This window comes from Toxotes jaculatrix, chromosome 6 (genome assembly GCF_017976425.1).
Source record: "Toxotes jaculatrix isolate fToxJac2 chromosome 6, fToxJac2.pri, whole genome shotgun sequence".
In the NCBI taxonomy this organism is placed as follows: Eukaryota; Metazoa; Chordata; class Actinopteri; family Toxotidae; genus Toxotes; species Toxotes jaculatrix.
Window position 1 is genome coordinate 18,560,031 of NC_054399.1, and position 144,179 is coordinate 18,704,209.

General features: G+C 37.2%; 3 protein-coding genes across 14 annotated transcripts; 1 reads left to right on the forward strand and 2 right to left on the reverse strand.

Annotated features, from left to right (window-relative positions):
* Window positions 1-41,375: 41,375 nt before the first annotated feature.
* Window positions 41,376-50,900, reverse strand: atg4c (autophagy related 4C, cysteine peptidase). Of its 3 annotated transcripts, XM_041041020.1 has the most exons (11): window positions 50,714-50,899; window positions 50,493-50,613; window positions 49,830-49,913; window positions 49,225-49,455; window positions 47,133-47,472; window positions 46,130-46,200; window positions 45,019-45,221; window positions 44,696-44,774; window positions 43,842-43,918; window positions 43,242-43,361; window positions 41,376-42,785 (listed from the first exon to the last, which is right to left on the reverse strand). In XM_041041020.1, exons 1-11 carry the CDS (start codon window positions 50,804-50,806, stop codon window positions 42,618-42,620), a joined length of 1,587 nt encoding a protein of 528 aa, XP_040896954.1. In that variant the 5' UTR covers window positions 50,807-50,899; the 3' UTR covers window positions 41,376-42,617. The 3 variants fall into 3 exon arrangements, with proteins under 3 accessions (XP_040896954.1, XP_040896955.1, XP_040896956.1); XM_041041021.1 differs by lacking the exon at window positions 49,830-49,913; XM_041041022.1 differs by lacking the exons at window positions 41,376-42,785; window positions 43,242-43,361 and adding an exon at window positions 43,658-43,697 and having other exon boundaries at window positions 50,714-50,900.
* Window positions 50,901-52,175: 1,275 nt separating this feature from the next.
* dock7 (dedicator of cytokinesis 7) lies at window positions 52,176-97,973 on the forward strand. 10 transcript variants are annotated; one of them, XM_041039592.1, is made up of 51 exons: window positions 52,176-52,287; window positions 55,689-55,788; window positions 57,047-57,222; window positions 58,069-58,137; window positions 58,275-58,404; window positions 58,505-58,717; window positions 58,889-58,974; window positions 59,075-59,141; window positions 59,625-59,774; window positions 60,163-60,243; window positions 60,415-60,577; window positions 61,101-61,243; window positions 61,403-61,496; window positions 61,696-61,858; window positions 71,356-71,473; window positions 71,767-71,837; window positions 73,111-73,249; window positions 73,571-73,672; window positions 73,814-73,900; window positions 74,710-74,941; window positions 75,624-75,788; window positions 76,003-76,023; window positions 76,423-76,592; window positions 79,472-79,561; window positions 80,933-81,028; window positions 81,148-81,288; window positions 81,622-81,735; window positions 81,907-82,074; window positions 82,286-82,425; window positions 82,852-83,021; window positions 83,652-83,830; window positions 83,957-84,139; window positions 84,854-84,989; window positions 85,279-85,375; window positions 85,931-85,948; window positions 86,998-87,094; window positions 87,219-87,353; window positions 87,463-87,615; window positions 88,144-88,302; window positions 88,524-88,624; window positions 88,755-88,947; window positions 89,083-89,226; window positions 89,559-89,690; window positions 90,803-90,817; window positions 93,553-93,678; window positions 93,973-94,062; window positions 94,166-94,402; window positions 94,579-94,722; window positions 94,881-94,987; window positions 95,285-95,452; window positions 96,048-97,973. In XM_041039592.1, the coding sequence occupies exons 1-51, from the start codon at window positions 52,250-52,252 to the stop codon at window positions 96,088-96,090; spliced, it is 6,354 nt and encodes a 2,117-aa protein (XP_040895526.1). In that variant the 5' UTR covers window positions 52,176-52,249; the 3' UTR covers window positions 96,091-97,973. The 10 variants fall into 10 exon arrangements, with proteins under 10 accessions (XP_040895526.1, XP_040895527.1, XP_040895529.1 ...); XM_041039593.1 differs by lacking the exon at window positions 90,803-90,817 and having other exon boundaries at window positions 52,183-52,287; window positions 93,544-93,678; XM_041039595.1 differs by lacking the exon at window positions 85,931-85,948 and having other exon boundaries at window positions 52,183-52,287.
* angptl3 (angiopoietin-like 3) lies at window positions 62,696-67,409 on the reverse strand. Its single transcript, XM_041039604.1, has 7 exons — window positions 66,764-67,409; window positions 66,141-66,251; window positions 65,863-65,974; window positions 65,638-65,751; window positions 65,231-65,326; window positions 64,134-64,406; window positions 62,696-63,954 (listed from the first exon to the last, which is right to left on the reverse strand). Exons 1-7 carry the CDS (start codon window positions 67,298-67,300, stop codon window positions 63,770-63,772), a joined length of 1,428 nt encoding a protein of 475 aa, XP_040895538.1. The 5' UTR covers window positions 67,301-67,409; the 3' UTR covers window positions 62,696-63,769.
* Window positions 97,974-144,179: the final 46,206 nt, after the last annotated feature.

Below are 144,179 nucleotides of genomic sequence, written 5' to 3' on the forward strand. Positions count from 1 at the left end.
TTCACAAATTCTGAACTCAGAAATTAACCATCCTTAGTAATGTACTCTACCACCGCTGGCCCATTTTCAAACTAGTGAATACAATTCAAAACCTGTCTAAAGATACAAAAATGCCTATAGGTTTACATTTTTTTTGGATGTACAAGGTGTTTATTCCTGCCCTTGCATCTCTCTAGCTCCCTCTACTGTTCCACCCTACCTACCCTATAGGTGTTCAATGTGTCACTGAGAACATTAACCCGCAGACAAAAAAGAAAATAGCCTGTAATGGCCCTAATGAAGTGTGACAAGAGCACAGAGCCTACCCTGCTGACACACAGGGCCCCCAAAATTGGATTAGTGATTAACCATGTTGTCCCGCATTGAGTCAAATCGCTGTGGCGACACAAAAGTGCTCGGAGCCTAGTCTGCTGGCCTGCCCTGCTGGGAGAGGGAGAGGGGGGCCCCAGGAAGGGAGGGGGGGATGAAAGGAGAGAGGAGGCAGAGAAAGAGAGTGAGATAGAGACTGAGAAACTCTGAGGGATATAGGGGAAAGGACTGAACGACAGAAGGGTGAGCAGCAAGGTGAGGGGGGGGGGGGGGGGTCCCCGGGGCTCATTGCAGTACCGTGTCTGGAGGCCCCACTGTGCAGTGAAATGAGAAAGGCTCCGTGCACCTGAGCAAGCCCAGGAGGGGCCTGAGGCGGTGGGAGAGCCTGAGCAGGATCCTCCCCTCCCTGGTCCCCTCCTCCATCCTCCTCCAAGCCGCTCCTGACATATATCTTGCCGTGAGACAAGAGCGCCAGTGCAAATCAAACCCACCACCTATAAATTACCTCTTTCATTCTCCCTTTAGTTCTCTCTCTCCATCTCTCCACCCCCATCTGCCTGCCCCCCAATCCTCCTTTTTGCCTGTTACCCCTGCATCTCCCTCCCTCCTTTCCTCCCTGCCCAACTCTTCTCAAGATGCGGCTTCCCATTGCAATATAAACTTGGCTGTCAGTGGGGCAGTTGCGATGTGGCAAACTTGCCATTGTAACGGACAGCTTGACAAATGCAGAGGGGTGGCAGAGCGTTGTGGTCCACATACTATACCTCCTCCCTGCCACCCTCAGTGCACTGAGGAGAGGAGAGCAGGTGATGGAAGGAGAGGAAAAGGAAAGGAGGAATGAGAGGAGAGGAGGTAGAGGGAATGGGGGGGGGGTTGCAGAGATAGAGAGAGTGACTTTCAGAGGGATAATGAGCCTTTGAACGATGGCTGAAATGTTGCCGTCAACCTGCCCTTCTGCTGCTGGGTAATTAGGTAATCAGTAAAGGCCTAATTATGGGATCAAGGTGCAGGGAAACAATTAGCAGAAAGTATTGCCACATAAAACGGAAATTTACGTTCTGCCAAAGCATGTTTAATTCCTGGATGTGTGTGTGAGTCGTCCTTCCTAAATAACCACATAAAAAGGACATTTCCCTTGCCTCCTACCTGCCAAGTGAAAAGGTTAATTTTAATGACCCAGTCGACATTTGTGAATAAATATGGCGATTCTGTGGGTATATGATCAAATTGAATTTTGAAAATAATTGAGGAATTTTCCATTCTTCCATTTAAATGCATACAATTATTGTGCTAAATATCTTTGAAAGTCTTTTTGTGTATGTGCGCATGTGTGCAGCACAATCGTGGGTTTGTACTGTGCAAATAGATGTATTGCTAAGTAGCCTCATTGGTTTGGTAAGTGATTGCAATTAAATTGTGTTGCAGGGCCCCCCTCTGACACAGCAGCCCTGTGTGTGCTAGAATTTGGTTAAAGGATGGAGTCTTTGCAAAGACAGGAGGCAGAGAGAGAGAAAATGTGGAAAAAAATGGATCACTCAATGCACTCAACAATGCACTGGCAGCCCATACAAACATAAAAAGGGAGAGGAAGAAAGAGAGAGCGCAAGAGAGAAAATTGAGCTTAACAGCCTGATTCTTAACTATTATTTATCCATTATGGGGGGAATGGAGCCGGAGCGCCGTGCGGGAGAGGATTAGAGAAGATTTGTGGGCTTTACAAGGCCCTGTCCTCCCATCCGCATCGCTCCAGCTCCCAGGGGCTCCGCAGCCAGCGCCGGCTCAGCTTGTCTGATCATTTATCCATAATTAGAAAATTAATATTTTAGATGGCGCTATGATGAACCCATTATGGTGATGGGCCCCGATATCAATTATAACTTCAATTTCAATTTCACTTACAGCCACGGCAGCAAAATGGCTCCGGGTGGTGGAGTCGAGTGATGGGCTCGGTGCCACGGAGCATGACGAATACAGATCACTGCACATTAGGATGAGCAATTATTTGAACATGTATAAAAACTATTTACAAGCAATGTAATTGACCAGGGTCAGGGGGAGATGCAGGAAAATGGACAGGTTGACAAATTTTTGTTCCTACCAAAAGAAAAAAAGGATTTATTAATTTCTTTGAGGCTGTAATTGAATTTTTGAGAGGGGTTTCTTGTTAAGTCTCTCCTGTGGTCCAGGGCTCATCTCCCACTATGACCTTACATACATCTAATGCCAAAGACTGTCTGCCACCCCCATCTACACACACATATATATACACGCACACATAGCCTTCATGTGGGGGTGGGGGGAGCCGAAACGCCAAAAAGAGAAAAAAAAGAAAGAAAAGGGTGCAAGGTGAAAGGCAATTGTTGTACAGAGAGGAGGAAGGGAAAAGAGAATAGAAGAGAAAGATATGTAATCTTCCATGCTGTCTTAAATATAATGTGAATCCACAGTCCTGCTAAAGTGAAAGTGCTGTAGCTGACACTTATACTTCTAAATGGAAAATTAATATAACCTAAATCTGAATTTCACAAGTGAATAAATAATAAGGATAGAATACATGTCTCATGTTTTTTTGTGCACAAAATGCAGTGACAGATGAAAAGACAAATGAGATACCAGCACATTTAATATTTGCATTGTATTAACAATCTTATTAGTAAACATAGTATTGATTATTTCTGATTAGCTATTTCTTTGAATAACACAATTTCATTTTTTATGAATTTATTGATTTTCGTGTCAACAGTTCTATTTTTCACTTCGTAGTTATCCTATATGCTATATTATCACACCTATAATTTATAGTTTTCACTTACATTTTATGTGTAGAAGTATTTGTGTGTTTTTTGTGTGGGTTTTTTTTTTTGCCAGTCAGAGCTCCTTCTAATGTTACAGCGTAAAGCGAGATTATAATCCATCATTCAGCCCCATCCGACCATAGCAGAGAGGGGATATTACTATCTCACCACTGCTCCAACAAGGTTAGATGAATCCCTGTAACAGCCCTAATCATACACACACTTTATCACTGAGGCTAAACCACTGCACGTTAATTATGTAGACATCACTCAAAATACACTGCTACACTGGGCTCTGCGCCACGGAGAGCTCATTTGTCAGCTGTGTGTGTCTCTGGCACAGAAAACAAAAGGTCAACCAGGTGGACGTGATTTCAGATAGCCTGCTTGGTCCCTTAGTGGTCCTTTTAGGCAATTTGTTTTGTCTCCTGCCTCTGAAGAAAACACTGTTTTACATAGGCAACAGACTCATGGGCATTTTGGCAGTATTCACTTCCTCCCAACTTTCTTATTTTATAATAATTTTATTTTCATATTTTTTTACATTAAACATACATAAAAAATCATGTTGTATGTTGTATGTAATATGTTGTATGTACATACAACATACATAAAAATCTTCCTCCTCTTCTGACAACAGCATTGTTTATATATATTCCTTCAAATTGTCCCCTACTTAGCACTTACACCATTAAGTTCAAAATATGTTTGTGAGAAGTACCTTTTAACTGGTTTTCTTTATTCTAAGGGAAGCCAAAGTTTCTCCATAAAAAATGTACACATAAATTTTTCATTTTATTTGTTTATTTCACACAAGGCCCATAGAGAAGCAAAGGGCAACCAACTGTAACTACTTATCCAACCAACATATATATATATAGAGAGAGGAATCATATTATTTCCATGTCCTGCCTTTAGGTCCCGACCCACACGTTGAACCCCCCCCCCCCTCCTCTGCCCCATAGGCTTGGCCCATGTATGCCTGCTCGAAGCCTTGTTTTCCTCATGTCAGTTTAATTGTTCACTGTCAGGGGCAGAGCAGCGGATAACAAGCTTAGCAAATGATGTCTGCTGTTGCTACACATTGATTAATATTTTACATGTTATTATCCTCTGTCCATTACCACAGCAAATTAAACTATAAATCACCCCCTCTGCTGGTGTCACCGGATCATAAATTGTCTCTCCCCGAGCCGCGTGCTGTGCCGTGCCATGCCGTGCAAGGTCTTCTCTATGGTGAGACAACAAAGTGGGGAAAGTGCCTGTGTTCTTTAGCCTGAGTTATGGACTAGTCACGGTCACCATATACATCAGAGCCATGAAAAATGAGGAGTTTGTTCTGCTATAAAACAAAAAGAAAAGCAAGCACCCTAGTGTTAAAAGTTTATACCTGTAAGAATTGTAAGTAGTTACATTAAAGTAGGAAACATGCATAGATGGAGGTCTAATGATTATTTTATCTTTTATATATTGCTCAACATATTCTAAACTCAAACTAGTATCGGTTTGTGTTTCATATCCGTTTTTGAAATAAACAAATTAAACGAATTGAGTATTCATAATTTAATGCAGTAATTTGAATGCCAATGCATACAAAAATGTACAGTAAAATATTATTCAAATTTATTCCCAATATGTTACATCTTTATTTGCATTGGTTTGTAGTACCAGTCTGCTAAAGCCGCTACAGATAAACACCATTTTGCTTCAGACCGAGGTGATGCTGCTGGTGTTAAATGGAAATTCAGATGGAGCTGTAGATAAATATTTTTTCCCTGACTGTTTAGACCCATTTTTCCCTGGATATCATCTAAGATATCAGATGACCTTTCCCTGCCTTGTCATTTTTTTTCTCATTTTCCCCACGTCGGTGGGAGAGATGCAAAGGTGCTTTACCAGCAGCCAGAAATCAATTTATACAGTCCCGCATTGCATGTAGGGAGAGATGGGACAGAGCGGGCCTGATATAATGACACGGCCAATTGCATTGTGTTGGGCTGCGGGGGTCAAGTGGGGTCTGAGTGTGCCACGGATGCAGGCTTTGTTCGTACGAGGGGCATTAGGCAGGAATTACACAGCGGGGTCAAATGACCCACACCCGAGGAGGGAGCCAGCACCTTGGGCCCCCCAGCCCCCTCATCATCAGACTGGGGAGATGAGAGTGACACGGGATGACACTCCAGGAGGAGGGGGGTGGAGAAACACTCCCACTAAACACTTCACCTACTGATAGGTGCCGTTGACCCTTCCTAAATCTCATCATCGTCGTCCCAACGCAGGGGGAGATGGCGTGGGATTTTCTCTGACATCCCCTTCTATACCTATTTTACACCTTCCCATCCGGACTCCCAGCTGCCCTCTTGGTCTCTCTTTTACAGGCTCACTCATTTGTATACAGACGCATACACCTTGATTTATTTATCTATCTGTCTGGCGGATGTAGCGGATGTTCCCTGCTGAAGATGGCAATACTCACAGACTGATCCCCTCTAAGCCTGCTTAGCATCTCCCAGCAGATACAGTCCCTCTGCGTCTTTCAATGATTTATCAATTTACAGTGTTTGTTAAGATAGCTTCCCGTGGTGTCCCAGTGGCTCAACGGGTGTAGATGCAGCACATGTTCCTCACGTGTTTCATATTTTGTCAAAAACAACTGTAATGTCATACATGTATTATTAAAATAACATGATGGTTCACCTTTCAAAAATACAGTGCCCTGTAGCGCGACTTACAGTGAAGGCTGGGAATGTGAGAGTTGCCAGAGGGCCCTGACCCTACGACAGTCCAATGGAGTGCATAGATCTGGGGTTAAGTCATCTGACCTGGCTCACTGGTCAGTCGCCCGCTTTTCCCCATAATTACTGCTCAGACAACCCAACTTTTTCCCTTTCCTCCTCTTAAATCAACACCAATCCATCCCTCAGGCCCAGTATAACCTTTCTGCCACCAGGCAGAATGTATGTATCTGTATGTATTGTCCCTCCAGAGTCCATCTGTCAGATTCACTTTGAGTTATAAAACACACTTGTTTGGTTTTGTTGGGATGTTTTTAAACAAATTGATCTCTAAACTCTTAAAAACATTTATATTGCCATCACAATAACAGCTATTTTATGTTTTAAACATCAAATACTCAGTGAACAAACAGGAAGTATGAGAAAGGGAGTCAAATCTTAGCTTTAGATACAATGAACCTGTTCAAACAGGACAGCACAGCCAGCTGTCAGCATTGACCTTATGCATTCAAGCCAGAGCAATCCAAATCAAACAGCTTGTTCTCTCCCCGTGGTTTATTCCGACATCAGGCTTGCATATGTAAGTACTGCAGTCCGCCTGGTCTAATGTGCAGTAAGTAACCCGAGAGGAGACTGAGGAAAACAAAAACCAAATCAAAACAAGAGTGTGCGGCATAAGGGAAAGAGATAAATATGAACAAAGAGAAAACAAGTAAAGGAGAGAGAGAGAGAGCAGAATGACTCCTGTCAGCCGAGGCCCACCACAGTGAAACACTAACTGTAGCGACAGGCTGATGAGTCAGTGTCTGTTTAAATGGCAGCTTGTCAGGCCTCCAGCTCTGAGGTGGGCTGCCGACCTGTCAGGGCCCTCGCCACATTAACCAGCTGACCCTATCATCCTTAACATTGCTCCGCCACCGAGCTGCCTGTCACTAACTCTGCCATTTGGCTTTCCAGAGATCTGCCAGAGAGGGCAGGCACAGCCACCTCTTAGTGTTGTTTATTGATTTCTGACCCGCCGCTTAATAGTTTTCCCAGTCCCCCTGAATGGCTTTTGTAAGCAATAGGGTTTGTACATCTCGCAGATCAATACCTTTTATATTTACAATAAAATTGAAACGGCTTCTTGGTGGGGCTCGCAGCACCTCGGCATTTGTCATCCTTCTGCAAGGGAAAACTATGTCATTATCTGAATTAAAACATTTATTTCTGATTAAGAGAGTGTCCTATCTCATTAATTTTCCCCTTTCCAATACGAGGGGAATGGAATCCTATTGATTTTTGTACTTTTTACACGTCTCCACTACTGGGAAGATAATTGAGAAGTTAGCCAGAATAAATGAAGTTTCTAGTCTTGCAGGGCAGCCAATACCTTGGAAATGTGAGGTGTTTTTGTGGGAGCAGGCCTTTAATTTTGTGCCAGCAGAAGACAGGGGGACTGAACAAATTGGATTAAGGCCGGGGATTGGGGGGTCTGAGGAGGGGGTGGGTGGGTGGCTTGAGGTGTACCAACACTGTGTGTGTGTATGTGTGGAGGGGTAAACTCTGTATTTTAGCAATAATAAATCTGCCCCCCCCTCCTCCAATTTTTAGACCACGAAGACTCCATGGGAAGCGCAAATTAAAGCATCTTAAAGCCAATAATGATAAGTTGCCTCCTCCCCCAGCTTATTGTTGAGGAAGAATTGAAAGACAGTAATCAATGTTTGAACTAGACCTTTTAACACAGCGGGCTCATTGATTAAGCATTATCAAATGAATGATACTGAATTAAGTTGTGGCTGTTTTTTTGTTAAATGCAGCAGGAAACCTTGTAGTGAGATAATTTTTCAATTTTGTAAACATAAAGTTGTTGTTTTCCCATTTTGCAAACCATTTACTATATTGATAATAATAAATAAATGAATCAACTAATTAATTATTTAGTCGTTGGTAAATTAAGTGCTCAGCCTAACTGAAATGGTGATAATAATAATGACCTGGGAAACTAAATATTTATAAAAGGATAATAAAAGAAAATGCAAACTTGCATATAAAAAAAATATTATGAATACATTTTCAAACTGAGGGACTCAGTTTTCTGGCAGGTTTGGATGTCCTTATGTGTTAGTTTTGCTTCTGTTTACAATCTCATTTTTCTATTTTCCTCCCTGTGACAAAGAGAAAGAGAAAAGTCACAGAGCTGAAATGTGGTTAAATGTTGTCCGCTCGCCGTGGCATGGCCAGTGTGCAGATTTTGAGAAGGCAGGGCCGTGTGGTCAGCTCCAGTTTGCACAAACCCAGCGCGGCTGATATGGGGGTCATGAGAGGGGTGACTGAACACAGCAATTGGACCTCACAAACACTGAAAGAGGCCAGCGCCGGCCTACCTCTGATGCTGCCCGATCTTGCTTCGGGGACTGAGAGAAAATGTTGTCGGACTCGGAGAGGGCATCGTCCATCATGGCCCCAGTCTGCCTGTCAGCTGGCTGATTGTGGGAGAAAAGAGAGAGTGAAAAGAGAGAGAAGAAAAAAAGAGAGAGAAAGAAGCCCAGGAGGTGTCCACCAGGAAGGCAATTGTAAGAGAAACAGGAGGAGAGAAAGAAACAAGGAAAGAGAAAAAGAGGAAGACAAGGAGAGTATAGCCTCTGCGTCCGTCCACTGACTCTCTGCCTGGCTTTTGGCCACAGGGCCCCTGAACAGATGCACTCCTCTACTCCATCCGTCCATTCCTCAGCCATACCTCTCCACTCCCTCTTCCCATCAAGAACCCATCCCTCTTTCTCCTCTATCACTACATCACCCCCATCCTTTGGCCCTCCGAAGCCTGATCTCTCTCTCTCCATCCAATGATCCCTCCGTCCTTCCATCCCTCCTTCATGGACAGCTGAATGTGAGGCTGATAGGCCGTGGAGTGAGTGGGGCAGCTGCCAGCGCCCTACAGCAGAACCATCTCTGACAGGCCACTAATTCAACTGACAGAAGAGAAACCTCAACCAAACACTCAGATTATAGGCCCAAAGAGGGGAAGAAAAGTTTAGAAAATGGGAAAATTAGCTAAGGGAGATGGAGGTGATGGGTTAAGGTCTGGGGAAAAATATCCTCTAGCTTTGAAGGGAGAATAAGAAAGACGTGAAGATCCAAGGAGGGAGTTGTTAATGAGAGACTGAAAAAGAAAGGCAGGAGCAGACATGCAGAATGAAATATTTTGTATTTTGAAAATCTGCTGTTACTCGTTCTGAGTTTAGATGTTAAGAATAAACAAAATGACAGGAACAACTTAAAATTAAATTAAATCCAAAATCCAATTAAATGTGATTCAAGAACAGCTTCAAACATAACCAGGTAGGCTTTTTATAGCTAATCTTCCAAAACCAGAACTTTATGAGTAAACAACTTAGTCTACAGAGTCTTGAAATGCATGTAACATGTGAAACATTGTTCAAGGGACGCTGAAATAATAATAATAAAAAAAAGAGACACAAATACAATATACCCCTTCTGCAATAGGCCAGGCATTAAAAACCACCTCACCACCTCTTTCCATTTGTTTATCTGTATAAACGTACTCATGGCCAGCCAGGAGCAGTGTTCAATGAACAGCTTAATTTGTGGATGCATTTCTATGCCTAGAGTAATCTAAGGAGGGATGCAGAAAGGTTGGGCACATTCATCACAAACACAAGCTTAACATAAGTGAAAAATTACAGGATTCCCAATGACCTTCCAACCAATCAGGCCTGGTAATTACACTCATTCATTACGAAGGAAGGGAGAGATGGAAGAATACAGAGATGACCCTTCAGGACAACAAAAATGTTTATAGATGGGAACAAAGAGGAAAATGCTAATGGGTTAGCTATCTGGCTGGATGGCCCTGAGACAATGCAGAATAATAATTTCCATCATGAGCCAACTAAAACCTCTGCAGAATTTTACAGAGAATTTCTCTTCCTATTTCAGCAATGCATGTCAGCCATTTTTACTGTAGGACAGGGGAATGTTATCATACACCAAATGTTTTATATACCACGTTACTATTATAGTTTTTCTCAGTGCTACGTAGAAATATAATATTACGAACCGTTCTTCACCTTTATCAAAGCTTTATTCCAACTCAGACCACACAGATGCCACTGAAGCTTGTACTTGTTTCACATTTTGTTGGACATAAATGATAAGATTCTCTCAGCTTTTGGATATGCTCCTTCATTCACAAATTACCTGAAATTCTTTAAGCTTTTGCTCATTGTGTACTTTTTTTCAGCTGTAATAACAGCATTTAAGCACATCTGGAAACACAGTTCAACATAAATATTTTAATAGATTTTAGCTTTTATGTACTGAGCAACTTTGCAACTGCTGAGGTCCTGCAGCAGAATCCACCCAGTTACCTGAACATTTTCATTTTTCATTTACTTTCTCAAAAGAAATCAACTGAAAGCTTTTAATCCACTTATGTTTCAGGTGTTTCTGTTTAGGACAATTATATAACTACCCATCTTGTACATAGAGAATTACTGCATTGCTATTCTAATCATGCAAATGTTTTAATAACATACTGATATCCAATAATATAGACACTAGTATGAAAAGTAGTCTGTAACTATATGTCAATGAATTAATAAGGATGGCATTAATAAATTGTAACAATATAGGGAGTCCATGTTGGTCTGATGGACAATAAAGATGATGTCAGGTTTAATGTTAGGACTGAGGTTAGGTTTGGTATAAGTCCTGCAGCAAAGGCAAAGTCACACTTCTTCTCTTTCCTACCTGATAGACAGCTGAGTGTCAGCACTTGACTGTGTATATAAAGTATAATGTGATTGTGCAATAATTACATTTGATGTGCTGCTTGCTTTATTGGGTTGTGATTATATGTCATTTCCAGTGCCTCGTCTCGCACATAATTTTGTGTAAACTATATTTATATCGAACCCTCAATTATTTTTTCCTAGCTAATGGCTAAAGCGCTCGAGGCACACGTATTTCCCATGAACTAACACCACAGAGATTCTTCGCTGACTTTAAATCGAATCACTATCACGCATAAATAGCACAATGCTCTGGCACTGAACTTTTCGATTCATTCCATTTCCCAGACGATGGTATGTGACTGCTTTTCTCTGATTATGCAGATGATATTACTTTTTTTTTCTTTGTCGATATGTGTTTAGATGTCATTTGCAGTGGATGATGTTCTCATTGCTCAGTTTACCGCGCCTGTAATAAGATCACCTGTGGTATGAATACATTTTCCCACTCTGCTCGTGTATTTGGATTTGTAGGGTAAATGAGTTTCTCTCAGCCTCGGAGAGAGTGAGAGAGACAGAAAGAGAGAGAACACATCAAGCACGTTCTTAGATTCACTTTAGAGCTTGACACCTTGGCGGTCGGTCAGTAAATGGCTTTTCTACAGGAGGAGGAGGGATAGGGTTTTGTGTGTGCGTGCTTGCATCAACATCTGTGGATATCTCTGTGTGTCTATGTGCAGCTGCAGTACAGTACATGTGTTTTCTCATGTTTGCGTGTGTCTTTTGTAAGTGTTTTTGCATCAGTGTGTGTGCATGCGTGCGTGTGTGTGGAGCAGAGAGGCCAAATTTTACAGCCACATCTACATCCATTCACCCTCTTTGTATTCCAGTCTGTTACCCAGGCTCAGGCCTCAGCTGTCATTATTCCCTGTCCATCCACAGAGAAGTTATAGTTGGCAAAAAACCCATCAGGTGGGCAGGACAACGGATAATTGAGGTGATGATCGGAGCTGTTCAAAGACAATTGATAGTGATGGAGACAGGGGGAGTGGGGAGCTCAGCCCGCTGACCGAGCTCTCCGGGGGCTCGGGGAGCACCAGATCAGAATGTGGAATAACACATAACATAGACAGTACTACTCTTGAAATCCAATCCACTTTTATTTTTATTTTTTTTACTGAAAATTAATCAAAAATATTCTGCTTTCAACCATATAAAATGATATTTTGTGCTTTATTCAAAAAAAGTTATAGGGTTTTTTCTTTGACAACAGCAGTGCAATATGTACTAGCCCTGAGACCACCTCAAGCTTTATTAATAGCCCAAATCCCGTTCGCCAACCCAGCCTCAATCACACAGCAACATATTGAACTAGCAGAGAAAGCCATGACCTGAACATCATATTTCCACCAGCTCCAATCCAAGTGACAAGTTGCCAAACTTCAAAATCCCCCAGAAAACCCAGTTAAGGCAAAGCAAGTTGTAAAGGCGTTTTTCATAAGCCGAGGGACAAGGGGGAACAAATGGAGGTTATTACTTTCCTCCATTCCAAATAGCCCCCTACTGTCTGGCTGAAATAGGCCTGGAAAAAAAAATGTCTTTATATCTCACATCCATACCTGACATCATACCTCTGGATTTTTCTATTACCCACTGGCAACTTTTTTTCCTTCTTTTTCCTAATTTTTCTTCACCCACACGCAAATGTTATCACCTACATGTCATCAATTGTGTACATATAAAATCAGCCCATAATGTTAACACGTCAGCTGATTGAGTACTTTCAGGAATATGTATCTTCAAAGTCCTTGGATGTCTTTGCTGGAAACTTTGGATTCTGCCAGCAAACCCATCCGTCGTGTTTCTGAAGCGAGTGGGTTTTTACCTGACTTGCATGCAGGTGTCATGTTTCTAGGAATCAATGGGTGGTTTGAATCCAAGTGCGCAATATCAATAACTCCATCACACAAATAGTGACACCCCCATGCACAAAAAAAGTCATAGACACACACATAATCACACACACAGCACTCTTATGTTACACAGGCACCGTATCAATAACTCTCTCATTCGTACAATGACGCACACACGCTGTCACACACACGGTGTCACATAGAGACACTGTATCGATAACTCAATATTTTAGGTGTCAGTCTTGTGTGGTGTGCCATGCCCTCTGAGTGGCGGGGGGTTGGGGGGGCAAGTTGGCAGCTGAGGACAGGGAGGGACACTTCCTGACAAGGCCGTCACACCTTTCAATACCTCCACTCCGCCTCTCATTAGCTTGTACGTGTGTGTGTGTGTGTGTGTGTGTGTGTGTGTGTGTGTGTGTGTGTGTGTGTGTGTGTGTGTGTGTGTGTGTGTGTGTGTGTGTGTGTGTGTGAACTCCTGGCTTGAGCTGGCACCGTCAGCAACTATCACTCACACCCCCCTCCACCTATTTTCTGTCTCAGACACACATACACACACCTTGTCTTCTCAACACTCTGCAGACTTCAAGTTAAAGCTAGCTTATCTGGGAGGGCGACCCGCTCTAACTCCCCTTTGTGACTCCCCCTACCTCCCTCCCCACAGCGCCATCCTCCACCAGCTCTTGAGTATTGACCCAAGCTGTCACCCTGACCGGCACCCTTGACCCCCCTCGGCGGCAGGGGATCCATGGCGGGGCCGAAGGTTCAAATGATTTTCCTCTACCTCTTGCTGTCCTGTTTTCCCAGTGAGCTGATTGCTAATGACAACATTAGAAAAGGGTGTAATGGAGATTCCACAAACAATTTGCCCCTTGGATTTGCAAACCTAAATATCTGCAGAAGTTACAAAAGGGTGATGGATGATCTGTTTGTGTTTGCACATGCTGTAAAGTTAAAGCAGGCCTTTGGCTTGGAGCAGTTTGTTCATAAAATATAGTGAATGATTGAAATAGTAATGCAGTGACGGTGCATTCTTGTTCATTAGTAATAAAAAATTGTGCAGAGGGGGTGTCCTGGTGGCACAGAGGTTTGAAGAGTCTAGGAAGAGATTTACTGTACGATGTACTTCATCCCTCATCTCTTTCATTTTATCACTCTACTGTCCGTTATCTAAATTAAACCTGACCCAAAAGAACTTAAAAAAAAGCCATGTGCGCAGATGTCAAGCTGCTGTAACAAGAAACTGTAGCACTGAGAGGGTAAAAAAATATATTCAAAGCCAGAAAATTTGTTTTGAAACTTCATTTTAACCAAAGGAACATGCAGAGGCTTAAACAACAGCCTGTCTGATGATAATAAAACAGTCCCTGCAGTCTTTCATCTTGCACTTGGAGGATTAATGCTAATGTAAGTTTTTCTCACAGCGCAACCGATAACATCCTGCCAAATATCTAAGGATCTCCAGAGCAGCCCTGATACTCCTCCATTACGGACCTGATAATACCTGCCTGAGATATATGTATTTATGTGGCAGGAAATAACATCAGAGTGAATTGCCATAACAACTTTATAAATCAGGCAGGCACAGGGATGGCAGGTACAGGAGGGAGCGAGAGGGAGAGAGGCAGTGCCAAGGTGGCGTTAATGCTGATGAGAGGTATCTGAGATGGCATCCATCACCTCTCTACAGTCATACATTGTCAAGAAAAAGGGTTAAACCCCTGTTTCCCATATTTTTTGCCCCTCCCCCCAGTGAATACCACCTTTGTTGAACCTACTGGTCCTGCAGGTCGTCTTGCTCCCCCATCCACACAGAAAAACTGGGCAGATCTCCTCATTAATCAAAAGTTACAAACAGACTTTGCCTCGTCATAACTCTTGCAATGGGCTTTTCCGTTGATTGATTCCTATACACACATACTGCCTGATTACCATAATGTGTTCTTGTGGCAAAAATTCTGGCGGCAGGGGCAAGTGGGGGTGGTGGTGTTGGTAAGGGGTTTAGGGGGGTGGATGGGGGGGGTGCTGTTTCGAAGCGAGCTGGAAGTAAATAACAAATGGCCCAGACCCCACCTCATCCGGAGTGATTTCAATCCAATGTTCCATCATAGCTAGTGGAGAGAGGCGAGTGTTTGGGGTTTGGGCTATCAATTACAGATATGTGTTGGCAGGCAGACACTATCATTTCGCTGATTGTCACCAGTCCACCGCAGTGACATCAGGAAGTGATTCATCAGTCTATTTCCTGTGACACCCGGAGAAAGATGACATGCTAGGGCCTGTGAAATTATGAGGGATCCTGAAAGAGGGGCTCTTTAACATGCTTGGGGGGCAAACACATTCTAATGCAGACATTTAACCTCTCTCCACCAGCGATTGCTCTTGACTGACTCGGACCATTCATTCATTTCAGCCAGAGAGTCTGGCTGTTGATTAAACTATCCGCACTATTTGTTCAGGAACACGTCAAAAAATGTACAATCGAGTGAATCTGTGGCACTGGAAACTTGCTTTTTGCGAGTGACTTCAAACAAAATGTCAGGAATCAAAACAATGTTTCCAATTAAAGGGAACGAAAAGAGAGATGTCACATAATAAAAACATGATTTATTATTTTCACAATGACAGACAGTATAAGATTATAGAATTACACTGGGAAAGTGCTGTGTAACTCAAATTATAGAGGACACATGGGGGATTTTCCACCTGATTCTTCAAACTTTTAAGATTTTTTATATCATTATTATTTCTATTATTATTTTTAAAAAGTAAATATATATCTGTGTCAATTCACATTATGTAAATCATGCAACTAAAAAGAGAACAATACAAGAGGGAAAACACTGTAGGGATATCATCAGAGGAATATCAGTGAACCTTTATATCCAATAATTAAATAAAATAATAATCAAATAAAAATATCATCACTCCTGTGGTAGACATGACAGTGTTCTGACTGGTGGCCAAACACTGCACAGATACAAGGGAAACAAAGGTAAATGTCCTGTGCTGCGTCTCTCTCTCACAGGTCATCTTTCCTCAGAGATTCATACCAAGCTGGCAGTAAGCACAGATGATACCAGCAGGCCAAACTTTATTCCTCCCCGTTACAATTGCGTCTGTGAAGAGTGACTCTATCAATCTGCTGGCGGTTGGGAAGATTGCCTAATCCGGTAGCCAAGGGACTCTTATCATCAGTCTGCCTCTCCATTGTAGGTGTGTATGTGTATGTGTGTGTGAGAGACCAGCCAGAGCCTCATTGGTGGGAAATGTATGTACTGCTCCTCTGCTTAACATTATCACCCTCATTTGTAAACACAGTCATCCATCAGGCGCCGGCCCCCCACTTATCCAAACAGATGAAGAAGGTGTATGTTCTTATAATTTGCTCTCATCTCAGAGAGAGACGGAATAATAATAATCTCTCCCTGATGTACAGTTGCCCCCTCCTCCTACTCCAGCTCTTTTTTTCTTCCACTTTCATTCTCTGCTCTTTCTCACTTGTGGATAGTGTATTAATGAAGCGGCCTAATTTGACACCCCACCGCAAAGTAATGGATTAGAACACCACACTGCCATCCGTCTGCCAGCCACAAACAAAGCATGCAGTATAAATATTGTAATTCATACCTGTGATAAGAATCATGGGGCCATCTCTTGCCTGTGTGATAATAATCTTAACCTCTTAAATCCTTGTCTGTATATCAGGGGTGTATTTGAAAACATGCTTGTGCTGCAAATAATTTCTGTAAGAGGATAAACCTCCACCATTTATGTAAAACTGTGCACTTATTTTATACTATTCCCATGTTATGTTTTTGTGAGGCTTTTAATGAATATATACACAGAACACAGCATTATTTTTGGTAAATTTATAATTTGCCTAGCATTCTACTACCTTCATTATTTTGACATCATGATTATAAAGTTGTGAAGAGGAAAGACCCGCTGTTCTGAAAGTGCTTTACTCTGTTCTGTATTCCCATTTCAAATTTTCCTTTAAACAATATCCTCAGTAAGAGCGTTTCCATCTACCTATTTTCTTGTGCACTTTCAAACTGTCCATGAAAGATGGGAGTGGAAACACCAGAGATTTAGAAAAGACTGAAATATCACAAAAGTTTATACAGTTGTCTGATGTGGAAAAGTTGATATGTTGATCAAAATAAAATGCAACTTTTGGCAAAGAAAACAGACTTTGCAGCAAATAAAATCGTGATGTACACAAAGCATGAGGCGTATTTGTCAAATAATACAGATGAAACTTCAGATAAGTGTGGACTAATAAGGCATGAATCAAACATGAATGCCATATTTCTACCATGTTTTCAACATAGTTTCACATGCTCTTACAATTATGTCATCTCGTCATGCCCTCTTCCTCAGCACCAGTTTAATGACACCTGACTGGAAAAAATAGCACCGCCAGCTGTTCATCTTGATGACCTCTCCTAATATTCACATAGTGGATGGAAATCTGCATTAATTTACATTTTCTTTTGTTTTGTTTTGGAAATTTGGGTGGAAACTGTTCCTTAGCATAGAAACCTCAACTCTCATCACTGTAATGTTGTTAAATGTGCGCAAAATAGAGTTTTTGGGTCAGAGATTGGATGTTTTTTGTGTTGTTGTTCATCACACTGATGACTCAACCAGGAGAGTTTCATGTATATCTAAGCCATGGAGGTGCTCCAACTGTCAGTCACATAACATTGACTTTTACTTCTTGAACCAAGGGTGCCCAAAATAACTCCTCCCACTTCGCAACTCTATCCTCACAATGATCATCACCTCCTCCCTTGCCACTTTCATTGCAACCACACCTCATCATTCTCTTCCTTTTGCTCTTTTTTTGATCATCATCATCATCATCATCATCATCATGTTCATCATCATCTTCCAGCCTTTCTGTGCAGTAGCAGGTGTCTTGACTCAAACAACTCTTCTTCATAAGCCGCTCAGACTGTCAGCACTTTAGTCACGCTCTTGCAAGGAGCTTTAGTCCTCTCTTCTGATAAGACTTGGACCATTGTGCTCGCAGCTTTGTCTATTGCCAAACATGGTTGACACGCTGAGATAGTCATCTGTAACAACTTTATGAATGGACATATGACATGTGGCAAGCTGCAAGGGAAAAGATCAGCGAGGCAGTTATGAGAGGAGATGTTGTTGCCATCTGTTCAGGTTTCCACAAACCAAAGACCCACTGCAGAGATTTAGGCTCCTGTATCGTTACGGAAAATATTTCTGAATGTGTAGCTGTTCCAGTTTATTTTATGTTGAAGAAACATGAAATGATCAAATACTGCTCTATTTCTTACAAGAGTTTGATTATTTAAAACCCTGATTATATATTCCATATCTCACAATGTAGCTTCTCTCATCAGAAAATGAATTACTGTTTATTACATTTGTTCAACTGAGTTCTTCATTAAATTTGTTGAAATAGTTTTCTAATGTTATGCACTGTAGCCACAAAATCGACATATCCCCCCTCAACAGCGTTATGGTAGACTATTGTATTCAGGCGTGGACCTCTTGTATAAGCGCTCTTAGAAAGACGGCCTCTCCCAACTGATGCTTTCTGAATAGCAAACATCCCAGTGCCTCCATTTGCAATGTAGATGTGCGTGTGTGTTCTCGCTCTCTATTGAATTGTTTTCTTAATCGTTTCCTTTGTGCCAAGAAGTAAAGAAAACAGATTGTGTCTGAAGAGCATTGGAAGTGCCAATGACCCCTGGTCACGACAGCCACATTAGGACTGCCAGGACAGCAGATAAAGAGCCAGACAGGTCAACTGCTCTGTCCTGCCATGATTGCTAGCACCAACATTTTCTTAAAGGGAGACAAATTTGGATTTCTGCTTAGCCTCTTGCATTTTAAATAATATTAAATTTTAGAAAGAATTTACTATTTTTGCAATCAAGCTGCATTTGAATTACTTTTAACTCTATTAGTACAAAGGCCTTAATAAGTCTTCTCTTAAGTCATACTTCACTCTCTAATGGTTTTATTGAGTATCTCATCCTGTAAACATGAAATATTATTGAAACAGGAGCCAATATTTAACTCAATGCTTTTCTCATCGCAGAAAAAAGTCAGATTCTCAACTTATAAATGTGCCCAGCACTGCAGCAATGATCAAAAGGCTAAAACACTGTATGATTAGAAAGAAACCTAATTGCCTTTCAAACCTCTGTGGCATGTTCTATTTATTAATCTGAAAGTGGTCCCAAATCTTGTGGATAATGAAAATCTCTTTTATAAATATGTATGCAGTGAAGTCACAACATAATAGGGGTCTGGTGAAAAACAGGAGGCAGCAAGGCGGCTGAAGGATGAGGCGCAGGCCCTGCAGAAAAGAATGTTCCCCTAGCAGAAATTGGTTTAATTAATAGGACATTTTACATAATGATTACAGTGTAATTGCACCGACTAGCAGAGTGTCATTAAATATATCCTTGCTCCTTTACAACACCCTCCAGCTAAAAATAATGAGTTACATTGGAAATCACTATGCAACAGGTTCATAAATAACATTTAAGCCCATACAAGGCAAGTACTTATAAATAATAAATATTTGCCTTTTGTAATTGAAGAAAAAAATGACTGCCTCTTTTTTTCCACCACTACACGCTGATCTGTCCTGTTGTAGTCGTGGAAAGGAGATTTTTCCCATTTTTTTCCCCTCTTGTAAGTGCTGAATAATTTATTTGCCGGCTAATAGTCAACACTGTCAACACCCGGTGGTTAAAATATACCTGTGTCCAGATAAATGCAGCAGCAGGCTACAAAGCGATTATTCCCTGCTTCCAGATATTTTGTTGGATGCAGTCCCTGTATACACTGCAGTAAATCACCAACTTCCAATTACCGTCCCCCATAAAACAAGGCCCGTATTCAAATCAGGCTGCAAAAGACAGAGACAGAGACAGGGACAACTGAACCCATGCCTGGGGGTGCTTACTGAATGTGTGTGTGTGTGTGTGTGTGTGTGTGTGTGTGTGTGTGTGTGTGTGTGTGTGTGTGTGTGTGTGTGTGTGTGTGTGTGTGTGTGTGTGTGTGTGTGTGTGTGTGTGTGTGTGGAGGGGGCGTGGGGAGGAATTTGTTCCTTCGTATAATGCTTATTCCATTTTACTGCAAAGTGGCACTGTTCCACTATCCCTGCAATAGCGCTTTCATGCTGGCTGAGTTTTCATTGGCTTAAAAAGTTGGCTACTGAAATATTTTCATTAGTCTTTCTTCAACAGAAAAGAGAAGTTTCTCTTGAATATCATCCAAAACAAGATGAAAGAGTTAGATATGCCATGATCAAGTGCCATGATTGCAGAATTACCAAAGCGGTGGTAATTGTTCTCAGGGGATTGTTGTGCTGTAAGTGGATCTATCAATCATTTTTATGCTTTGGAGCTTGGAGGCGGATATTGGAGGCCTTGCTTAAGTCCTTGCTGCTGTTGGAGGATTATCTTTCATCTTCAAAAAGTCAACCTTTCAGGAATTAGGAAAAATGAAAAATTGCTTCAAAATATTTTTGAAATTGCAGTTATGTTTATAACAGTTTGAGTGACAAAAGTACCAAATTTTGAAACTTGATGAAGAAACAGTATTTTGAAGATTTTTAGTATTCAGACAGCACCACACTAGTTTACTATTATTATTACACCGGAGCTCACAGACATTGACGGGATTTCTGGTCAAATCTCTGCATCAGTGGAACGTTAGGATTAGTGATGTGGTTCCAGTTTGTTGTCTCTCTCAGTTTTAGTGTGAGTGCATATGTGTATTCATCAAGGTGTAGTCACAAAAATCTTCACAGTGTCACATAAGAGGCATTCTCAGCCAGATTAACCATTTATTTTAGGGATGGGTTCATTGTTTTGTTTTAGGGTTGGGGCAAATTGAGATTATGTGGTTAAAGGTACAGTAGGGGAAGGTCGAGGATCCTTTACTCACATAACAAATTTTCACATAACAAATCACAAATTTCACTATTTTTACATCCTGCTGTGTAGTTTAATCACATGCAAAACATGCTGCTACACATACTTATCCTTATTTTTCCAGTCCTTTCTTTTTTCTCTTTTTTTGGAAATGACTGGATAGTTTCACTTTCTCAGGACTCAGGTCTAAATTAATATAAAAGGGAAAAAGACTGGCTGAACTGGTCACAAACTTTCATCTACACCAGTGCAACATTTTATTTAGGTCTATCATATGTTCTGTAACATAATAAAATCATAAATCTGCTTTAAAAAATTCATTTGTAAATAGCCATTATGTTGTGAGACAAATGTAAAAACTTTAAAATTATGTTCTGAATTATAGCGGAGCATAAGATGGAAATACTCAAGTACATTACATACATGTACAGTACTAGTACAGTACCTGAGTAAACATACTTTACAGCGGTTACAGTAGTAACTTTACAGCACTGACATTAAGCCTTCTGGTCTAAGTCCTCACAAGTATAGTAGTGCAACATTGCGTCAATATATGTGTGTAAAATCCATGTTGCTGTCTTTCATACACCTCCCTCCTTCAATGACCTCCTTCATGTTCTCTCATCACCCATCCCTTTGCTCGTTTTGGATTCTCTCTTCCACATCCTGCTATCCTTTCTGTCCCCATTGAACTAGCACAGAGAGTCTGATAAATGTCTGCCGAGGTATCATCATCACACATGCAGATTCCCCTCGAACACGACTCACTTTTGATCAGCTCCCCTGTACGACGGTGGATAAAAAACATTCAGGATGCTCTCCTCACTGCTCGCCTTTCTGCCTCTTGAGTGTATTAAATGCCGCGTTTCCACTCACACACACACCCACAAGCACCCGTCTCCCCTTCATACCCATATTCCAGCAGCAGACACCATCAATGGATTGCATTTATGCAGAATGCATCAATAACCGGAAAAACTAAGAGGCCTTGTCAGGGACGGGGAGTTGTCACAGGCGCGGGCAAACGATTCTACGCGGTGCTCATCTGAGCTGCAATCAGCCCATAATCTGAGTATACATCAGGCCTCTGTGACATGGAAATTTCCTGCTCCTCCGCTCTCATTTTCAGAGGCAGTAATCACAGGGAGAGGCGCTCAACCTCACCGAAATGTATAAATAATTTTCATTCAAACATATTAACAGTCAAAATACCAGAATCCATCATGGCGGTGCGGGGAGCTTCTTAAGAAACAATCAGGGCCTCTGCATGTGTTCTTTGTCTTTGGCAGCTGAGAGACAGGGCGCAGATTACTTGTGCGAGCCCTGTTTTGCATAATGGCCTACCCCCTTGGTGCTTTTAAACTTTCCTGCCGATCCATTACGTTTACCAAGCCCAGTTCCCTGCCTGTCTTTAATATCATGCTTCCTTGGGAAGAAGATCTGGACGAGGGTTTAAAGACCTTTTTATTAAGGCAGGCATGTGGGCCTCCATCCATCTTACCCAACTGGCAGACACGTTTATGTTCCATGGACGGGTTACGTACCGCCATCTTAAAGAGAGAAAACTTGCCCTTTTTACCTCATTGGGAAAAAAGGGAACTTTGGAGACGCGTTGTGTGGTTTTCAAGGTTGCCAGGCCAGAAATGCCCTGAGCAGCAGTGGACTAGAATATGTCTCAAAATGTTTGTTGTTCACCATGAAGCCATGTCAGATAATTATTATTATTAAGAAATTCAGATGAAAGACAAATGTGGACCTGGATAGAGACCTCTTGTGCCACCACAGATAGTGTCATATGTTCGACACATTTATGAATGAAGATGTAAAATAGCATAAACCAAGCATAACACCATCTCATTAAGGCACAGCAAAATATCCCTTTTTTCATGCCAGAGGAGAAAGAGGATGTTAGCACTATTCACAGGAGGTGAAAATTAAGGCAGTTTGAGCCTGGAAGCCATCCGAGCTTGACAGGACATGGGCTGCAGTTTTATGTCACGTCGTTTATCTGCAGTTTATATTTTCTATGACCGCATTGTCTCTTTCAAGAACCTTTGGAAAATACACAGGCTGTAAAAACAGCCACCTTTTGTCTGCGGTGTACCTCACAAATGCTAATGTTTTTGTAACAGTTGCAGCCTCTTAATGATCCACAAACACTTTTGGCAGGATATTTCTTTCTAATATCGGTTTAAATACCTTTTCCTGAGCAGCAGCTGTGGGGTCAGTGAAGGTGGAAACCTTAGGAAAAATAGGAGAGTAATGAAACATTCTGAAAACGGTGTAAAGCTAGTGAGGGATGCCCTCATCGTCGACGATAAAGCACACTGAGGCAAGGCAAACACCCATGGATCACAACCCTTTTCATTACAACAGTAAGAGGATCCATACTTTCCATTTCTCACCATCAGCTTTAAACGTTAAAACCAAAACTTTGATGTAAAGTTCCATAATAAAAAGAATAATAATGGCTCTGTGTGTGCTTACTGATTAATGGGTTGGATCCTAGCTGTGTGCAGACAGAGAGGAGAATGTATTCCCAAAATTCTTTGCTTGCCAGAATTAAACTAGAATTAACTACATGTGATATAAATTGTGTGAAACTGGTATTTTAAATCAAAAGATATGGTGCCTTCACCCTGGTCTCTAACAGATCACCCCAAAAAATGAAAAGCATCAGCATAGCGTCTTCTTTTAAACAATGCAACTCACTCTTGGCTTTGTTATTTCCTTTATTCGGCTTTTTACATAACTGTTGAAATCAAAATCTCTGGGCAAAAACTTAAATGCATCACCATAGCAACAAATACAACACAGGCAACATACTCCAGCTAAAACAATGAGCAGGAATGTTTAGAACTGACTTGAATTACCAAAAGTAGTCACCAAAAGTACATTTCAAGTTCAAGTGCCTTCTACACATGATACTAGGAACTCTTTAAACCACCTCATTTTAATTTAGCTCTGTTTTGCCAAAACACTTAGTGCGTATATTTTAATAGTGAGAAGAGTTGTTTTTTTACCCAAACTTTTAGCTCTTAGCCAATAAGCTATTTAGAAAAAGAGATGCACCATGAATCCATGTGGACATGGTGGCCATGTTTATTAAATTGCAAATCAACTTGGCAAATTGAAAAATTCTTTTTCTTGTCATTTCTATTTTTTGCTCCTCTCTCCCCCTCTTCTCCTCTTTCTCCCCTCTCTCTGGCCCCCTCTGGACTATAAGGGCAACAAGGAATTATAGCTCAGTGAAGTGCTGTGGCAAAGCCCCAGAGATTCATAGACAGTTTCAATGATAAAGTCCAGTCCAGGAGAATTGCTACTAGTGCAATAACAGCGAGAGAGGGTCACAATAAAGTTTAGTTTAATGACAAGAACAAATAACTTTAACATTTGGCTGGGGCACTGAACCCCTTCCCGGGGATCGCATCTGATATATCAGCAGGCAACTGGCCGTGACTGCTGGGCGATTGTGCTCGCCACTCTGGCACTAGTGATGCATGCGGGGTCTTGTGGCAGGTGTCCATTTTATAGAGTTATTCACTTGGAAATGCTGGACACTAGCTGAGGCTCAGGATGGGGTGGAGAGGCCTGGCTAGATTATTGTTACTGCACAGCTGACATCTCCCAGGCTCTTCTCTGTACTGCTATCTGGCCCTGGGACTCTACCTAACTGTTAGTCTCTGAATAGCTAGCAGCCAGTGCCTGAGGTGATATCAATGCTGCTGCTGCTGCAGTTCTTGGACAGAGTCCTGCGGACAGGGCCTCTTAGCCACTAATCGTCACACAAATGACACAGAGCAGAAGAGGAATTATAGGTGACCAGCTGTTGGTCAGTTTATGCTTTTGTGTGTGCCCACACTACTACAGCCAGCCACAATCAGAATTATGCATTTTATGTTTCATATAAAATAGGGCTTCAACTGATGATTTTTGTTATTGATTGATATGGTGATCATTTTCTCAGATAATCTTTTGTTCTAAAACAATGTTAGGAAATAGTAAAAGGTTGCCTGTTACTACTGTTTTTTTGTTTGTTTTTTTAGAGGAGCTATTCCCAAAATAATTAATCAATTTTATGACCACTGACTAATCAATCACTCAACTAAGCTAATAATAAAGCTGACCTGTGTTAGCAGTAGCCATTTTCTGTCCCAACTGTCAGCAGAAAGTGCAAGAGATGAAGACAAAGAAACTCAGCTGCTAGATGCTTGAAAAGTTTGTCGTCCAAGCCGTTCTGTCTTACATCAACATGTTAACAACCATGACCCTGCACAGTGCATTGCTGAGAAAAACCTATGGCTCTTAACAATATTCAATTTGCAGCCACAGCACCCTGTGGCAGGCTACTTAGTCCCAGTGAGTGATGAGCACTGATGGCCCTGAGGTGTCGCTGATGGCTGCGTGGGTCTGCTGGGCAGCTGCTGGTCTGTGGCTGGATCAGGGGGTTCAGGCTGGCAGCCATATTGTCAAAACCAGCAGGACAGGAGGCCAAGGAGAGGTGGATAATGGAAGATAGATGCTGGGCATGGGGTCATTTTCTCACACCCTATGAAATCTGCATAGTTACTGAATCACGTTCAATTAATCTGATTTGAAATATAAAGTTTTGGACTATTTAAACTGCAAAAGGAGCGTTTCTTAAAGCAACCCTCTTACCTGAACTCATCCCAATTCTAAGCGCTCAGCCATCCCAGACATCTTACTGTTGGTTATTTGTTGCCACATTTCTAGTTTACACGGCCTGAAAAGACCCATTCAGGACAGCTATTGTTGAATGCAGGCCTCATATGCAGATCCATTTGAGGGGCCATTATCCAGAAAGAATGTGGGAGACAAAGTGAAGACAGGCTAGTGACAAATGATCGACCTGATAATGGGCTGTAAGACACACTTACCATGCTAACAACACGGCGCACAGAACGGACGCACCCCCTGTCGAAAACAAACAATGTGCTTCCAATCTATCATCGTTGATCCATGTCATCATTACCCCTTGATGGCCACGCGGACATCAACATGACAATGCAACATGCAGGGGCCACATTAGTACGATAGATTATTATCATAGAGAATGTGGCACAAATCTCTTATGGAGCATTATGGCCGGTGCGGAGAGTAACAAACAAACAGATTTATGTCGTGTTCTCTCTTAGGAGGCAACTTGGCTGAGCAGTGTGTGTGTGCATGTGTGAGCGTATTTGTATGTGTGTTGGAAAGCTTTTCAGGTGAAATGTTGTGCTAATTCTGTACAGGTTGGGCTAATGTCGAGCCCCGGGGTCCTGTTCTGTTGGCAAGCTGATTGGTGATTAGAGATATAATTAAGAGCAGCTTTGACACAGACACTGTCCTCCACCTCCACAAGCTCCTTTGTCACCCCCCCCCGACCCCCATACACACACACACTGACTGCCATAACCACCTAACCCGCAACGCCCCCCAGGCCACTTCCCATCACTGTTTATGGTGCTCCCTCCATTATCCGACAACAAAAGGAGTCCTCAACACACAAAAGCCCAGCCAGCTGTGTGGCTGGCATGGCAGGGAATACACAGCCCCTCTCCAGTGACAATAAAAAGAAACTTGAGTTTAAACAAAAAAAGTTACACCATATTTGCTCAGACTAACTATGATGAAAGGCAATGAAGACAAGGGCTCCTCATGTAGGTATCAATATAAATATTACTGGAAGGTCAATTAATATGTAAATTAACTCCTCCATTTAATTAGCTATTTAACTATTTTCCAAGGCATGGACATATTAAATCATGCTTAAAGACCCCTCTAACTAGCCTCCTGACAATAGTGCCAGGGAGCCGTGGGCTCATAAACTACCGGCTTGACCTATAAAGAGCCCCGAGTCTGCTAATTCCATCTCAGCCTAATTTTATGACTTGCATAAAATAACCATAGTGCAGCTTTGTAGTTGTAAAGAGGATATGGGTAATAAAATGGAGCCGGGGAAAGCATCAGAAATCTCCTCTTCACTAGTGTCCTCATTTATTATTCTATTATTCTTTGCAGGGTACCGGGCTCATGTGAAAGACAAATGACCTTATTATATTAAATAATTTGTGAGGATATTAACCGTTAATCACACATAAACAGCATTTAAAAGGTATTGATTTTCCAGCACTCTCAACAGCTTGTTAAATTTATGTCCAATAACATGATAATAGATAATCAGGTGAATGATACTCATTTGTAGGGGACAAAGGAAAGGTAATGGGCATCACTGACCTGGACTCCACCATATCTCTCTATGCCACACTTTCATGACCTTCTAACAGGTATTTGACCTTGAACACTTCACAGCATAGGTCTACAGTGACTGACAGAGACATGTCACATACTTTGTCCAGCCAGGGACCTTTATTTCTGGTCATAGCTTGTGCTTTTTAACAAGGGCTACTACAAAACTACCTTAACTTGCCAAACATTTAGGGAGAGAACTGTGAAAACATCCTTTATTCTGTGTAAGACTGATATTATTGCAACGCCATACTGAAAAATTTGGACTGACTACAGTGACTACAGAAGCAGTTTTTTTTTAATTTGACTGAAATTAGTTACATCAATTAATCGATTATTCAGTTGACAGAAAATTAATCAGCAACTACTTTGATAAGTGATTAATCATTGAATAATTTTTCCAGCTTTACTAATGTGAGGATTTGCTGCTTTCCTCTGTTTTAAATGATAGCAAACTGAATATCTTTGGGTTTTGGACTGAACATTGAACAAATATCAGAATTTGTATAAATCAAACAATCAATTATTCAAAAAATAACCAGCAGATTACCTGGTGAATAAGAAAGCTGTTGCAACCTTACATTAGTTATAATTGTGTATTGTAATACTGACCTAATGGCAGCCCACTCTAATAAAATGTTTACATTTTAATTGATTTCACTGACTGATTTGAGCAGCATGCAGGGACAGGAAAACTGGTCAACAGAGGAGGATATGACACAGGCTGAGTCGAGGCAGAGCTTTACAAATACTGTGTAACATGTCTTAGCCTGCTGAGCCATGATGATGACCCATATGCTGTAGCTCTATCAGAGCCAACAAACTTTGGGTGAAAAGTTGATAACCCATTTTTTGTTTCAGAAACAGACTAACACTTCATCAGGGGCATCACTTTTTGTTTGGCACAGTTGACAGCTGTATTCTGATCTCCATGATTACTTTTTGATGCAGCTTTCCCCCTCCTCATTGTGTATGTGTGTGCATCTAAGTGAGAGAGAAATGGGGAGTGTGTGTGTGATTTCTGTGTGTCTCCTGACCGCCTGCAGATACCATTTAGGTTTGAAAAGTCCTCCAAGTTGCTGTTGGGGAAGCTGACTTGCCACAATAATAAATTTGAAGCAGGTAGCAGAGAATAGCGAGTGGCATGCAAATCTGTCTTGGTGTCCCTCTGGGGCTCCGATGCTCACTGCGGGAGAAAATGAAGCCATGCTGCTCCAAACACTGTCTCTCTTTCTCTCCTGGGCCTAAAGTTAATTTCAGTGGAGAGAGCCAAATAGGGTGTCGACTGGTCTCTTTTCTCCAGCCATGTAGACACACTGGGGCTTGTTCTAGAGATGGATATGTGAGAGGATAGACTCACACTACCTACCTGACACTGGCCCTCTTGATTCATTATGACAGGCCAATCTTTTATTAGCCTGGGCTTCGTATTCAAACCCTATCAAGAAAAAAAGTGAAGAAGCTGAATTTTCTCTGGATGAATACAGCAGATTTATTATGCAGCGCCTCCTTCCCGACCCCCCCATGCAGAGGCAGGTAATTATTAGCCTCATGTTTTTGACAGATCTGGTTAGCAGGCTGTTATTTGATATCCATGTTAACTGAGGCACTGAGATTGACAGATGTAACCACACGCGACCATACTGCTTTGCAAACGGTTATTTTAAAAGAGATATACTCTGCAGGACCTTTTTAGGTATACTCTCTTCCTCCTGACTGAAAGGATGGGATCAAAAACATCCCGTTTTACTATTACCAGCAGATTTCAGAACAGTAAATGAATACAAGGGTGGACGGTAGAGTAATTCAATTACTGTGTGGCAGTGCAGGCCCAGTTTTATAGCCTGCTCTCTGCTCCGCGAGCACATCCACAGCTAAATGAACATGACAGGCAATGGTCATCTCCCCCTGTTGTTATAAGATAGCTGTTAGGCTGCCTCAGTAATGATATGAACCAGGCCCTGGGTTCCCAGTGTATTTATGAGGCATAAAACAATATTTTAATTTGCTCAAAGGATTTAATTTTTTTATAATGTATGAGCACATATCACCTCATGAAAACTCTGGCACCAATATTGGCAGTTTCATTATACTCAAGATTGCTTGACACCTCTTAAAATGTGGAACTATAGTCCAAAATAATCTTTTTCCCCACAAGACCAGGTTTTACTCCATCATGCCACATATATTTTAATACAGCTGCAGCTGCAGAGATTAGTTGATAAATTGATTAGAAAGACAATTAATCAACTAATCATTTAACTATCATCTGTCATTTAACATTTAACAATTTATTGCTTTTTTGTCTTGTGTGACTGTAACGTAAATATCTTTGGGTTTTATGCTATTGGTTGGAGAAACAATTTTCAAGATGTCACCTTGGGCTTTAGACATTTTATAGATCAGACAATAAATCTGTTAAATAAGTAGCACATTAATTGATAATGAAAATAGATGGTAACATTAATGAACATTAGTCACAGCCTTAGTAATAAAATATAACAAAGTTCTAATTTTTGTTACATCTGTGTAAGTATTGCTGTTTACGTAGAGCTGGTGTCACATTTCTCTTGTTCTTTGTTGTTTATTGTTGTCTTTTGCTGCTTGATATTATCGCATAACTGTTGTTGTATGTTACTCAACAGGAGGCTATAAAACATAATTTTCCAAACTGATTGTTTAACATAAATAAATAATTTGCTACTATTATACCATAATGTATCACTGTTAATGCACCAAGGAACAGTTGTGTCTTTTTTTTCCGGAATTTCCTGACTGGCCCGTTCAATGGCTGGAGGCTGTCTAGTCACTTCAAACTAAATAAGAATTTCTTAGTCAAATATGTCCATCCACAGAAGCCAGCCCTGTCTGTGATAAACTCACAAAGAATCTGTGAATCAGCTTTGAATCCCATCCCAGTCTTTCAAAAGCAATGCTTCTGTAAAATAGGTTTAGCGTCTGTGTGACAGGGAGCTGGCTAGCCAGAGAATCTGCACTTGTAGTGCAGCTGATTCTGAGGCTCGACTGCGATGGCGTTGGGATGGATGTTCTCTGGTGTTGGGCAAGAGGGGTAAACTGTATTGATCCTGATCTAGTCTCATTTTTGTAAGCAGACGGCATTTCACGCTGTGTTTGGGTACCTTTTTGATGGCCCCTGACAGCCTCTGCTGAATGCTGTCGGAGAGTATTTGACAGGCTGGACAAGGGGGGGGTGGGGGTTTGAGACTGGGAGGAGGATGAGGGTATCTGTACAGCTCAGTGCTGGCTGGTGACAATCGCCTCAGCCTTGGAATCAATTCCCTCTGTTTACAGACCATTTCACAGCCCTTTACCTGTAACATCACTTGTGTCAGTCCCATTAAAACCCCCAGACATATAATGGTTGAATTAGCATAATGGCTAAAGCAAGGCCCTGGACTGTGAACACATAGCAAATGTCAACATGTTCTCTTCACTAAGCCAATTAGAGGCCATTAACAGGCCTGCTTGGCTGCAAACATCATCAAAGTTAAAGACAATTCCAAATGGGATCCCTCCAACCCCCTTTTTCACTGTTGTAATAGATGGGCCATAGAAACTGAAATGTTAGTAAACAGTTGGCGAGCTTAGACTTCTGCTGGTTCATCTTCAGTCCACCAGTGTGTTCAGCATCAAAGGTAGATTGCTGAGGCTGTATTCAGTCCATGTACCTGAGTCTATGTTCTTCTGTTGTCCTTTGGTGGTGGTTCTCAACATCCAGCTCACAACTACTTGTGATCCCACCCCGGTGATGAGTGGAAAACTTATATATAATATTTATTCATGAATTTAAATTCGTTCATTCAATTTACTGACAATAAAGTCAAAACATCTCTCCTAAGATTATATATTGAATTATATTTTTGCCTGTTAAAAATCCTAATGTGCAGTGTGGTAAAGACAAAAAGGTAGGCAGGCATTTGCAGATCATTGATTCCAACATGTGCTTAGCATGGTTGGCAAAATTTAATGAGTTCAAATGCATATTTAGTGGTTGGCCTATTAACTTTTTTTTTTTTTTTTTCAATTAACTGGTTCAAACGATTTCCTTGATTGCACAGAGTCTTTAGACAGCTGGTAATCCTGCATATGCTTGCAAATTAGTAATGAGATAGTGAAGGCTTTTTTAAGATAAACACTAGATCATTTATTTAAATAATATTCATCCAATTAAACACCTCCCAAAATAATGCAGATAAATGCAGTTACCTAAAAACAAACTACGAAATTTGATTGATACACCGACTGAAATTAACTGGTTTACAGCTGCACAACACATAACAGAGATTTACACAGAAGTTTTAACAGTGTGCTTATACTTTCATTGTGCCTTGAGCATGTAGCCTGTGTTGGTTGTGTAAAAACTGAAAGACAATTGTGCAAGTGTTAAGTAAAGGCCTTGAAAGTATTGTCTCAAAACTGCAGAGGCAAGCAAGGCCAAGAGACAACTATTCAGGACCACAGATCATCCTGTATGGCCTTCAACAGTTACGGTAGCTGTGTGCTGACCAGATTAAAGTAAAGTTCTCCAGTTTATGAAAAGCTCGCTAGATGTCAGCAGACAATGTGAGTTTGTCAACATTATATTAAATGGCTGTTCAAGATCTCACTGTGGCTCACTTGGTTATTTAATGTGCTTGACATGTAGTTACATTGTGAGTCATAGGTGTGTGTTGATCATATGGTAGAGTGTCCTCTGTATCTTGCATAGTATATCTTATAGTACCACATTCTATTAATAAAGTGGAAATATTATACATACTGGACATTTAATCTATTTTATTGACATTCTCCTGATATTGAGTTAGAGCCTATTTTTTGTAATTATTGCAGTATATCATGTTACTGTCTGGAAATCTAGGCTTTATCAAAAGCATTTTGTTTGTGTGCAGCTGCAGGAGTTTGTCAGTCTCTGTAAATGCAATTTTTCTTTGTTAAGCTCTTGTTTCAAGTCTCACTACCACAGATAAAACAACTTCAGACTATTAAAATGAAGAAATGATATAATCAATAAACAGACTTGGGTCTGGAGAAGGTAACAAGCAAAATGACGATGGATGAAACAAAAGCATGTCTCTACTTGTCTTCTACCAGTAGCTTCAGTCTCTGCAGAGAACGTTGAAAGAGCAGATTTCTGGGGGTGTTACTTTTATGGTAAGGAATTCATCCTTACTGATAGTTCTGTTCAGTTCAGCGTGTTTATGGTAAATAACTGCTTTGGATTTGATTGAATAGACTGAAGGAAATATTGGACCAATATTGTTGCCAAGCATTAGACTGCTGTATGACAAAGAAAATAGATTAGAACTTATGGTTCACTGTGTATACGTTCTCTAAGTACTCATTTTATAGCCTTTGGAACCACATGTGCATAGTTTAGAATTAGTATGAACAAGAAGAGTAAGCATACAGAATTACAGTTTTTCAAATTAAATAAAAATAAAATATTGGGGCATTAAATCCATAGGAGGGAATCCATTATTTTTACTTTAAATATTTATTTTGTCCTGGTGTAATCTCATTATTGTTCCCAAGTTTCTAACTTTGGCTCTCTGTAACTACTTTATAGTACTATTTGTTAATTTTATACATAAGTAATTTAGAAGCCTCTCTTAAATATCTATGGTATTATAACCCATAATTATTTGATAAGTCCCTCGGAATTACCACATACAGTAATTACACTGTAATTAGCAGAGTGTAAAACATTTTCATACTCTGTACTTATGGTGTACTTTGATATAGTTATGAGACAGCCATAATACAGCCATAACCCTGTATCTGCTAAAAATTTGTAATTAAATTTGTAACAAGTTTATTTGCTTTAAACTCTTTTCATCAACATTATCCCTAAAAAATTTCAGGAGGAGAAGGCTTTGTTCCCAGAAACATGAATACTCCTGTTATCATTCCCAAAGAAAATTCCCTTTTACTTGAAAACTACATTACATTGACTATGTTTATACATTCTCTCGGTGCTGAAATTGTATAAATAGAGACTGTCCTTACTAAGAGATTTTCCCTTAACCTTCCCTGTGTTGGCTCATAACAAATTGGCCACTGCCTGGCGGGAAAGTCACCAACAGGCCTCACCTCACATCTGCATCAGGATGCAGTCCACTGTCTCCTGCCCCACTCGGCTCAGTTCAGCTCTGTGGCCGGCCTGCGATGATAAGTCACCCAGCCAGCCAGTATTGATTGGGGGTCCTCGAGGCTTATACAAAGGCAAGGAGGGAGGTGACTGATTGTGTTTTACAGAGAACATTATCACTCCACTCGACGCAGGAGGGCCGACAGAATTTCCTCGCCCAAGAAATGGAGACGACCACCCAGGCTGGGAGTATATGACTTGACTCACTGAAGCGCTAAGTCCAATTTGAAAGCCAAATTGTGAGGCTTAGAACAAAGGGGAAAAAAGAGAAATGGTTACAGTTTGTCTGGTGATTTTTCTCCCTTTAGCGTTGACCAGTCCATATAATACTACCCTTTCTATTTGCTGCATTTTCTATAAATTCATAAAAGCACTGAAACAAATTGCCTTCTTCTGTACGTGCTCTGCATGTTCACACTTTATAGCCCACACAGAGGGAAACTCTGTCACCATAACATCAGGTTTTGTCTCATTTTTCCATCTCGTATTTGATTCTTTTATTGCATCAAGTGGATATTGTAGGATTCTGTAGCTCTGGGTGACTTTGTCAAAGGTAGGCTGCAGAGAGCAAGGTGGTGCCATGCAATTTAACAGTCAATGGATGAATCTACAGTATTCCTTATTGGAATTTAAATAACTTCTTATCTTAGCCAATTTTTTATAAAGAGGATTTATGCCAGAGCACAGGCCTTGGCATGGTTTTTATCCATTCTGCTTGCAGATTAAACGTGGATCAGGGTGAGCTGCTCCCACTGAATACTATAATCCACAAAAGAAGATGATCACGACTGATAAAAAACTGCTTCAAGATGATGGTGCTTTGAGTTTCATCCCTTCTCTTCAGCTTTTTACCTCTTTAACTCTCTGTCTCTCCTCTCCTTCTATCTTCCTTGATCGGTTTCTGCCTAAATAAAGCTTGCATTCTCCCCAAGTAATCAGGCAAGAGCATCAGGATCTAATAGACTCACACGAGCTCCCTTATCAGCCAGGTGCAATCTGAGGCTGCTACCGCTTAACAAGGAATTAAACATTTTTCCATGCTGCTGCCAGCACTTTAATTGATTGATGCTAAAAGTTTGGAAAATAAAAGCCTGGTGCGTCAAGTGCTGCGCTGCTTTCCAGGCCCTGCTGGACCTCACAGAGAGAGAAACCCTGGATTAGAAGTGGCAGCTCGCATTTTCAGCATCAGCCAGTCCTGTCATCTCTGCCCAGCTAGGATGTGTGTAGGTGTATGTGTGAGTGTATGTGTGTGTGTGTGTGGCATGTGTGTCTGCCACTTCACATGGAGAGCAGTGGCTGAAAGACACATGTACTCGAAATAAGGGAATCAATAGAACACTTAATGAACAATTAGGAGAACAGCTGTAGGCCTGTCAGACACCCATCTGTACACAGATCTGCTCTGAGAGAGGGAGAGGGAGAGTGAGGCTCTGAGGCTATCGCTTCAGGACATGTGCAACCCCCCCTGTAGCCTATCTACATCCATTTACACCGTACTCCCTCCCTGTGCTCCAAGCTGTGAGAGCCAGGCCCAATTTAGCCAAGCAGACCTCCATCTCCTTCTATCCCTCACCTCACATTAGCAAGAGAACCTGCTAAAGATATGGAAATGGCACAGGACATCCTTCAGGCTTGTGTCAGGGGAGGGGGGATCGATAAATTTGACAATCCATGGCATTTAATTAAAATGGCTGCCGGAAGCTAGGCAGTTTGTTTTTCTGTGTGGGATCCAGCTCGGCGTTTATTGCTCAAATGAATACATAAGTGTATTCATAAGCACCCTGTACATTAAATCCACCTCACTCTTTGAGATGGGCTGGGGAGGCCTTTCAACTTTCACCGCTGAGCGAGCACCCGGACAGATGAAATTAATATCTCCACCTCTCCCCCCAGTGACTTTTAACGTATTCTTGATGCATAAAGAGATATCCTCCTCAACGAGGGCACTGACAAATGAACGTCAACCACAGCCAGCTCTCCTGATTTGCCTGTCTGTGACAGTGGTGACCTTATGCGCCAGTCAGGACGAAAAATAGTCAACAGTAAACGTACACTGACAGAGGTGTTGGATAGATAGGTTCAGCCTTCGTCTGGGCGTCTGACGTTTTTACGTGTAGATCAGCAGCCTATGACTGACAGCTATTATGGTTAACTAAGCACAGGGTTCTGAGAACAGTATCAGAGGATAGGCAAAGTCTGATAATTGACCTTGTACAGCCTTTCCGTCGTTCTTTATTAAAACTTCATTTAAAGAAGAACAACCCCGGGTGGCTGCTGCTGAAGACTCTTTATCTCTCGTTCCCTCCGCAGCCATAATGGATTACATAGGAATCCATTATGCATTCCACACAAGAAAAAAGTAGGGACCAAGACCTGCTTAAAAATATATTTTTAGTACTGAAAATTAATGTGTTCACAGAAGCCACTGAATCATTTTAAATGTTCTTTTTTAGTATATTAGGTATATGTGTTGAAAAGACCTATATTTCAATGAGGCCGTAGGCCCAGCAGTACGAGAGTAATGGGTATGCTAATTTATTCATGATTTTAGCTGTGTCGTTATCTGTGTTTTTTTCTTGTGGTTGTTATTGTATTGTTTAATAGTGTGTACTATGTGCTTTGAAATCTATATTGTTGTGGAACACCTTTTTCATACACTTCTGTCTCTTACTTAGTTAAATAGGGAGAAATAATCTGCTTACATGCTCCTTTAACTACTGATACTTTTACACAGTTGTCAGTCTATACACACACCTACTTTGAGGTCCACTGCAGCAACCATCACCTGAAGACTATATTTAGGTCAAGATCTTTATAGGTTGTGCCACATGGGCTGCAGTTCATAGACCTGGTACCAGCTTGTACCTGCTGAACCAGTCCAATGTATCTGCAGTCCACTGTGTGAACTTAAAGGACTTTTATGGAAATAAGCTACTACACTGTCTGACTGTAAAGTTATGGCTGGTGACGATGCCATTTCAGCATTTATCATAACCAGCAATTTCCGAAAAATGTCTAAAAAACTTTATTTTACCATGAAATTGCAGAACAAGCGCTGGTGTAACATCATTAGTGGCTTGATTACAGTTACTGTAGCTGTTCCAGTTCCTGGGCCTTGCTATCATGCATGCTAGCTATAGCTGTCATGGTTTACTAATACACTTAAATGAAACAGAGCTATGATCAGCGTTATTAGCTCCACCTGTGCTTTTCTTGCTATGAGAAAAGTCAAAATGTCTGCTGTGAAAAAGTTCTTTTATGGGGTTTTCAGTTTAAGTATCTCAACTACAAAATGGCTTGGTGAAATTCATTCATGCACATTTGTGAAAGACGTTGATGGTATGCACAGCTTATTTCATACTGTAGTTTCTGACTCCCTGGTTCTCTCCACTCCTTCTATCGTCAGCACTGTCGTTTATGTTTAATGTTTTACAATTGTCCATTGGTGCAAATTTGTGTGTGAAAGTTCACATACAAGTTAATAAATGCAAAATTGCATGGCAAATTTAGTTTGCAAGCATGCAGATGCACTGTTTGCAGCAGTTCTATTTAAATGAATTGATTTCTCTGATTTTCTTCTCTCTGTTAATATCTGTGTGACAGGGTCCTTACAGTATTGTGGGATTCATCGATAGCTAAGCTAATTTACAAAGTGTATACAAAGCCCTCCACTCCTGCTTCCTATGTGCACCTTTATAGTATCAACTCTCAACATGTAAAAACTTAGCTGTGGCATGTCCCCATACTGACATTTCTGCCTCATTCTCTTTGTCTCTCTCTCTTACTCATACACCCTCTCTCAGATGCACACTCAGCAGAGTGCAGCTTTAATATTTGCCTTGGACAATGGTCCACTCATTGTCCACTCAAGAGTTTCAAAATACAGAATGATTATCAGGTGTATAATTTTTTACAATTCTAATTTCTGGGGTATTAAAAGGTTAGATTGCACCATTAGGTTGACTGTGAGCACAGGTGCTGATTAAGTTGATTCACTGAGGCAATTACAGCCAGATCCCCTTTAATTACTGTGGGTTTTATTGCAACTGCGTGATAATGGTGCACAGGGCCTGCAGGAGTTTTAGATGGAGATGAGATTGCAAAGTATCACACACAGACACAAATCTGCAGGATAAAGGAGATCTTTCACAGACACGCTCACACACACACACACACAAACACACTGAGACACACACACACTGAAATATGCACACAAAGAATAAGAATAGAGAAAAGAGAAAAAAGCTAAAAAAGAAAAAAAACTGTCACTTTTTCTCTCGATTTATCTCTCTCTGTCACACACACTCATTCACAATCACACACATACACACTCAGCATCATTAAGCAGAGGTGTTGGGGAATACTAACTTGACAAAACTTACAGGCCACAACATGGCAGAGACTGATCGTTACAATCCAAAAATCAGGTAAAGCTGAGACTGGTGCAGTTTGTGTGTGGTGGATGATATACACTCCTGAATTCATAGCATGTCCTGCCACACACATTTACACACACAGACAGGCTGACACCCTCCTAACCTCCACCTCCCATTCACACATACACACAACACATTTGCCACCCTGTTCAACACAGGCATGCAATAAGAAACAAGTCGACAGCTACACAGCAGGCAATATCCCCTGCCTTCAACCTCGGTGCCTGTTTCGGATGCATCTGGTTAGTAAAAGCTGACAGAGGGCCGGCCATGCCTCAGAGGACAGCAGAATGAGGAATTTCGGCGTTCCTCCACATCACCCCTGAGATGCAGGAAACACACAGAGGAGTGCCCCCTCCCCCCAACACACACACACACAAACAAACACAACCCATGATGTGCTCCTAAGATCCCCTGTCACCAGGAATGGAAATCGAAAGCAGCACACACATCCTTTATCTAAATGTTAACTCCAGTGCCCTTCTTGTTGTCACAGCCAGGCGAGGTTAGCCAACATTAGGTGAGGAGCTTTGCTTTGGGCCTCTGCCATGGTACACGCCTCTCAGTGGGAAGAGAGAAAGAGTATGAGGCAAACCGCATCAGAATAGGTACTTATTGTCTTTTATTGTTTTGTTACATTGTGAAAGAAAGATCAAGCAAGGAAGGATCTTCCACAGAAGTCAGGTTCCATTGAAATGTTTTGGTTTATGAATATTTGATTTTGATGCAAACAGTGATGCACAAACTTTTACTGACAGACGCAGCTTCAACGACTTGTTTTCACAGACTGAAACATTCCATGTCATTAAAATCCAAAATAAGCGATGTTAGTTTAAAACCCCAATTAGGTTGGCATTATTAAAAATATTGCAAAACAACAAAGCAATATGACCATCTTACATTTAATATGAATCATGAAATTAGTAAATATTTTTTTCCAGCCCTGAGGATCACAAGATCATACACTTCTTGCTGTCATAGTTATTTGGGGCATAACATTAGGCCATAATTTGTCAGTTCTTGTGCACTGGTGATTCCTCAAACATCAACAGCATTTTAATGAAGGCAGTTTTCATAATGACAAAAAATATCTGGGGAGAAAAATGTTAAAGAATCTTTGACCTAGTATGCGCTGTAGGTCATGTTCACCCTTAAAGCTCCTGTCCTGTGTGGTGCTGATTAATCACAGCATCATGACATCTGTCTGGCTTCAGCCCAGAAGAGATGTGCGAGGCATGCAATGCCTCAGCACTTCTCCAGGAGCTCCTGTGAGGGGGTAGAAGGAGATGGGTGGAGACAAGTGGACAGTTGCGTGGACAGACTTGAGACTCTGAATGCAGTCTGATGCAGCGCAGGCGCTATTTACGCTCCAACGGCTGCGGGATCCAGGAGCCGGATATATTTAGCTGCCTAGAGATATCACGCTGAGATGAGATTTCAAAGTGAAGTACCTGTTTGAAGATGCATGGCATTCCACAAGGGTGGGCAAGGGCTACTGGGTATAAATCTAGCACCCCTGCACCTGGTGTGAAGACAGGGAGGGAGTGTGACACCTAAGATTTAGAATGACTTACACACAAGCCGTACATGTGTAAACTACACACTCAGCCATATAAATTTACACACTTATACTTATGAATGGAGAAGATCAGACACATCATTTTAGCTGTTTAAGATCCACATGGCTTCAAGCACACATTTACACTCACACACAAATACACACACGCACAAACTGTTCATATTGCATTTTCCCTCGTGTCTTTTCCTTTTTGTTAAATCTAATTCCCTTGGATGTTCTCACTGTCATCCATCATGGTCTGATATTGGCTGGAGGAGATCCCGAGAACCACGGGGTGAGAGGGAATAGAAACGACACTTTGTGGTGTATCAAAGTCATCTTCTTCAGCACAGCTAAATGACACAAATTTGATAATATTGTCATGGAGAAGAGGATTGCTTTATATGTTGACACTGTGTGCATGAGACTCAGAAGACTTATGACACCCCATGCAGTACTTATGTGTAGCTTCCATAGGCCTGGAAGAAAGCTAATGCATCAAGAAGCACGGTCTTGCATTATAGATGTCATTACCATCAATTACATTGTAAAATTACATGATTGTTCTTTTATTACATGAATAGTGATCAATCTGTGGTAACTGTATTGTTAGTGCTTGTTTTGTCCAATCATATCCAAACATTTTGTTTTGCAGACATGTTTTCTGCCTCTTTTGTGTTGGTGTTCTCACAGGTTTGTCAAGACTGTGTTGACAAAATAACTGACAATATGATCAAATATTAGATTTTTTTTTAATCCAGTTTTCTCTCCCATGCTATTTTCAGTTTGAGAACAACACAAACTAAATTACCTTAATGCCTTATCTTGAAAGATCACAACTTTGGTTCATGGATGATGTTTTGTTGCCCCCAGTGAAAGATGTATGACTAGGCCTAAGCAGGTATTTATTCCAAAGACAGGTATGATTTTAAGATATTAGAAGGCCTTTTACTGTTGATCCCTCTAAAGACTGCATCCCACTGGCAATTTCCTCCTTTAGATGACACCAAAATAAAATCTTTATAGGGCGTCTCTATGTCTTTATGTCCACCCCCCTCACACACACTCCCCATCTATCCATCTATGGAACAGAGGAGTGACTCTGATGGACTCCCTCTTTGTGAGGAATTTACTTGGGTGCAGATTAGATTTTCAGGAATCTGCAATGTCAATGACACTTTAGGCAGTTGCGTTAAACTGCGGGGCATGGTGTGTGTGTGATTGACTTGCTTTGTAAAGCCACCACTCGCTTATTGCATTTCCCCTGAGCCTGTGACTCATTAATCAAATATTCATACATCCCCTGTAAATACATGGAGAATACAGTCAACCCTCAGAGCGCTCTGTGCCCCCCAGCACAAATACTCTTTTATGTTTCTGACAAAAATCCCCAAATGCCCCATCCCCTCCCTATGCCTCCCTCCTGTCCATTGAGCCCTTCTTTTCCATCTTCCAGAACTGAAGAATGTCGCCAGTCCTTTGCTCCTGCATACTTGATGTTCCCGCTTTGTCTACACAGCCGGTTGGCCGTCCACTAAAAAAAAAACATGGACGGACACACAGATCAGACAGAGGATCTAAATGATGCCTTTATGTGCTTTGCCATTGCTTTTCCATGGTAGAGAAGAGAACAGATGAGGGATTCTTCTTCCTTTCTGTCCATCCATCCTCACCCTTGCCCTGGTTCCTCCACAGAAGGGACAGTTCCCTCCCTTAAAAAGCACAGCTCATCATAATACAAGAATTTGTATTGTACAGGAAAACAGTCCAGCATAGCTCAAACTAAGGGGGCAACAGACAGATTATCCATGGTAACAGAGCTTTGCACACAAGGATATTTTCTTTTCCTCACAGAGGAACACAATTGCTGCCAGTGTCACTGGGTCACATTTTTTCCGGTCCCTGGTTAATGGGCTGTAGAGATGGTTAGCACGTACGATTAGTTTTAATCTACTACATTTGACTGGGAGAGAAAGGGATTGAATACATTTCAGCACACCACTGAGGTTTGTATCTAGCACAGAAAATGAAGCAAACTATTTTTTTTTTTACTCTACCAGAGTCACTGCAGATCCTGAGTGGACCCAAAAGAAGACAGCTGAGTGAGAAAGTCAAATATTTTTACTTTATTCAGATTTTCCACTCAGCAAAAAGATTAATTTTGCAAGTTAAAAACAGACATGCAGATGTTGTTCTGCAGGAAAGCATGTGAGAATGATTCAAGTCAGAATACATAAGTGTTCTTGAAGTGATGATTCAAAGTGTATGGCTTTTGTAGCCTAACATGTATCCTAGTGTGCTTCTTCACTTCTAGTTTATTAAATTATAGTTACTGTAAATGTGTTTTGTAAAAACAGCAAAGATAATTTAGTCACTCCCTGCTATATTAAAAATGAGAAAACTGTTAGAAAATTCCTTTTGTATGAAAAATAAATCCTCCAAAATGCTTTGAAATGACTGTCAAAAATGGTCAACTGTCCACAACATACAAATAATAATAATGAATGGAGGTTGATATAGTATTTCTCTCTAAAATGTGTGTGTGTGTGTGTGTGTGTGTGTGTGTGTGTGTGTGTGTGTGTGTGTGTGTGTGTGTGTGTGTGTGCCTACAATGGAAATCAAATGCTCAGAAAGTTAAGTCCCACACTGTTCTTACAAATGTGTTGCACTTGTAGTTTGCTTTGCTTTCACCTTCTGTCCAGTTCATCCCAAACCAGCTTGATGGGGTTTAAGTCCGAAGACTGTGCTGGTCTTCCATCATTTGAAGCCAGTGTGTAGTTGTTTACTTCTAATGTTTTGGGACATTACCTTGCTGTAGGATGAACCTCTGACCAACCAGACTGGACTTGAACTGTTTAAATTTCATTAAAAAACTGAATAATGGGGGTGTTCTAAAACTTTTGACCGGTAGTGTATTCACAGTACCTACTATTACATCCAAAGCATCATATTGCAAAGGGTAATTAATAACAGCTAGTGCTTGATGAGGTGTAGTACAAAATGCCACTGTCTCTTTGACAAACTCTCTTGCTACGGCTCGTCACTTTCACTGCAATGCATGACTCAGGAGTCAGAGTTAAAACCAATCAAAAACACACAGAGCAGCAAACAATCATATCATCACACAACACAATAACAATAACAAAAAAAACAACAATATTATTGCAAAGAGAAAGAAATAAGCTCTACTGTGGAAAAAAATGTTGGCAAAATTATGAAGAAGGTATCCTTCAAAGCATGTGTTTGTGTTGAGGTGTTTCAGTTGGGTAAATAATTCACCTTATTTGATGAAATGTCTTTAGCAGAGGAGTTTGTAAAAGTTACTTAGCTCTGTCTATCTTCAGAGGGCTTCTGACATATATTAATCAAGGTTTTTACCACGCTTCTGTTAAGCCACTGCTAACTGCACTTGAGAAACTCTGTCTAAATACTGTAGGTGTAGTGCAGTGAAAATATTTTAAAGTGGGCCAGCACTGTTTTAGTGATAGTAAGTACTGTTACTCCTACAAAGCACCTTGATGTGGGAGTGCTGAACTCAATCTAGTGATCATTAGAACGCTCACATTGCCAGGCCACAAGTACAAGTCCAACCAGTTAACGGCAGTTTTGTCTAAAATTGCTCAGCAACAGAGTTCCCAGGACATATAAACTGAATTACTGTAGTTTTAAAGAGTTCAAAACCTTTCAGTGTCACTGCAGTCTCAGACACAAGGCTCTGAGCAGTTTGAATCTTAAAAAGAGGAAGTTCCCTGTCAGTAGTCTTTTAAAACAGTACTGTCAAAGCAGCACAAAGTCCCCAGCAGTGGTGACCGTCCTCCTTGGGTCACGGATGAAGGGCCATTCTCTCTTCTCTGGGGTCATGTCTGCCGCCAGGTCGTAATCTCTGCCATGACCTTGCATGAAAGTGAATGCTGGGTATTTCTCTTTCGCTGACGGCTGCAGCACCTGGAACAACAACCGTCCCGTGTTTCAGAGGAGAGATAGTGTTACACCATACTGTAAGCAGTTTATATCGAATTTCAACACTTATTTCAACATAACAATAAGTATATTCTCTCACAGGTTGCAACTACAGAAATTATGTTAATGTTAATACATAAAAATAGAGTTCTTCTCTAAGCACAGGCACAATAAGTTTAAGGAGGGAAGGCTGGTTTACCACATCTACCCAATCTGCTGACTGGTATGTAAGCAAGTAAGAAGTGAGTCAGATTCATGGCTAAATGGTGCCACCTACTGGTCAACTTCTATTATACTGACACAAACATTTGCCAGTACACAAAATAGAATTCATTAACAGTAGTATATACAATAATAATAGTATCTTAGAAATATCTAATAAAATTGTGGCATTGATAGATGATAGTCAGAGCATTCTGTATTTAGGCAGCATTTCCCTACCTTAGACAGCTCTTGGCTGATTCTCTCATAGTCTTGGATATTTCTGGAGTAGAAACCTATGGTGCAACTTGGGTCCATCTTGCTGAAAGGCATCTTCTTTGGTGAAGGACAATGATATGACTAGACAAAAAGATACAAAATACATCTGAAAATATTCATCAAGCTGAAGGGCCAGGTAACTGCGGGGCATACATACAATCCATGGCAGCGTCAACACAAAATAAGCTGTATTCTGCATCATTTGATGAATGAAATCCTATTTATCTGCTGTCACAGCATCCATAAATTTACAACTCTGGTGTGTGTCACACTGTATACCGCGGCATGCAAAAGCATAAAACAAAGTTGCTATATGGTGCTGTGTGCTGATTTTTATGTATGGGTCTTGAAATATTCAAGCTCACAGTACCTGATCCTGTATTTGCCGTATTTCTCTTAAGTGGCAGCTTCACACATCTGAGCAGCAAATAAATCAGCAGATAGGGACTCTGTAATTGGGCCGGGGTCTGCTTTAAGATTCATACCCTTAAGTACTAACAGAAACTATTAAATTCACATTACTGGGGCCTCAGTCAGCTCGTCTGTGTAATTTCACATTACCTGGAGAGGGAAATCGCTGGTGCTGACATCCACAAAAGACTGACAGTAATGAGGGTCCATGTAAATCAAGCTGTCATCTGCAAGGACAAAACAAAAGACAAGTTATTCAAAAACATCGGATTATTACAAAAACGCGCTTCTCTCCAATTTCTATGCAGAGTAGCTCAAAGTCACCCGCTTGGCCTACTGTTAGGCTTGTGTGCGTCAAATATGCCTCCCAGAAGGTTGTTGCTTTTTAATATCCACCAGGGTGGATTAAATCCTGCATAATCAAATGCGTTTGTACAACCACATTCTTTACACCCACAAAAAAGAGGTTGTCATTTAATTTTTGTGTGGGGGAATTACTTTTACAAACACGCAATTATATTCGACCGTTTGCATATGATAAATGCGGCGCTGAGCTGAGCCTTGGCAGGGAGAATGTATTGCTTGTCATTTAGACATCATCCACCACTGTATTTCAAATTGGTAAAATGTAAATGCGTAAATATTGACTGCCAAGATGTACAACTGAAGGTTCCTCCTGGCTCCTGAAGGTGATGAAGAGTGGCTCACTTTGGGGCCGGATGAAATTTAATGCATGCCTCCTATGGAAATCAATTACAGCTTACAACTTGGGAGGTTTACTTGTGATAAATGGGTGAGGCTTTGATGGGTCAGAGAGAATAAAGTAAGCCTTGCTTCACTTGCTCCCATCTCCACTCCTCTCCGTTTTTCTCATGCAAACAGGAATACATTAACTTACTTTGTCTCTTCACATAAGAAGGGTATATTATGCAAAATAATCTCCTATTCACACCATTCTCTATGTGTGTGTGTCTTTCTCTGTTTTCCATTAAGCTAACACTAACCTTGAAATCCTACAAAGTAGCAGGCCTGTTTGGGCTTCCCTCCGATGATGCCTATGCAGTAATCCAGACTCAGTATGCTCTAAATGAACAGAGGACAGAGAAACATACAGTATATTTGACCGAAAGCCTAAATACTTTCATTTTGTTTGCTATGTACTGTATTTCAGTGTCTGCATTTTAAACTAACAATTTCACCATTCATTAGTGAAAACACTAACCAGCTTTGTTCTTAATTATATGTGTGTGCATGTAAAACCCTTTCACCAAAAACACAATGTAAACTATTATCACTAAAACAGAGTTTTACCACATGTATCCCTCACCTTTGCAAAGTCAAAATACTCCGGGTTTGTCCTCTCTCCCCCCAGCCTCACAGGGATGAGGATGATGACGGCTCGGCTGTCTGGCAGAGCGGACGCAGACGCTGGTTGGTTGTTCTGTGGCGAAGGAGGGGCATCTGATCTCTCAGCAAAGGCCTGCCCTGCTGTCGGTGCCCTGTGGCTATCAACGACATCCGCACTATACACTGTGGAGGATCAATAAGACAAAGGTCAGATGGAGGTCATTTTGTCTGTCTACCCTGTCAATCCATCAGCCATCCTGTCTGTTCATCAGGCTCTCAGTCAGTCAGCCCTGATTTTTTTGTTGAACTCCTGTTTGTTTAAATATGAGCATCAACTCTTTAAAATTATGTTTTTGTCTGAGATAGAAAATTCTTCTTTCTCATTATTGACAGAAAAATTGTCTAAATATATGAATATTATCTCCACATGCCAGTAAGAATTTGCTATATCCAGGACACAATTAAGGTCCATTAGGGCTGCAACTAATGATTATTTTCATTATCAGTTAAACTGTCAGTTGTTTTTACAATTAATCAGTGAATCGTTGAATCTCTAAAATATCAAAGAAAGAGTCACAATTTTGCTGGTTTTGTCTGACCCAATTTACATTCTTATAAAATAGAAAAAAGTGGCAAATTCTTACATTTTGAGAAGAACTGATCAACAAAATTTCTGACAATTCATTTTCTTTTGACTGACATTTGATCAATCAAATAATTATTTCCACATTAAATTATGTTTGCTTTTTTTTTTGTAATATATGTATGGTGCACTCCCAATTGTCTTCACTAAAATCAAACTTGTAATACACCAAGACACTCGCTCACACACCAGCTGGCTTCTGCTCTGGCTATTGAGAAGACAAACATGAATCAAAACACAGGTCATTGAGGTTAAGAAGAGGTTGGAGTGGGTGGTCATAGATTTAGAATGGATGTGTTTTTTGGGGAATAGACACAGTTAAACTCATGTCACAACTCTTAACAGATCCACGGTCTCCCAGCAGCAGGAGAGAAATAGTGGGAAAAGAAGGGTCAGTTGCACTGTGCCCAGTATCCTGTTTTATCATCAACAGGCTCATCTTTCATACCTGTGCAGTCCTGGGAGACATAGGCAGTTATACCCGCCAAGCCAGGGTCCATCGCCTCCTCGACAGCTTTTCTAAGAAAGAGGGAGAAAGAGGAGAGGAGGACAGAATAAAGAGAGAGAGAGAGAGAGAGGGAAAGTGGGTGAAGGAGGGAAGTTTATATCTGGATATGAAGCTACTTAAAGATTAGGCCTTCAGATTATTATCATGAACTTATAAACATTGATATTATTAATTTTATTAAGTCAGCTGATGTCAGATTAGTTTATCTATACAGAGGTATTTTTACAGCAGTCTAATTGAAAAAGCTATGGGCTTGAAATGTATGAGCATCTTTGCAAATAATCACAAAGTCATGGATACACAGGACTGAGTGACAGCTATATTTGTCACTAGCTCATCTGCATTATATGCATTTATCTGCATGCTGTTTATATTGTTTTTACATTTACAAAGCATTTTACAAAGCATCATTACCACAAATTACTCACTGCTACAGGACAGCCATGGCTAGGCTTTGTAGTGGATGTAATAATTCTACAACAACCACATCCCATATGCACAGTTCAACACGGAACTATAAAAATCCTGCAGTCTCTTAGTGTTGCCTGCATTTGCAGATTTTTTTATTTTAATTTCAAGCATCCAGTGTTTTGCTACAGTCTTCTTCACTTGGATACCTAATATTCATTTCCTCAAATTGTGTCTGAAATAACAAAACATTAACAGTGAAAGTGCTGAAATGATTAACTGATTAGTTAATCAACAGAAAATGAATTTTGTTAAACTGATTATTTTACTAATTTATTATGTAAAAATGTCATTTTTCATTTTATATACATACAATTGTAATCTGTAGATTAATCAATAACAAAAATGTATTGTTAGTTGTTCTCTAAACAGTCCTAAATCATTATGTGATTAAAAACATAAGTGGGGTCAATGTGAGTCACATGCAAGATTGCAACAAGTGTAATTATTCACAGATCAAACTTTTTACACCTACTTGAGAATGTGTGCTACTACAGCAGGTCCATACCAGTCCCCTGCCTGTTTCCCCATTGTCAGGCCTAAGCGGATCAGCCTATGGAGGCCCAATTGAGCCGAGGGGCTGTCCCCAAACCAGGACACCAGTGTACGGTGGTACATTTCTTTCAAATGTGCATCTGCCTCCTCTGCAGATCCCTGGGCCTGGGCTTGAGGCATGGGTGGTAATCCAGGATCAGAGGACCTGTGGGAACCTTGCAGAGAAGCCTCCAGAGAGGCAACCAGACGTTTGGCTGCAGTGGTTGTCCATGTCTCTGTGTCTAATGGCTGGAGTGTTAGTGCCTCCGACCAGGTCCAATCTGTGGAGGAAAAAATAATATATGTGAGTATAAAACTTCACTTTCAATAAACATCAAAGACTAAAAACAAAGTCATGTTTTAAAAGCACCTGTGGGTAGCAATGTTATAAGGCTTACAAACTGCATTTCTTAAACCGATGGAACGTGGGAAGAACAATATCCTATCCTTCTGTGGACACTATTTTAATATACACTGGGTGATGAAAGTGTCAGTGAATAATATTAATTCCCATTTGAACATTGCTCATATTTTTAGACAAAGTTGCTGGCACCTAAAAACACCTATGGTAAACTCCATACTTCTAGAGATGAGATATAAAAAAATGTTGTAGAAAATGAAAGAGGTAGAATATGATAGCTCAAAACTGCTGTAACATGACTTAAAAAAAAAAGATAAACAAATTATACATAAAATCAGTCTTACAGGCACCTATTTGACTGGGTATCTATAAGGCTCTCTGTACCTTCCATTCTCTCTAAGTTCCATTTAGAGCATCACCATAACAAAAAGTCTTTCAGAACTTGTGAAACTAAAGGTTTTTGCCTTAAACAGACAGAACCTTGTGTGCCTCTGTCACAGAACATGTTTAATTCTGTTCAATTACAAGTTTGAGTGTCTTACTATTTCACTTTAACGGTGCCTTAGCCTTACAAACAGGGTGGGAGCTGAAGGCGGAGAGAACGGGAGTGGCCCGAGCTATAAAATGGGCCAAAGTAGAGTCTAAGGCATTAACAAAATGACCTTGATCCAAAGTGAATCAAAGTAAAATTGATCAATAAATATCCTTAAGTGGCCATTAGTCATTTTATAGAGAAATATTTCATCAGTGACATATTTTAGATTTGACAGAAGAACAAGTTTTAAATATTGTTTTCTAAATGACTGCATTAAACTGGCACTGTCATCTCATTATGTGGAACCATAAAGTCTAGGACACTTCAGAGACAATAGATCTCACAAAGATATGAGGAATTCACTCAATTTAAATGGCTTGCACCAATTAAATTAAACTTTCTGTTTAAGGTTGAGAATGAGGAAGTTCTTAAAATGGGCCAGAAGTCTGGCTTCCTGCATCTGGAATGAAAAAAAACTGAATATGAGATACATTAGCGATGCACTCCAAAATGACCTACAGTATTTGACTTAATCTACTTAATCCATCTCTTTTAGGTCTCTGTTATTAAATGAAGACTTTTGAAGATGATTATCTCTCTCTATCAGCAATGAACACCTGCAAGCTGCAGGTTGTAAGCAGTGTCCAAATATCAAGCCTATTAGTCAAAGGTGCTTCAACAGTGGCTGTTAAATAAGAGGTTTGAGATACTAATGTCCTTTTTCAAAATCAAAAATTTCCAGCTATTCTGAGGCTTTAATTCACTGACCCTCCTTCCAAAAGCCCCTTTCTCCAACCTTTAGATCAGGGTTTCCCAATATTTTTAGCTGGTGAAATAAAATAATGCTTATGTGTGACTCTTCATCAGTGGTTTAATATACTTAGAGGTTATGAGCAGATCAACAGAAGTGATTTTCCTTCCTCAGGTTGTTATGTCATGTCATCATCTGCATATTATTGCCCCACAGATTTATCTTGGGGGAGTCCTGAACCCCACTACTTTCGACTGCCATGTGCTCTAGCTGTGACTTTGTACTGAGAAGAATCAAATTCCACTTTTAGCATTTTTTGTTCACACTTTTCACACATCTCATATGGTTTTACTGTGACTCAGGTGTGGTGCCATCATTTCACTCACCTCTGCCCAAGAAATGCAGAGTGAGAGCCTGAGCCAGCATCATCTGTCCAGCCCTCAGCATGCATCCCCAGCCACAGTCAGAGGTCAGGGTGGAGCCAGGCAAAGGAGGAAACTCCTCCCTGTAGGTCAGCCACACTCGAGATGCAAAATCCTTCCGGAAAGCCTCAACATTCCCCATGACGAAGTCCTCATCAGAAGCTTCATAGCAGGCCTCTGTGAGACTGTCATCATCTGAGGCAAACAAATGATTGTGGGATCAACTCAGGATTTACAGTTAACTTTTCTTCATCTTGTGTCCTGTGGAGATGATAAATCTACTGGTTCCAGTTAATCATGCATTATTCATTTTAAGAGTAAATGTAGAGAAGAATTTCAAATCAGACTCATAAAGAAAGTTGATCCAAATAGTAGAAGTTCCTCAACAGACAGATAAAGTAATATGTTTCTTGAAGTTTGAAACAGTGCTTCTTTGTGATATCTTGTGGGGTGAAATGGTTGCACATTTAAGCATGTGAACATCATTACAAGGCATGCACTGTGTATGTAAGTGTATGTTTTAATTTGCAGTTGTCAGCAGTTGTTATGTATGTGAGTGTGCACCATACCTTCAGCCTTAAAATGGTAACATTTTCCCAGAAGAAGCACTGGGGAATTTCTACTGAATGAGGTCTTTGATTTCAGAGCCCAACCTTAGATATACAATAAAAGACAACATATTATGGCTTTGTTGATGGCAACAGACAAAAAAAAGAGCTCTGAGATGTCCTATTTACTCAGTTGACAGGCGCACCTACTCTAAAACACCCATCATTCAATGTTCTGGCTCAGTCCCAAGATTCCTGTTCTGTTGTTCTCCACTTCCTGTTACATTAAATACAGGGAATAACCATTATGTTTTTGAGGTAATCAAGAACAACAGAAACTTAAGTCGTAGTGAGCTGAAATAATACACACACAGCGGTGTGGGCAGTATGACAAAGAACTATTTTAAGGGCTGACTCAACAGCAGTAGGTTCTTGTCTCATTGAATTCTGATGCGTTTTTTATTTGTGCTGTATCCTGTGTCCAAAGTACATGTTATTGTTGATATCTCTGCATTTCAAATGTACAAATTCAGGCAACGTACAAATTCAAATATGAGATTGTGGACTACATTGACAGGTTGAACAGTGATGCATGAAAGCATTAGAAAAAACTGGACACAGACGACTAAGCATGGGTGGCAGGGCTGAATGTGTGTGTACACTGGCCTCAAGCAAATTACTTACTGTACTTCACATTGTGCCACACTGACAAGAACTTTGTCTTCAATTTTTCCACCTCGTCACTCCCTTTATTCTCCATTTTGACCAGCAAGGGATGGAACCCATTCCCACACAGCATACAACCCTTGGTACACAGTGGACACACACACAGAGTTGAGTGTTGCAGTCATCAGCTCACAATTTAAAACTACATGAGATGCAGCTTACAGTCAGTACGTCCTTACCTTTGAGCCTCGTCGACCCAGCTGTTTTCCACTCACAGTCGCTTTGAAGCTCCGTACAAAGGTCCAAACGTTACATTGTGTTAGACAGATCATCTAACACATAGTCTATCGTCCATGACTTCTTCTGTAGTTTAACACTGCCCTGCGATTGCCAATGTTTACACTTTGAGGAAGTAGAAGAGTGAAGTCAGCTGATATCGCGGTGTTTCCGCCGGGATCGAGGAGAGAAGGAAGGGGCAGGTCTCCGATGGTTCGATTTATTCATCAAAGTAGCCCGAGCGGGCGGCGTTAAAGACGTTTCCTCGCAATTTCCTTCGACTTAAAGGAACATTCCGCTTGCTTGGGTTGTTTCTTGTAATAAAGCAAGCGCCCTTCGTTGTAAAACGGAAGGGCCAAGATCAAAAAGCAAAATAATGAGTCCCTGCCAGCTTCAGCTTGATTTTATCACAATGCTGTGTAATCTAAAAATAAGTCATTGTATTTATCTGTGACTAACCCATCATGGCAACATCATAAATAAATAAATTACAAAAAGAAAAAGAAAAATAATAATAATAATAATAATTACCAGTGTAGGACTTTAAAGTTGTAAAAAAAAAAAATTAAAGTTATATGACTATGCTTATTAGATGCACTTATTTTTTCAAATTGATACTGTAATTGTCTTCTTTAGCACTGGATACTACTTTATAACTTGGATATGAACAATTTTATCAGTTGACACTTGTAATTGTTTTTAAAATACAGAACCATAGTAAATTCTGTGTGTTTGTCTATGTTCATACTGTAGAAATGTAAAAACCACGAGAAACAAATAAAAATGTTACTGAAAGTTTAATTTAAAGTTTAAAATTTAAATAATTAATCTATTAGCCCTTTAAAAGAAAAAAAACAAACAACAACAACATAGAGACAACATGATTAATTGATAATTAAAATATTTGTTGAGTTGCACTCCTGGTTTTATCATTAACTTTTTTTGTACAGGAGGCTTAAATGTTCTGTTACTAGTTTGAGAATGGGAAAAAATCTGAGTTAAATTCAGATAAAAAAATATTTAAACTTGGACTTTAGCCTTTATATTGTGTTTTATTTTGCATTGGGTTAAAAGGTTTTAATGCCTTTCTGCCAAGTAACAAAAAATGTTTAAATTAAAACTGACAAAGTATGGGAACTGCTGTCTAAGGATGAATAATTCGAAAAGAAAATGCATATTACACTTGTTCCACAAATTTTTGAGTACCAATATATTATCGATGCAAATGTAAATGACACTGACAGAGTGAATATTATGTAAAATCTTCAAATTAAGTTGTTCAGCTGTTGGAGCGTAGCTATATTCCTCGTAGTACAGGGCGCAGGGGCTTTTCATTGGGTGTGTTCTGTTGCGCATCATTATGGTCATTACGGTAACGATCCCATTCTCCCGTTTCCCCGTTTTCCCTGTGGCCGTAGTGAGTGAGTGGAAACCGGAGCCTGCCTGCTTCCTGCGTGCCTGCCTGGGAATTTCGGTAAAGCACATCAGCGGCCACTGCCATGGCTGAACGCCGCGCCTTCGCCCAAAAAATCAGCAGGTAAAGACTCGAGACCCCGAAACGGGTTCGTACGAGACACACCGAGCACCTAGTCGCTTTAATATAGGTCGCCCTCAGACCACCGCTGAGGGAACCCTATGAAGGAGGCCCAACTGCCAGCACAGCCTGGCTGCTCCGAGCTAGCCGCTTGTTAGCCATATCGGCGAAGATGCTCAGACCCACCCAGGCAGACAGCGACACTCAATACCAACAAAGGGACGAGATTTAATACCTTTGTGATGTATTTATCTTGGCCAGAGAGGAATTAGGTTTTTAATAATCATCCGCACCAAAAATCACTTACTCTAAATTGTAAACCGTTAATTTTGGACAGCTAGTTAGCTATCTTGTCTACAGTAGCTAACGATGAACAGCTAGGTACTGCTGACACTGGCAGAGATGTGACTGAACTTTGTTGAGTTTTATTTTAGGTAAAATCTCATTTAGGAATGAGCAGATATCTGTAAGACAGAAGGTATGGAAACAAAAGCCTCCTTCAGCGGCAATCAAACAGCGATATTATAACCTCCTCCCCGCCCCTTAGACAGATTAAAGTAATCTCTTTAACAAAGGGCTTTGTGCTAGCTGTCAAATGCCATCATCCCAGTCAGTGGATAGATAGATAGATAGATAGATAGATAGATAGATAGATAGATAGATAGATCGATAGATCGATAGATAGATACACAGACAATCAAACAGACAAATAGACATAGTGCAATGCTCTGGCTGAGGCAAACCATTGTCTTCCATAGCCATCAACATAAACATGTTTTAATGAGTGTCCCTGCTGACCACTTAATGCACAGGTACTCAAGTCATGCCAGTAGCTATTAAGTAAAAACAATTACATTTGCCAGCTTGTTGCTGAAGTTTTTCTCTGAACCTACGTTGGATGGAAATTAGATGGATGTTATTTTATGCCCTTCTGGAGGGATTATAATGTTGGTCTGAGGATTTTGGAGAGGAGCAATACCTGCTGGCACGTTTTCATTTTCCATATGGAAAAACTGTACATTGCTGCAAAAGACCAGGCACATGTACTTCAGAGGTTTTCCTCTTCCATTTTAAGATTGTTAGTTTAGCCCAGTTTATTTAACTGAAAGCTGAAAGTTCAGCAAGGTGATAAGCTATAGATTGAATTTTGAAGATGTTGCTGCTTTGTACCTGCAGAATTTGATTCCTTTGTTGGCCTCAAGACTGGAGCAGTATGCATTTCAGATATAGTCCAATTCCAGCTCCTATTAATTATAACTGCATCCAATTATTGGAATTTCATATTGATTTACTGGACATACTCTCCTCATGACAGGTTATTCAGACTTTATTATTCACAGATGCCTAACTGGTGTCAGCTAACAAAACCTAAATATTACACAACGATACTGCACGTACCTTAGAGTGAAATGCCACCTTTTTACCTCAATATCGCAAACTTTGGCCTTAAAAATAGCCGTAGAGATGAGGCAGTAATTTTTTGACACAGCGCCAATAAAAAAAAAATCTTACAACCTTCCCGAGGGGCAGGTCTATTGTAACTGTTTTGCCATGCTTTGATAATGAAAACAAATTAGCTTATGCCACATGTTGAGGTAAAACTAGTGACTAATATGGCAAACAGCTTTGCCCAGAGGTACAAGTCACATGTTTCAGTAGAATGGTTTGCTTATGTTATGATCTTCACTTGCCACTAGTTTATATTTTGTTCCTGGAATGAGTTGTTCATAGCATCTTGAAGTGATAGCCATAAGAGCTGTTTATTTAATACAGTTATTCCTCTGTGCAGTGACCAGTGCTAAGTAAAGGTCTGGTAAGAGGCATTGGGGAGGACTGTGGAATGTGTTTGTCAGTTCAGTGCTTATGCCTTTATCCAGTGGTGACAGCACTGCACTGCAGAGGCCACTGGATCTTTACTACAGTACACACTCATGTTTATCTTAAGCTGGCAAGCTGGACCATCATTCGGCTTTCGTATTATCTTTCTGCTTAAATTGATTTGCTTGACCATCTCTGTTTTGCATCCTTGTCTCTGGCTTCAGGATCACCTTTTTGTATAGACTATATTTATGATGGAGCAGAGGTGAACTCAGCACTGTAGTAGCAGTGGATAAACCAGGCCCAGGTTTGGCGTTTGCAGTGATGTCACTGACTGGATCACACCTAATTCCTTGCTCTCCATTGCTGTGTTCATGGCCAACAGATTAAAGTAGTTATTGTGACGTTAATTTCAGGGTGGAGGACAGAGAGAATCAAGAACATTGGGCAGCTTGTTGGTTATGGAGAAAAGTATAATGAAAACATTGTTAATAATAACTGTGGATCCTCGTAGCCTCTGTGTTACTTGTGCAACATAACCTTGAGTCTTTTGTGTGTGGCCTATATCCTTGGTTCTAATTTGTTATTTGTTTGTGTCACTTTGGGCTACTTGTTTTTTTTTTTCAAGGCAAAAGTCTCTGAGTGGTTTTGGTGGTTGCTGAGATTTAAGGGACCTGTGTATGTGTGTGACTACAGCAGCAGTTGAGCACCAAGAGCTTTGTGCTGACCACTAGGGTCCAGAGGTTTTTATTTGTTTCTTTCCTCTCTGTCTGTGTGTAATATATGATCCCATGCAAGACAACGCTTGAGGACTATGAGCAGAGACACGAAGAAAAAATCATAACAGGACGAGAAGTGTAATCCTCGGTTTTAGTTAGCCTGGCCTTTAACCGCTTAAAGCATTTTAGTAATGACTGGCAAAATCCAGTAGTGTAAAGGAGTCTTTGTAATAAAATAAATAAAAAATAAAATAAATAAAATTTATTTTAGTTTAACTGCAGTAAGTCTCGCCAAGTGTAACATTGGATTTGAATCATAAAATATCTCACACTACAATATTATGACATAATATTAGTTACTTTGTGATAACATCGCAATTCCTGATGTTTTCCTGGAATAACAGTTTTATATGTGTGTATATATATGAAATAAATATTGCATTTCATTGCTCCTTTTTATTTAATTTTCACAGCTAAATGGTTAAATCTCACCTGGGATTCAGGGTTAAAGGCTTCCATTTTCATTTAGTTTCAAGTTGCCATTTATTCCTTGTCAATTAATCTACATTGCAAACCATATCTCAAATTGCTCCTTTCTGTTACTGACACAAATGCATCTTCTTATTTTTACTGCTAACATTTGAGATCTGAAATGTTCTGCACTCTGGTAGTATCATACATGAGTGCCTTGCAGTATTAATCATGATCATAGACAGAAATCTTTCAGCATTTTATTGCAGAATCAACAGTATTCTGCAGTATTACTACTAAATCACAAAACATTGTGATAGTGTTGTTGACAAACATTTAATATTGACTACATTGACCCTCTCTTCCTCCATCTACCCATCTCTTCTCTGTTTGCAGGACTGTGGCAGCAGAGGTCAGGAAGCAGATAGCTGGCCAGTATGGGGGCTCTCCACAACTATTCAAAAACCTCAACGTGGGCACCACAACAAGCAACACAGTCAGTATCCTGTCATAGGCACCCTTGCTTGGATCAACATGCTAGTTTTTACAGCAGCTGAAACCGGATTGTCTGAAAACCTAAACTGCCAAAAATACAATTTCTGTTATTCTCAACAGTTGCGATACTATTACTGTTACTGTTCGAGTTTTGTCTTTGAAACTGTAGAGTGTAGTTTTTATTTAAACTTTAACATTTTGCACATTTATAAGGTTTGAGGTGTAGGTTAAATGTTTGACATGTATCATCAAATATAAATTCATTAAGCACTTGGTTCCATTTGTCATTCGTAGCCTTGACCACAGTTCCGTCAAGTATATTGTGTACCACAATATTACAACCTAAGACAAGAATGTCATTTTCAGTGCAGTTTGTGGTTATTAAATGTCTGCTCAGCTGTTGTTTATGTCTTGCTAAACACCATGACAGATGACTATTGATTGTCCTGTCCACCATTCAGCCTCTGCTGCAGTGTTTTTAGGGTTTGCAGTGTTTGAGCTCAGACAGTATGTTTATTAAAGGGGTAGTGCCAATTGACCTTCAGCCGCACTGAGCACAAACACCAGCAAATACTCCCCCCTCATCCTTAATTAGGCTACAGTTGGCATTTAATTAAATTGTGAAAGGTATTTGTGTTCAAATTCCTCAAGAGGGGGAGAGAGAGAGAGAGAGAGAGAGAGAGAGAGAGAAAGAAAGAAAGAAAGAAAGAAAGAAAGAGAGCCAAACACACACTCACACTCTGACTTAAACCGAATGTGCTAAAACCAAGATTCCCACTGGGCTCATCATTTCAGAAGCAGACTAAGACTCATGAAACCATTAGTCTATGATTAAAGTAGCATGCTTGCTAATCTGGTTACTTGTATCAGCTTGAGGGCATTTTACAGCATTTGCCCAAATCACAGATGTGTCTTCCTTAGGACTCATTTTCCTGTTTAGAATTAATGATGATCCAGAAGCGAGAACTGCTCTGTCAACAGAAATAACTGAATGACCTCTGATTTTCGACCTGTTGGTGCTATACTTGGTAAAGATTCATAGAATGACTAATAACCCATAACTCAGCTACTTTCCTTTAAGGTTGTATGGGGAATCAATCCTCTAAAGCCTCAACTAAATGCTAGGGACTTTAATACATTACCAAGACATCTACATTCAGTAAAAAAAGACCAGGTGCAGACAGGAGTATCGAACAGTTGACTATGTCTTCACAGCTAATTAACTTTTCCCATTCCTCTGATCTCTCCCGCTCCCTCAGGTTCCCCTCACAGAGGCGGTGGAGCCGGTGGATTTTGAGGAGTACCTCATCACTCACCCTCCCATCGTTGAGTCTGGTCCCCTGAGGGATCTGATTGAGTTTCCCCCAGATGACATTGAGGTCATCTACACACCCAGGGAATGTCGCACAGTGGTACAAGCTGTCCCTGAGGAAGGGTAAGAGTAGTGGATGGTTGAAAGAAATTATAGTAGCAAGCTTGGAATTAAATTACAGTCTTACACTAGATTTACTGTGAGTGTTCACTTTTTTCTCATGTAAGAGTAGTGTGAGTACTATATTGGACTAAGAGTTCTTAGCAAGAGTTTGTATAGCAAACAGTTTGACAGTAAAGGCCTAAATAAAGTTTTTTGAATGTCTATCGATACATTATCTATCTGTATGTCTATCAATATATTCAATCTACAAATTTAAATTCTATAATGTTGTTTAGTGTTATATTTTTTAGATACATTTAGTAACTTGCATTTATAACAAACTCAAACATTCATTAAATATATGAATTATAAAATATAATACCTGAATAATTAGTATAATTTACACTGTAGTACAGTATTTTTCTCAAATTGACATTGTCATGTTTTCAAATTAGTTTTGAAAGGACTTTTTTCCATGTAGAAATTTAAGGGGTGATTATTTTTCTGTCTGCACTTCTGATTTACATTTTCAAGCCCAATCATTATTCACTCAATGACAAAATGTTATCACTTGCCAAGTCACCCTCTTTAAACTGTCATGCCACATTGCCATGAACCTCTGATGACTCAATCTTTTCAGTTTTCCTTGCTGGATTATATTAGATACTGCACAGAGGAAGTTCCCTATATTAATATAACCTAATCATACCACTCAATATACTTAATGTGTACTTCACTGTGTCATATACCAGAAAGATGATATGACATCAGCCTTTCATCTTTATTCACTTCGACGAACGCCTTTTAAGTCTGTCTCTTGCTATTAAAATTGATCTTGATTGACTGATTGAGTCTGTCTGGCTGCAGGGACACTGATCCTCACGTCAGAGACTGTGTCAGATCCTACACAGAGGACTGGGCTGTCGTCAACAGAAAGTAAGGCTTCACTGTGTGAAAATACTCATGTTTTTTTCTCTCTAGAATTGGGATTTTATCCTTAAAATGTAATAACTATGTAGACCCCGGATAATATTGTTCAATTAATTGTCGTAAATCACTGCTTGATCCTCCAGATATCACAAGCTTGGTACGGGATTTAACCCCAACACTCTGGACAAGCAGAAAGAGCGTCAGAAAGGCCTGCCCAAACAAGTGTTTGAGGCCGATGAGATGCCAGACAACAGCAGCTACCAGGATGACCAGGTACCAAATCATTCAGCAGTAAAAAAAATAAAAGACTGAGATTCCTAAAATATTGTTTGGTGTGTTTGGGACAAATTTATATGTGTTGGTTGTTCTGTAGGATGACCTGAAGCGACGGTCGATGTCCATAGACGACACCCCACGTGGCAGCTGGGCCTGCAGCATCTTTGACTTGAAGAACTCCCTCCCTGATGCCCTCCTCCCTCACCTACTAGACCGTGCGCCCAATGAGGAGATTGACAGGCACAACGAAGATCAGCGCAAGGCCAGCCGCCACCGTGAACTCTTCGCTCTGCACCCTGCCCTCGATGAGGTAAACTATACCTGTCTACCTATGTCGCCATTACATTTACAATGTAGATTTTGTAATTTTCTTTTTAATTTGCGTAAATTAAATTGGGTTAGGTTTTTTTCATCACAACATGGACGAACAGGAATTCACAGTGGTTTTAATAATGTAGTTTTAATCTGTGTGAATGTGTAGGAGGAGCCTATTGAGCGCCACTGTGTGCCTGAAGTACCCAAAGAACACTTTGGCCAGAGGCTACTCGTCAAGTGCTTGTCCTTGAAGTAAGTGGTGGACAGCCTTTTTCAGAAAAAAAACCTTTTAGCTCTTTTTATTTAACTGCTGCTTTCTGCTGACCCACTACTTTTTTCTCTCCCCTTGAAGGTTCGAGATCGAAATTGAACCCATATTTGCTAGTTTGGCCTTATACGATGTCAAGGAAAAGAAAAAGGTAAGCTGTTATGCTTTCCTCACCGCTTCCTCAGCCCTGAGTTGTTGGGTCACTTCTGCAAAGCATTAAAATTGTTGGGAGGCCAAAACGAATTTGATGAGTGAACTATAAAATTTTATGTTGTGGCCCTGTTATGCTTGTGGGAATGCAGTTAAATCATACACTGGAACTATGTATCTATCTGAAGAAGTTCATCTTCTCCTTTCTGCTCCCCTTTAGCTGACTGACACTAGAGGGTAGCACTTGCCCTGATAAGTGGATCTCTCAAATGTTTTGCTCTGCACAGGAGCTCTATTATTTCACAAGTGGGCCATTTGTCACTGAAATGTTATCATGTTTGTCAGCCACCATGAGCAAGAAATCAGGTTGCAGTAACACAGCCATTGATTTACAAACTGTGATTGCCATGTTGTGGTCATGATACTACATTTAACATTCATGTTATGAACATGTCTTAATTGCCTTTGTGCATGTTTCCCTCAGATATCAGAGAACTTTTTCTTTGACCTGAACTCTGAGCAGACGAAGGCGATGCTGCGTCCACACATTCAGACAGCTGCCATCTCCACACTGGCCCGCTCTGCTATATTCTCCATTACCTATCCCTCCCAGGATGTCTTCCTCGTCATCAAGGTCAGAGAATCATGACATAATTTTCTCTATTTTGTCAAATCTCATTTTGCAAATAAATAAATGATTAGCAATACTTGTCCCAAAAAATAAGATGACTGTGATCATAAGATAATTTCCCCTTTTCCAACACCTGTTTTTCAAAAAAACTTTCTGAAGATATAAAACACTTTCATACTTTGTGGGAAACCTTTTCCGTTGTAGCATTACTCAAAGGAAAAGACAGTTCTCACCCTTGAATATAACCAATATATAACCAATTACCAATAAGGTAATTGCCATATGTTTGAGAAAACTATTTGACAGCCAGGTCTTTATCTTGTATGATTCTTTGCTCTGTGTGTGTGTGTGTGCATGTGGTGACTATAAACTGCATGTGCTCTGTCCCCAGCTGGAAAAGGTTCTACAGCAAGGTGATATTGGAGAGTGTGCTGAGCCCTACATGGTCTTCAAAGAGTCAGATGCTGCCAAGGTGCGATCATTGTGAATTAGTTCTTCTTTATCCATTATGTCAGTAATATTGCACAGTCAATTTTTGTTAGTGGATGAATGAGTAAGAACACTTAGATTTGGTTTGTGATCTGTGTTTTTTTTTTTTAAATCACAAATATAACTAATTAAAGTTAACATGTCTTCTTTATAGAACAAAGAGAAGCTGGAAAAGCTTCGTGGCCAGTCAGAGCAGTTCTGCCAGCGTCTTGGCCGCTACCGAATGCCATTTGCTTGGACTGCTATCCATCTAATGAACATTGTTAACAGCGCTGGCAGTCTTGAGAGAGATACAGAGCTGGAGATGAGCCTTTCAGGTTTGACATTCCCTTTTAACACAACCCTTTTGATTGTAACTATAAACATATGTATCTCAGTATCAGGTCATTAGCAGTCACAGTGTGGAGGCACAAAGAAAACAATCAATGTTTCTGTGCTTCTGTCCACTCACGGTCTCAATGTCACGTACAGTTATCAGGGGGCAGAGACTGTAACAGAGGGCTGGCAGTCACGCATGAGGCTCATGGGCATGTCAATACGTTACCACACTATCTTTTATCATTGTTCTTTATCTAAAAACAACTTTCCAACAACAAATACTACATAAAGCAAATTCAAACAGAGGGCATAACATCCAAACAAAGCATCTACCCATATTGATCCTTGGTGTGTTATTTTGAGTTTGACCCCTTGGTGTTTGTCTAACCTTTGACCTCACAAGGTATCTGTGATCCTCACTTCCTTTTTGTTGCTAGGCAGATCAGAGAAATGTATGTATGTATATTATGTCAATAAACAGAATTCAAGATTTTTAAATGCTTTTTTTTTGTCTGTGCACAGAAAGAAAAGGCTCATGGTCAGAGCGGAGGAACTCAAGCATCATGGGAAGGCGTTCCCTGGAGAGGACCACCAGTGGAGACGAGTCATGTAGTCTGACAGGCTTTAGACCTGCAACACTTACCATCACCAACTTCTTCAAGCAGGTCACCACAACCACATATACTACACGCACACAAACAAAATCTGGATTATCTGCATTTTATGCACTGCTCGGGATGCATGCACACAAAGAGGGATATGTCCCTACTATAAGGTATGCTTTCTCTTTTTTGTTAAATGTTTATATTCTGCATGTGTTTTAGGAGGGGGACAGGCTGAGTGATGAGGACTTGTATAAGTTCCTAGCAGATATGAGAAGACCTTCTTCAGTCCTGAGGAGACTCAGACCCATCACAGGTATGAATATCACAGAAGTGTGCGATTTATCCGATTGGTAGTTGTTAACACTCATCTCTAACTGGCATTATGATTCCCTTGAATTACTTAAACAGTTGAGGAAGTGAGCCACCCGTGTTTCAAATTAATGACATCCCTGTGTCTCTTTATGTCCTCAACTACACTCACTGCCTTCTGTCTTCTGTGACTGTCACCACAGCCCAGTTGAAATTGGACATTTCTCCAGCACCAGAGAACCCCCACTATTGCTTGACCCCTGACCTCCTGCAGGTTAAACCTTATCCAGACAGCAGAGTACGCCCCACCAGGGAGATCCTGGAGTTCCCGGCCAGGGATGTGTATGTGCCAAACACCACATACAGGTATGGAAAATAATAACTCACAGTTCTGACCAAAAAAAGTCCTTTGGTCAGTAAAGGACAACAACCTCAGTCAAAGTCTTAACTCATCTTCAACTTACAGAAATCAGTTCACGTCAGTTTGAGGTTTACACAGTGATGACTGACACTGGGGCTCGTTAATGTTCACCTCATGTCTGCCAGTGTACTGTGTACATATTCCATCTGAACAAGTGCTATTTTTGTCAAGGCCACTTGGAGAAATGTTCTTATTATCAGATGTTGCTGCTGACACGGCTTTGCAGTTGCAGGCCTTGTTTATCTGGCGATAACAGGTCCCTTCCTATTGTAGATTAACTAACACGAGACCTGATTTATCCACCACAGAGAACTAAAGGGACCGGGTGAAAGGAAATCATTCTGTGGCAGTTTTATTCTGAGCGGTCTCAGTTTTTTTTTTTTATCATTGTATTGCCAAATGAAAGTTAGAAAGTGGGATAACAAGTCTTCCAGAAGCCCTACTGTTTGATATTCTTGACTATTACTACTGTTTCTTTAAAATAATTGTCAAATATCCTCCAAGAGGGTGTTGAACCTGGATACTGCCACCAGCTAACTAGGAACCCTGCAAGCAACCTCGTTTTTATATGGCGTAAGCCAAAAGGTTCAGGGTCTGAGATGGAAAACAATACATATATTCATATTTTGATATTATTATATACATGTAAATGCAGATTGTAACAACATTGAAGGATGCAAGGCACGTATGAAGGGGACATACTTAAATTGTGAATTAATATATCCACAACAAAATTGTATTTGGTTAAAAAAAATGCAGTCATTTGATCACATTGATTTTTATTTTGGCTTCATAAATATGATTTGTTAGAGCACATAGCTGCTTGTCAGAATGACATGTTAGTATGAGGCACATTTACAGTACAGTTAGTTATTCTGAAATAGGAAAGAGTCAATATGACTCAATAACATAGGAAATGCATGGAAATGATGTTTTCTAACAATACCAGCATAAATCATAGAATGAACATGGTTTAAATACTTTACAGAGTAAAAAAAACAACAACAACAAACTAAGGGAAAAGCTTATCAGTCTGCTGCCAAAGCTTTCTCCATTCTCCATTTCTTGTACTGTATTTGACTTCTTACATTGCCCGTTCTTTTTAGATGTGTTTCCATGACACTGATGGTGAAGCAGTTTAAAATACCAGGAAAAAAATACAAGGCTCCCATTGAAAAAATTCACCAGTATAGACACTTTTTGAAATGTTGGAGATGCATTGTTTCTCATGAACCCTGATTCATATCATTTGCATGCTTTATGTAATGACCTGTTTGCATTTCTGCATGTAGCTCCTGGGAACATGCAAGACAGTTTCACATAACAAAGATAAAATGCATTTTAAATAGCTTAGAAATTGCCAAATATGTTAATCGGAAAGATAGTCAAGCAGTCTCTTTTTAAAATTGAATCTAATGTCTGTTCATAGATTTTTTTTCTCCTCTGCTTCAGTACTGTGACATTTTGCTACCAGGACTGAATGAGGTTGCTGATTATGGATCAGTATGTCCATTTTGCAAGTGATTGCAGATGTTGCATAATAACAGTTCTACTGTCCTTGTTGGATCAGACCCAATAGGTTAATGACCCCTGTGGCATTTGTTGCATCACTGCGACAGTTCATCACTTGTGACTTTTGACATTTTTGACCTGTTGGTCACTACCAGTCTGTGACAAAATGATGTTAGGAAGCAATCAGCTTAATGTTGCAGATGAACCAAAGAATTTGTGTCATAGATATATAATGACATATGTCACTTCACTTTCCCCTTCTATGAAACTTTTTGGCTGAGCATTAGATATTAGTTTGTGAAATACGCCAGTAGCGTTGTAAAATAAGGTATGAGTTGTGGGGTTCAGTTGAAGCTTTCAGCTGTTAGGGCTGGTCGCATGGTAATCTTGGTCATCTTGAGAGTATATGAGGGCCCTGTGCCAGGCCTCCAGTGAAGACCCTTCCTCTTTAGAGAGCGTCCCTTTGACCTCAGCCACAAATACCTTCCATTAAGGTTAGTCTCTCCGCAGCCATTAAACCACCAACCACCTGCCAAAGAGTCAGGACAAAAGACAAAAGTTTAAGTATAAATTGGTCTTGCACAAATATTTTAACTTCATCCCATTATCTGAGTTATTTCTGTGATGGAGATACAGGTCAGTAGGTCGCCCTTCAGAAATTTAGCAAAATGGTAAAACCCTTCTTAAAATGCTTTTAAAACTCTTTACCTGTATAACTGCGAGCACAGTTGGGGCTTCGGTAGTTATTATGATTTCTGTCTTTTGTGGAGAATCTCGTGCCAGTGCTGTTGGCCATGGCATCAGGTAGGTCACTAGAGAAATGGCTGACATGAAGGCTGTAGTCCTTGGAGGGACCTTCCAGTGAGAAATGGTACTCAGCCCAGTGCTTCTCCTCCTTCCAGTCCTCCAAATCAATACGTAGGATGTAAACTCCCTGCTGCGCAATACTGTGGATCTTCTTCAAGCCCAGCCAGAAGTCCTCTGCATTACACATATAACAGTTTTTATCTTGTTTTGACATTTCATATATAAGCAAAAACTACTCAGGCTTATGTGTCTGTTAATGTGTCTGTTGGCAGGGAATCTAAAAAAAAAAAAAAATCCAATCTCATACATTATTTTATCAATTTCTAATTAATGTCCAGTAAACTTTGAGTCACCCATATTTAATCAGAGAAGGCATGCATGTCTATATATCTGTTTCTCTTGGCCTGCGGTGGCGTGCTGCAGTCGGTTGTAAGGTGTAATTACTGGGTAGGTTGTTGTGCAAGAGCGGTGCAGCTAAAATTCATGGCTGCAGGAGCCATTCCTTTGGAATGCAACACGACTGCACCTATGAGCAGCTGTCTGAGCCAGTGACTACTGCAGGGAGAGTTGCCAAAACATGCTGTTTACTTAGACAATACAGGAAATTACTTTGTCAGTTCAGGGCTGATATGTAGCAATTACTGTTTCCTATGACCAGGCCTACAGGAAGTACTTGCAAATGTCCCCCCTCACCAAAAAAGGTCTGCAGCTTAAAGTAGCATTCAGTGTAAATGGTCCGTGCTCCAGTGCTAACGCTTTTGTTTAGTAATACATTATTTTAATATTTTTGATGAGCTTTGATAAACAGATTCTTGTTAGTTACTTTTTGAAGTATGTACGGCACAACCATGTATATTTCTTAATATCCCTTGGCTGTTATCCAATGTGTGCTTATTACAAGTAAGGAAAAAGTACAAATCAAGTTGTACATGGTTTTGGCAAATATTAAAAGTGACTCATTTGGAATATAATGCAGAGTTTAAGAAAACATCACTCACTTTCAAGATCTCCAAAGCCTTTCTCATATTTCTCCCATGTCTGATCAAAATCCTCTGAACCATCGATCCTGCGTTGGATGACAGTTGAGCCCCCATCTAAAAATGGATGAGAAATGTATTTCAAGTCAAGTTACTTTTGTACAAGTCACACACAAGTTTACACAAGGATCAGGAAGCTTCCTTATATAGGTAATGTAAATAGGATATCGACCCAATTGTCTGCCCTTTTTGAGAACTTGTTCCTGTGGTTATCTAGCTGGATAACCTTTTGTTTTTGCTTCCTTTCATTTTGATTGGAGACATGCGTAAATGCCAGTGTTTCATCTCATAAATGTCACTGCCTTTGAACATAGAAACAGTATTCTGATCCTCTCACTGACAACTTAGATTGCTTTGGTCTCACCCACCTGAACCCATTTCGCAGTAAACATTGAATGGCTCTGATTGGTTTGGCTTGATAACAAAGATTCCACTGTTCACTTCTCCTTTCTTAAACAACTCACTGCAGTCGTTGGGGAGGTCTGTAACACAAAACCAAAATTAATGCAAATCCAAGTTTTTCATTCCAAGACGTTTCATATTTACTCACATTTTGAACAACTGTTAATGCATAAATAAGTAAATCACTTTACCATTTATGTCCAGGCCAGTCGAGTTTCCTCTCAGATATTCAAACATATTAGGAGCTGCAGGGTCTGAATCCATTGGCTTATCGACTGTATCTTGAAAACTGTCATAGCTTAGCTGCAAGGAAATGCAAATGACTCCGCAGTGTTAAATTATGTTGTCAGTCCTAGAAAGAGCTTAGAAGCTCTCCCCATATTCTAAAGCAGAATTTATTCTCACAGATAGTAGGTTTTGGACTTTAAAAGACAAAATGTGGTGAAATCATTTTTTAACGTTTTTTTACCTTTTCCTCCAGGTTTTTAATCTGTGTTTTCTGGTGGTCAAGCTGATCATGCTGCTCTTTCACAGCTTTCAGCAGATTGGTGATTGTTTTCTCTTGAGCTTCAATCACGTCCTGAAAATGCCATATTCGAAACATTGTTCATGCATTCTCATGATTATTTTAAAATGCTGCTGAGTGACATGAATTGAACAAACTGAAAACTATAGTTTGAATATGAGTTTCCTTTGATTTTTTTTTTTTTTTTTTGATGGGTAGAACTGTTAATTTTTACAGTATAGAGATGGAAACAGAGAGCTAAGTTGTTTCTAAGTTCCTACTGCCAGTGTACTTGGCAGGGCGTAAGGATACATTATTTCTCAATTACCATTCCTGTAATACAGCAATAGATCATGGTCATATCAAGATAGAGGATACCACACAGGCTTCTGAGTAGTTTGCAGTGATAATTTATGTGGTATGTAGATTAATGCTATCCAAGTTATCAGAGTTTATTAAATGCATTTCCATTATTAATGTGATTTTAGGGAAATTTTAAATGCAGATTTTATTTTTGATGTTCACATATCATCTACTAATTAATACAAACTTAAGAAATTCAAAGAAAGCACTTTCTAGCCACTTACCTTGAGTGTTGTGATTTCACTAAGCTGTTCAGCAGGGACCATACTCTGTGACAATCCCTTCAGCCTCTCCTCGAGGCTTCCCACCTTGCTCTGCAGCTGTGTACGCTCATGCAGGATGCTGTTTATCTTAGAGTTGATTTCTAGCGACAAGTTCCTGATCTCTTCATTATTAGCCTTCAAGAAATTGGTGGTCTTCTTCAGCTCTTCCTCTTCCTCCTTGATCTCTGACGTGACCACTGAGAGCTGGTAAAAAGAGCGGTCAAAAATGTTCAGCTTTTGAAAGATGTCGTTGATTTGGGCCTTAGTCTTGTGAACGAATTCCCGTAAACTCTGGCCGAGCTGCAGGAGGCCGTTTGCAAGTAGGCGAACATCGTCCAGCATGGCAAAGCGAGACTTTGCCTCAGTAGGGCTTGGTTCTGTGGTAAAGCCCCGGAAAGGCAGAGTGGGTTGCTCTTCTTCACCTGAGGTCTCCAAAGGGACAGCAGCAATGGAATTAGCCAGCAGCAGAAGCAGCAACAGACAAAACGGCTTCATCATGATTTCCTTGGATGGATTGTGGAGCAGGAATCTTCTGACACACAGTTTCACTGCTCTTGCTACTTTGTGCTGTTCTCAACACTCTTCTCTCCCTCTGCCTATAACTGTGACTTCCTTGCTGTTAAAATGATGTGAGAGCAGCAGGCTGCTCTGTGTTATATACTGCCCTCTCAGTAGAGGAGGGGGGGGATTAGCTGATCATTAAACCCTACCATGTTTTAGCTCTTTACCCCACCTCCTCCCAAATCCCCCCTGAACCCTCCCTCTCCTGAACAAACAAATCACAGCAGTGAGCAAATGACATATACATCCCCCCTTCTCTTCTACCCATTTAACCTCAATCCCCTCTCCATACCACACCCTGCCCTACACTGTTCTCTATCTGTGGTGCAGAGCTTTAGCTGATCAGCAGAAAGCCAACAATGGCCATCACAGGTTTTTGATGGATCATCAGCCTGATCAATCTCAAACCTTATAACCCTGCACACACTTTGCTCTGATTGATAATGCTGTATGTAATTAATGCTCTTGGGTTTGATTTAGCATCCTGCTGAATCAGCCTAGCACCAAGCTCTCTCTCTCTCTCTCTCTCTCTCTCTCTCTCTCTCTCTCTCTCTCTCTCTCTCTCTCTCTCTCTCTCTCTCTCTCTCTCTCTCTCTCTCTCTCTCTCTCTCTCTCTCTCTCTCTGCTGCTTCTATCGTTGTGTGGGGAGGAGAGTGGGCCTGTCGTCTGTGCCAGGGTTGAGCTTCTGGGCATGAATGATGTTAGAGAGTTTGGACAGTGTGTACTCATCATCTCGGTTTTATTGCTCAGCCTTATCTTTTTTTTTTTTTTTAGGTTTGTCATAACTTGTGTGATATTTTTAATGCCACCAGACATGAAATGGGGAATAAACACTCACCAGGCACTTTATTAGGAACACCATACTAATACCGGGTAGGGCATTCCCTTCGCTCTCAAAACATCCTAATTTCTGTCTGGCATAAATTCAGAAAGATGTTGGAAACATTCTTTTGAGTTTCTGGTTTATGTTGTTATGATTGCATCACATCATTTCTGCAGATTTATCAGCTGCAGATTCATGCTGTGAATCTTCCATTCTACCACATCCCAGAGGTGTTCTACTGGATCTGTCCTCAGAACTGCCGCTCACTGGATGTTTTTTGTTTTTCACACCATTCTGAGTAAACTCCAGAGACCATTGTGTGTGAAAATCCCAGGAGATCAGCAGTTTCAGAAATACTCAAACCAGCCCGTCTGGCAGCAGCGGTCATGCTACGGTCAAGGTCACTGAGATCACGTTTTTTCCCCATTCTGATTTTTGATGTGAACATTAAATGAAGCTCCTGACATGTATCTGCATGATTTTATGCATGGCCTTGCTTCCCACATGATTGGCTGATTTGATAATTGCATGAATAAGTAGGTGTGCAGGTGTTCCTAATGAAGTGCAGAGTGATTAGCTTGCAGCTTTTAAAGGATAATTCCTGTGCACTGAGTCCTGTCGTAAAAAACGTCTTTATGGGAAATTCTTAGTAAGTTGTTTCAAGCAGACTTGCAATGTTGGTGAAATATGCTCACATTCAGCCAAGGGGGGTAGAGGGGTGGGGTGGACTAATCAGTGAAATGACTTGGTGTAGTATTTAATTGGAATATAAATATTTATACTTCTGGCAGTCCTTGCTGCATGGTTCCCAACCTCTGAAATAAGATGTAGAGCTTAAACATGTCCTGTTCTGTGATGTGTAAAAGACCTTCGAGACTTATATAATTTCAATGACAGAGAGTGATCGCTTTTTTTTTTTTTTTTTTTTTTGAAAATTAGTTCTTGTTTATACAGACATGTATCCATTGAAAATGTCCTGTTTGCGATTCTTTTTTATCCTAGTTTTCTAGTTTTACTATTTATTACTGTCATTAAAGTATGCTTTTATTGGTAGGCTATTCAGTCACTTCATGTAGCAGAGGAAAAGATTATTGCATTATTACTTTTACTTTGTCACAAATAGCAGAAAATACTGGGATAGTTTTCCCATAGCCTCTAGTTAGCTTTGGTTTAACATGGAAACATTTTTGCACTCTGGCTGTTACCGTGCACCTTAAAATACCACACAGCCACTTAATGAGCTTTCTAGTCATTTGTGGTTCAAAGGAAGGGTTACCTCAGTTCTCAGTAATGAAGGACTGCTATGTTCTTTTCATATGAACAGAGCAGAAAACAACGTCCTATGGAAAAGAAAAATTTGGTCACGGACTGAGTGAATGTGCCAGGAATGCTTGATCAGCATAAAGCTGGTATCTTTCAGTATCCTTCATTCCAGCACAGTGGTTAGCGCTGCGGCTTAACAGCTAGGCGGTTTATTTAATTACCCCAGCAGGCAGCAGTGAGTAATTAATGGGATATCCACTGTCTACTGCTATGTTTGTTTTTTTTAAAGTGTTAACCTCAGTGTGGTGCATTCTAATGTACTCTAAAAGTGGGTAGACCCAGTTTTGACTCATTTTCACCTGTCAGTGATTGAAGTTCCCTCACATGGTTTTGGCCAACTTACTTTTTATTTCGCATTATTTGTCTACAAGGTCTGAATTACTAGAGAATAACTTTGTCACCAGGCCTATTGGTGAGAAACTGGTCCTGCTCAACGTACAGTTAGTAAACAATGACTTTGTCCTGTTATGTTGCCTCTAGGCCCGAAATGGGAGAGGTGGGTAGCTGCCCACTTACTGTTGGGAGTACACTGGGGGACCTGTAGAGTTTGTAATGCAGAGTTTGCATTCAGAGTGCGCTTGTGTACTGATTAACCTGAGGTGACTCCGATGGGATGAACTGTCCAATCAGTGATACTTCCATTTGTGCTTATATGGTTATTTCAGCTTTGCCACAGTTAAGTCATCCTGGGGTCTATTTCAGTTCAAGTTCAACAGCCCACTTTGAAGCACCCATTAAAATTGTTAGGATAAGCTAGATGAGGGTAACAGATCAAGAAATTCTGTTCATCAGACAAGAGAGATTCTCACGCTTCCCTGTCAGTTGTGGTTCCAGCTGTGGTCTCTGTGGGGCCATCCCCCACAGACTTGACTACGTCATTGTGGTTTGTCAGCTGATCCCGGGTTACTTTGCACTACTTTGCACTTTTGTTCACTCAATTCTGGGGCCTTCTCCTGACCAGGACTGCAAAATACGAAGTGTTTTTTTTTGTTTTTTTTTTTAGCTCTCAACCTGGTTGGCAGAATTAGCCGAGGCCTGCCATACAATTTACACAAGGAGAGAGTTTGCTAATATACAGTATAGTTTTGAATTTTTTACATAATGATGATCATCGCTCAACCACTAGACCTGTCAAGTTTGTGCTACACTTTGTAAAAAGGTTTATCTGGTAAAAAAAGAAAAGTTGGTATGATCATGACAAAATTGTTTCCTTTAATGTTGCTGGCTTTTCACTGTATCATTGAGGGAGTAAAAACTCTCTCCTTCCACTTGTTCTCCAAAATGTAGTTTATGATTTTTAGGTTGTGCCTTCCATGGTTATTGACAGGCCAAACCTCCCGTATTTACCAATGAGAGTATGGTTTGTCTACCTTGATGGCCTTGCCCCTTAAATTTATCAGCTCATGGAATCTGATGTAACTCTGTAAGGTAACTAGGTCAAGCACTTTCAAAGATGTTTGGTTTTCTTATCAGAGTAAGAGGTCATGGTTTAAGTTATGCACAGTGGAAGGAAATGACCATTGTTACTAAAGTTATCTTGTGGTTTTTTAGAGATCTGATAAGTTACTCTGCAATATTATCAAAGGTACTACCAAAGTTAAACTCACCTGTTTACCTGTTTGTTTTTAAAATAGTCACTGCCCTTTTACCATTACATAGAAAGGAAAGGAAATTATTTCTGTTTTGTTTTTTGAGTTTTCTCATTGGTTTCCAAAAAAATCAATGTGTGTAATACTCTTTAGTTTCAGTTACTTTTTCAGGAAATGTGACTTTAGCTGTTTAGTTTGACATAATTTATGATGTGCCTTGTTTTCTCTGTGTCTGTGCACATGTGTATGTTTTTCAGGAATCTGCTGTACGTGAACCCTCAGAGTCTTAACTTTGCCAACCGCCAAGGCTCTGCCCGCAACATCACAGTGAAAGTGCAATTCATGAATGGAGAGGATCCGAACAATGCAATGCCGGTATGGCATGATGAGATGCTAAAAGATAAAGCCATTCCCATTTATGAATTAGTACTGTCAGGTGAACCGTAAGTGTTCTGTCTGAATGTCTTACTATATTGGCAACTTAGGACTTTTAGCACTTATATTTTAAGTTGCTTAAGGACATGACGAAAGCTGTGCAGAAAACCAGCACTGCATTATTCTACAGTGGTGTGCATGCTAACAAATGCACATGTTAAGAGGTGGTCATAATTCATTCTAATGTGACCTCGATGCCACTGAATGCCAGTGTTGTTTTCATTATTCCACAGGTGATATTTGGGAAGTCCAGCTGTGCAGATTTCTCTAAAGAGGCCTACACTGCCGTGGTGTACCATAACAGGTAAGTGCTTTGTGCTTTGGCATCTTTTGCTTTTAATAGTCTTTGCAGTGTTCTGTAGGGAACCTCTAATCAAAAGTAAACTGGACTCGTTCAAGAAATTAGATGTTTTAAAATTTGAGTCATTGGTCTAGAAAAGGAGTTCAGATTACATTTATCCAAAGATCCAAAAAGCTCCATATCAAAAACATATGTTCAGATGCTTTTCTAACTCTTACTAATATCTATCATTATATAGGTATCACTGTATGATTTAATTAATGGTGTATCTTGACACTGCTATGTTAACTGTAAGTTCTGAAAAACTTAAATGCTCAGCCTTGCACTTGAACAGACGACTGGTAATTAAACTCACAAATGTTCCCTTTAATCCAACATTATCATGGCATGTACTTCTATACCTCCACTACCATACCTTTGATGGCATTCATTAAAGAAAGAGTTGAGCCAACCTTTTGGATGTTGTCGTGTGGTGTCCTTGGCACAAATTCCTTACATCTGTACGTAAGAGTTGAGTCTCTAATATTTTATCTCGACTATTAGGTGTTTTTTTAAGGCACCCAGGGGGTCAAACTTTCAAGGCCAAAATTAATCAACCTGTGAATAATGTACCTCTATGATTAGAGCAATCATGCACCAGGACCTTATATGCAGCCTATATAAATGGTTAGTTATAGTCTGCATTTCACTCAGAAATGGCACAGTATTTCTCGTCAGCCCCTTAAACACAAATGAGAGCAAAACGATTTACAATTCTCTCTTATGACATGTTTTGTAAATCTTCACAGCTTCCACTTTTGTGATTATATCTGCTCTTTGCTTTGATATAATGTGCCCTGCCATTTATCTTTTCTACTGCGATAAAGCTGCTCCAAATGCTCTTTTGTTTTGAGGATTTTTCCTTTTCTGGTCCAGAACCAAAATGTTGGTTCTCATGAGAAATTAGGGCCTTTCTCTGACCCTTTTAAGCACAAGTTATGGTAATTTCCACTCTTTAGGCAATCCTAGTGTGTTTGTTGATGGCCCTGCATTAGCTGTGGGCTATTTGTCTCTGGGCATTGGCTTGCAGACAAAGTTTCCTCCCATGGGAATAGAGAGGAATTCAGCTGAAGTGAATTATGAAGTGTTACATAACTTAGTTATTTTTATCATTATCATTTGGCTTTCGCTGCGAACTTAGAATATATTTAAAAATGTATAGATATAAATTGAATATAAAACAGCTTGTAAGACTGTTTTTGTGTGATCCTGCATTATTGCTCATTGCTGTCATCAGGTCACCTGACTTTCATGATGAGATCAAGATCAAGTTGCCTGCCTCCCTGTCGGACCACCACCACATTCTCTTCACCTTTTACCACGTCAGCTGCCAGCAGAAGCAGAACACACCTTTGGAAACCCCTGTGGGATACACGGTAGGTAACGGTCACCAGCAGAGCTGCATTTACTGGCTGCTACTGTGTTTGTAGGTAACAGCTGTTGGACTCTCACTAATGTAGTGCTCGTGCAGGCTGAAGTATAAATTTAGACATGCTCTTTCATAGGTGCACTATGCAAAATAACAGTCATTCTTTCACACAGACACACACTCGGACACCTTTCTTTGGAACAATACACAGAATTTTAAACAGATGCGCATGTGTACATTTAACACCTTGAGAACACCGTGGTGGAGGTTATATATTTTTGTCCTCTGCACTTTCTTTTAATCTGTTTTATCTTCCTTTTTTCTTCAGTGGATCCCCATGTTGCAGAATGGGCGTCTACGGACGGGACACTTCTGTCTTCCTGTGTCTCTGGAAAAACCACCACAATCTTACTCTGTCCTCTCACCAGATGTAAGACACAGCTTTTTTTTTTAGTAGTGCAAGTGTTTTTAATATTTGAATGAATTTAGTAAAGTATGAATTTAGCATAGATAAAATCTCAAGGGACAGTAATGCTGTAATGCTATTATTATGCTTATTATTGTTTTTCAGGTTCCTCTCCCAGGGATGAAGTGGGTGGATAACCATCGAGGAGTGTTCAATGTGGAAGTGGTGGCTGTTTCAACCATCCACACACAGGTAACGTATTGTATTCAGTAGCTTTACCAACAGTGTTTTGGGGGATTTTGGGCACAAACTCTCATCACTTCTCATCCTCCTTACTCTGTCCCATCTTTCCTGTTGATAACATCTGTGTATATTTGAGCTGAGGTGAAATGCTGCGAAATGCTGCCAGTGTTAATTAGTTGCTAAAGGATCGGTTTCACAAGTATCACACACACGCAATCATTTTAAATTCCAATTAAAGTTAACAGAAACAACCACACAGTATTTTCACATTTAGAGAGGAATTCCTTCCCAACACTAGTTCATTAGTGGGTGAGGCTCACCTCACCAGTTATTTACTGAGGTCTACTCCATCTCTGTGCCGGCGGTGGTGTAGAGAGCTTGACTGTGGTCCCCAGGAGCCTAACTGGGACTAATGTGCTCATAAATCACTGCTCCTGGCGCAGATTAGATTTGCTGGATTCTACTGTGTTCTTGTAGCAATGTTCGTTTTGCGGTTTCCACTTGGTGAGCCAACGTGCTGGCTCAGAGTTACAGGCGAGTAGATCCAAAGCTTACTTTTGTATGTTGACTCCCATCTGACCTTTTTGCCTTCATCTGTCTCTAACTTGAACATTGTTGTGTTTTTTGTCCTCTAAGCTCGGTCACTTCTTTTAGTGTTCTCTTTTCTCTCTATCCATCTTTGTCATCTCTCCCTCTCTTCTTCTCTTCTGGTCTTTTACCATCCCTCTCTTCTGTATCCCTTTTCCTGCATTGCATTTGTTTTGTCAACACATTTTCCACTCTCTCTTCTCCTTTGTGCCCCCTGTCGCCCTCTCTAGGACCAGTACCTGGATAAGTTCTTTGCCTTGGTACATGCCCTGGATGAGCACATGTTCCCAGTCAGGATAGGAGACATGCGCATCATGGAGAACAACCTGGAAGCCGAGCTCAAGTCCAGCATTGCGGCTCTCAACTCTTCGCAGCTGGAGCCAGTGGTTCGATTCCTCCACCTCCTACTGGACAAGTTGGTGTTGCTTGTTGTGCGGCCGCCGGTCATTGCTGGACAGATAGGTATGTTACTGCATTACATTTAAGTAATAAGTCATGAGCTTGGAGGTGACGTTAAACATGTCAAATACAATGAGATATTTAAAGCTTTTTACAATGAAGATAAATATAAATGAACACTGACGTTTCTTTGGAATAGGTCATGGCAATAAGGCTGCAGTATACATTCAAATACTGTTTCAGTAACCACTACTAAGATTCAGCTTGACAAATACTGGCATAAGACAAGTGAGCCGTCAATTTCAAAGCCATGTAGTTCAATGCATGTATTCATTGTTGCTGTACCCACTCTATTTTATAGACTTATAATTCATTTAAAGTTGTGTTTAATAGCCGAAAATAAATAAATACATGCAAAAGTCATGTTCACTCTTAAAAAACCTGTTCCTGATGTAATTATACCTTTGAAACAACAGAGAAATGACCATTCACAGTCTCTGAGATAGCCGTGTGAATCTTTAGTATTCGAAAAATATTTGAGCACTATTTGGGAGACATAGAGAGGGTCTAAATATTTATGCCAAGAAATTCCTCATTGTGTGACCATTTGTTTAGATGTTTTTTGTGTGGGTCATCCTGTGCACACATACTGTAACTTAATGTGTATGTGCACTACTATTTATCCGTATCCGTTTTTGTACGTGTCAATTTGCTTCTGTCTGTACTTCTGTGTGTGTGTGTTTAGTGAATCTGGGCCAGGCATCCTTCGAGGTCATGGCATCCATAGTGAACAGGCTTCATAAGTATCTGGACACCAGCCAGGACATGCATGGCCGCAATAGCCTGCTGTCCTCCTACATCCACTACGTCTTCCGCTTGCCCAGCGCTGACCCTAACTCACCATCACCAGGTATTCAATACAGTTAACCTCCTCACATTTTTCTTTATTCTATATCTGTTCTTCTGTTTTCTCCTTTTAAGTTAACCTCATCCAACTCCCAACTCACCCTCACTGGGTGTTTGTGTTCAGACCTACCTGCCATAATTTTTCTTCTTCTATTTCTTTTTATCTTTTGCTTTTTTTTCCTCCCACATCCATTTTGTCTTCTGCCTGCCCAACACAGACCCCAACTCATCCTTAACAGGTAGATATGGTCCACTGCTATACATCTGTATGCAGTTGTACTTCTTTTTGAATTAAAATTACATCAAGTTCTTCAAGCTTTTGATGTGTGGTAGAAGACAGAGTTACCTGCAGACCCTTCGCATTAGCTTATAAACCATCCACTGCCAAGACACACTGGTTGTTACCTGTAATCATTTATGAATAAATATATTACTGAAAAACTTAAGGTTAACGCTGCAAGGTGAAGTGTTGGTTGTAATGGCAACTTGATAAGGGGTGGGGTTGGAAAAGACAGGCATTGGTAGCAGAGTTAAAGAACAACTGTCAGATCAGTGGACCTGGTGTGTTATGATGTGGTAGTAGCAGTTATTTCCATCTCATTCCACTTGTCCCTTTTTCCTTGCACTGTGTGACACAGGCCCGGGAGGGTTGGGAGGTTCAGTTCACTATGCCACCATGGCTCGCTCAGCCGTTCGACCAGCCAGCCTCAACCTCAACCGCTCCCGTAGCCTTAGTAACAGCAACCCTGACATTTCCGGTACACCCACTTCTCCTGACGATGAGGTCCGCTCCATCATTGGCAGCAAGGTAAGGTCATCAAACAGTGTCTTTGTTATTCCTCAAGCCTGTAACTTCTTTTATCTTAGTACTTTTTGAGTTCAGTCGATTTTCTGTTAAAGGATAAAAGAGGCACTCAAACTCAAAATGTTACATGTGGCCTTAAATGTGGACACAACCATCAGTGATAGATGTGAATGTATTTTGGACACTTGTCCCTGTTGCACTATTGGGCTTACCAACTTGTGGATGTCAGATATCAGAATTAAATATTGTAACATTGCTGTAATCAAGCATCTCTTATTGATTTGTGATATATTTTAGGTTCATGAAAGTTAATTGCACTGAATCGACAGTTCTTATCCCGCATCAAGGTAGATTCCTTCCATGTGTACAGTGACCCAAGGGACCTATTTTATCAACATGTAAACTAAATAGCCAATGCGTAAACATAAGCCTGGACATCTTATCTCTAACCGCTGTAACAGCAACCTGACACACACATACACTCATGCAAGCACAATACTCAGTCTGTGCAGGTTGTTAAAGGCATACAAGACAGTTTATGGTCTCACCAATAAAGCAGATGCTGTAAGAAGATATAACTGCACATTGTTTCAATAGTCATATATTTTTTCCTTTTTTTCTGGACTTTATTGATCTGTTGTCATGTATTATGTCTGATATAATTTGTAATTTGCCACTTTTGTTTTAATTTAACCCAAAATGTACCTTAGCAGTGAGTGAATGATGTAATGTGCCTTTCTAATGGTCTTGCTGTACTTTTAACCATGATATGATGGATGCAGCCCCCTGTTTGATAAATGTTCCCTTTGCTGCTAATACTTAACTAAACCTTTCTTCTCTTGTCTCTGAGGGAGGGGAAGTTATATCTTGCACAGAGAGAGAAAGGGAGAGACAGAACCTATGTGCTTTGCTCCTCTGTGGTGATGATTTGGACTTTTAATTTACTCAGAGCTAACCTTTTTTGGCCCTTGGCATCTTCCAGCAGTCCTGACCTTTGAACCTCTGTAACCTGTCATTATTCCTTCCCTCCTCCTTCCCCCGTGCTGCTCGCTTATTCCCTTGCCTCCTGCCTGCCTTGCGTCCTTTGACCTTGGCACCCCTAGGGCTTAGACCGCTCCAACTCGTGGGTGAACACCATGGGCTGTAAGAGTGCCCCCTGGGGATCCAGCCCTGGGTCCGCTCCAGAAACCATGCAGGTGGTTTTATGAATGCCCCGTCCTCCACTTTGCCTCACTACAAAAAGAACTCACCCTATTCACCTTGAAGGGATACTGGGATATTTGGAGTTTTGGTTTATTTGTGTACTTTGTCAGTTATTGATAGGAAAGTGATTTTCGGGGCGTGGGGGCAATGCTTATCCTTCATAAGATTTTATTTTTGTTGTCCTGTTTTTTTTTTTTTTTTTCAACTGTTACTCAACTTGTTATCTAGATGCTTCCAGTGGTTTTCAGTCACATTGCTATGATTACCATTTTTGCTAACTAGAGAGTGCCGAACCATTTACAAAATTGTGTAGTGCAAGGACAAATAAGACCAAAACTTCAGAATATTGCAGTATTCTGGTAAACTTATAATCACAGCCCTCCCATGATCCCATACATGGGAGTCACAGCCGCCTCCATGACCCTCTATCTGTCACACTAGTGTCTCAGGTGTCATCCCTCTTTACTCCTCTTTACTAATCACACCTAACACCTCTCTTTTTCTCAGTACTTGCAGGAAAAGACACATATTCTAAATCCAGATATTGCAAAGTCAGATTTGAATTGATATCAGAGTTATCCATGGTTTCAGTTTCTTTTATGCCCTCCCTTTCTTTTCATGTTAAGTTTACCTGCTGTTTTGGTTTTACGGTCAGTTATTGCGAAACCTAAAACTTAGACACAGCCTTTCTGTATTTCACAGAAGATAGTGGAGGTATAGAGAAAAAGGGCAGTGTTAGAAACCATCTTCATCAGCAGTGTAGATTTTTTATTTCATCTATCATTTCCTTTTCTCACTTCTGCTTTTAACACAGTTATTCATTCTCACCGCTTTAATCCCATAGTCCCCCACTCTCAGCCAGAATCCCGGCATGACTTTCTACTAACCCTAAATAGCATTCACTTTGTCACTGGAGCATGGTATATCTGTGAGTGTGAATGTGTGTCTACATGTGTGAAGTCTTTGTCAGCTTCACTTTCCATCTTCATGTGATGTTATGTCCTCTGTCACTTTAAGTTGTCATGACATTAGCCATTGTTAGTTAGAGGTACACATACAATATTTTGAATATCAAGAAACCAGGATAACATTAATTCTGCATACTGTAATCATAAAATCACAGCTAGATTACCACATTAAATTAACTGTGCTTATCTTGTAAGAGCACATACATTATTGCATTTAACCTGCAATGGAACATTATATTACTTTACCCACTAATAATAATACTTTTGGTAGCGTAGGATGGTTTTTTTCTTAATGCCATTTTATGCCTCTGAAATAATGTATTCACCTTGAGGGATGCAGAATGGTACATCATGAAGCAGTAGCTGTAGCATCAAGAAAAACAAATCAATCTTGTGTCTTCCCTTGATCTCATGGCTCCTTATTGCTGCCATTTTGCATCCCTCCTTCATGGAACACAAACTACCGATGTATTTGACTGTTAATAGCTTATGGATGCAACACTTTTAAGTGTTGTGGCCCTGTCCTGTGTCTAATTGTTTTGTGTCCTCATGTGTGATAAGTATGTGCAAGCAATCACAAAAGTGTCTGGTGTGCGTGCGTGTGACCCAGCACACACATTTCTCTGTGTGCTGAGGAAAAAGGTGCAACCCCACGCTCTTGTTGCTCCTCCACTAACCTTGTTGTCACCGTTCCATTCATCCCACCCATAGGCCATGGAGCGCTGTGGCAATCGCATGTCTTCGCACACTGAGAGCGCCAGTTTCTTGCAAACTTTAACAGGACGGTTGCCCACAAAAAAGGTAGAGCCACTTGCACTGGGGGAGGAGCCAACCCCGCCCACCTCTCTCTTCGCCTCCTCACCTGTCTTGTCTGTGGATGTGTGCCTCTGGATTGGTTGATGTCGTATTTGGTGGTTGTGGAGTCTTGCTGAATGCTGAATGTCACTGATCTGCCTTTTGTTCTGAATGTGTCAAGGAGTTTTTGATGTGACATCAATGTTGGTTGTAGTCTGACTAACGCTGACTGTGTGTTACAGAAAGTTGTATCCATGTAGTCTGGGAAGTCTTCATTCATTGTTCATTGTTTGGCTTTTAATCAGACAGAGATACTGTACCGGCAATTAAAACAGGTGGCTAATGTTAACTAGTTAGATACCAGAATACAGTAAGATCTAATACATATAAAAATAATATCAAAATTAATTTACTTTAAAAAACTTAACTCATGGTCCAAGTTCTAGCTTTTTCACCCTCAAGTTTCAACTGCTTTTTATGGTCATAATCATTGGGTGTTTCATTTCTCCATTGTTTTTACAGTGCAGTACTTAGTTGTTAATACTGAGTACTTTGAAGAAGTAGAAATGAGTACACATAAGTCTGAAAAGGATCAACAGAATGTGTCTCTTCTACAGGCAGAATTTACATGAGATATAGATTTAAAATGTGGATATCAGTCAAGTCCTGCCCCTTTCTTATATTTAATATGTCAACAAGATTAAGGAAGACTTGCCAGACTGGACTACAGTCAGTGTGTATGTCAAATGCACACCTAATAAATACAAGTTATTGATGCACAATACTTGAAGAAATGAAGAAGAATGTCATATTTACTCTACAAATTAGCTCCACGTGCATGGTGGTAGGAGAGCATCTTTTCTTCATTTCTAAAAAGTAGAAGTTGCACACAAGATATATTTTTTTTAATTTGATAAGCTGAATTGTAACACCTAACTTCACTTTGTCTTTAATCAAGTTTTCAGTGTTGGGGGTGCAGGAGCTTTACTGGACTGTATTGTTCTTTCATATAGAGAATATTAGTACTGCTAATCACTGTTACGGTTTTGAGTTCCAAAACTGATACCCTCCACCAGGTTAATTTAAGTTTGGCACAGGAGAGATTTTTTTGAAGTGACATGTCTCTTACCAACATACATCTATAGTCAGTTAGGTTTTATTTTATGTCTTCTCCCCCATTAGTAAATAGAATTTGGAATGCTGTGTCAGTATATGCAACATGTAGACCTAGCTATATTTTAAGGAGAGATAGACAGGGATACATAATCTGGTGCCTCACATTCTTTCTGTCTGGCTCTGTTGCTTTCTGTTTTCCTCCCCCTCTCTGTCCCTCCCTCTCCACCTCTTTGTCTCTATGTCTTCTACTTTCCTACTCAGCTCTTCCATGAGGAGTTGGCCCTCCAGTGGGTTGTGAGCAGTGGTAGCGTGAGGGAGGGAGCTCTACAGCAGGCCTGGTTTTTCTTTGAACTCATGGTAGGAAACAGTCCTGACACAGAGTAAAATATTTCTAATTATTAGTCATAACAATACAGTATTTTTTTCTGTGAAATACAATATCTTGTGTTGTATCCCAATGAACATCTTGACCACAGGTAAAGAGCATTATCCACCACCTTTACTTCACTGACCGCTTAGAGTCACCCAGGAAGAACCGTTTCCCAGAGCGCTTCATGGATGACATTACAGCCCTGGTCAGCACCATTGCTGGTGATATTGTGTCTCGCTTCCAGAAGGTAACTAATGACCCAGTCAAGTGTCTCATGGTATCAGAGGGTTCCCAATGGGCATGCATTTTGTGGAATATCATGGCTAAGAGAGACTAAGTTGAAGGAAAATCGGGGAATATATTAGTTTTGCAAATTAGTTTTTTCAAAGTACGGTAATATTAAAACAACAAATTCACTTTTGTTGTTTTAACAGTCATGTTAAAGACTTTCAGCTTCAATAGTGTGGCACAGTTTGTTTGAGGCCAGAGGGGATTTCCTGTTCTTTATACAATATAATAAGGCAGAAATCATGGTCAAACCACCAACTCTGAAAACTTGTCATGTGTCTCATCCAATCAGGACCTGGAGCTTGTGGAGAGGCTGAACACTAGCCTGGCCTTCTTTCTCAATGATTTACTGTCAGTCATGGACCGAGGCTTTGTCTTTACCCTAATCAGGGCATATTGGAAACAGGTACATTTCTTATTTACTTTCTTTTTTTTTTTTTTTTTTAGATATGTCATACATTTATTTTTAACACAGCATGATACCTCAAATCTAGCAGGATCAGTACAAGAGAAGAAAAGGCAGATGTAGATGTTTCTCTAAAAATTTACGGTAAGGTGCATCGTTTCCTCTGTCCAGGTGTCCACAAAGCTTTACACTCTGCAGAACCCAACCCTGGAGTCTTTGAGGCTTGATTTCTTGAGAATCGTTTGCAGCCACGAACACTATGTCACCCTCAATCTGCCCTGCAGCCTGCTCACACCGCCTGCCTCGCCTTCCCCCTCTGTGTCTTCAGCCACTTCACAGGTCAGAGAAAAAGAAATGAAAGGAGTTTTGTGTTGTACGTTGTCTTATCACATCACTGTTTTCTCTCATCTTTAATATGATACTTTAAAAAAATGACAGAAGACAACTGTAGTCAGCTGTAGATACAGTCAAAATATTCACTGATTAAAACAATGAATGAGGTCTGTTGTGTTCAGATGTTCTTTATAACTCTCTCTCTTCTTTGCCACAGAGCTCTGGGTTCTCCACACATGTCCAGGACCAAAAGATAGCCAACATGTTCGAGCTGTCTGTCCCCTTTAGAGAGCAACACTATCTGGCTGGTCTGGTACTGTCTGAACTGTCTGTAATACTGGACCCAGACAATGAGGGGTTAGTATGTTTTGGATACACACCTCACACACACTTGTGCAGTGTGAAGTTTAAGTGTGAGTTACCATGAGTTCTAGAGTCAGAATTATGGTTTTATTGAGTATCTGTGATTAAGGAATAACAAGGGAAAACGTGGTAACACATGGGTGTCTTTGTGTGTTTGTCTTCCCAATAAACTGCAGAGAATTATAGAGAAAGGAAAGCGGTATTTTCAGGTTAGAGCCTCTGTATCTGTTGGTGAGAGATAAGGCTGTGTACATAATGACTTGTAAATAAACACACATGTCGAACAACAGTGGGAATGAATTATGGCTTCTCTCATCCATTATCCTTTTCATACTTGAAATTAAACACCTTATCTCATTATATCTCTTATTTTTCTTTTTTTTTTTAAATGTTTCTTTTTTTTTACTATTTTCACTGCAGAATGTTTGGCCTTCACAAGAAAGTGGTGAGTGTCGTTCATAACCTCCTGTCCAGCCACGACTCTGATCCACGCTACGCAGATCCTGAGGTCAAGGCCCGGGTCGCCATGCTTTACCTGCCTCTGATTGGTATCGTCATGGAAACGCTACCACAGCTCCATGACTTTACAGGTAAAGAAACGGTTGAGAGTGAGGAGTGCAGCACTGTGGCACAGACCAGCAATTTGGCAGACTGCCTTTCTCTACTGCGTCAAGATGTAATGTGACAAAATGCAAAGAAACTCTATTCAAACAACTGTAGCTGTTATGTTGTGACCTTAAATAGTGCATCACTTGGAACCCAAAAGGTCATTATTTGACCTGAAAAGGATGCTGCACATAGTATACCAGCTGATTTAATCTCAGTTTGTCCTTGACACATTTGTTTTTCCTCCCATAACCCCCTACCCAAGTGAACCTTTCTTCCCTTGACCTTGAGCATTCATAAATTAGTTATAGCAGTAGTTCCAGAGTCAGTTAAAGCCAGAGTTAGTCAAGGCCTTGTTATAAAGTTTGGTCTGAATAAAATTTTGCTTCTTGTTTTTTAGGAAAGTTCTATCTTAACTTACAGCAATACAAATTTATCACCTTCTCATGCTTGTTTACAGTAGAGACAACATACACATATAGCAGTTAATGTCATGTTCACATGTAGTGGGATCCATTTTTCATTCCGTACTCTTATATTTTGTCTCCAATGCAAATTTACAAATGCTAATTTGGTCTGTTTAATATTCTTTTCTCTGCTTTTTCCGTCACTAGAGTCCCATAACCAGTGGGGTCGGCCAGGTGGTCCCCAGGGGCCAGCGGTAGGCAGCAGTGGAGAAGAGGCAGAGGCAGAGGGTAACAGCATGATCAGCCAGACTGTTGCTATGGCAATAGCAGGCACTTCCACTGCCTCTCCAATGTCCCGACCGAGCAGCTTCTTGCTCAACTCGCAGGTAAATCTCTGTCTGTGACATGCGAGGAACAGAACAGTTCTAATACAGTTTGCTTAATAATCTTAAGCAAACTTGAGGCCGTTGTTTCTAATCATACATCTTCTCCATCATGGTCCATTTCTCCAGGCGAGTCGTCAGCATGGAAGCTTCTCGGCCGAGTCAAGTCGCAGTCTGCTCATCTGTCTGCTGTGGGTACTGAAGAACGCTGACGAACTGGTGTTACAGAAGTGGTTCACAGACCTGTCAGTATCCCAACTCAACCGCCTGCTGGATCTTCTCTACCTCTGTGTGTCCTGCTTTGAGTACAAGGTAATGTCAACTGTGACTGACTGACGAAATGGTATCTGCAGTACAGAGTATGCCCAACTATTTACCTTATTCTTTCATATTCTAACCAGTAGGGAATCCCTTGGACTGATATAATACTTGTGAAAGAAACAGTTTGGATAACTATACTTACATATCCATTTTATCTTTTTGTAATTCATGTTGGTAAACATATATTTCAGACAACACAGGAAATTGTAACATCGAATAAAAAAAGATGACTTACATCAAACGTAACTCAATGATTTGTGCTTTGCAGTGGATTTTCATTCACGTATATCAGCTCCACTAATAATTGAACTAAAACTTACTTACCACATAGGTTCACATTTTGTTTTGATATTGTTAGTCTTCTGTGGATGATTTGTTGTGCGCTGTCCTCTTGCATACAGAGCATAAGCTTCTCTGAGGTTAATATGCTTTGGCTTCTTAATATGCGGATACATTTATGTAAGCACACTACTTTCCCTGCCATAATCAGTGTTAATCCATTACTTAATTGGTATTCCTAGCTCTTTCTGCTCTGCTCTCTGTTGTTTGCTTTTCCATGCTTGCACATTTGCTCTTATGCTACCTGCTAACCTGCTGTGCTTGCTGTGTGCTGTGCTGCAAATAACTTCCCCGCTGTGTGTTCTCTGTCCGTCCACTCACCCTCTGCCTCATGGATACAAGGCCCATGTTGTGTTCACCATGCAGGGGAAGAAGGCGTTTGAACGAATGAACAGCTTGACCTTTAAGAAGTCCAAAGACATGAAGGCCAAGCTGGAGGAGGCCATACTGGGCAGCATCGGGGCCAGACAGGAGATGGTGCGACGCAGCCGCGGACAGCTAGGTGTGCGCACACTTGCATATAGAGATGCAGTTAGAACCATATGTAAACAAATGCAAAGAAACCAGAAATGCTGAACAAAGGATAGAATTTGTGACTTACACAAACACGTACAGAAATACACACAATTTATCACTGTATCCTGCTTTTCACACATGCATACAGCTGCACACTCTGATAGTACTGTAGATACAGCGACAGCCATTCAGTCAAAGTCAGTCACATTTTTATGTGTACACACATCCTCTTTCACCACCGTTAAAAAAGTAAATAATTGTTTTCCAACATTCAGAGCGGAGTCCATCTGGCAGTGCTTTTGGCAGTCAGGAGAACCTTCGATGGAGAAAGGACATGACCCACTGGAGACAAAACAGCGAAAAGATGGACAAGTACGCTCTTTTTCACACTTAAATTCACTTTCCTAGTTCTTATTTTATGAAACAGAAAAGCGACGAACACCCGAGCTGATTGTACACTGAAACAGTGTTCTATGGGTTTTTGTTCTCTTTTCCATTTCTTAATTGGAATCAGTCATTTTGAAGCATATGCCAATACATTATGTACTGTGTTAAAGTGTGAAAATTATCCTTCTTTAATCCTCTTAAGTGAACATCACTGCTGAAGTCCATCTTGTAATGCATATCATACCATTACAAACTGACTGTGCTGACACCATTCATTGTTCACTATTATTTTCCATATGTTTTGCTGGATTTACTTGGGAACAGAATCCTGTTTTGTTTTTATATATATATATATATATATATATATATATATATATATATATATATATATATATATATATATATATATATATATATATATATATTTTTTTTTTTTTTTTTTTTTTTTTTCAGTTTCTGTTCTTTTGTAAATTCAGTTCCAGCCATTTGTTTTCTGTTAATTTCCATGTGTTTTTTTCATGTTGCTGTGTGTTTATGTAGGAGTCACAGATCAGTCAGGTATTGTATGGTCCATATTTGCTGTGTGCTCCTTTGAATTCCCCCCTGCTTTAGTTCCTCATATATGGTGGATTCTCATGCATGTGGGAAGTTAGATAGTTGAAATGGACAAAAAAATATTTTATTAGCGTGTTAGAGTTTCTCCTGACGAACTTGGCTTTGAACAAGTCATGAAGATGATTTCCTAATTAATTTTGTTTTAGGCGAGCCGTGTTAATGCTCTAGCCACTGATGCAGCTGTATTATAAATGAATTTCTTCTCCATTTTAACTTTCTAAGTTCACACATGCATATAAATGCACCACCAGAGACCCCTTTATCCTGGTTCTGACCCTCAACCCCCCCCCCCCCCCCCCCCATCCCATCAGCCCCTGCGTCCTGGTAACAATGTGTGTCTCAGGGTTGGTAGTGGTTGCAGTGGGTCTGTTTTTGCTTTTAACCAGTGTGCTTCTTGTTTTGGGGTTTTGACTCGTGTGTCTCCCTGGTTGCTTCTGTATCAAAAAACAAGACAGTTCTAGCTATAGATATTGTTTGTCATAGATTGTTTGTTTCTTTTGAATAATACAAAAGTGAGATACATTACAACTAAAACCCAGTTGTAGTTTGGTTTCATTATGCTCAGTCATAGACATTTTAGAACATGCAGATATGCAACAAGTGTTCCAAGTATAGACCATAATTTGGCTATTCACTTAAAACCTGTATTTCTTCTGTTGACTGAAGTTAAAGGTTTAGGCCAACCATGTACAACAGGATCAGCATGAATTTTGGCTGGTTAATTTGAAAAGGTTGAGGTCCGTGCCATGCAGATTAACAGTGTGTAGGGTAACACTGGATTTTCTATAAAGATCAACATCTTTAATACTCTTTGTGCTGGTGTCGAAAACACTATCATTTCTCATCAATTAAACTTTAATGAAATGAGATGGGCATTGGTTTGAATTTGGTCATTGGAAGGTTATGCAGCATTCAAGGATAAATCATCAGCATCGCAATTTGGGAATTTGTTAATCATTTTGTGACAGTGTCTTTTGCTTCATTAATTGTAGGACCAGAGCAGAGTTGGAACATGAAGCACTTATTGATGGTAACCTTGCAACGGAGGCCAACTTAATTATTCTTGATACTTTGGAGATCATTGTACAGGTATGCAAGCGAACAAGTCATTAATGCTGATATTATTTTTGTAGTTATGTCGTCTTAACACTTAAGAATACGTAAACCCGGACATGCTCTTGTAACAACTGCATATGTGTCCCTCTTCCTCCAGACGGTATCTGTAACAGAGTCCAAGGAGAGTATCTTGGGTGGGGTGCTGAAGGTGCTGCTTCACAGCATGGCCTGCAACCAGAGCGCCCTCTACCTCCAGCACTGTTTTGCCACACAGAGGGCATTAGTGTCTAAGGTTAGATTACTGGATGATTATGTGGTGCTTTATTTCATTTCATTCTTACACTTTCTTACAGGACTTAGTACTGATGTAAATATGTGTGTATTTCTTCCTGTTTGTGTAGTTTCCTGAACTTCTGTTCGAGGAGGAGACAGAGCAGTGTGCTGACCTGTGTTTGCGACTGCTGAGGAGCTGCAGCAGCAGCATAAGCACCATCAGGGCCCACGCCAGCGCTTCCCTCTACCTCCTCATGAGGCAAAACTTTGAGATCGGCAACGTGAGTACAACTGCAAAACTAAAGGTTTACAACCTTAAATGTTGGGTAACTTTCATATCTCTCCAAAGGTGTATTGGTAGTAAAGGTCACACGTTAAGAAGCCTTATGAAGCCGTGTGCTTTGCAAGCACTTCTTATTCAGAGAACAGATTGTTCAAAATGATCTGAATACTTTGAAAATCGCTGCTATTAAATGAAATCAGAAGAAACAACTGACTGTCGTTGGCCACCTCTCATCTATTGTCTTGTATTGGTTTATTACTATTTTTCTTTCTCTTTACATCTCCCAGTTTAGTACAAATTCAAACACAGCAATCAGCTATCCAATTTAGGCACAATTACTTGTGCATGCATCATTTCCTTTGTTCTAGTACAGTCAGACTTTTCACACACAGACCTTTTGAAAAGAGGTCATTAGGGAGAAGGAATATCTGCTCTGCACAGTGTTGTATTTCAGCCGCAGAAGCCAGTAGCCTTGACAAAATATTATTTGTTCAACCCTTTCTTCTCTTTGTGGTCGTTCTTTTAGAACTTTGCTAGAGTGAAGATGCAGGTGACCATGTCTCTTTCCTCGCTGGTGGGAACGTCTCAGAATTTTAATGAGGAGTTCCTGCGTCGCTCTCTAAAGACCATTCTTACATATGCAGAGGAGGACCTGGAGCTGAGGGAGACCACGTTCCCAGACCAGGTACTGCTTTATCCATTACTGCTTTAACCAAGTTGTTTGTTGAACAGCTATCACATTGTAAGAAGACTGTGGATTGGCTGACAACTTATTGCTGATGGTTGATCGTTATTTACTGAGTTTAGTGATTTTTATTTCTGCCTGCTACCACACTTTGTTTTCTGTAAGATAAATGATTGAGGAAGCAGCCTTTTAACTCAAGGTCTCTATTCTTTTTTTTCCAGGTCCAGGACCTTGTGTTTAACCTGCACATGATCCTCTCTGACACAGTGAAGATGAAGGAGCACCAGGAAGATCCTGAGATGCTGATAGATCTCATGTACAGGTACAGAATACATTTGCACTCAAACAAACCCCTTTTCATTACTTACAAACACATTTCTGCACTGCAAATATCATTTTCCTCTTCTTTGTGTGCCTTAATGTGTGTGCTACGTCTGTGTCTTCTTATTCAGGATCGCAAAGGGTTACCAGACCTCCCCAGACTTGCGACTGACATGGCTTCAGAACATGGCTGGAAAACACTCAGAGAGGAATAACCACGCTGAGGCTGCTCAGTGTCTGGTGCACAGCGCTGCTCTGGTTGCAGAATACCTGAGCATGCTGGAGGACCGCAAGTATCTGCCTGTGGGGTGTGTCACCTTCCAGGTAGGGGCAGTTCTGTTAATAATGTTTGTGCATGTGCCTGTCCTCTGCAGTAATCTACATATTTTCTTGCTCCAAGAAATGTCTACTAATGTGTATGCTTGTATTGTTTTTCTTGTGTTTGTGCTCATGTCTCAGAACATTTCCTCCAACGTGCTTGAGGAATCTGCAGTCTCTGATGACGTGGTGTCACCAGACGAAGAAGGCATTTGCTCAGGCAAATACTTTACTGAGATCGGTCTTGTGGGGCTCCTTGAGCAGGCTGCTGCCTCTTTCTCCATGGTAAGAAGTAGAGAAGGAGTAAAAAGGCTTCATGGGAGATTTTTGAGCTAGTGGGTTCTTCTCTCTGTCAAAAAACAAAAAGGTTTTTACTGTTTATTAGTTTGTAAAATACGAGTTTACTCAGAATAGATGGCACTACTACTGGGAATAAGCATTCAGATGTTAAAATCATTTCATACACATTATTGTATTTATTCATCCCAAATATTCGCATCCAACCTTTTATATAGAAATAGTGATTTAAATGTATTTATTTATTTATTTTAAAAATGAATGGGATTTTTGGGTAACTAGTTGTACTGCAGTGACATTTGTGTTGCTCTCCCTCCCAGGCTGGCATGTACGAGGCTGTGAACGAAGTGTACAAGGTACTGATCCCTATCCACGAAGCCAACAGGGATGCAAAGAAGCTGGCCACCATTCATGGTAAACTACAAGAAGCCTTTGGAAAAATCGTTCACCAGGTAAACACACACGGTGTAGATTCCCGCTTCCATACTTGTCTCCAGTGGCTTGTGGTGTAAAGTTGCTGCTGAGTTTTTACAAGAGCCAAATGAGAAATGTATTTTTTTTTTTTTAAATCTCAGTGTGACTCGGATGTTTTGTTTATGAAAAGATCACATTTGGGTTACATAAGTTTTCCTTTTGTTCTTGTTTAAATCCAGTAGGAGCCATGTAGTGTAAATATTGAAAAGGATATCTGTATAGCATGTTCCAAGATCGTCACTCAATATAAAATCCTCAAAACTTTGCTGACGCATTCACACCAATATTTTGCACAGTTGCATCTTAATCAGACACGCTACTTCTTCTTATTTATGAGGCAGTGTAGAGGAGTTAAATTCCTTTCAGCAGGGATTTATATCAGTGAAATGAAACAAGAACAAGGTCAGATAACACAAAGGCTACAAGGAGCAAAGCTACTCATCTGCAGTGCCTCAGAATACTTAGCATTCATCATGATCTTGACACAAGTAACACGGCAGCGTCACCAAACAGGAATTATCCTGGATATGTATTAGCGTTGCCTTCACACCAGCTTTCACACAGACACAGTTGTGCATGGTTTTATTGTTTGTCCTTGTAATTTTAGTGTATTTATATGTTTAATTTATATTGTTTTATATTATATTGTTTTGATACCTTGCATGCTTTATTATAGGTGTGAAGTACAAAACTAATGATGCATGAGGTGTGGGAAGAGACTCCTGTTGGGATATTTTTCTTAAAGGCCAGTTGTGGGACTCATAATCATGATGCCAAATTACATTGTGGGTTAGGTTACAGTCGTCTGGTGTGCAGAACAACAGCTCTCAACAGCACCCAGGCAAAAAACAAATGGGTGTCTTTGATTTATTTTATGAAGATAACATTCATGTACTTTTTGATATGGTGAGGTCACTTGCTCTGTTCTCCAGATCGACAGCAAGTAACCTGGATTTATTTCATCAAAAAGTCCATTCTCCTTGCCGTAACATTATGTGTGCGCGCCTGTGTGTGTAGTACCACACTGTGTGGGAGGGAGAGGTGTATGTATGTTGTCGTTCACATGTCCTGTATTCTCTTTGTCACACAGAGTACTGGCTGGGAGGTAGGTGGCTTAATGGTTCCTGCTTGGCCCTGCTCACGTTGTTTCTCTGTTTTTTTTTTTGTTTTTGTTTTTTTGTATTTTTATTTTTATTTTCTCTCATCTTTTTATTTGCCAGCCATGGGCATTCTGTCACTCTCTTCGCTTTGTTGCATACATCCAATCCATTAACACCTGCAGACAATGTCATCTGTCTGCCCCCACTGGGGACACTTGCTGTATGTGCAGCAATACCCTCACTGTTTTCCTCTTTCCTCCCTCCTCTGACTGAGCAAGAGGAGCTTGTTTTTTTTTTTTTTAAACGAGACAGTGTTGGCAGGCTGTGCATGGGAGCCACAGTGTGTGACACTAATGACAAAAATCTCAGTGAATGCGTCACCTGCACAATCCGCACTTTTCCCATCCTCATCTTCTGTCTGTCTGCCAGTAGCGGCAAGATTGAAAAGTGGCTGATGGTCGTGCCAGTAGTGGTTCAGCGGCATGCGATCAGCATGTGCCACTAGTGGCGTGGCCATCAGCCACTCCTCGATGTTGGCATCACTCCTGTCTGCTGGTGTGTCAGTCAGAACACGCTCATTGACTGGAGCTGCCTGCTGTCACATTTCATCTCATCCCATCCTCAACCACAGGGCTCGATTTCAGTGCATTGTTTCTACGTGAAGGGTATCTGGTATCCTCCCTGCTCTGGCCATGGGTCATTCTTTCCACACAATTAAATGAGCCTTTTAAAAGACAAGGTGTTGTAAACTTGAACTTGGTCAAAGCTAGAACCAAATTCCTGAGTCAGTTTTGTTTTTTCCCAAGAGGGTTCATCTCACAGTAATCTCAGGATTACTTGATTTATCCCTTTTGATTTTGATTAGTTCGTATTCTTGCCCTTTCTTTTAATAGTTCAAACTAAATCGAACCCTGAATTTTTTTTTCTTTTTTCATCCATTCTGTTCTTTTGTTAACAGTATTAACCCCTGAGTTTCATGTTTTGTTGCATGAATTGGACAGAGCACTCCTTGTTTCTTTTGGAAATGCACTGAGAGTGCATGGCGTGTTTCTGAAGGCTGTGGATCTTTATTTTCTCTTTTATTTCTTTTTACTTTCGTTTCCGTCTGCCTTTGCATGGTCCAGATCCTCCAAAATGAGTTGTTGTTCTTCTTTCTCAAAATCAATGGAGATATTTTTGCTGTTGTATGTTAGTTTGTGTTGTTTTTGAAATTCTGCGGAGGAGGAACCCAGTCCTGATTAAAATTTGTTCTGTTTTCTCCTTTTTGATTTCCCTGGTTGCCGACCCTTCCTTCCCACTTTTCTTAATTGTGTCTTGTGGTAAGTTCCTTAGTTTTCAGGGCTTCTTAAATTACTGCTTACATTTCTTTTTAAATCAGCACTTGAAATGATTGAATTTTTTCTTTTGCCCTAATTTGCCCTCAAACTTAGAATTACCAATAGGGTTTATTTAATTATCTTATACAAGAAGTTGGTCGCCAGTTGCTTCCAATTTTCACAGCTTCCCCATTTCTCATATCATACACAGACGTACAAACTTTTTTACACACACACTTGTGCCTCCTGACTTTAAATATTATATTTAAATATAATGTTGTGGAGCTACTCTCTGGATGTTCTTTCTAAATATAGATCTGTGCAGAACAGAAATCTGAGATTCTGTATTAGATGGGTGGATTCCCATCATTCCTTAAGTTTAGGCATCAGTTTGAGGATGTTATGGCCATTTTTGTTCTGCAAAGACTCTTCTCTGTGTTTCTTTCGTGCATCGTTGCCTGTTCATGTCTCGTGGCTGATATATGCCATCTAAGGTTGCCTGTAGCAGCCTTCTCTCTGGCTTTAATCTTTGAGCTTTGCCAATTTTTTGCAGAACAGTTAAAACACATTTATTATTTATTTTAAAAAATGAAGTAGATGTATCTACTATACTCATTTATGCCATGCATATTCTGCTGACCGGTAAGGGATGATTTTAAATAGACTGTTGTTTCCTTGATCTTTGGTTCTCTTTGTCTGATATTATGAGGTGGAACACTGCACCTGCCTGTCCTCAGGTGTACAGTTATAGAGGTGAAATAGCTGTAGAACAAGCTTGTAAACAATGAAACTTGTACAGTCAATGCAAATATGTCATTCGTGTCTCTTCTTATTGTGGGACTATTGACGAGAGTCTGGATGACAATCAGGAGGTTGCTGAGATCCTCTTGGTTGCATTCACTCCAGTTCTGACTTCCAGAGTCGTCTCTTAAAACACTCATATTCACCTGAACAGATTCCCACAGTGAGCAGAACAAGCAAAATGTTCATGTACTAAATGAAAGTGCTGTTATGAAGGTTTTATTTATGTTAGTTATTTTGCAGATCACCTTGCATGTTATGAAACTCTGTTTCATCTTTATCTGTCATTTCTTTGAACCACAGTCGTTTCTCTCTTCCTTTATCCCAGTACATTCGACAGTGAGCTCAAGTCTGTCATTACTGGACGGATTTCCCATCAGAATATAGCTTTAAAACTTACTGGCCTCCACTGTTAATTACAGTATGGTATAAACTTTGTACAGGTTTTTGGTTTTCACTTTCTCTGACAGGAATCTGATTTGGATGATGGCCTTTAATACCTCAAAGTTTTTCATTTTCACTGTTGTTTAAAGTCCTGATCAAACCAAACATGTACGTATATTAATTTAACTCCTTTAACTCCAGCACTAACACTTATTTTCCTCTGCTCACAGGATGGGAAGAGGATGTTTGGTACGTACTTCAGAGTTGGATTTTACGGTTCAAAATTTGGCGACTTAGATGAGCAGGAATTTGTGTACAAAGAGCCCGCCATCACGAAGCTGGCAGAAATCTCTCACAGGCTGGAGGTAAATACTTCAAAATTACATTATAAAATAATACATTTGGTGGTAAAATCCAGTAGTTATTTGTGAGTTACATGTAATGTTACTATAATATTTCCCAAGACCCAAATAAATGTTTTGATGTCACATTTCTAAACCAAAAACTTACATTAAAAAAAAAACAGAACTATGTAGGTCACCTACAACTTAGTTGTGATGTCCTGCTCCAACCATGATTTTTAAGAAGTTTTATCGCTTAGATATGTGTGCTGTTAGTCTTCTACCAAAACTTAATTAGGCCTTGTGTTCCATTCTCAGGGTTTCTACGGGGAGCGATTTGGAGAGGACCAGGTAGAAGTCATTAAGGATTCCAACCCAGTGGACAAGTGCAAGCTGGACCCAAACAAGGTTGGTGTTGGGCAGAGCATTGGATAACTGGCTGCTGACTGTGAATATCCAACACAACAGGAAAAAACAGAGCCTAAAAACTAAACCACCTTTCTTCCTACAGGCATTCATCCAAATCACATATGTGGAGCCGTACTTCGACACATATGAGATGAAGGACCGCATCACCTACTTTGACAAGAACTACAACTTGCGACGTTTTGTGTACTGCACCCCTTTCACCCTGGATGGGAGGGCACACGGGGACCTGCATGAACAGTTCAAGCGCAAGACCATCCTCACCACCTCCCACGCCTTCCCTTACATCAAGACACGGATCAACATCATCCACAAAGAGGAGGCAAGTGAATGTTTTTCATCTACTTCATTCATTTTAATTTTGTCTTTTAAATGTTTTACTTTAACCGTTAAATAACTTGTGTGTTTGGAGGTGCTCTGGAGGTTAGGAGGGGATAAATCTTGTTGTGCACTCGCACCCTGATCACTAAAACCACTCGTCTTTCTGTCATTTTCCAGATTATTTCCACACCCATTGAGGTGGCAATAGAGGACATGCAAAAGAAGACTCAAGAGCTGGCCTTTGCCACCCACCAGGACCCTGCTGATGCCAAGATGCTGCAGATGGTCCTACAGGGATCAGTTGGTACAACCGTCAACCAGGTAGAGTTTCAAGACTTCAGGTGTATCTGACAATAAATATTCTGAGTTCCAAAAGCATTATCACAAAGGCCAAATACTCAGTAACGTCTTTGAATGAGTGAAAATCTGCAGGTTAAGTGAGACTGTAGATGGATAATCAGATCCTTGGATTTTCTCAGGGTCCCTTGGAGGTGGCTCAGGTGTTCCTCTCAGAAATCCCCAGTGACCCAAAACTGTACAGACACCACAATAAGCTACGGCTCTGCTTCAAAGACTTCACCAAGAGGTATGAACTGTGATGATCAATTATATACCTGTTAACAGCATCTTGGAAATTTGCTTGAGGGACACAAGATTTAACCTGAGAGACAGTTTTATGAGGAAAACAATCTCACGATGATGTGATCTGTATCTGGAAATGATGAGCTGTGACCTATTCAGTCACAAAGTTATAACCTATTAATTTACAAACTTGTAAATTAATAGAAAACTATGGCTGAAAAACAAACTTTTAACTTCACCTTTGAAACATAGTGTAGTACAGAATGTACATGGCAGTATTTAATGGACTGTCTCTCCAAAGGTGTGAAGATGCCCTGCGTAAGAACAAGAGCCTGATTGGTCCTGACCAGAAAGAGTACCAGAGAGAGCTGGAGAGGAATTACCACCGGCTGAAGGAGGCGCTGCAGCCCCTCATCAACAGAAAGATCCCTCAGCTTTATAAACCTGTACTGCAGGTCAACTCACACAGGTAGGACTGAACAGGGACGCTGTCTGTGTGCGTAAGAGAGAATGACTGTGGATGTAGATAATGTGTTTTGGGTATTAAATCAGTCTTTGTTTTTGCTTCTGTAAATTCATGCAGCAAACGGACAGCTTGACAAGGTAGTTTGGGCCTTTCAGACTGCGTTTTGTGATTCAGTCTTAATGTTGTGTGTTTGTATCACTTGCATAGTTTCCACTTTTCACTGAATTTCTGGTATATTAGGGCATTGGTAGAGCTGTATTCCAGAAAAGAAAAATCAATCAGGCAGTGTTTACAGCAACACAGTCCATTTGATCAGTTTAGAACTTCAGTCCACATACCCCAACAAATCAAATCATTTAATATCAATGCACAACTTAATTATGGAAAATTGTGAATATATTTTGTGTGGCATAGACAGACTAACTTTTTAATCTTTACCACTGAATCTCCTGCTGGACATGGCAGTAGATAGACCAGCCTGAATAATGCCAAAATCGTTGGGACATGAGTCCAGTTAATGCTCCAGAATTACTTTAGTTGTTCATTGTTCTGCCTGTGTAAATAAAATACCTCTTATGTCTCATTTTTCTATCTTCAGAGATTCCTTCAGCAGAATGAGTCTCCGCAAGCTTGACCTTTGAAGATGAAGAGAATACACACACACACACTCTCTCTCTCTCTCTCTCTCTTACACACACACACACAAACAGAAACTGCAATATTAATTTATTCTCAAGTGTAAATAGGAGTGTCTCTTCAAAATTGGTCAGTGTTTCTAAGACTGAGCTAAACGAAAGGCTAGAAGTGTTGCAGCTTGGTACGTCATTCCAGTGTCTTAATTTGTTTACAGACAAACTGTTACACAATCCGAGGGACGAACAAGTGGATCTTAAAGATTAAAGGGATACCTTGGCATTTAGAATTTTCTTTGCTGGCCATTTGTTACAGCAGAGAAAAAGTGTCTATATTTGTCCCTATGCTACCTTTAAAAAAATAATGCCAGCTTTCACTCTTAAAACCAACAGAATCTGCTGGCTGTAAACTAGGGATGGGGCCAATCCGATCCAGTATCCGTATCAATACCGGTCTCCGTATCGATACTTGTCTCGGTACCGGTCTCCGTATCGATACCAATCCGGTATCGGGTTCCGATACCAACATAATTTACGGATCAGAAATTTCCGATCCAACATGCAGAGATTTACAATCCATGAACCGTGTCTGTGGTTTAAAGTTGTCTGCTGAAATGACTTCACAAGTGATTCCCTGGCGGCTGCTCTGCCAACTGGCTGCAAAATGCGGAAAGGGTTTCCTGAACGGAGATGTGTCTCAATGTGACATGGAGTAATGAGACAAGCCACCGTTCAGGAAATCCATTCCATAGTTTGCAGCCAGCTAACAGGCGAGCATTGAGCAGCACCATGGCTAACCAACTTTTCAGCACATGTCTGCTGTGTGGAAATATTTTGCACTAGAAACACCCCAAAGCAAGACAGCAACGTGCAATTTTTGCTATGCTGTTGTACCAAGGGGTGGAAGCTCCATTGCGACCTACAAGTGGTGATAAGTAGCGATTAGCTTGATGCTAACAGAATATGGAGGATCCTATTGACGGGCTAGGGCATTAGCATTGGTCACGCTATTAACTTTTACACACAAACGATAAACCAAAGCGGGACACCATAACAGGAAAGTCATACAGGTAATTCACACACTAACAATATATTACTCACAGACTTATGTCGCTTCTAGGTACAGCAGGAAGAAAATGAACCGTGAGTCAGCTTCTGCCTCTCAGGATATTGAGAGATTTGAAGAACCTTGATTTCTTGCTGCTACAAGAGACAGTATACTTAATTTGTTCTGATCAGATCAAGTAGCCCTTTTTATTTCTATTTTATTTTGAGAGGGGTAGTCTTATACTTGCCTCAAGTTGCCTTTTGGTACATGCATACATTTGTACATATCCTACTTGCGTGTGGAGAAGATTTATCACAGCATCATGTAAAATTAACAATAATGATGATATTTAAGCAAACAGCTCTGGTATCGGGATCGGATCGGAAGTGAAAAAATGTGGATCAGTGCATCCCTACTGTAAACTAACAAACCACAGAATATGATATGAAACTCCATTGTTTGGAAATTAAAGTGCCAAAAACCCTTTTTTCCCGCCAAATTTTGACAAGTGACTGCAGAAAAGGTACGGTTTTAAAAGTCAAGGTGTCTTTTTAATGATGTACGTGGGAAAAAAAAATCTGTATTCAATTTCATGTGTGCACTTTTTTATTACGGTGTAGCAATGCATTTTACAACTTGAAAGTTTATGTAATTCAAAACAGGGAGGAGAAGAAAAAATGAAAACATGCAAAAAATTGTACCATTATTTATCATGATGCTTTATTATCATTTTTAGTTGAAGCAACCATGTTTTAAAGTTAGGTACTTTAAACATCCTTGTATAATTTTATGTAGTTTTGTTTTGTTTATTTTAAATATTTTACTAAATAAATATTTTAATGTTCAGGTTTTGCACTCTGATCATTTTCTTGCTTCCGTAATGTGTTATCTTTGTTTTTGTTTATTAGGGCCCGAGCACAGAAACTTGTGCGAAGCCCTATTGTAATTGAAGGGATTATTGATCTTTTTATTTTTCTTTCGACATTTTGTCGGCTAATTTGACCCCCTGAACGTGCTCAAAAACGCACCAAACTTTGCCCAAAATTGTCCCTGACAAAAATTTTTGCTTTACACTGTCCGTGCGCTCTGCAGCACCCCCTAGAGTGTGAAAATATTCACCGTAAGACCTACAGACTTGAAATTCGGTATACAGATGCATCACATCGAGACGAGAAAAAAAGCCTCTTGGAACAAAATTCCACAATGTACAGGAAGTCGGCCACTTTGGAAAGACTGCGCCATCTTGCGTTTTCTCCATACTTTGACGAACTTCTAGGGGAATTTTCCAATTGCGCTGATTTTTGGTCAGTAAGCATTAAGGACAAAAAGTTCTAAAAAGTTTTGGTGTGGGTTACACGGTCTAACCGTGGCGCCGCCACCAACTTGACCCTTCGCCGACACACAAGAAATGGATATAATTGTGGCTGGATCTCCCACATACACTTGAGGTCAAAATTATTAGCCCCCCTATGAAAATTTCATTTTTTCAAAACTATTTCCCAAGTGCTGTTAAACAGAGCAAAGAATTTTTAACACAGCTTTTTCTAACATCCTAGCTTTATTTTGGATGCTTACATTATTTTACTTTGCATACAGAAACAAAATAATTTCACAAAAACGAAAAACTACCAGGGTCAAAATAATTAGCCCCCCTGATGCTAATAGTCAATTGTGTATCCTTTTTTCTGGATAACAGCCTGCAGTCGTTTTTTGTAGTTTTCAACGAGTCTCTGACACCTCTCCTGAGGAATCCCAGCCCATTCTTCTTTGGCAAATCTCTCAAGCTCCTCCAGATTTGATGGCCTTCTGGCATGGACCTTGGTCTTCAGTTCACCCCACAAATTTTCAATGGGATTCAAGTCAGGGCTTTGTGCAGGCCAGTCAATAACATTCACTTTGGTCTTCTGAAGGTAGTTCTTCACCAGGAGTGCCGTATGTTTTGGGTTGTTGTCATGTTGGAAGACAAAGTGACGACCCAGACCCAGTTTTGCTGCTGACTGCTTGAGGTTTTCTTTCAAAATCTTCACATATCCTTCTTTCTTCATGATTCCTTCCACCTTGACAAGATTCCCAGTTCCAGACGCACTGAAGCATCCCCACAGCATAATACTTCCACCACCATATTTCACTGTGGGGATGGTGTTCTTTGGGTTATACGCCTCTCCCTTCTTTCTCCAAACATAAGCAACATCTCTATGGCCAAAGAGCTCTAATTTCGTCTCATCTAACCAAAGGACATGCTTCCAGTATGCATAATCTTTCTCCAGGTTGTCCTTAGCATACTTCAGTCTGGCTTGAAGGTGTCTCTTCTGCAGAAGTGGAGTTTTTCTTGGTCTGCAACCCCGCAGTCCATTCCTGTGCAGAGCTCTAGTGATTGTCTTCTTTGAGACTACAATTCCTGACTTGGCTAAGTCATTCACTAGTGCCTTGGCAGTTGTTCTGGGGTCTTTAGACACATCTCTCACTAGTTTTCTTTCCAGAGTCTTTGAAATCTTTCGCTTCCTACCTCTGCCAGGCTTGTTCTGTGCTGTGTGGCTCTCATTGAATTTCTTGATGATACTTCTCACTCCAGTTCTTGACACTTGGAAACGCTGTGATAACTTTGTATATCCTTCTCCTGCTTTGTGAGCATCAATAATCCTTTTTCTCAAGTCTAAACTGATTTCTTTTGTTTTTGGCATGATGCTTTCTCAAGTGACAGCTAAAACCTGTACTGAGGTTTTTATACTGTGTGTAAATTGGGAGATAAGAAACACCTCAGTTTTAACTTGATTTTACAAGCTTTGAGCATTACAAAGTTAAAGCAAATCACTGCACAACAGTTGCTTGTCCTATAGGTCAATAAAAAGGTCAGTTCTTAAAGGGGGTTATAATACTGACCTCAGTAATTTTTTTTTTCTGAAATAGTTCTGTTATTGCGTACAAATAGAAATAATTTATGCTTTCTAAAGAAAACTAGTATGTTTAGAAATGCTATGTTGAAAATTCCTTGCTCTGTTAAAGAAGCACTTGGGAAAATTTTGAGAAAACTTTAAATTTCATAGGGGGGCTAATAATTTTGTCCTCAACTGTACTTCATCCAATGTGGATGAAAAAAATGGCATGATGACCATGTGATACTGAACAGATTGATATGCTATGATGATACAGTCATAGCGCCACCTACTGGCTGTATGCATTATTTTTAGTACTATTTTCCGCATTCCACACATTACATTTTAATAGTCCACTTAGGGACATAATCTTTCAAATGTATCAACATTTGAAATGTCTCATAATGATTAAAAGCTATCAAAAGCTTTCATCAAAGTTACACTGATTTTAAAACCTGACTGTACTATGACGTTTTTTGGCATGTTTTGAGGCCGCTCTAAAGTATGACTTTTTTTGGCCAAATTTGAAGACTTACTATACTATGACATTTTTTATGACATTTTGAGGCCATACTAAAGTATAATTTTTTTTGGCCAATTTTGAAGCCTTACTATACTAAGATGTTTTTTGGCATATTTTGAGGCCGTTCTAAAGTATGACTTTTTTATGACATTGTGAGGCCAAACTAAAGTATGACTTTTTTGATTAATTTTGAAGCCTTACTATACTATTTTGACGCCTTACAGCCGTATGTTGTGTTTTTTTTACATTTTGAGGTCTTACTAAAAAATCACTTTTTTTGGCATATTTTGACGCCTTACGGCCGTATGACATATTTTGTGACATTTTGAAGTCTTACTAAAAAAATTACTTTTTTGGCATATTTTGACACCTTAGTATACTATGACGTGTTTTAAGACATTTTGAGTTCTTAATAAAAAATAACTTTTTGGCATATTTTGACTCCTTATGGCCGTATGACGTATTTTATGTCATTTTGAGGTCTTACTAAAAAAAATCACTTTTTTTTGGCATATTTTGACGCCTTAGTATAATATGACGTTTTTCATGACATTTTGAGGTCTTACTAAAAAATCACTTTTTTGGCATATTTTGAGGCCTTACGACTGTAAGACGTTTTGTGACATTTTGAGGTCTTACTAAAAAATCACTTTTTTTGGCATATTTTGACGCCTTAGTATACTATGACGTGTTTTATGACAAAAAAAAGTCATAATTTAGGAAGAACTCAAAATGTCATAAAAAACGTCATACCGCGGTATGACGTAAAAATATGGCAAAAAAGTCATACTTTAGTAAGGCCTCAAAATGTCATAAAAAACATCATATAGCGGTATGACGTCAAAAGTGTTTTATGACATTTTGAGGTCTTACTAAAAAATCACTTTTTTTGGCATATTTTGACAACTTAGTATACTATGACGTTTTTTATGACATTTTGAGGTCAAAAAATTTTTTGACTTTTTTTGGCCGATTTTGACGCCTTACTATACTATGACGTTTTTTATGACATTTTGAGGTCAAAAAATTTTTTGACTTTTTTTGGCCGATTTTGACGCCTTACTATACTATGACGTTTTTTATGACATTTTGAGGTCAAAAAAAATTTTGACTTTTTTTGGCCGAAAAAAACGCCTTACTATACTATGACGTTTTTTATGACATTTTGAGGTCAAAAAAAATTTTGACTTTTTTTGGCCGAAAAAAACGCCTTACTATACTATGACGTTTTTTATGACATTTTGAGGTCAAAAAAAATCTTGACTTTTTTTGGCCGATTTTGACGCCTTACTATACTATGACGTTTTTTATGACATTTTGAGGTCAAAAAAAATTTTGACTTTTTTTGGCCGAAAAAAACGCCTTACTATACTATGACGTTTTTTATGACATTTTGAGGTCAAAAAAAATTTTGACTTTTTTTGGCCGAAAAAAACGCCTTACTATACTATGACGTTTTTTATGACATTTTGAGGTAAAAAAAAATCTTGACTTTTTTTGGCCGATTTTGACGCCTTACTATACTATGACGTTTTTTATGACATTTTGAGGTCAAAAAATTTTTTGACTTTTTTTGGCCGATTTTGACGCCTTACTATACTATGACGTTTTTTTATGACATTTTGAGGTCAAAAAAAATTTTGACTTTTTTTGGCCGAAAAAAACGCCTTACTATACTATGACGTTTTTTATGACATTTTGAGGTCAAAAAAAATCTTGACTTTTTTTTGCCGATTTTGACGCCTTACTATACTATGACGTTTTTTATGACATTTTGAGGTCAAAAAAAATTTTGACTTTTTTTGGCCGATTTTGACGCCTTACTATACTATGACGTTTTTTATGACATTTTGAGGTCAAAAAAAATTTTGACTTTTTTTGGCCGAAAAAAACGCCTTACTATACTATGACGTTTTTTATGACATTTTGAGGTCAAAAAAAATTTTGACTTTTTTTGGCCGAAAAAAACGCCTTACTATACTATGACGTTTTTTATGACATTTTGAGGTAAAAAAAAATCTTGACTTTTTTTGGCCGATTTTGACGCCTTACTATACTATGACGTTTTTTATGACATTTTGAGGTAAAAAAAAATGTTGACTTTTTTTGGCCGAAAAAAACGCCTTACTATACTATGACGTTTTTTATGACATTTTGAGGTAAAAAAAAATCTTGACTTTTTTTGGCCGAAAAAAACGCCTTACTATACTATGACGTTTTTTATGACATTTTGAGGTCAAAAAAAATCTTGACTTTTTTTGGCCGATTTTGACGCCTTACTATACTATGATGTATTTTATGACATTTTGAGGTCAAAAATTTTTTTGACTTTTTTTGGCGGATTTTGACGCCTTACTATACTATGACGTTTTTTATGACATTTTGAGGTCAAAAAAAATTTTGACTTTTTTTGGCCGAAAAAAACGCCTTACTATACTATGACGTTTTTTATGACATTTTGAGGTCAAAAAATGTTTTGACTTTTTTTGGCCGATTTTGACGCCTTACTATACTATGACGTTTTTTATGACATTTTGAGGTCAAAAAAATGTTTGACTTTTTTTGGCCGAGAAAAACGCCTTACTATACTATGACGTTTTTTATGACATTTTGAGGTCAAAAAAAATTTTGACTTTTTTTGGCCGAAAAAAACGCCTTACTATACTATGACGTTTTTTATGACATTTTGAGGTCAAAAAAAATCTTGACTTTTTTTGGCCGATTTTGACGCCTTACTATACTATGACGTTTTTTATGACATTTTGAGGTCAAAAAATTTTTTGACTTTTTTTGGCCGATTTTGACGCCTTACTATACTATGACGTTTTTTATGACATTTTGAGGTCAAAAAAATGTTTGACTTTTTTTGGCCGAGAAAAACGCCTTACTATACTATGACGTTTTTTATGACATTTTGAGGTCAAAAAAAATTTTGACTTTTTTTGGCCGAAAAAAACGCCTTACTATACTATGACGTTTTTTATGACATTTTGAGGTAAAAAAAAATCTTGACTTTTTTTGGCCGATTTTGACGCCTTACTATACTATGACGTTTTTTATGACATTTTGAGGTCAAAAAATTTTTTGACTTTTTTTGGCCGATTTTGACGCCTTACTATACTATGACGTTTTTTATTACATTTTGAGGTCAAAAAAAATTTTGACTTTTTTTGGCCGAAAAAAACGCCTTACTATAGTATGACGTTTTTTATGACATTTTGAGGTCAAAAAAAATTTTTGACTTTTTTTGGCCGAAAAAAACGCCTTACTATACTATGACGTTTTTTATGACATTTTGAGGTCAAAACATTTTTTGACTTTTTTTGGCCGATTTTGACGCCTTACTATATTATGACGTTTTTTATGACATTTTGAGGTCAAAAAAAATCTTGACTTTTTTTGGCCAATTTTGACGCCTTACTATACTATGACGTTTTTTATGACATTTTGAGGTCAAAAAAAATGTTGACTTTTTTTGGCCGAAAAAAACGCCTTACTATACTATGACGTTTTTTATGACATTTTGAGGTCAAAAAAAATCTTGACTTTTTTAGGCCGATTTTGACGCCTTACTATACTATGACGTTTTTTATGACATTTTGAGGTCAAAAAAAATTTTGACTTTTTTTGGCCGAAAAAAACGCCTTACTATACTATGACGTTTTTTATGACATTTTGAGGACAAAAAATTTTTTGACTTTTTTTGGCCGATTTTGACGCCTTACTATACTATGACGTTTTTTATGACATTTTGAGGTCAAAAAAAATTTTGACTTTTTTTGGCCGAAAAAAACGCCTTACTATACTATGACGTTTTTTATGACATTTTGAGGTCAAAAAAAATTTTGACTTTTTTTGGCCGAAAAAAACGCCTTACTATACTATGACGTTTTTTATGACATTTTGAGGTCAAAAAAAATCTTGACTTTTTTTGGCCGATTTTGACGCCTTACTATACTATGATGTTTTTTATGACATTTTGAGGTCAAAAATTTTTTTGACTTTTTTTGGCGGATTTTGACGCCTTACTATACTATGACGTTTTTTATGACATTTTGAGGTCAAAAAAAGTTTTGACTTTTTTTGGCCGAAAAAAACGCCTTACTATACTATGACGTTTTTTATGACATTTTGAGGTCAAAAAATGTTTTGACTTTTTTTGGCCGATTTTGACGCCTTACTATACTATGACGTTTTTTATGACATTTTGAGGTCAAAAAAATGTTTGACTTTTTTTGGCCGAGAAAAACGCCTTACTATACTATGACGTTTTTTATGACATTTTGAGGTCAAAAAAAATTTTGACTTTTTTTGGCCGAAAAAAACGCCTTACTATACTATGACGTTTTTTATGACATTTTGAGGTCAAAAAAATTTTTGACTTTTTTTGGCCGGAAAAAACGCCTTACTATACTATGACGTTTTTTATGACATTTTGAGGTCAAAAAATGTTTTGACTTTTTTTGGCCAATTTTGACGCCTTACTATACTATGACGTTTTTTATGACATTTTGAGGTCAAAAAAAATTTTGACTTTTTTTGGCCGAAAAAAACGCCTTACTATACTATGACGTTTTTTATGACATTTTGAGGTCAAAAAAAATTTTGACTTTTTTTGGCCGAAAAAAACGCCTTACTATACTATGACGTTTTTAATGACATTTTGAGGTCAAAAAAAAATTTTGACTTTTTTTGGCCGAAAAAAACGCCTTACTATACTATGACGTTTTTTATGACATTTTGAGGTAAAAAAAAATCTTGACTTTTTTTGGCCGATTTTGACGCCTTACTATACTATGACGTTTTTTATGACATTTTGAGGTCAAAAAAAATTTTGACTTTTTTTGGCCGAAAAAAACGCCTTACTATACTATGACGTTTTTCATGACATTTTGAGGTCAAAAAATGTTTTGACTTTTTTTGGCCAATTTTGACGCCTTACTATACTATGACGTTTTTTATGACATTTTGAGGTCAAAAAAAATTTTGACTTTTTTTGGCCGAAAAAAACGCCTTACTATACTATGACGTTTTTTATGACATTTTGAGGTCAAAAAAAATTTTGACTTTTTTTGGCCGAAAAAAACGCCTTACTATACTATGACGTTTTTAATGACATTTTGAGGTAAAAAAAAATCTTGACTTTTTTTGGCCGATTTTGACGCCTTACTATACTATGACGTTTTTTATGACATTTTGAGGTCAAAAAAAATTTTGACTTTTTTTGGCCGAAAAAAACGCCTTACTATACTATGACGTTTTTTATGACATTTTGAGGTCAAAAAATGTTTTGACTTTTTTTGGCCGGAAAAAACGCCTTACTATACTATGACGTTTTTTATGACATTTTGAGGTCAAAAAATGTTTTGACTTTTTTTGGCCGATTTTGACGCCTTACTATACTATGACGTTTTTTATGACATTTTGAGGTCAAAAAAAATTTTGACTTTTTTTGGCCGAAAAAAACGCCTTACTATACTATGACGTTTTTTATGACATTTTGAGGTCAAAAAAAATTTTGACTTTTTTTGGCCGAAAAAAACGCCTTACTATACTATGACGTTTTTTATGACATTTTGAGGTCAAAAAAAATCTTGACTTTTTTTGGCCGATTTTGACGCCTTACTATACTATGATGTTTTTTATGACATTTTGAGGTCAAAAATTTTTTTGACTTTTTTTGGCGGATTTTGACGCCTTACTATACTATGACGTTTTTTATGACATTTTGAGGTCAAAAAAAATTTTGACTTTTTTTGGCCGAAAAAAACGCCTTACTATACTATGACGTTTTTTATGACATTTTGAGGTCAAAAAATGTTTTGACTTTTTTTGGCCGATTTTGACGCCTTACTATACTATGACGTTTTTTATGACATTTTGAGGTCAAAAAAATGTTTGACTTTTTTTGGCCGAGAAAAACGCCTTACTATACTATGACGTTTTTTATGACATTTTGAGGTAAAAAAAAATCTTGACTTTTTTTGGCCGATTTTGACGCCTTACTATACTATGACGTTTTTTATGACATTTTGAGGTCAAAAAATTTTTTGACTTTTTTTGGCCGATTTTGACGCCTTACTATACTATGACGTTTTTTATGACATTTTGAGGTAAAAAAAAATTTTGACTTTTTTTGGCCGAAAAAAAACGCCTTACTATAGTATGACGTTTTTTATGACATTTTGAGGTCAAAAAAAATTTTTGACTTTTTTTGGCCGAAAAAAACGCCTTACTATACTATGACGTTTTTTATGACATTTTGAGGTCAAAACATTTTTTGACTTTTTTTGGCCGATTTTGACGCCTTACTATATTATGACGTTTTTTATGACATTTTGAGGTCAAAAAAAATTTTGACTTTTTTTGGCCGAAAAAAACGCCTTACTATACTATGACGTTTTTTATGACATTTTGAGGTCAAAAAATTTGTTGACTTTTTTTGGCCGATTTTGACGCCTTACTATATTATGACGTTTTTTATGACATTTTGAGGTCAAAAATAATTTTGACTTTTTTTGGCCGAAAAAAACGCCTTACTATACTATGACGTTTTTTATGACATTTTGAGGTCAAAAAATTTTTTGACTTTTTTTGGCCGAAAAAAACGCCTTACTATACTATGACGTTTTTTATGACATTTTGAGGTCAAAAATAATTTTGACTTTTTTTGGCCGAAAAAAACGCCTTACTATACTATGACGTTTTTTATGACATTTTGAGGTCAAAAAATTTTTTGACTTTTTTTGGCCGAAAAAAACGCCTTACTATACTATGACGTTTTTTATGACATTTTGAGGTCAAAAAAAATTTTGACTTTTTTTGGCCGAAAAAAACGCCTTACTATACTATGACGTTTTTTATGACATTTTGAGGTAAAAAAAAATCTTGACTTTTTTTGGCCGATTTTGACGCCTTACTATACTATGACGTTTTTTATGACATTTTGAGGTCAAAAAAAATGTTGACTTTTTTTGGCCGAAAAAAACGCCTTACTATACAATGACGTTTTTTATGACATTTTGAGGTCAAAAAAAATCTTGACTTTTTTAGGCCGATTTTGACGCCTTACTATACTATGACGTTTTTTATGACATTTTGAGGTCAAAAAAAATTTTGACTTTTTTTGGCCGAAAAAAACGCCTTACTATACTATGACGTTTTTTATGACATTTTGAGGACAAAAAATTTTTTGACTTTTTTTGGCCGATTTTGACGCCTTACTATACTATGACGTTTTTTATGACATTTTGAGGTAAAAAAAAATTTTGACTTTTTTTGGCCGAAAAAAACGCCTTACTATACTATGACGTTTTTTATGACATTTTGAGGTCAAAAAAAATTTTGACTTTTTTTGGCCGAAAAAAACGCCTTACTATACTATGACGTTTTTTATGACATTTTGAGGTCAAAAAATGTTTTGACTTTTTTTGGCCGATTTTGACGCCTTACTATACTATGACGTTTTTTATGACATTTTGAGGTCAAAAAAACGTTTGACTTTTTTTGGCCGAGAAAAACGCCTTACTATACTATGACGTTTTTTATGACATTTTGAGGTCAAAAAAACTTTTGACTTTTTTTGGCCGAAAAAAACGCCTTACTATACTATGACGTTTTTTATGACATTTTGAGGTCAAAAAAATTTTTGACTTTTTTTGGCCGGAAAAAACGCCTTACTATACTATGACGTTTTTTATGACATTTTGAGGTCAAAAAATGTTTTGACTTTTTTTGGCCAATTTTGACGCCTTACTATACTATGACGTTTTTTATGACATTTTGAGGTCAAAAAAAATTTTGACTTTTTTTGGCCGAAAAAAACGCCTTACTATACTATGACGTTTTTTATGACATTTTGAGGTCAAAAAAAATTTTGACTTTTTTTGGCCGAAAAAAACGCCTTACTATACTATGACGTTTTTAATGACATTTTGAGGTCAAAAAAAAATTTTGACTTTTTTTGGCCGAAAAAAACGCCTTACTATACTATGACGTTTTTTATGACATTTTGAGGTAAAAAAAAATCTTGACTTTTTTTGGCCGATTTTGACGCCTTACTATACTATGACGTTTTTTATGACATTTTGAGGTCAAAAAAAATTTTGACTTTTTTTGGCCGAAAAAAACGCCTTACTATACTATGACGTTTTTCATGACATTTTGAGGTCAAAAAATGTTTTGACTTTTTTTGGCCAATTTTGACGCCTTACTATACTATGACGTTTTTTATGACATTTTGAGGTCAAAAAAAATTTTGACTTTTTTTGGCCGAAAAAAACGCCTTACTATACTATGACGTTTTTTATGACATTTTGAGGTCAAAAAAAATTTTGACTTTTTTTGGCCGAAAAAAACGCCTTACTATACTATGACGTTTTTAATGACATTTTGAGGTCAAAAAAAAATTTTGACTTTTTTTGGCCGAAAAAAACGCCTTACTATACTATGACGTTTTTTATGACATTTTGAGGTAAAAAAAAATCTTGACTTTTTTTGGCCGATTTTGACGCCTTACTATACTATGACGTTTTTTATGACATTTTGAGGTCAAAAAAAATTTTGACTTTTTTTGGCCGAAAAAAACGCCTTACTATACTATGACGTTTTTTATGACATTTTGAGGTCAAAAAATGTTTTGACTTTTTTTGGCCGGAAAAAACGCCTTACTATACTATGACGTTTTTTATGACATTTTGAGGTCAAAAAATGTTTTGACTTTTTTTGGCCGATTTTGACGCCTTACTATACTATGACGTTTTTTATGACATTTTGAGGTCAAAAAAAATTTTGACTTTTTTTGGCCGAAAAAAACGCCTTACTATACTATGACGTTTTTTATGACATTTTGAGGTCAAAAAAAATTTTGACTTTTTTTGGCCGAAAAAAACGCCTTACTATACTATGACGTTTTTTATGACATTTTGAGGTCAAAAAAAATCTTGACTTTTTTTGGCCGATTTTGACGCCTTACTATACTATGATGTTTTTTATGACATTTTGAGGTCAAAAATTTTTTTGACTTTTTTTGGCGGATTTTGACGCCTTACTATACTATGACGTTTTTTATGACATTTTGAGGTCAAAAAAAATTTTGACTTTTTTTGGCCGAAAAAAACGCCTTACTATACTATGACGTTTTTTATGACATTTTGAGGTCAAAAAATGTTTTGACTTTTTTTGGCCGATTTTGACGCCTTACTATACTATGACGTTTTTTATGACATTTTGAGGTCAAAAAAATGTTTGACTTTTTTTGGCCGAGAAAAACGCCTTACTATACTATGACGTTTTTTATGACATTTTGAGGTCAAAAAAACTTTTGACTTTTTTTGGCCGAAAAAAACGCCTTACTATACTATGACGTTTTTTATGACATTTTGAGGTCAAAAAAATTTTTGACTTTTTTTGGCCGGAAAAAACGCCTTACTATACTATGACGTTTTTTATGACATTTTGAGGTCAAAACATTTTTTGACTTTTTTTGGCCGATTTTGACGCCTTACTATACTATGACGTTTTTTATGACATTTTGAGGTCAAAAAAAATTTTGACTTTTTTTGGCCGAAAAAAACGCCTTACTATACTATGACGTTTTTTATGACATTTTGAGGTCAAAAAAAATTTTGACTTTTTTTGGCCGAAAAAAACGCCTTACTATACTATGACGTTTTTTATGACATTTTGAGGTCAAAAAATGTTTTGACTTTTTTTGGCCGATTTTGACGCCTTACTATACTATGACGTTTTTTATGACATTTTGAGGTCAAAAAAATGTTTGACTTTTTTTGGCCGAGAAAAACGCCTTACTATACTATGACGTTTTTTATGACATTTTGAGGTCAAAAAAACTTTTGACTTTTTTTGGCCGAAAAAAACGCCTTACTATACTATGACGTTTTTTATGACATTTTGAGGTCAAAAAAATTTTTGACTTTTTTTGGCCGGAAAAAACGCCTTACTATACTATGACGTTTTTTATGACATTTTGAGGTCAAAACATTTTTTGACTTTTTTTGGCCGATTTTGACGCCTTACTATATTATGACGTTTTTTATGACATTTTGAGGTCAAAAAAAATTTTGACTTTTTTTGGCCGAAAAAAACGCCTTACTATACTATGACGTTTTTTATGACATTTTGAGGTCAAAAAATTTGTTGACTTTTTTTGGCCGATTTTGACGCCTTACTATATTATGACGTTTTTTATGACATTTTGAGGTCAAAAATAATTTTGACTTTTTTTGGCCGAAAAAAACGCCTTACTATACTATGACGTTTTTTATGACATTTTGAGGTCAAAAAATTTTTTGACTTTTTTTGGCCGAAAAAAACGCCTTACTATACTATGACGTTTTTTATGACATTTTGAGGTCAAAAATAATTTTGACTTTTTTTGGCCGAAAAAAACGCCTTACTATACTATGACGTTTTTTATGACATTTTGAGGTCAAAAAATTTTTTGACTTTTTTTGGCCGAAAAAAACGCCTTACTATACTATGACGTTTTTTATGACATTTTGAGGTCAAAAAAAATTTTGACTTTTTTTGGCCGAAAAAAACGCCTTACTATACTATGACGTTTTTTATGACATTTTGAGGTAAAAAAAAATCTTGACTTTTTTGGCCGATTTTGACGCCTTACTATACTATGACGTTTTTTATGACATTTTGAGGTAAAAAAAAATGTTGACTTTTTTTGGCCGAAAAAAACGCCTTACTATACTATGACGTTTTTTATGACATTTTGAGGTCAAAAAATGTTTTGACTTTTTTTGGCCGATTTTGACGCCTTACTATACTATGACGTTTTTTATGACATTTTGAGGTCAAAAAAATGTTTGACTTTTTTTGGCCGAGAAAAACGCCTTACTATACTATGACGTTTTTTATGACATTTTGAGGTCAAAAAAATTTTGACTTTTTTTGGCCGAAAAAAACGCCTTACTATACTATGACGTTTTTTATGACATTTTGAGGTCAAAAAAATTTTTGACTTTTTTTGGCCGGAAAAAACGCCTTACTATACTATGACGTTTTTTATGACATTTTGAGGTCAAAAAATGTTTTGACTTTTTTTGGCCAATTTTGACGCCTTACTATACTATGACGTTTTTTATGACATTTTGAGGTCAAAAAAAATTTTGACTTTTTTTGGCCGAAAAAAACGCCTTACTATACTATGACGTTTTTTATGACATTTTGAGGTCAAAAAAAATTTTGACTTTTTTTGGCCGAAAAAAACGCCTTACTATACTATGACGTTTTTCATGACATTTTGAGGTCAAAAAATGTTTTGACTTTTTTTGGCCAATTTTGACGCCTTACTATACTATGACGTTTTTTATGACATTTTGAGGTCAAAAAAAATTTTGACTTTTTTTGGCCGAAAAAAACGCCTTACTATACTATGACGTTTTTTATGACATTTTGAGGTCAAAAAAAATTTTGACTTTTTTTGGCCGAAAAAAACGCCTTACTATACTATGACGTTTTTAATGACATTTTGAGGTAAAAAAAAATCTTGACTTTTTTTGGCCGATTTTGACGCCTTACTATACTATGACGTTTTTTATGACATTTTGAGGCCAAAAAAAATTTTGACTTTTTTTGGCCGAAAAAAACGCCTTACTATACTATGACGTTTTTTATGACATTTTGAGGTCAAAAAATGTTTTGACTTTTTTTGGCCGGAAAAAACGCCTTACTATACTATGACGTTTTTTATGACATTTTGAGGTCAAAAAATGTTTTGACTTTTTTTGGCCGATTTTGACGCCTTACTATACTATGACGTTTTTTATGACATTTTGAGGTCAAAAAAAATTTTGACTTTTTTTGGCCGAAAAAAACGCCTTACTATACTATGACGTTTTTTATGACATTTTGAGGTCAAAAAAAATTTTGACTTTTTTTGGCCGAAAAAAACGCCTTACTATACTATGACGTTTTTTATGACATTTTGAGGTCAAAAAAAATCTTGACTTTTTTTGGCCGATTTTGACGCCTTACTATACTATGACGTTTTTTATGACATTTTGAGGTCAAAAATTTTTTTGACTTTTTTTGGCGGATTTTGACGCCTTACTATACTATGACGTTTTTTATGACATTTTGAGGTCAAAAAAAATTTTGACTTTTTTTGGCCGAAAAAAACGCCTTACTATACTATGACGTTTTTTATGACATTTTGAGGTCAAAAAATGTTTTGACTTTTTTTGGCCGATTTTGACGCCTTACTATACTATGACGTTTTTTATGACATTTTGAGGTCAAAAAAATGTTTGACTTTTTTTGGCCGAGAAAAACGCCTTACTATACTATGACGTTTTTTATGACATTTTGAGGTCAAAAAAAATTTTGACTTTTTTTGGCCGAAAAAAACGCCTTACTATACTATGACATTTTTTATGACATTTTGAGGTCAAAAAATTTTTTGACTTTTTTTGGCCGGAAAAAACGCCTTACTATACTATGACGTTTTTTATGACATTTTGAGGTCAAAAAATGTTTTGACTTTTTTTGGCCGGAAAAAACGCCTTACTATACTATGACGTTTTTTATGACATTTTGAGGTAAAAAAAAATCTTGACTTTTTTTTGCCGATTTTGACGCCTTACTATACTATGACGTTTTTTATGACATTTTGAGGTCAAAAAAAATCTTGACTTTTTTAGGCCGATTTTGACGCCTTACTATACTATGACGTTTTTTATGACATTTTGAGGTCAAAAATTTTTTTGACTTTTTTTGGCCGATTTTGACGCCTTACTATACTATGACGTTTTTTATGACATTTTGAGGTCAAAAAATTTTTTGACTTTTTTTGGCCGATTTTGACGCCTTACTATACTATGACGTTTTTTATGACATTTTGAGGTCAAAAAAATGTTTGACTTTTTTTGGCCGAGAAAAACGCCTTACTATACTATGACGTTTTTTATGACATTTTGAGGTCAAAAAATTTGTTGACTTTTTTTGGCCGATTTTGACGCCTTACTATATTATGACGTTTTTTATGACATTTTGAGGTCAAAAATAATTTTGACTTTTTTTGGCCGAAAAAAACGCCTTACTATACTATGACGTTTTTTATGACATTTTGAGGTCAAAAAATTTTTTGACTTTTTTTGGCCGAAAAAAACGCCTTACTATACTATGACGTTTTTTATGACATTTTGAGGTCAAAAATAATTTTGACTTTTTTTGGCCGAAAAAAACGCCTTACTATACTATGACGTTTTTTATGACATTTTGAGGTCAAAAAATTTTTTGACTTTTTTTGGCCGAAAAAAACGCCTTACTATACTATGACGTTTTTTATGACATTTTGAGGTCAAAAAAAATTTTGACTTTTTTTGGCCGAAAAAAACGCCTTACTATACTATGACGTTTTTTATGACATTTTGAGGTAAAAAAAAATCTTGACTTTTTTTGGCCGATTTTGACGCCTTACTATACTATGACGTTTTTTATGACATTTTGAGGTCAAAAAAAATGTTGACTTTTTTTGGCCGAAAAAAACGCCTTACTATACTATGACGTTTTTTATGACATTTTGAGGTCAAAAAAAATCTTGACTTTTTTAGGCCGATTTTGACGCCTTACTATACTATGACGTTTTTTATGACATTTTGAGGTCAAAAAAAATTTTGACTTTTTTTGGCCGAAAAAAACGCCTTACTATACTATGACGTTTTTTATGACATTTTGAGGACAAAAAATTTTTTGACTTTTTTTGGCCGATTTTGACGCCTTACTATACTATGACGTTTTTTATGACATTTTGAGGTAAAAAAAAATTTTGACTTTTTTTGGCCGAAAAAAACGCCTTACTATACTATGACGTTTTTTATGACATTTTGAGGTCAAAAAAAATTTTGACTTTTTTTGGCCGAAAAAAACGCCTTACTATACTATGACGTTTTTTATGACATTTTGAGGTCAAAAAATGTTTTGACTTTTTTTGGCCGATTTTGACGCCTTACTATACTATGACGTTTTTTATGACATTTTGAGGTCAAAAAAATGTTTGACTTTTTTTGGCCGAGAAAAACGCCTTACTATACTATGACGTTTTTTATGACATTTTGAGGTCAAAAAAACTTTTGACTTTTTTTGGCCGAAAAAAACGCCTTACTATACTATGACGTTTTTTATGACATTTTGAGGTCAAAAAAATTTTTGACTTTTTTTGGCCGGAAAAAACGCCTTACTATACTATGACGTTTTTTATGACATTTTGAGGTCAAAAAATGTTTTGACTTTTTTTGGCCAATTTTGACGCCTTACTATACTATGACGTTTTTTATGACATTTTGAGGTCAAAAAAAATTTTGACTTTTTTTGGCCGAAAAAAACGCCTTACTATACTATGACGTTTTTTATGACATTTTGAGGTCAAAAAAAATTTTGACTTTTTTTGGCCGAAAAAAACGCCTTACTATACTATGACGTTTTTAATGACATTTTGAGGTCAAAAAAAAATTTTGACTTTTTTTGGCCGAAAAAAACGCCTTACTATACTATGACGTTTTTTATGACATTTTGAGGTAAAAAAAAATCTTGACTTTTTTTGGCCGATTTTGACGCCTTACTATACTATGACGTTTTTTATGACATTTTGAGGTCAAAAAAAATTTTGACTTTTTTTGGCCGAAAAAAACGCCTTACTATACTATGACGTTTTTCATGACATTTTGAGGTCAAAAAATGTTTTGACTTTTTTTGGCCAATTTTGACGCCTTACTATACTATGACGTTTTTTATGACATTTTGAGGTCAAAAAAAATTTTGACTTTTTTTGGCCGAAAAAAAACGCCTTACTATACTATGACGTTTTTTATGACATTTTGAGGTCAAAAAAAATTTTGACTTTTTTTGGCCGAAAAAAACGCCTTACTATACTATGACGTTTTTAATGACATTTTGAGGTCAAAAAAAAATTTTGACTTTTTTTGGCCGAAAAAAACGCCTTACTATACTATGACGTTTTTTATGACATTTTGAGGTAAAAAAAAATCTTGACTTTTTTTGGCCGATTTTGACGCCTTACTATACTATGACGTTTTTTATGACATTTTGAGGTCAAAAAAAATTTTGACTTTTTTTGGCCGAAAAAAACGCCTTACTATACTATGACGTTTTTTATGACATTTTGAGGTCAAAAAATGTTTTGACTTTTTTTGGCCGGAAAAAACGCCTTACTATACTATGACGTTTTTTATGACATTTTGAGGTCAAAAAATGTTTTGACTTTTTTTGGCCGATTTTGACGCCTTACTATACTATGACGTTTTTTATGACATTTTGAGGTCAAAAAAAATTTTGACTTTTTTTGGCCGAAAAAAACGCCTTACTATACTATGACGTTTTTTATGACATTTTGAGGTCAAAAAAAATTTTGACTTTTTTTGGCCGAAAAAAACGCCTTACTATACTATGACGTTTTTTTATGACATTTTGAGGTCAAAAAAAATCTTGACTTTTTTTGGCCGATTTTGACGCCTTACTATACTATGATGTTTTTTATGACATTTTGAGGTCAAAAATTTTTTTGACTTTTTTTGGCGGATTTTGACGCCTTACTATACTATGATGTTTTTTATGACATTTTGAGGTCAAAAAAAATTTTGACTTTTTTTGGCCGAAAAAAACGCCTTACTATACTATGACGTTTTTTATGACATTTTGAGGTCAAAAAATGTTTTGACTTTTTTTGGCCGATTTTGACGCCTTACTATACTATGACGTTTTTTATGACATTTTGAGGTCAAAAAAATGTTTGACTTTTTTTGGCCGAGAAAAACGCCTTACTATACTATGACGTTTTTTATGACATTTTGAGGTCAAAAAAACTTTTGACTTTTTTTGGCCGAAAAAAACGCCTTACTATACTATGACGTTTTTTATGACATTTTGAGGTCAAAAAAATTTTTGACTTTTTTTGGCCGGAAAAAACGCCTTACTATACTATGACGTTTTTTATGACATTTTGAGGTCAAAACATTTTTTGACTTTTTTTGGCCGATTTTGACGCCTTACTATACTATGACGTTTTTTATGACATTTTGAGGTCAAAAAAAATTTTGACTTTTTTTGGCCGAAAAAAACGCCTTACTATACTATGACGTTTTTTATGACATTTTGAGGTCAAAAAAAATTTTGACTTTTTTTGGCCGAAAAAAACGCCTTACTATACTATGACGTTTTTTATGACATTTTGAGGTCAAAAAATGTTTTGACTTTTTTTGGCCGATTTTGACGCCTTACTATACTATGACGTTTTTTATGACATTTTGAGGTCAAAAAAATGTTTGACTTTTTTTGGCCGAGAAAAACGCCTTACTATACTATGACGTTTTTTATGACATTTTGAGGTCAAAAAAACTTTTGACTTTTTTTGGCCGAAAAAAACGCCTTACTATACTATGACGTTTTTTATGACATTTTGAGGTCAAAAAAATTTTTGACTTTTTTTGGCCGGAAAAAACGCCTTACTATACTATGACGTTTTTTATGACATTTTGAGGTCAAAACATTTTTTGACTTTTTTTGGCCGATTTTGACGCCTTACTATATTATGACGTTTTTTATGACATTTTGAGGTCAAAAAAAATTTTGACTTTTTTTGGCCGAAAAAAACGCCTTACTATACTATGACGTTTTTTATGACATTTTGAGGTCAAAAAATTTGTTGACTTTTTTTGGCCGATTTTGACGCCTTACTATATTATGACGTTTTTTATGACATTTTGAGGTCAAAAATAATTTTGACTTTTTTTGGCCGAAAAAAACGCCTTACTATACTATGACGTTTTTTATGACATTTTGAGGTCAAAAAATTTTTTGACTTTTTTTGGCCGAAAAAAACGCCTTACTATACTATGACGTTTTTTATGACATTTTGAGGTCAAAAATAATTTTGACTTTTTTTGGCCGAAAAAAACGCCTTACTATACTATGACGTTTTTTATGACATTTTGAGGTCAAAAAATTTTTTGACTTTTTTTGGCCGAAAAAAACGCCTTACTATACTATGACGTTTTTTATGACATTTTGAGGTCAAAAAAAATTTTGACTTTTTTTGGCCGAAAAAAACGCCTTACTATACTATGACGTTTTTTATGACATTTTGAGGTAAAAAAAAATCTTGACTTTTTTTGGCCGATTTTGACGCCTTACTATACTATGACGTTTTTTATGACATTTTGAGGTAAAAAAAAATGTTGACTTTTTTTGGCCGAAAAAAACGCCTTACTATACTATGACGTTTTTTATGACATTTTGAGGTCAAAAAATGTTTTGACTTTTTTTGGCCGATTTTGACGCCTTACTATACTATGACGTTTTTTATGACATTTTGAGGTCAAAAAAATGTTTGACTTTTTTTGGCCGAGAAAAACGCCTTACTATACTATGACGTTTTTTATGACATTTTGAGGTCAAAAAAATTTTGACTTTTTTTGGCCGAAAAAAACGCCTTACTATACTATGACGTTTTTTATGACATTTTGAGGTCAAAAAAATTTTTGACTTTTTTTGGCCGGAAAAAACGCCTTACTATACTATGACGTTTTTTATGACATTTTGAGGTCAAAAAATGTTTTGACTTTTTTTGGCCAATTTTGACGCCTTACTATACTATGACGTTTTTTATGACATTTTGAGGTCAAAAAAAATTTTGACTTTTTTTGGCCGAAAAAAACGCCTTACTATACTATGACGTTTTTTATGACATTTTGAGGTCAAAAAAAATTTTGACTTTTTTTGGCCGAAAAAAACGCCTTACTATACTATGACGTTTTTAATGACATTTTGAGGTCAAAAAAAAATTTTGACTTTTTTTGGCCGAAAAAAACGCCTTACTATACTATGACGTTTTTTATGACATTTTGAGGTAAAAAAAAATCTTGACTTTTTTTGGCCGATTTTGACGCCTTACTATACTATGACGTTTTTTATGACATTTTGAGGTCAAAAAAAATTTTGACTTTTTTTGGCCGAAAAAAACGCCTTACTATACTATGACGTTTTTCATGACATTTTGAGGTCAAAAAATGTTTTGACTTTTTTTGGCCAATTTTGACGCCTTACTATACTATGACGTTTTTTATGACATTTTGAGGTCAAAAAAAATTTTGACTTTTTTTGGCCGAAAAAAACGCCTTACTATACTATGACGTTTTTTATGACATTTTGAGGTCAAAAAAAATTTTGACTTTTTTTGGCCGAAAAAAACGCCTTACTATACTATGACGTTTTTAATGACATTTTGAGGTAAAAAAAAATCTTGACTTTTTTTGGCCGATTTTGACGCCTTACTATACTATGACGTTTTTTATGACATTTTGAGGCCAAAAAAAATTTTGACTTTTTTTGGCCGAAAAAAACGCCTTACTATACTATGACGTTTTTTATGACATTTTGAGGTCAAAAAATGTTTTGACTTTTTTTGGCCGGAAAAAACGCCTTACTATACTATGACGTTTTTTATGACATTTTGAGGTCAAAAAATGTTTTGACTTTTTTTGGCCGATTTTGACGCCTTACTATACTATGACGTTTTTTATGACATTTTGAGGTCAAAAAAAATTTTGACTTTTTTTGGCCGAAAAAAACGCCTTACTATACTATGACGTTTTTTATGACATTTTGAGGTCAAAAAAAATTTTGACTTTTTTTGGCCGAAAAAAACGCCTTACTATACTATGACGTTTTTTATGACATTTTGAGGTCAAAAAAAATCTTGACTTTTTTTGGCCGATTTTGACGCCTTACTATACTATGATGTTTTTTATGACATTTTGAGGTCAAAAATTTTTTTGACTTTTTTTGGCGGATTTTGACGCCTTACTATACTATGACGTTTTTTATGACATTTTGAGGTCAAAAAAAATTTTGACTTTTTTTGGCCGAAAAAAACGCCTTACTATACTATGACGTTTTTTATGACATTTTGAGGTCAAAAAATGTTTTGACTTTTTTTGGCCGATTTTGACGCCTTACTATACTATGACGTTTTTTATGACATTTTGAGGTCAAAAAAATGTTTGACTTTTTTTGGCCGAGAAAAACGCCTTACTATACTATGACGTTTTTTATGACATTTTGAGGTAAAAAAAAATCTTGACTTTTTTTGGCCGATTTTGACGCCTTACTATACTATGACGTTTTTTATGACATTTTGAGGTCAAAAAATTTTTTGACTTTTTTTGGCCGATTTTGACGCCTTACTATACTATGACGTTTTTTATGACATTTTGAGGTCAAAAAAAATTTTGACTTTTTTTGGCCGAAAAAAACGCCTTACTATAGTATGACGTTTTTTATGACATTTTGAGGTCAAAAAAAATTTTTGACTTTTTTTGGCCGAAAAAAACGCCTTACTATACTATGACGTTTTTTATGACATTTTGAGGTCAAAACATTTTTTGACTTTTTTTGGCCGATTTTGACGCCTTACTATATTATGACGTTTTTTATGACATTTTGAGGTCAAAAAAAATTTTGACTTTTTTTGGCCGAAAAAAACGCCTTACTATACTATGACGTTTTTTATGACATTTTGAGGTCAAAAAATTTGTTGACTTTTTTTGGCCGATTTTGACGCCTTACTATATTATGACGTTTTTTATGACATTTTGAGGTCAAAAATAATTTTGACTTTTTTTGGCCGAAAAAAACGCCTTACTATACTATGACGTTTTTTATGACATTTTGAGGTCAAAAAATTTTTTGACTTTTTTTGGCCGAAAAAAACGCCTTACTATACTATGACGTTTTTTATGACATTTTGAGGTCAAAAATAATTTTGACTTTTTTTGGCCGAAAAAAACGCCTTACTATACTATGACGTTTTTTATGACATTTTGAGGTCAAAAAATTTTTTGACTTTTTTTGGCCGAAAAAAACGCCTTACTATACTATGACGTTTTTTATGACATTTTGAGGTCAAAAAAAATTTTGACTTTTTTTGGCCGAAAAAAACGCCTTACTATACTATGACGTTTTTTATGACATTTTGAGGTAAAAAAAAATCTTGACTTTTTTTGGCCGATTTTGACGCCTTACTATACTATGACGTTTTTTATGACATTTTGAGGTCAAAAAAAATGTTGACTTTTTTTGGCCGAAAAAAACGCCTTACTATACTATGACGTTTTTTATGACATTTTGAGGTCAAAAAAAATTTTGACTTTTTTTGGCCGAAAAAAACGCCTTACTATACTATGACGTTTTTTATGACATTTTGAGGTCAAAAAAAATTTTGACTTTTTTTGGCCGAAAAAAACGCCTTACTATACTATGACGTTTTTTATGACATTTTGAGGTCAAAAAATGTTTTGACTTTTTTTGGCCGATTTTGACGCCTTACTATACTATGACGTTTTTTATGACATTTTGAGGTCAAAAAAATGTTTGACTTTTTTTGGCCGAGAAAAACGCCTTACTATACTATGACGTTTTTTATGACATTTTGAGGTCAAAAAAACTTTTGACTTTTTTTGGCCGAAAAAAACGCCTTACTATACTATGACGTTTTTTATGACATTTTGAGGTCAAAAAAATGTTTGACTTTTTTTGGCCGGAAAAAACGCCTTACTATACTATGACGTTTTTTATGACATTTTGAGGTCAAAAAAAATTTTGACTTTTTTTGGCCGAAAAAAACGCCTTACTATACTATGACGTTTTTTATGACATTTTGAGGTCAAAAAAAATTTTGACTTTTTTTGGCCGAAAAAAACGCCTTACTATACTATGACGTTTTTAATGACATTTTGAGGTCAAAAAAAAATTTTGACTTTTTTTGGCCGAAAAAAACGCCTTACTATACTATGACGTTTTTTATGACATTTTGAGGTAAAAAAAAATCTTGACTTTTTTTGGCCGATTTTGACGCCTTACTATACTATGACGTTTTTTATGACATTTTGAGGTCAAAAAAAATTTTGACTTTTTTTGGCCGAAAAAAACGCCTTACTATACTATGACGTTTTTCATGACATTTTGAGGTCAAAAAATGTTTTGACTTTTTTTGGCCAATTTTGACGCCTTACTATACTATGACGTTTTTTATGACATTTTGAGGTCAAAAAAAATTTTGACTTTTTTTGGCCGAAAAAAACGCCTTACTATACTATGACGTTTTTTATGACATTTTGAGGTCAAAAAAAATTTTGACTTTTTTTGGCCGAAAAAAACGCCTTACTATACTATGACGTTTTTAATGACATTTTGAGGTCAAAAAAAAATTTTGACTTTTTTTGGCCGAAAAAAACGCCTTACTATACTATGACGTTTTTTATGACATTTTGAGGTAAAAAAAAATCTTGACTTTTTTTGGCCGATTTTGACGCCTTACTATACTATGACGTTTTTTATGACATTTTGAGGTCAAAAAAAATTTTGACTTTTTTTGGCCGAAAAAAACGCCTTACTATACTATGACGTTTTTTATGACATTTTGAGGTCAAAAAATGTTTTGACTTTTTTTGGCCGGAAAAAACGCCTTACTATACTATGACGTTTTTTATGACATTTTGAGGTCAAAAAATGTTTTGACTTTTTTTGGCCGATTTTGACGCCTTACTATACTATGACGTTTTTTATGACATTTTGAGGTCAAAAAAAATTTTGACTTTTTTTGGCCGAAAAAAACGCCTTACTATACTATGACGTTTTTTATGACATTTTGAGGTCAAAAAAAATTTTGACTTTTTTTGGCCGAAAAAAACGCCTTACTATACTATGACGTTTTTTATGACATTTTGAGGTCAAAAAAAATCTTGACTTTTTTTGGCCGATTTTGACGCCTTACTATACTATGATGTTTTTTATGACATTTTGAGGTCAAAAATTTTTTTGACTTTTTTTGGCGGATTTTGACGCCTTACTATACTATGACGTTTTTTATGACATTTTGAGGTCAAAAAAAATTTTGACTTTTTTTGGCCGAAAAAAACGCCTTACTATACTATGACGTTTTTTATGACATTTTGAGGTCAAAAAATGTTTTGACTTTTTTTGGCCGATTTTGACGCCTTACTATACTATGACGTTTTTTATGACATTTTGAGGTCAAAAAAATGTTTGACTTTTTTTGGCCGAGAAAAACGCCTTACTATACTATGACGTTTTTTATGACATTTTGAGGTCAAAAAAACTTTTGACTTTTTTTGGCCGAAAAAAACGCCTTACTATACTATGACGTTTTTTATGACATTTTGAGGTCAAAAAAATTTTTGACTTTTTTTGGCCGGAAAAAACGCCTTACTATACTATGACGTTTTTTATGACATTTTGAGGTCAAAACATTTTTTGACTTTTTTTGGCCGATTTTGACGCCTTACTATATTATGACGTTTTTTATGACATTTTGAGGTCAAAAAAAATTTTGACTTTTTTTGGCCGAAAAAAACGCCTTACTATACTATGACGTTTTTTATGACATTTTGAGGTCAAAAAATTTGTTGACTTTTTTTGGCCGATTTTGACGCCTTACTATATTATGACGTTTTTTATGACATTTTGAGGTCAAAAATAATTTTGACTTTTTTTGGCCGAAAAAAACGCCTTACTATACTATGACGTTTTTTATGACATTTTGAGGTCAAAAAAAATTTTGACTTTTTTTGGCCGAAAAAAACGCCTTACTATACTATGACGTTTTTTATGACATTTTGAGGTCAAAAAAAATCTTGACTTTTTTTGGCCGATTTTGACGCCTTACTATACTATGATGTTTTTTATGACATTTTGAGGTCAAAAATTTTTTTGACTTTTTTTGGCGGATTTTGACGCCTTACTATACTATGACGTTTTTTATGACATTTTGAGGTCAAAAAAAATTTTGACTTTTTTTGGCCGAAAAAAACGCCTTACTATACTATGACGTTTTTTATGACATTTTGAGGTCAAAAAATGTTTTGACTTTTTTTGGCCGATTTTGACGCCTTACTATACTATGACGTTTTTTATGACATTTTGAGGTCAAAAAAATGTTTGACTTTTTTTGGCCGAGAAAAACGCCTTACTATACTATGACGTTTTTTATGACATTTTGAGGTCAAAAAAAATTTTGACTTTTTTTGGCCGAAAAAAACGCCTTACTATACTATGACATTTTTTATGACATTTTGAGGTCAAAAAATTTTTTGACTTTTTTTGGCCGGAAAAAACGCCTTACTATACTATGACGTTTTTTATGACATTTTGAGGTCAAAAAATGTTTTGACTTTTTTTGGCCGATTTTGACGCCTTACTATACTATGACGTTTTTTATGACATTTTGAGGTCAAAAAAAATTTTGACTTTTTTTGGCCGAAAAAAACGCCTTACTATACTATGACGTTTTTTATGACATTTTGAGGTCAAAAAAAATTTTGACTTTTTTTGGCCGAAAAAAACGCCTTACTATACTATGACGTTTTTTATGACATTTTGAGATAAAAAAAAATCTTGACTTTTTTTGGCCGATTTTGACGCCTTACTATACTATGACGTTTTTTATGACATTTTGAGGTCAAAAAAATGTTTGACTTTTTTTGGCCGAGAAAAACGCCTTACTATACTATGACGTTTTTTATGACATTTTGAGGTCAAAAAAATTTTTTTGACTTTTTTTGGCCGATTTTGACGCCTTACTATACTATGACGTTTTTTATGACATTTTGAGGTCAAAAAAAATTTTGACTTTTTTTGGCCGAAAAAAACGCCTTACTATACTATGACGTTTTTTATGACATTTTGAGGTCAAAAAAAATTTTGACTTTTTTTGGCCGAAAAAAACGCCTTACTATACTATGACGTTTTTTATGACATTTTGAGGTCAAAAAAAATCTTGACTTTTTTTGGCCGATTTTGACGCCTTACTATACTATGACGTTTTTTATGACATTTTGAGGTCAAAAAAAATCTTGACTTTTTTTGGCCGAAAAAAACGCCTTACTATACTATGACGTTTTTTATGACATTTTGAGGTAAAAAAAAATCTTGACTTTTTTTGGCCGATTTTGACGCCTTACTATACTATGACGTTTTTTATGACATTTTGAGGTCAAAAAAAATCTTGACTTTTTTAGGCCGATTTTGACGCCTTACTATACTATGACGTTTTTTATGACATTTTGAGGTCAAAAATTTTTTTGACTTTTTTTGGCCGATTTTGACGCCTTACTATACTATGACGTTTTTTATGACATTTTGAGGTCAAAAAAATGTTTGACTTTTTTTGGCCGAGAAAAACGCCTTACTATACTATGACGTTTTTTATGACATTTTGAGGTCAAAAAAAATTTTGACTTTTTTTGGCCGAAAAAAACGCCTTACTATACTATGACGTTTTTTATGACATTTTGAGGTCAAAAAATTTTTTGACTTTTTTTGGCCGATTTTGACGCCTTACTATACTATGACGTTTTTTATGACATTTTGAGGTCAAAAAAATGTTTGACTTTTTTTGGCCGAGAAAAACGCCTTACTATACTATGACGTTTTTTATGACATTTTGAGGTAAAAAAAAAATTTTGACTTTTTTTGGCCGAAAAAAACGCCTTACTATACTATGACGTTTTTTATGACATTTTGAGGTAAAAAAAAATCTTGACTTTTTTTGGCCGATTTTGACGCCTTACTATACTATGACGTTTTTTATGACATTTTGAGGTCAAAAAATTTTTTGACTTTTTTTGGCCGAAAAAAACGCCTTACTATACTATGACGTTTTTTATGACATTTTGAGGTCAAAAAAATTTTTGACTTTTTTTGGCCGAAAAAAACGCCTTACTATACTATGACGTTTTTTATGACATTTTGAGGTCAAAAAAATTTTTGACTTTTTTTGGCCGAAAAAAACGCCTTACTATACTATGACGTTTTTTATGACATTTTGAGGTCAAAAAAAATTTTGACTTTTTTTGGCCGAAAAAAACGCCTTACTATACTATGACGTTTTTTATGACATTTTGAGGTAAAAAAAAATCTTGACTTTTTTTGGCGGATTTTGACGCCTTACTATACTATGACGTTTTTTATGACATTTTGAGGTCAAAAAAAATTTTGACTTTTTTTGGCCGAAAAAAACGCCTTACTATACTATGACGTTTTTTATGACATTTTGAGGTCAAAAAAAATCTTGACTTTTTTAGGCCGATTTTGACGCCTTACTATACTATGACGTTTTTTATGACATTTTGAGGTCAAAAAAAATTTTGACTTTTTTTGGCCGAAAAAAACGCCTTACTATACTATGACGTTTTTTATGACATTTTGAGGTCAAAAAATTTTTTGACTTTTTTTGGCCGAAAAAAACGCCTTACTATACTATGACGTTTTTTATGACATTTTGAGGTCAAAAAATTTTTGACTTTTTTTGGCCGAAAAAAACGCCTTACTATACTATGACGTTTTTTATGACATTTTGAGGTCAAAAAAAATTTTGACTTTTTTTGGCCGAAAAAAACTCCTTACTATACTATGACGTTTTTTATGACATTTTGAGGTCAAAAAAAATCTTGACTTTTTTTGGCCGATTTTGACGCCTTACTATACTATGACGTTTTTTATGACATTTTGAGGTCAAAAATTTTTTTGACTTTTTTTGGCCGATTTTGACGCCTTACTATACTATGACGTTTTTTATGACATTTTGAGGTCAAAAAAATTTTTGACTTTTTTTGGCCGAAAAAAACGCCTTACTATAGTATGACGTTTTTTATGACATTTTGAGGTCAAAAAAATCTTTTGACTTGTTTTGGCCGAAAAAAACGGCTTACTATACTATGACGTTTTTTATGACATTTTGAGGTAAAAAAAAATCTTGACTTTTTTTGGCCGAAAAAAACGCCTTACTATACTATGACGTTTTTTATGACATTTTGAGGTCAAAAAAAATCTTGACTTTTTTTGGCCGATTTTGACGCCTTACTATACTATGATGTATTTTATGACATTTTGAGGTCAAAAATTTTTTTGACTTTTTTTGGCGGATTTTGACGCCTTACTATACTATGACGTTTTTTATGACATTTTGAGGTCAAAAAAAATTTTGACTTTTTTTGGCCGAAAAAAAACGCCTTACTATACTATGACGTTTTTTATGACATTTTGAGGTCAAAAAATGTTTTGACTTTTTTTGGCCGATTTTGACGCCTTACTATACTATGACGTTTTTTATGACATTTTGAGGTCAAAAAAATGTTTGACTTTTTTTGGCCGAGAAAAACGCCTTACTATACTATGACGTTTTTTATGACATTTTGAGGTCAAAAAAATTTTTGACTTTTTTTGGCCGAAAAAAACGCCTTACTATACTATGACGTTTTTTATGACATTTTGAGGTCAAAAAAAATTTTGACTTTTTTTGGCCGAAAAAAACGCCTTACTATACTATGACGTTTTTTATGACATTTTGAGGTCAAAAAATTTTTTGACTTTTTTTGGCCGATTTTGACGCCTTACTATACTATGACGTTTTTTATGACATTTTGAGGTAAAAAAAAATTTTGACTTTTTTTGGCCGAAAAAAACGCCTTACTATACTATGACGTTTTTTATGACATTTTGAGGTCAAAAAAAATTTTGACTTTTTTTGGCCGAAAAAAACGCCTTACTATACTATGACGTTTTTTATGACATTTTGAGGTCAAAAAAAATCTTGACTTTTTTTGGCCGATTTTGACGCCTTACTATACTATGATGTTTTTTATGACATTTTGAGGTCAAAAATTTTTTTGACTTTTTTTGGCGGATTTTGACGCCTTACTATACTATGACGTTTTTTATGACATTTTGAGGTCAAAAAAAATTTTGACTTTTTTTGGCCGAAAAAAACGCCTTACTATACTATGACAATTTTTATGACATTTTGAGGTCAAAAAATGTTTTGACCTTTTTTGGCCGATTTTGACGCCTTACTATACTATGACGTTTTTTATGACATTTTGAGGTCAAAAAATGTTTTAACTTTTTTTGGCCGATTTTGACGCCTTACTATACTATGACGTTTTTTATGACATTTTGAGGTAAAAAAAAAGTTTGACTTTTTTTGGCCGAAAAAAACGCCTTACTATACTATGACGTTTTTTATGACATTTTGAGGTCAAAAAAAATTTTGACTTTTTTTGGCCGAAAAAAACGCCTTACTATACTATGACGTTTTTTATGACATTTTGAGGTCAAAAAAAATCTTGACTTTTTTTGGCCGATTTTGACGCCTTACTATACTATGATGTTTTTTATGACATTTTGAGGTCAAAAATTTTTTTGACTTTTTTTGGCGGATTTTGACGCCTTACTATACTATGACGTTTTTTATGACATTTTGAGGTCAAAAAAATTTTTGACTTTTTTTGGCCGAAAAAAACGCCTTACTATACTATGACGTTTTTTATGACATTTTGAGGTCAAAAAATGTTTTGACTTTTTTTGGCCGATTTTGACGCCTTACTATACTATGACGTTTTTTATGACATTTTGAGGTCAAAAAAATGTTTGACTTTTTTTGGCCGAGAAAAACGCCTTACTATACTATGACGTTTTTTATGACATTTTGAGGTCAAAAAAAATTTTGACTTTTTTTGGCCGAAAAAAACGCCTTACTATACTATGACATTTTTTATGACATTTTGAGGTCAAAAAAATTTTTGACTTTTTTTGGCCGGAAAAAACGCCTTACTATACTATGACGTTTTTTATGACATTTTGAGGTCAAAAAATGTTTTGACTTTTTTTGGCCGATTTTGACGCCTTACTATACTATGACGTTTTTTATGACATTTTGAGGTCAAAAAAAATTTTGACTTTTTTTGGCCGAAAAAAACGCCTTACTATACTATGACGTTTTTTATGACATTTTGAGGTCAAAAAAAATTTTGACTTTTTTTGGCCGAAAAAAACGCCTTACTATACTATGACGTTTTTAATGACATTTTGAGGTCAAAAAAAATTTTGACTTTTTTTGGCCGAAAAAAACGCCTTACTATACTATGACGTTTTTTATGACATTTTGAGGTAAAAAAAAATCTTGACTTTTTTTGGCCGATTTTGACGCCTTACTATACTATGACGTTTTTTATGACATTTTGAGGTCAAAAAAAATTTTGACTTTTTTTGGCCGAAAAAAACGCCTTACTATACTATGACGTTTTTTATGACATTTTGAGGTCAAAAAATGTTTTGACTTTTTTTGGCCGATTTTGACGCCTTACTATACTATGACGTTTTTTATGACATTTTGAGGTCAAAAAATGTTTAGACTTTTTTTGGCCGATTTTGACGCCTTACTATACTATGACGTTTTTTATGACATTTTGAGGTCAAAAAAAATCTTGACTTTTTTTGGCCGATTTTGACGCCTTACTATACTATGACGTTTTTTATGACATTTTGAGGTCAAAAATTTTTTTGACTTTTTTTGGCCGATTTTGACGCCTTACTATACTATGACGTTTTTTATGACATTTTGAGGTCAAAAAAATTTTTGACTTTTTTTGGCCGAAAAAAACGCCTTACTATAGTATGACGTTTTTTATGACATTTTGAGGTCAAAAAAATCTTTTGACTTGTTTTGGCCGAAAAAAACGGCTTACTATACTATGACGTTTTTTATGACATTTTGAGGTCAAAAAAAATCTTGACTTTTTTTGGCCGAAAAAAACGCCTTACTATACTATGACGTTTTTTATGACATTTTGAGGTCAAAAAAAATCTTGACTTTTTTTGGCCGATTTTGACGCCTTACTATACTATGATGTATTTTATGACATTTTGAGGTCAAAAATTTTTTTGACTTTTTTTGGCGGATTTTGACGCCTTACTATACTATGACGTTTTTTATGACATTTTGAGGTCAAAAAAAATTTTGACTTTTTTTGGCCGAAAAAAAACGCCTTACTATACTATGACGTTTTTTATGACATTTTGAGGTCAAAAAATGTTTTGACTTTTTTTGGCCGATTTTGACGCCTTACTATACTATGACGTTTTTTATGACATTTTGAGGTCAAAAAAAATTTTGACTTTTTTTGGCCGAAAAAAACGCCTTACTATACTATGACGTTTTTTATGACATTTTGAGGTCAAAAAAAATTTTGACTTTTTTTGGCCGAAAAAAACGCCTTACTATACTATGACGTTTTTTATGACATTTTGAGGTCAAAAAAAATCTTGACTTTTTTTGGCCGATTTTGACGCCTTACTATACTATGACGTTTTTTATGACATTTTGAGGTCAAAAAAATTTTTGACTTTTTTTGGCCGAAAAAAACGCCTTACTATACTGTGACGTTTTTTATGACATTTTGAGGTCAAAAAAAATTTTGACTTTTTTTGGCCGAAAAAAACGCCTTACTATAACTATGACGTTTTTTATGACATTTTGAGGTCAAAAAAAATTGTGACTTTTTTTGGCCGAAAAAAACGCCTTACTATACTATGACGTTTTTTATGACATTTTGAGGTAAAAAAAAATCTTGACTTTTTTTTGCCGATTTTGACGCCTTACTATACTATGACGTTTTTTATGACATTTTGAGGTCAAAAATTTTTTTGACTTTTTTTGGCCGATTTTGACGCCTTACTATACTATGACGTTTTTTATGACATTTTGAGGTCAAAAAATGTTTTGACTTTTTTTGGCCGATTTTGACGCCTTACTATACTATGACGTTTTTTATGACATTTTGAGGTCAAAAAAATGTTTGACTTTTTTTGGCCGAGAAAAACGCCTTACTATACTATGACGTTTTTTATGACATTTTGAGGTCAAAAAAAATTTTGACTTTTTTTGGCCGAAAAAAACGCCTTACTATACTATGACGTTTTTTATGACATTTTGAGGTCAAAAAAAATGTTGACTTTTTTTGGCCGATTTTGACGCCTTACTATACTATGACGTTTTTTATGACATTTTGAGGTCAAAAAAAATTTTGACTTTTTTTGGCCGAAAAAAACGCCTTACTATACTATGACGTTTTTTATGACATTTTGAGGTCAAAAAATGTTTTGACTTTTTTTGGCCGATTTTGACGCCTTACTATACTATGACGTTTTTTATGACATTTTGAGGTCAAAAAAATGTTTGACTTTTTTTGGCCGAGAAAAACGCCTTACTATACTATGACGTTTTTTATGACATTTTGAGGTCAAAAAAAATGTTGACTTTTTTTGGCCGAAAAAAACGCCTTACTATACTATGACGTTTTTTATGACATTTTGAGGTAAAAAAAAATGTTGACTTTTTTTGGCCGAAAAAAACGCCTTACTATACTATGACGTTTTTTATGACATTTTGAGGTAAAAAAAAATCTTGACTTTTTTTGGCCGATTTTGACGCCTTACTATACTATGACGTTTTTTATGACATTTTGAGGTCAAAAAATTTTTTGACTTTTTTTGGCCGATTTTGACGCCTTACTATACTATGACGTTTTTTATGACATTTTGAGGTCAAAAAATGTTTTGACTTTTTTTGGCCAAAAAAAACGCCTTACTATACTATGACGTTTTTTATGACATTTTGAGGTAAAAAAAAATCTTGACTTTTTTTGGCCGATTTTGACGCCTTACTATACTATGAAGTTTTTTATGACATTTTGAGGTCAAAAAATTTTTTGACTTTTTTTGGCCGATTTTGACGCCTTACTATACTATGACGTTTTTTATGACATTTTGAGGTCAAAAAAAATTTTGACTTTTTTTGGCCGAAAAAAACGCCTTACTATACTATGACGTTTTTTATGACATTTTGAGGTCAAAAAATTTTTTGACTTTTTTTGGCCGATTTTGACGCCTTACTATACTATGACGTTTTTTATGACATTTTGAGGTCAAAAAAATGTTTGACTTTTTTTGGCCGAGAAAAACGCCTTACTATACTATGACGTTTTTTATGACATTTTGAGGTCAAAAAAAATTTTGACTTTTTTTGGCCGAAAAAAACGCCTTACTATACTATGACGTTTTTTATGACATTTTGAGGTCAAAAATTTTTTTGACTTTTTTTGGCCGATTTTGACGCCTTACTATACTATGACGTTTTTTATGACATTTTGAGGTCAAAAAAATTTTTGACTTTTTTTGGCCGAAAAAAACGCCTTACTATAGTATGACGTTTTTTATGACATTTTGAGGTCAAAAAAATCTTTTGACTTGTTTTGGCCGAAAAAAACGGCTTACTATACTATGACGTTTTTTATGACATTTTGAGGTCAAAAAAAATCTTGACTTTTTTTGGCCGAAAAAAACGCCTTACTATACTATGACGTTTTTTATGACATTTTGAGGTCAAAAAAAATCTTGACTTTTTTTGGCCGAAAAAAAGGCCTTACTATACTATGACGTTTTTTATGACATTTTGAGGTCAAAAAAAATCTTGACTTTTTTTGGCCGATTTTGACGCCTTACTATACTATGATGTATTTTATGACATTTTGAGGTCAAAAATTTTTTTGACTTTTTTTGGCGGATTTTGACGCCTTACTATACTATGACGTTTTTTATGACATTTTGAGGTCAAAAAAAATTTTGACTTTTTTTGGCCGAAAAAAACGCCTTACTATACTATGACGTTTTTTATGACATTTTGAGGTCAAAAAATGTTTTGACTTTTTTTGGCCGATTTTGACGCCTTACTATACTATGACGTTTTTTATGACATTTTGAGGTCAAAAAAATGTTTGACTTTTTTTGGCCGAGAAAAACGCCTTACTATACTATGACGTTTTTTATGACATTTTGAGGTCAAAAAAATTTTTGACTTTTTTTGGCCGAAAAAAACGCCTTACTATACTATGACGTTTTTTATGACATTTTGAGGTCAAAAAATTTTTTGACTTTTTTTGGCCGATTTTGACGCCTTACTATACTATGACGTTTTTTTATGACATTTTGAGGTCAAAAAAAATTTTGACTTTTTTTGGCCGAAAAAAACGCCTTACTATACTATGACGTTTTTTATGACATTTTGAGGTCAAAAAAAATTTTGACTTTTTTTGGCCGAAAAAAACGCCTTACTATACTATGACGTTTTTTATGACATTTTGAGGTCAAAAAAAATCTTGACTTTTTTTGGCCGATTTTGACGCCTTACTATACTATGATGTTTTTTATGACATTTTGAGGTCAAAAATTTTTTTGACTTTTTTTGGCGGATTTTGACGCCTTACTATACTATGACGTTTTTTATGACATTTTGAGGTCAAAAAATTTTTTGACTTTTTTTGGCCGAAAAAAACGCCTTACTATACTATGACGTTTTTTATGACATTTTGAGGTCAAAAAAATTTTTGACTTTTTTTGGCCGATTTTGACGCCTTACTATACTATGACGTTTTTTATGACATTTTGAGGTCAAAAAATGTTTTAACTTTTTTTGGCCGATTTTGACGCCTTACTATACTATGACGTTTTTTATGACATTTTGAGGTCAAAAAAAAGTTTGACTTTTTTTGGCCGAAAAAAACGCCTTACTATACTATGACGTTTTTTATGACATTTTGAGGTCAAAAAAAATTTTGACTTTTTTTGGCCGAAAAAAACGCCTTACTATACTATGACGTTTTTTATGACATTTTGAGGTCAAAAAAAATCTTGACTTTTTTTGGCCGATTTTGACGCCTTACTATACTATGACGTTTTTTATGACATTTTGAGGTCAAAAAAATGTTTGACTTTTTTTGGCCGAGAAAAACGCCTTACTATACTATGACGTTTTTTATGACATTTTGAGGTCAAAAAAAATGTTGACTTTTTTTGGCCGAAAAAAACGCCTTACTATACTATGACGTTTTTTATGACATTTTGAGGTAAAAAAAAATCTTGACTTTTTTTGGCCGATTTTGACGCCTTACTATACTATGACGTTTTTTATGACATTTTGAGGTCAAAAAATTTTTTGACTTTTTTTGACCGATTTTGACGCCTTACTATACTATGACGTTTTTTATGACATTTTGAGGTCAAAAAATGTTTTGACTTTTTTTGGCCAAAAAAAACGCCTTACTATACTATGACGTTTTTTATGACATTTTGAGGTAAAAAAAAATCTTGACTTTTTTTGGCCGATTTTGACGCCTTACTATACTATGAAGTTTTTTATGACATTTTGAGGTCAAAAAATTTTTTGACTTTTTTTGGCGGATTTTGACGCCTTACTATACTATGACGTTTTTTATGACATTTTGAGGTCAAAAAAAATTTTGACTTTTTTTGGCCGAAAAAAACGCCTTACTATACTATGACGTTTTTTATGACATTTTGAGGTCAAAAAATTTTTTGACTTTTTTTGGCCGATTTTGACGCCTTACTATACTATGACGTTTTTTATGACATTTTGAGGTCAAAAAAATGTTTGACTTTTTTTGGCCGAGAAAAACGCCTTACTATACTATGACGTTTTTTATGACATTTTGAGGTAAAAAAAAAATTTTGACTTTTTTTGGCCGAAAAAAACGCCTTACTATACTATGACGTTTTTTATGACATTTTGAGGTCAAAAAAAATCTTGACTTTTTTTGGCCGATTTTGACGCCTTACTATACTATGATGTTTTTTATGACATTTTGAGGTCAAAAATTTTTTTGACTTTTTTTGGCGGATTTTGACGCCTTACTATACTATGACGTTTTTTATGACATTTTGAGGTCAAAAAAAATTTTGACTTTTTTTGGCCGAAAAAAACGCCTTACTATACTATGACAATTTTTATGACATTTTGAGGTCAAAAAATGTTTTGACCTTTTTTGGCCGATTTTGACGCCTTACTATACTATGACGTTTTTTATGACATTTTGAGGTCAAAAAATGTTTTAACTTTTTTTGGCCGATTTTGACGCCTTACTATACTATGACGTTTTTTATGACATTTTGAGGTAAAAAAAAAGTTTGACTTTTTTTGGCCGAAAAAAACGCCTTACTATACTATGACGTTTTTTATGACATTTTGAGGTCAAAAAAAATTTTGACTTTTTTTGGCCGAAAAAAAACGCCTTACTATACTATGACGTTTTTTATGACATTTTGAGGTCAAAAAAAATCTTGACTTTTTTTGGCCGATTTTGACGCCTTACTATACTATGATGTTTTTTATGACATTTTGAGGTCAAAAATTTTTTTGACTTTTTTTGGCGGATTTTGACGCCTTACTATACTATGACGTTTTTTATGACATTTTGAGGTCAAAAAAATTTTTGACTTTTTTTGGCCGAAAAAAACGCCTTACTATACTATGACGTTTTTTATGACATTTTGAGGTCAAAAAATGTTTTGACTTTTTTTGGCCGATTTTGACGCCTTACTATACTATGACGTTTTTTATGACATTTTGAGGTCAAAAAAATGTTTGACTTTTTTTGGCCGAGAAAAACGCCTTACTATACTATGACGTTTTTTATGACATTTTGAGGTCAAAAAAAATTTTGACTTTTTTTGGCCGAAAAAAACGCCTTACTATACTATGACATTTTTTATGACATTTTGAGGTCAAAAAAATTTTTGACTTTTTTTGGCCGAAAAAAACGCCTTACTATAGTATGACGTTTTTTATGACATTTTGAGGTCAAAAAAATCTTTTGACTTGTTTTGGCCGAAAAAAACGGCTTACTATACTATGACGTTTTTTATGACATTTTGAGGTCAAAAAAAATCTTGACTTTTTTTGGCCGAAAAAAACGCCTTACTATACTATGACGTTTTTTATGACATTTTGAGGTCAAAAAAAATCTTGACTTTTTTTGGCCGATTTTGACGCCTTACTATACTATGATGTATTTTATGACATTTTGAGGTCAAAAATTTTTTTGACTTTTTTTGGCGGATTTTGACGCCTTACTATACTATGACGTTTTTTATGACATTTTGAGGTCAAAAAAAATTTTGACTTTTTTTGGCCGAAAAAAAACGCCTTACTATACTATGACGTTTTTTATGACATTTTGAGGTCAAAAAATGTTTTGACTTTTTTTGGCCGATTTTGACGCCTTACTATACTATGACGTTTTTTATGACATTTTGAGGTCAAAAAAATGTTTGACTTTTTTTGGCCGAGAAAAACGCCTTACTATACTATGACGTTTTTTATGACATTTTGAGGTCAAAAAAATTTTTGACTTTTTTTGGCCGAAAAAAACGCCTTACTATACTATGACGTTTTTTATGACATTTTGAGGTAAAAAAAAATCTTGACTTTTTTTGGCCGATTTTGACGCCTTACTATACTATGACGTTTTTTATGACATTTTGAGGTCAAAAAAAATTTTGACTTTTTTTGGCCGAAAAAAACGCCTTACTATACTATGACGTTTTTTATGACATTTTGAGGTCAAAAAAAATTTTGACTTTTTTTGGCCGAAAAAAACGCCTTACTATACTATGACGTTTTTTATGACATTTTGAGGTCAAAAAAAATCTTGACTTTTTTTGGCCGATTTTGACGCCTTACTATACTATGACGTTTTTTATGACATTTTGAGGTCAAAAAAAATTTTGACTTTTTTTGGCCGAAAAAAACGCCTTACTATACTGTGACGTTTTTTATGACATTTTGAGGTCAAAAAAAATTTTGACTTTTTTTGGCCGAAAAAAACGCCTTACTATAACTATGACGTTTTTTATGACATTTTGAGGTCAAAAAAAATTGTGACTTTTTTTGGCCGAAAAAAACGCCTTACTATACTATGACGTTTTTTATGACATTTTGAGGTAAAAAAAAATCTTGACTTTTTTTTGCCGATTTTGACGCCTTACTATACTATGACGTTTTTTATGACATTTTGAGGTCAAAAATTTTTTTGACTTTTTTTGGCCGATTTTGACGCCTTACTATACTATGACGTTTTTTATGACATTTTGAGGTCAAAAAATGTTTTGACTTTTTTTGGCCGATTTTGACGCCTTACTATACTATGACGTTTTTTATGACATTTTGAGGTCAAAAAAATGTTTGACTTTTTTTGGCCGAGAAAAACGCCTTACTATACTATGATGTTTTTTATGACATTTTGAGGTCAAAAAAAATTTTGACTTTTTTTGGCCGAAAAAAACGCCTTACTATACTATGACGTTTTTTATGACATTTTGAGGTCAAAAAAAATGTTGACTTTTTTTGGCCGATTTTGACGCCTTACTATACTATGACGTTTTTTATGACATTTTGAGGTCAAAAAAAATTTTGACTTTTTTTGGCCGAAAAAAACGCCTTACTATACTATGACGTTTTTTATGACATTTTGAGGTCAAAAAATGTTTTGACTTTTTTTGGCCGATTTTGACGCCTTACTATACTATGACGTTTTTTATGACATTTTGAGGTCAAAAAAATGTTTGACTTTTTTTGGCCGAGAAAAACGCCTTACTATACTATGACGTTTTTTATGACATTTTGAGGTCAAAAAAAATGTTGACTTTTTTTGGCCGAAAAAAACGCCTTACTATACTATGACGTTTTTTATGACATTTTGAGGTAAAAAAAAATGTTGACTTTTTTTGGCCGAAAAAAACGCCTTACTATACTATGACGTTTTTTATGACATTTTGAGGTAAAAAAAAATCTTGACTTTTTTTGGCCGATTTTGACGCCTTACTATACTATGACGTTTTTTATGACATTTTGAGGTCAAAAAATTTTTTGACTTTTTTTGGCCGATTTTGACGCCTTACTATACTATGACGTTTTTTATGACATTTTGAGGTCAAAAAATGTTTTGACTTTTTTTGGCCAAAAAAAACGCCTTACTATACTATGACGTTTTTTATGACATTTTGAGGTAAAAAAAAATCTTGACTTTTTTTGGCCGATTTTGACGCCTTACTATACTATGAAGTTTTTTATGACATTTTGAGGTCAAAAAATTTTTTGACTTTTTTTGGCCGATTTTGACGCCTTACTATACTATGACGTTTTTTATGACATTTTGAGGTCAAAAAAAATTTTGACTTTTTTTGGCCGAAAAAAACGCCTTACTATACTATGACGTTTTTTATGACATTTTGAGGTCAAAAAATGTTTTGACTTTTTTTGGCCGATTTTGACGCCTTACTATACTATGACGTTTTTTATGACATTTTGAGGTCAAAAAAATGTTTGACTTTTTTTGGCCGAGAAAAACGCCTTACTATACTATGACGTTTTTTATGACATTTTGAGGTCAAAAAAAATTTTGACTTTTTTTGGCCGAAAAAAACGCCTTACTATACTATGACGTTTTTTATGACATTTTGAGGTCAAAAATTTTTTTGACTTTTTTTGGCCGATTTTGACGCCTTACTATACTATGACGTTTTTTATGACATTTTGAGGTCAAAAAAATTTTTGACTTTTTTTGGCCGAAAAAAACGCCTTACTATAGTATGACGTTTTTTATGACATTTTGAGGTCAAAAAAATCTTTTGACTTGTTTTGGCCGAAAAAAACGGCTTACTATACTATGACGTTTTTTATGACATTTTGAGGTCAAAAAAAATCTTGACTTTTTTTGGCCGAAAAAAACGCCTTACTATACTATGACGTTTTTTATGACATTTTGAGGTCAAAAAAAATCTTGACTTTTTTTGGCCGAAAAAAAGGCCTTACTATACTATGACGTTTTTTATGACATTTTGAGGTCAAAAAAAATCTTGACTTTTTTTGGCCGATTTTGACGCCTTACTATACTATGATGTATTTTATGACATTTTGAGGTCAAAAATTTTTTTGACTTTTTTTGGCGGATTTTGACGCCTTACTATACTATGACGTTTTTTATGACATTTTGAGGTCAAAAAAAATTTTGACTTTTTTTGGCCGAAAAAAACGCCTTACTATACTATGACGTTTTTTATGACATTTTGAGGTCAAAAAATGTTTTGACTTTTTTTGGCCGATTTTGACGCCTTACTATACTATGACGTTTTTTATGACATTTTGAGGTCAAAAAAATGTTTGACTTTTTTTGGCCGAGAAAAACGCCTTACTATACTATGACGTTTTTTATGACATTTTGAGGTCAAAAAAATTTTTGACTTTTTTTGGCCGAAAAAAACGCCTTACTATACTATGACGTTTTTTATGACATTTTGAGGTCAAAAAATTTTTTGACTTTTTTTGGCCGATTTTGACGCCTTACTATACTATGACGTTTTTTATGACATTTTGAGGTCAAAAAAAATTTTGACTTTTTTTGGCCGAAAAAAAACGCCTTACTATACTATGACGTTTTTTATGACATTTTGAGGTCAAAAAAAATTTTGACTTTTTTTGGCCGAAAAAAACGCCTTACTATACTATGACGTTTTTTATGACATTTTGAGGTCAAAAAAAATCTTGACTTTTTTTGGCCGATTTTGACGCCTTACTATACTATGATGTTTTTTATGACATTTTGAGGTCAAAAATTTTTTTGACTTTTTTTGGCGGATTTTGACGCCTTACTATACTATGACGTTTTTTATGACATTTTGAGGTCAAAAAATTTTTTGACTTTTTTTGGCCGAAAAAAACGCCTTACTATACTATGACGTTTTTTATGACATTTTGAGGTCAAAAAAATTTTTGACTTTTTTTGGCCGATTTTGACGCCTTACTATACTATGACGTTTTTTATGACATTTTGAGGTCAAAAAATGTTTTAACTTTTTTTGGCCGATTTTGACGCCTTACTATACTATGACGTTTTTTATGACATTTTGAGGTCAAAAAAAAGTTTGACTTTTTTTGGCCGAAAAAAACGCCTTACTATACTATGACGTTTTTTATGACATTTTGAGGTCAAAAAAAATTTTGACTTTTTTTGGCCGAAAAAAACGCCTTACTATACTATGACGTTTTTTATGACATTTTGAGGTCAAAAAAAATCTTGACTTTTTTTGGCCGATTTTGACGCCTTACTATACTATGACGTTTTTTATGACATTTTGAGGTCAAAAAAATGTTTGACTTTTTTTGGCCGAGAAAAACGCCTTACTATACTATGACGTTTTTTATGACATTTTGAGGTCAAAAAAAATGTTGACTTTTTTTGGCCGAAAAAAACGCCTTACTATACTATGACGTTTTTTATGACATTTTGAGGTAAAAAAAAATCTTGACTTTTTTTGGCCGATTTTGACGCCTTACTATACTATGACGTTTTTTATGACATTTTGAGGTCAAAAAATTTTTTGACTTTTTTTGACCGATTTTGACGCCTTACTATACTATGACGTTTTTTATGACATTTTGAGGTCAAAAAATGTTTTGACTTTTTTTGGCCAAAAAAAACGCCTTACTATACTATGACGTTTTTTATGACATTTTGAGGTAAAAAAAAATCTTGACTTTTTTTGGCCGATTTTGACGCCTTACTATACTATGAAGTTTTTTATGACATTTTGAGGTCAAAAAATTTTTTGACTTTTTTTGGCGGATTTTGACGCCTTACTATACTATGACGTTTTTTATGACATTTTGAGGTCAAAAAAAATTTTGACTTTTTTTGGCCGAAAAAAACGCCTTACTATACTATGACGTTTTTTATGACATTTTGAGGTCAAAAAATTTTTTGACTTTTTTTGGCCGATTTTGACGCCTTACTATACTATGACGTTTTTTATGACATTTTGAGGTCAAAAAAATGTTTGACTTTTTTTGGCCGAGAAAAACGCCTTACTATACTATGACGTTTTTTATGACATTTTGAGGTAAAAAAAAAATTTTGACTTTTTTTGGCCGAAAAAAACGCCTTACTATACTATGACGTTTTTTATGACATTTTGAGGTCAAAAAAAATCTTGACTTTTTTTGGCCGATTTTGACGCCTTACTATACTATGATGTTTTTTATGACATTTTGAGGTCAAAAATTTTTTTGACTTTTTTTGGCGGATTTTGACGCCTTACTATACTATGACGTTTTTTATGACATTTTGAGGTCAAAAAAAATTTTGACTTTTTTTGGCCGAAAAAAACGCCTTACTATACTATGACAATTTTTATGACATTTTGAGGTCAAAAAATGTTTTGACCTTTTTTGGCCGATTTTGACGCCTTACTATACTATGACGTTTTTTATGACATTTTGAGGTCAAAAAATGTTTTAACTTTTTTTGGCCGATTTTGACGCCTTACTATACTATGACGTTTTTTATGACATTTTGAGGTAAAAAAAAAGTTTGACTTTTTTTGGCCGAAAAAAACGCCTTACTATACTATGACGTTTTTTATGACATTTTGAGGTCAAAAAAAATTTTGACTTTTTTTGGCCGAAAAAAACGCCTTACTATACTATGACGTTTTTTATGACATTTTGAGGTCAAAAAAAATCTTGACTTTTTTTGGCCGATTTTGACGCCTTACTATACTATGATGTTTTTTATGACATTTTGAGGTCAAAAATTTTTTTGACTTTTTTTGGCGGATTTTGACGCCTTACTATACTATGACGTTTTTTATGACATTTTGAGGTCAAAAAAATTTTTGACTTTTTTTGGCCGAAAAAAACGCCTTACTATACTATGACGTTTTTTATGACATTTTGAGGTCAAAAAATGTTTTGACTTTTTTTGGCCGATTTTGACGCCTTACTATACTATGACGTTTTTTATGACATTTTGAGGTCAAAAAAATGTTTGACTTTTTTTGGCCGAGAAAAACGCCTTACTATACTATGACGTTTTTTATGACATTTTGAGGTCAAAAAAAATTTTGACTTTTTTTGGCCGAAAAAAACGCCTTACTATACTATGACATTTTTTATGACATTTTGAGGTCAAAAAAATTTTTGACTTTTTTTGGCCGGAAAAAACGCCTTACTATACTATGACGTTTTTTATGACATTTTGAGGTCAAAAAATGTTTTGACTTTTTTTGGCCGATTTTGACGCCTTACTATACTATGACGTTTTTTATGACATTTTGAGGTCAAAAAAAATTTTGACTTTTTTTGGCCGAAAAAAACGCCTTACTATACTATGACGTTTTTTATGACATTTTGAGGTCAAAAAAAATCTTGACTTTTTTTGGCCGATTTTGACGCCTTACTATACTATGACGTTTTTTATGACATTTTGAGGTCAAAAATTTTTTTGACTTTTTTTGGCCGATTTTGACGCCTTACTATACTATGACGTTTTTTATGACATTTTGAGGTCAAAAAAATTTTTGACTTTTTTTGGCCGAAAAAAACGCCTTACTATAGTATGACGTTTTTTATGACATTTTGAGGTCAAAAAAATCTTTTGACTTGTTTTGGCCGAAAAAAACGGCTTACTATACTATGACGTTTTTTATGACATTTTGAGGTCAAAAAAAATCTTGACTTTTTTTGGCCGAAAAAAACGCCTTACTATACTATGACGTTTTTTATGACATTTTGAGGTCAAAAAAAATCTTGACTTTTTTTGGCCGATTTTGACGCCTTACTATACTATGATGTATTTTATGACATTTTGAGGTCAAAAATTTTTTTGACTTTTTTTGGCGGATTTTGACGCCTTACTATACTATGACGTTTTTTATGACATTTTGAGGTCAAAAAAAATTTTGACTTTTTTTGGCCGAAAAAAAACGCCTTACTATACTATGACGTTTTTTATGACATTTTGAGGTCAAAAAATGTTTTGACTTTTTTTGGCCGATTTTGACGCCTTACTATACTATGACGTTTTTTATGACATTTTGAGGTCAAAAAAATGTTTGACTTTTTTTGGCCGAGAAAAACGCCTTACTATACTATGACGTTTTTTATGACATTTTGAGGTCAAAAAAATTTTTGACTTTTTTTGGCCGAAAAAAACGCCTTACTATACTATGACGTTTTTTATGACATTTTGAGGTAAAAAAAAATCTTGACTTTTTTTGGCCGATTTTGACGCCTTACTATACTATGACGTTTTTTATGACATTTTGAGGTCAAAAAAAATTTTGACTTTTTTTGGCCGAAAAAAACGCCTTACTATACTATGACGTTTTTTATGACATTTTGAGGTCAAAAAAAATTTTGACTTTTTTTGGCCGAAAAAAACGCCTTACTATACTATGACGTTTTTTATGACATTTTGAGGTCAAAAAAAATCTTGACTTTTTTTGGCCGATTTTGACGCCTTACTATACTATGACGTTTTTTATGACATTTTGAGGTCAAAAAAAATTTTGACTTTTTTTGGCCGAAAAAAACGCCTTACTATACTGTGACGTTTTTTATGACATTTTGAGGTCAAAAAAAATTTTGACTTTTTTTGGCCGAAAAAAACGCCTTACTATAACTATGACGTTTTTTATGACATTTTGAGGTCAAAAAAAATTGTGACTTTTTTTGGCCGAAAAAAACGCCTTACTATACTATGACGTTTTTTATGACATTTTGAGGTAAAAAAAAATCTTGACTTTTTTTTGCCGATTTTGACGCCTTACTATACTATGACGTTTTTTATGACATTTTGAGGTCAAAAATTTTTTTGACTTTTTTTGGCCGATTTTGACGCCTTACTATACTATGACGTTTTTTATGACATTTTGAGGTCAAAAAATGTTTTGACTTTTTTTGGCCGATTTTGACGCCTTACTATACTATGACGTTTTTTATGACATTTTGAGGTCAAAAAAATGTTTGACTTTTTTTGGCCGAGAAAAACGCCTTACTATACTATGATGTTTTTTATGACATTTTGAGGTCAAAAAAAATTTTGACTTTTTTTGGCCGAAAAAAACGCCTTACTATACTATGACGTTTTTTATGACATTTTGAGGTCAAAAAAAATGTTGACTTTTTTTGGCCGATTTTGACGCCTTACTATACTATGACGTTTTTTATGACATTTTGAGGTCAAAAAAAATTTTGACTTTTTTTGGTCGAAAAAAACGCCTTACTATACTATGACGTTTTTTATGACATTTTGAGGTCAAAAAATGTTTTGACTTTTTTTGGCCGATTTTGACGCCTTACTATACTATGACGTTTTTTATGACATTTTGAGGTCAAAAAAATGTTTGACTTTTTTTGGCCGAGAAAAACGCCTTACTATACTATGACGTTTTTTATGACATTTTGAGGTCAAAAAAAATGTTGACTTTTTTTGGCCGAAAAAAACGCCTTACTATACTATGACGTTTTTTATGACATTTTGAGGTAAAAAAAAATGTTGACTTTTTTTGGCCGAAAAAAACGCCTTACTATACTATGACGTTTTTTATGACATTTTGAGGTAAAAAAAAATCTTGACTTTTTTTGGCCGATTTTGACGCCTTACTATACTATGACGTTTTTTATGACATTTTGAGGTCAAAAAATTTTTTGACTTTTTTTGGCCGATTTTGACGCCTTACTATACTATGACGTTTTTTATGACATTTTGAGGTCAAAAAATGTTTTGACTTTTTTTGGCCAAAAAAAACGCCTTACTATACTATGACGTTTTTTATGACATTTTGAGGTAAAAAAAAATCTTGACTTTTTTTGGCCGATTTTGACGCCTTACTATACTATGAAGTTTTTTATGACATTTTGAGGTCAAAAAATTTTTTGACTTTTTTTGGCCGATTTTGACGCCTTACTATACTATGACGTTTTTTATGACATTTTGAGGTCAAAAAAAATTTTGACTTTTTTTGGCCGAAAAAAACGCCTTACTATACTATGACGTTTTTTATGACATTTTGAGGTCAAAAAATGTTTTGACTTTTTTTGGCCGATTTTGACGCCTTA

Excerpts from the sequence above, each read along its gene's own strand:
- atg4c (XM_041041020.1), bottom strand. The coding sequence starts at position 50,806 with ATGATCTGTCTAACACAATGTAACGTTTGGACCTTTGTACGGAGCTTC. Across the intron at positions 47,473-49,224 it reads TCTGCATTTCTTGGGCAGAG|ATTGGACCTGGTCGGAGGCA; the intron begins GTGAGTGAAATG and ends TTTCCTCCACAG. Across the intron at positions 42,786-43,241 it reads TCAGCCAAGAGCTGTCTAAG|GTGCTGCAGCCGTCAGCGAA; the intron begins GTAGGGAAATGC and ends TTGTTGTTCCAG.
- dock7 (XM_041039592.1), top strand. The coding sequence starts at position 52,250 with ATGGCTGAACGCCGCGCCTTCGCCCAAAAAATCAGCAG. Across the intron at positions 83,022-83,651 it reads ACAGCTCCATGACTTTACAG|AGTCCCATAACCAGTGGGGT; the intron begins GTAAAGAAACGG and ends TTCCGTCACTAG. Across the intron at positions 94,988-95,284 it reads TTCAAAGACTTCACCAAGAG|GTGTGAAGATGCCCTGCGTA; the intron begins GTATGAACTGTG and ends GTCTCTCCAAAG.
- angptl3 (XM_041039604.1), bottom strand. The coding sequence starts at position 67,300 with ATGATGAAGCCGTTTTGTCTGTTGCTGCTTCTGCTGCTGGCTAATTCC. Across the intron at positions 65,327-65,637 it reads TTACTGCGAAATGGGTTCAG|ATGGGGGCTCAACTGTCATC; the intron begins GTGGGTGAGACC and ends ATCCATTTTTAG. Across the intron at positions 64,407-65,230 it reads AGGCTTTGGAGATCTTGAAA|AGGACTTCTGGCTGGGCTTG; the intron begins GTGAGTGATGTT and ends TGTGTAATGCAG.